The sequence below is a fragment of the Notamacropus eugenii genome, chromosome 1 (genome assembly GCF_028372415.1).
Source record: "Notamacropus eugenii isolate mMacEug1 chromosome 1, mMacEug1.pri_v2, whole genome shotgun sequence".
NCBI lineage: Eukaryota > Metazoa > Chordata > Mammalia > Diprotodontia > Macropodidae > Notamacropus > Notamacropus eugenii.
Genome location: NC_092872.1, coordinates 389,564,307 through 389,694,045, shown reverse-complemented (window position 1 = coordinate 389,694,045; position 129,739 = coordinate 389,564,307). Strand labels below are relative to the sequence as shown.

The following is a 129,739-nucleotide window of genomic DNA, read 5'->3' as shown; positions in this document are numbered from 1 at the left end:
AGTGTGAATTTGAATAATGTTACAGGAGATTCATTATTCTGCATCTACCTGTGTTGATTTACTTACCATGTCTAGAGCAGGATGTGGAAAAGGGATAGGGGGATGATATAATCCCCCCTAAAGCGTGCTAGCACACTCATGGAAAAGGGTAATAAACCTAGGAAAGGTCTTTGAAAAGTAAAAAATGTCAAACAAATCCACTATTAGCTTCCTAAGATATTTTTGGTCCAGAAGATGTCCTAGACTTCCACATAAAGCCCAATGTGGAGAAAGGAACGATTTCTCAGTATCCTGTTTCATGAGCTTAAACTAACCCCAGTGAGGACAAATGATAAATTCACTGTTTTCTCTGTGATATAACTAAAAGGGGCCTTGCAACTCCTTCTCCCTGATGGTACTGGACCATCAGTTTCCTTGGTTGACTCTCAGCTTTGAAGCTTGTCAGGCATGGACAGAGACCTGAGCAGCTGCATAGGTCCTTTGACACTCCTCAGTGCTGCCACATCCATGAGATCACATCTGGAATGATCTCATTCTGGAGAACACTGCAGCATCAAAGGCCCGTGTTGAGAAACATGGATCTTGATCACATCTGCTTGGAAGAAAAGAACTGAAGTTTTTGAGAAAAATATTGGCATGAAAACTGGAGGTGGAGGGAAGGCAAGGGGGAGAACTAGTTTGTGACCAAGAAACTCTACCTGTCATTTGAAATCCCATCTAAGGCAAAATGGTATAGTGGAAAAGGCATTGGGGCTGGAAGTTTGGAGGTTTACATTCAAATCACTACCCTTTTAACTTGGACAAATTATTTAATTTGCTCAACTTATAAAAATCAGGAAGAGCACTGTCTCTAGGTTCAAATCGCATCTCTGATAATTAACCAATTTATGAACATGGGCAAGTCAGTCATTTACCTTCCCTGGACCTCAGTTTCCTGATCTGTAAAATGAGAGGGTGAAACTAAATAACCTCTGGTCATTGTTGATCTATGGTCCTATGGCACTAAAATAAGAGTGTTGGAATAGTGAATTTCTAAGGTCCCTTCCATAAGTCCTGGCTCAGTGTGACCATGGGTCTCTAGTTTCCTTATCAGTAAAATGGAACTAATACTACCCACTCTCACCTATCTCAAAATGTTGTAAGAGTCAAATAATTATTAAGCACAAAACAAATGTGAAGTTTCATCATCATCATCTTCATCATTCATGCCACTGCGGTCAGTTAGATAACACTAGGGAGAGCAGAGACCAAGGCTCTTACCTGCTCTGAGCCAGAAAAATAAAATCTTTGTGTGCTCAATATTAAGTGCAAAATGAACTTAATTAAATCATTTTATCAGCAGGCACATTGTTTCGCAAATCTAAGTACTCTTTTAGAGGGGCATTGCACAGAGGTCAGTCAGTCAAGCAACCTTTATTAAGAACTTTCTGTGAGGCAGCTGACACAATCTTAGGCCACTTCAATGAGGTATAGCATCTAGAAGCTTCTATATAGTACCCTCATTCTTTACTCTGACTCATTCACATCTAGGATACTATTGTAACACAGTGGAGCTTTTACAAAAAGGAATACTTAATTCAAAAGATAATCACTAATAGACAAATGTATCCCCCCAAAAGGTGGGAGGCATATTCCTCCCCACCCCCACTCCCAAAGCTCCACCTCAGTCTCTAAGGGAGGGGATGGGGATTAGGTTCTTAGCTTAGCTCAAACCCCATCGGACACAGTCCCAGTCCCAAGTCTGAAACTGCCCCTGGGGCTTGAGCCCCAGGCACCCTGACTTTTCAGGGCTTCCCTGTTGAGAGGTCAGGCTGCTGCACCATGTGGCTTATAATCCTGACTCCATGGCTCAAACTCCTGATACAGAAGAGATCACCTCCAGCATCTGAAACTGAGGACAAATAGCATAAAGCAGAAAGAAACTCCTCCCATTTCTGGGAGCCAAGGTCACTGGTTCAGTTCATGGTGTCCACATCCACTCTGGGCACAATAGCCAGGAACATAGCTTAAAAAGATGACAGAAAGGACTCATGATGTAAAATGCCATCCACATGCAGGAGTCAGAACACAAAATGAAGCAGACTACTTTCTCTTGTATTTTGGTTTGGTTTGGTTTTCTCATGGTTTCTCCCATTCATTACAATTCTCCTATGCAACATGACTAATGTGAAAATGTGTTTAATAGGAATGCATGTGTAGAGTCCATATAAGATTACATGGCATTGGGGGGGGGGAGAAAATTTAAAACTTATGGAAGTGAATGTTGGAAATTCAAAACAAATAAATTAATAAATGGAGGGGGGAGATGGTGAAAAGAGAGAGCAAACAGTCTGGTGGTGCTACTTTTAAAGACATAGAGAGTCAATCAAGGAAGCTACTCCTACCCACCTGGTAGGGATTGCAGAGAACTCCACATTAAACAAATTAGTATACTCAAAACCCAGTTATGCTATTTACTTGTCACATTTTGAAAGAGATGTTGACAATCTGAAACACATCCTGAGAGCAACCAGGGAGATAGAACTAGAGCTCATATCATATGAACATCAGCAGAAATTGCTGGGGATGTTTTAGACAAGAGAAGACATAATTTCCCTAACAGGAAACCTGAGAGCAGTCCTCAAACATTTCAACTACAATTACAGGAAAATTAGACTTAATCTACTTGGCTTGAGAGGACTGGACTAGAAATAATGGGTAGAAGTTCCATGGAGATAGGTTTTAGCCAACTATAAAGAACTTCAAAATAATTTGTTGTTGTTTAGTTGTGTCTCATTCTACATGATCCCATGGAGGTTTTCTTGGCAAAGATACTGGAGTAGTTTGCCATTTCCTTCTCATGTATGTCTGCATTTTACAGATAAGGAACTGAGGCAAATAGGGGTTAAGTGACTTGCCTAAGGTCACACAGCTTGTAAGTGTCAGAGGCCACATCTGAACTCAGATCCACATCCAGTTCACTATCCACTGCACCACCTACCTGCCCTACACACAATAATTAGGGCTGTCCAAAAGTGAAAGTGACTATTTTGATAGGTAAAGGGTTTCCCATCTCTCAAGGCTTTTTGGGAGAGACTAGTCGAGAGATTCAAGCTCATTTGGAAATTGAATTGGATAACTTCTGAAAGCTAGAGTAATGCCTCTGGAGGCAGAGGTGAGTTCAAATCCTGCCTCTGATGTTTGCTACCAATATGACTATGAAAAAGTCACTTGAACTTGGATCTCATTTTCCCCATTTCTAAAACAGAGATTGAAATGAATTGTTTCTGAGATCTCTTCCAAGTCTATATCTGTGATTCTATGAGCTCTACAATTCTATGCTGTAGAGACTCCTGATCAAAGGAGGCTTGTACTAGGTGATTTCTGATGTAATACAATGTTGAGTTTCTGTGATTCTATGATATTCTCTAGGAGAACTTTCTCTTACCTTTCTTTGTATCCCCAGATTTTAGTACAAGGCCTGGCACACACTATATACCTTAATACATGTTTATTAACAGAATTACATTGAGTCTGCTGCCCTAAATTTACAAATGAGGAAACTGAACCCCAAAATAAATGACTTGCCCAAGGTGACACACCTCGTAAATAACAGTCAGCATTTGAACCAAGTCCTCTGATTCCAAATGTAATGATATCTGCTATTATTGCATCTCTTCTTATGAAACTACCAGACGTGATCTGAGAACTCTCTTAGTCTTAAAAGTAATGGTTAGATTAGAGTAATGGTTAATTTGGTGACAGAGAGGAGGAAAGAAAAAAAGATCTTGTAACAGGACTTGGCCTTTGCCCCTACCCTCTGTTCCATACCACCAGCATTCCATTCTCCCTGGCTGCCAAACAAAACCATCTGGCTAACATCTGTTGTGCAGCCACCCTGTGAAATTCAGTATCATCCCATTCCACACCGTGGGAGCCGTCTTGAAAAGAAAAAGAACTGTCCAGCACAGTCACCAATCAGGCCCTTGTCTCCCAACCAGGGTTTCCCAATACTGTAGCATCGTGATGCAAAAATGTTTTCAGTGGGTCCAGATAAATCCTCGGTCCCTTTATTGCTCTGTGCCAACCTCATGCCCAGAACAGAGAGGAGGGGAGTGACAGAGACTCTGATTGTCTTACAGTAAAATGTCAGAGATGGCAATGACCTTCAAGATTCAATCCCTTTTGTTTTCAAAAAAATCTTTTTTATTATGAACTTAATAGTCATCAACAAACACAAACATTCCAAAGAAGAACAAAAAAGTGAATCATATATGTAATTGTGAACTTGTATTATGTACAGTTTGCTTTTTAAAAGCATGTTTTAAAATAACAAAATGATAACAAAATTGCTATTTGTGCCCCCCTGTGAACTTTTTGTTTTTGTTTGTTTGTTTTAAGGTATATATTTTTTCTTTCTTAATGATCTTTTCTTTCACATCTCTAACACTTCCTACTAATTTATCCTTCCTCAACAGAAACCTTCTTTTATTAAAACTGAGTATAGCTAAGCAAAATGAATTAATATATTTAGCCATGTCTGAAAACTGATGTCTCATTCTCTACCTCAGGCCCATCACTTCTGTATCAAGAAGTGAGAATCATGCCCAGGCAAGCTGGAAATAGCCTGAACTGATTCTTGAGGGCCAGTTGTTAAATTTTTAGTGTAAGCATTCACACCTTCAAAATCATGAAATGCTACAAATTTCGGTTTGATTTATCATTTTTTGAATTTCTAGATTTAAGAAGGTAATAGGTAGAATGTCAATGATGCGTATTACACTTAAAAATGTTTGTGGGTACATTCCTCACCCCCAGACAACTGGTTGTTAAACATTTACTAGCATATTACTGTAAGCATGCTTCATCATCCGTCTACAGCACAAATTAACCATTGCTCTAACCATACTAAGAGACCCCTCACATCACATCTGATAGTTTCACAAGAAGAGATATAGGTTCAAATCCTGATAGGTATTTACTAGATGTGTGACCTTGGGCAAATCTACAGTCTCTCCCTTTTGTTTCCCTTTGTATTACCGTTGATAAATTCATTTCATAGAGAAGGAAACTGGGATGAGATTAAGGGGTTTACCCAAGGTCATATAAGAACCACCAGTTCAATTCAGTAGCCAGGTATTGAGTGCCTTCTGCATATACCTGATACTATGTTAAGTGCTGGGAATGCTCAGTCATTGAAAAGAATCTGAGATTTATCAATGCAGATATGCCATCCACCAATGTGAATCACAGCCCATCTGACCCTGCATATCCTTGGTATTTTGTGTCCATGTCCTTCACAAGTTCTCCAAAAGGGTCTACTCAATATGCTGAGAGCCTTCCTTGATTTCTCTTGACATCACAAGTATACCAGGGAAGTATATGAATTGACTCTCACTCTCTCCATATGACCAGTCCATCTTCTTTTTCAATCAAATACTTCCTTGATGACATATTTTACTCTGATTCTGCTTAAGAAGTTGCTTGTTTACAATGTGTTGTAGCCTATGCACCCTCAATGTGAACCCACCTTTCCATTGCCCTTTGGGTTTTACTCATTTTTAATTCTTCAAATCCTGTAAGGTTCCATGATCTCTATCCACATAAGGCTGGCGGGACACTTATTTAAAGATAGGCCTTTGTTCCAGAGAGAAGTTTGGGGTCACTAAAAGGATTCTGCAATTTCTCAAAAGCAGTCCAGTCCTCTTTCTTCCCCATCACTTAACTCTGGGTATTACTTGTCTATTTGCAGTACCTGTCCAGGATATTCTCAAAGAGTTTACATTCTACTTGGAAAAAACAGGTACGTAGATAAGTAAATACAGAACTCACAAAAAGTAAATACAAAAACACCACTAGGATAGGGAGTATTAAGATCAAGGGAAACCAGGAAAAGTCTCTTATAGGAGGAATGGCACTTAACATGTGCTTTGAAGGAAGCTAGGGATTCTACAAGGTAAAGGTAAGGAAGAAGGAGCTCTCCATGGTGGTCAGACCACATGCAAAGACACGAAGATAGAGTGTTGTGTATATGGACAGCAAATAGACCACTTTGGCTGAAATACATGACAAGGAATAATATGTGATCAATCTGAAAGACAGGTTGTGAAAGGCTTTAAATACCAGGACAAGGAGGTTATAATTTATCCTAGAGATAATAGGGAGCCACTGAAGTTTCTGGAGTAGTGGAATAACATGGTCACATCTGTACAGATCTAGAATCCAGGTTTCTTGTCTCTCAAGTCATTGCTGCTCCTGCCACATCAATCGATCAATCTACCAACAAGCTTTTTTTTTCTTTTTTCCTTTCTCCCTCTCTTGCCCAGGCTGGCAGTGCAGCAGTCACTCATGTGCTGATGTTAATGCTGATTGCTACAGAAGCTTTAACCTGCTCTGCTTTTCTGACCTGGGCCAGTTTGTCCTTCTTTAGGCAGCTTGATAATCTTCCACTCGCAGGAACTCGTCTTATTATTTCCAGACCTAGTGTGAGCACCCAACTAGGCTTAGTCCACCTGCAACTCAGAACTCCCAAACTCCAACAGTCCACCAGTCTAAACTTCTCCCAGGAACAAGCTGTGCTCCACCGTGCTCAGCTAACAAGCATTTTAAAGCTGCTACTATGTTTCAGGTGTTGTGCTAAATGCTGGATAATACAAAGACGAAACTGAAGAAGTCCCTGCTCTTACCAAGCTTACATTCTATTGGGGGAAACAATATGTACTTATATAAGTAAATAGATACAAAATATGCACAAAGTAAATACTGTATCAGACCATTTGGGATGCACTAGTACCTATGGGTAGTCAGGAAAGGCTTCATGCAGGAGGGATTAACTTGAGCTGTGCTTTGAAGAAGCCTGGGGATTTTTAGAGGTAGAACTTAGGAAGGAGAATTCCAGGTATAACAGGATTAAAAAGAAGATAGACATATACTTCCAGCCAACCACATGCATGACTCAGTATTTGGGTATATTAAAGAGGATGAACTCTTGTGACTGCTTTCAGCTATGTGGGGACACAGTGCTAAAATGACTTTTTATTTTGACATAATGTAACAAATCCTGAGGGGTCCTTGATCTTCCCCTTGCCCTATGACAGGGACATGAATAGAGTGCTGCATCAGCTTAAAAAAGAAGCAGTTTACATCTCAACCACTTTGTTTTTATTCTCCAGTATGCCAAGTGTTATATCCTATCTCTAGACTTCTTGTGAAAGCAGTGGAAGAGCGGACTCTTCCTCTTATTATGCCTTTGACTCCTTATGGAGCATGGACTCAACTAGGCAAACCTGCACTAGAGCTCCTGGCCACCTTTTACAGGATTGCTAAGGAGGAATTTACATTTCACCATGACTCTGCACTGTCCAAACAACTCTTAGACCCTATCTTCCTGAAAGTACTTTTATTAGAAGGCCCCATCATGGCACCTTCATAAAGTTTCCCCTAGGTCTAATATACCTTTCTGATGTGCTCTTGCCCAGCCCTGAAGCTCTTTCCTCAGTGAGTCAAGGATGTTCTCGCTCAGCCACTGTTATACCAAAGATATGCTGGGACAGTAATAAGAAGCCCAAATCCAAACCCACTGAAATTTTCCTGACCTCCTTTTCTACTTTCTATTTCTTCTCCTAATTAGGTGGTCAATTGGAGAGCAATCTGGAATCTTGCCCCAAAAGTTATAAAATTGTGTATACCCTTTGACCCAAAACTACCACACTATTAAATCTATTTCCCAAGATGAACTGGGGAAAAAGGAAAATAATCTATACATTCTAAAATATTTGTGGTGGCAAAGAACTAGAAATTGAGGGGATGCCCATTAATTGGGGAATGACAGAATAAGCTGTGGTATATGATTACGATGGAATATTACTGTACTATAAGAAATGATGAGCAGGTTGATTTTAGAAAAACATGGAAAGACTTGCATAAAATAATGAAGAGTGAAATGAGCAAAGCCAAGAGAATGTTGTATGTAGTAACACCTATATAATTTGAAGTGTAACTGTGAATAACTAAGCTATTCTGCTATTCTGGGTAATTCTGTGCTATTTGAGTAATATGAATATTCAAATCAACTACAAAGGACTTATGAAGGAAGGTGCTATTCACCTCCAGAGAAAGTACTGATATATGGAAGCACATATTATATCATTTTACATATATATCTAGGTCAAGTATTAGCCTTTTCTTCCTTAAGAAGGAAGGGAAGAAGATAGTTCAGAACATAAAATGAAACAAAATAAATAAATTAAATTAATATTTCGTAAAGGTGGCCAAACATTGTTCTTGAAAGGTACATATCCAGGCTTGAAGTTAGCTTTGTGAGTTTGAGAGAGCCAAAGGTCCTGAGCCCAATGAATGGAACTGACTGGTAGCAAGAGGAGGAGTACATGTCAACCATTCCAGTGCTCTTGGAAAAGACAAACACCAACAGGAGGATAGGTCCAGATCTGCCTCATTTTAATAGAAGAAATGGACCTAGAATTATTTTTGACAGTGAAGAGCCAAAGTGAAATGTAAAACTCCTAATAAGTAGTCAGTGTTAGAAACTATTTTCTGTTCTGATGAGGTTTAAGTATCAACCTTCCTAGAAAACACAAGGGTAGTATAATAGTAGGGGCCAATTTGATTCAATCAATTGGTTGGTTAGTTGGTTGGTTGGTTGTTGTCCTTCGTTCTTGAATTGGACCAAAATGACATCATCATGATAAAGTGAAATTTCAGTGTGTCCAACTGTAGCTGATCAGACCAATATGAACTCAGAATTCTCTACCACAGGTTGGGCACAGATAGTTCATGTGAATATTTGGGGTGGATACTCCAAATTTGCGAATCCTACATTTTCTTTGTTCTGTCTTAGTTCTGCTTTGCTCATGGAGCACTGCACCCTTTCTGATGTAGGCATGCAGTCCTGTGCCACTGTCTCCCATGTCACACAGTCAAATCCAAAGTTCTTGAGAGAGACCTTAAGAGTGTCCTTGTATCACTTCTTCTGGTCACCATGTGATCGCCTGCCCCATATGAGTTCTCTTTCTTCTTACTGAGCCAGGAATCCTGCATCTCTCTAAGCTTTGCTTGTACTTTGCTTTTGTTGGAATTAAATGCTGTCTTCTTAGAAGTGGATGAACTATCCTGCTGGTATATCCTGTGGAGTTCTCATTGTTCATTTAGCAGCTTCTGAATTTCCCCATCATTTTCATCAAACCAGTCTTGGTGTTTGCAAGTGCACTGACCCAGATGAGCAAACACAGGGCTATACACCAAATCTTTGAAAGTTGCCCACTCCTTTTCTGCTCCATTGTTGCCAACTATGTATTGCCTCAACTTTCCCTCCAAGTTAGCGACAAACTGTTCACACTCAATGAATAGCTCTAATTTGTTGACATTAATTCTTCTGGTAGTCATTTTGGTTTGAGGGAGGCACTTTTGATGAATGCGAATATTTAGCTCGGAAAGGATAAGTTTATGATTAGACCAGCACTCTGAACCACACATTGCCTTTGTCACTCTCACATCTTGTCTGTCTCTTCTCTTTACAGTCACATAGTCTATTAGATACCAATGTTTACTGCGAGGGTGCATCCATGAAGTTTTATTGTGTTTAGGTAAATAGAAAACAGTGTTGGTAATGAGAAAGTCATGTGATGCACAAGTCTTCAGCAGTAAATGACCACTGCTGTGGTTGTTTCCAACTCTATTCCTCCCTAGGACTCCCTGCCAACTCTGGTAGTTTGAGTCTCCTCTAGCATTAAAGTCACTCAGAATTATAAGTTTGTCCTCTTTTGGCACATTGATAGGGCTGCTATTTGGATGTGATACCTGTTGAGTTCTCTTGCAACAAGACCAGTTTGTGTCCCAGGTCTACTGAATTTTGTGTTGTCTATTAGTGTGCACGTGTTCCATGTGCCAATGGTGAGCGGAATCATCTTTACAGATGTTTTTGTACATTTTGTGCATTTTTTTGTGTTTCTACCACATAGTGGGATTCCCCACTTGCCATGGTAATCAGGTCAGGGTTGGGCAAGCAGACAATGTTTAGGGAACCTTTCCTAGCCCCGCTCTTCACATCAGGAGGTGAGCAGTGCGATCCTTAAAAGGTTGCTCAGACACCCAAGGGGTTGCCGAGTTCCACTGCCGCTTCCAGTGAGAAATGACCCTATGGCCTGGGCCATCTGTGTGCAGTGTAGTGACTACAGTTTCCAATGTATCCACACCTGCTGCTTCATCACTTGCCTGTCACCACAGGACTTTGAGGCATAATAGTATAATGGTATAGGTGATGTCTTTTGATTCATGCATAAATTGGATTTAAGTGAGGCAGATTTGCACGAAGTCATCAGCCTCACTCTCTCCTCCAGAGTCATCATAGTCCAGTGGTAGAACAGAGTCAAGATGGCTGGCAATAACTCAGGATGCTGTGGATGACCCTGGCATCTTCGGTGTCTAACCAAGCTCTAAGCGCTCCATATCACCTGCTTCATCTGCCTTCATGGCCATTTGAGCAAATTGTTTTCATCCACCCATTCCACCAGAGGAAATCTTCACATGCTTGGAGTAGACACCCTCCTAACTCACCAATGGGTTTGAAACCCCTTGGTTACCCTCAACCTGGTTTGGCCTGTCTGCCAAAATGGTTTACTGGGGTGTGGCTGCTGCACATGCTGCAGCTTCTTGGAGCCACAGGTGAGAGTTGGATGCAACAGGTGGACACAAAAGGTAGAAAGAGCCCCAAAAAGGGCTCAGCAACCATCACACCAAAGTTACTGGTCCTCCCTGAACATACCCTACACCCCAATTCAATCAGTTACTATATATACACACATGTATGTATATGCATATATATATATCCTTAGAATAATGAATAATATACTCTAGCTCTGATACCTTTATCAGATGAGAACAACTTAATTCAATAAATCAATAAATCAGAAGCATTGGTTAATGTTTACCTTAGACATTCCCTATGAAGTTTGTTCAGAACCCAGCATAATTCTGTTAAGTTAGAAGAAGGAGTAGTTGCAGCAATGCTCCTGAGAGTGAATCATTTAATATTAGGAGAGGGGGTAGAGAAGAGAAGCATCTTTCTCCTAACCTGCTCTTGACCAGAAAAGAACCTGGTGAACTTCCAAAGGAACTCATCATTGTCCTAACAGCATCCCCAGGACAGCAAAGGCTGAGTGATAGTATTTGCCTTTAGAGCTAAAGCCAAACTAGATTACACTAAGGGAAATCAGCTTCAGAACTTGATGAGGAAGCCAGCAGAAAGATATACCAGAGCTAAGAGGAACTTCATAATAGTTCCATGAAGGGGAGAGTCTTCCAGAAAAAAAGACTTCTAGGAGCTCTTAGTTACTCCCCTTTGCCATATGTGCTCTAAACTTGAGCCACTTTCCTTTGGACTTTGTGGAATTTTTTTTTTTACCCACTATTCTTACTACGTTCAGTCATTTTAGTTATGTCTGACTCATTGTGACCCCATTTGGGGTGTTCTTAACAAAGATACCAGTGATTTGCCATTTCCTTCTCTAGCTCATTTTATAGATGAGGGAACTGAGGCAAACAGGGTTAAATGATGTACCCAGGGTCACACAGCTAGCAAAAAGTGTCTGAGGTCAGATTGGAACTTCCTGACTCCAGGACCAGAGCTCTATCCACTGTACCACCTAGCTGTCCCCATAATATTTTAGTAAATATTAATTTCTAAAAACTAATAAATTCTTACTAATTGATACCAACTTATAATAAATGAGGAAGCATACTAGCGGGGACTCATACGTTAGAAATGCTATGGTATTAGAAAACCACCCCAATCCCCTCACAGCTACTCCTAGAATTCTGAGAAATGTAGTCACCACCTTCTGAGGGATCTAATGTACCAGAGCAAAGGGGAGGGGGTATGATAGAAACCCCAGAACATGTGCTACCAAACTTACAAGTTCAATTACTAAATCCTATTTTAAGTTGTTTCGTCCATGCATGCTGTGGGTCTCTTTTTTAAAATTTTATTGATTTATTTGTTTTCAATTTTCAATAATCACTTCCATAAGTTTTAAATTTTCTCCCCCTCCCTCCCAACTCCATTCCCAAGACGGCATGCAATCTTATATGGGTTCTATACATACATTCTTATTAAACACATTTTCACATTAGTCGTGTTGCATAGAAGAATTGTAACAAATGGAAGAAACCATGAGAAAAACCAAAACAGAACATAGCACAAGACAAAATAGTCTGCTTCATTCTGCATTCCAACTTCATAGTTCTTTTTCTGGATGTGGATGGCATTTTGCACCATGAGTCCTTTGGAAATGTTTTAGGTCCTTGCCTTGCTATGGAGGACTAAGTTTATCAAAAACAGTCCTCATATACTGTGGCTGTTACTGTATATAATGTTTTTCTGGTTCTGCTCACTTCACTCAGCATCATTTCATATAAGTCTATCCAGGTATTTCTGCCTATTCGTCATTTCTTATAGCACAATAATATTCCATTACATTCATAGACCACAACTCGTTCAGCCATTTACCAGTTGATGGGCATTCCCTTGATTTCCAGTTTTTGACCATCACAAAAAGAGCTGCTATAAATATTTTTGTACATGTGGGTCCTCTTCCCATTTTTGTGATCTCTTTGGGATACAGCGCTAGAGGTGGTATTGCTGGGACCTATCTCATATCTGATCCACATTGAACACTGAATACCCTTTTTACATCTCCACTTTTGAAGAGATTTTTGACAATGAACGAAGACCTAAGCTTTAAATAATTTGTCCCTAAGATGCAGAGGTTAGAGTTTAATGAAGTGGAAAAATGATGGCCCCCTTAACAGAAACAGGGAAGTAGAGAAGAGGGGTGGGTTTGAGGAGGGATGTATTGGAGCCAGCTTGAACAGAATTTGGAAGAGCCTACTGTTAAATTTGCAGCGTGAGCATTTACACACAGAAATCAGCAGACGCTACAAAACAGGGTTTGATTTACTGTTTTATTGGTTGTCTCGACCTATGAAAATAATGAGTCTAGATTAAACTTAAAAGTGTGTCTTGCTGCATTTTTTTCACAGATTTAATTATTAAACATTTATCAGTTCACCCCTGGCTCAGGGGAATGATGATGAGTTCTGTCTTGGAAAATCTAAGTTGGAGATACCTTTTAGGTTTTTAACATTGGTTTCGAAATGTTCAATGAGCAACTGATGAAGCAGAACTGGGGCTTAGGAAAGAAGCCAAGATCAGATACACAGTAGCAGGGAATCCTAAAGGCAAATGGGCTTCAACAGGTAACCAAGGACCCTGGGTAAGAGACAAGGTTTTAGTGGTTGGATAAGCTTATAGGTCAGATAGGTGGCACAGTGGATAGAACCCAGGACTTGGAGTCCTGGAAGACCTGAGTTCAAATCTGGCCTAAGATACTTACTAGCTATGTGACCCTGGACTAGTCACTTAACCCTGTTTGCTTCAGTTTCCTCATCTGTAAAATGAGCTAGATTAGGAAATGGCAAATGACTCCAGTATCTCTGCCAAGAAAAACCTAAATGGGGTCACAAAGAATCAAATGAAAAACTGAAAACAACTGAACACATCGAAAACTTGAGTTTGAGCACTGATTTCACAACATATTATGAGCCCTAAGAAATGGTAATTATATTACAAGACTTTTCAAAGAACTATGGCCACCTAAGTCATTTATATATGTCACATATAACCAGGTATTTTGTAAACAGGTACTTATCTCCTACGCCCATGTTAGTTGCCTCTGCTTCTTGATTTTACACTAAATCTTTGAGTGATAGCAAAAGGAAATGAGAGATGGGGATGATAAGATGCCAACTTGTCCACATAAACTCACTCTGGCATACTCCCTTCCAGATGCACACATCCACGTAAGCATACCCTCATTCACTCACAGACACATGTAAACATAGGCAAATGCAAACAGGCATGCCCAGACACACATACATGCACACTTATACACACAAAGATGCATACATACGAAGTGATACATACACACCCATGCAGAAGCACACGGACTTTTTCCCTAGGGCGATAAGCCTGGCTGCCACATGCACTGAAACTTTTTCCAACTTACTGCAAAAACAAAGGGAGAACGTTCCCCAAGCCCCAGCACATGTGTGTGATTGGCTGGGGCACGTGACCAGAAGGAAGCTGCTCAATCCCATTACAGGATGGGAAAACTATGCTTTGGGCAAAAGGAGCCAGAGACTGGAGCTGTGAGCGCTGTTGGGAGAAGCCGGGAACATCAAGACTTGGAGAAACAGTGGCAACCGTGGCAAAAGCTTGTGGGCACTCATTTGCAGCACCTTCTGGATGGGAGAAGAGCTGTCTTCAGCAGCCTAGTTTCCCCATGGCCCGGGCACTAAGACCTCTTGCCACGATGTATGCCTGAGACCCCAGGGATCCTCTGGAAGAGCCTGGTGAGTGTCAGTTCCATTTACCTTTGACCCTTCACTTATACCAAACATGGCCCCACCCTGCCCTGACCATTCATCTTCCACACTTAGCTCCTCATCAGAGGGGGAAGGTTTTCTAGTCACAATAAAAGCTATAAGCAAAGTCTGTGTTGAGGGGCTGGAGAGAGGAACTGGAGGATCTAGATTCTGATGGCAGTTTTAAACTGCTAGCCTCAACTCTGTCCTGACCTTAATTGCTTAGAGAACGTTGAGCTTGCAGAGAGGTGGACCATGGCTTATTAGACGTGCAAATAACTAGGAAGGGCAGAGAAACTGCTCAAGATTCTTTTTCCTGAGGATCAAAACTAGGAGTATCCTGTCAAAATGTAAAGAATTAAAGCTCTCATCCAAATCCCTCATTTTGTAGCTGAGGGAACTGAGGCCCAGAGAAGTCAAGCAATTTGTCAAAGACTCATAGCTAATTACCAGTAAATCCGGGGTTAGAGCCCACATCCATCCTCATTCCTGAGTTAACATTCCTTCTACTGAATGACACTGTCAGCTTTGGTCAGTTTTAAACATGCTGTCTTTGCTGCTGAAATAGAACTGACAACTGGGTACAAATACCTTCACAAACTCCCTTTCCTTTCAGGGGTCCTTAAGCACTACATAAGACTCCTCATTCTTGGACTCTGATCCTTGGTTCCTATTGTGAGTGGGGAGTTACTCACAGGGCCCCCATAGAATGCTCCCAGAGTCCTAAAACATCAGTCCAAAATCCATCTCCAGTACTCAAACCAAGCCTTAAAGCTGTGGCTGCATCTTTTTAGACTTTACCTTGCTATTCACAAGACACAGTCCCTAAGGGACTTCTACTTTTTGTGTCACATGGAGAGAGGCCATTCAGCTTTGCAACTCACCCTTCTAGCCACCCACTCTAGTTTATATTTTTAAACACCATCTTGTTCTCTTTAACACCCACCCACACATGAGAGTGATTTGGGGACTGAGAAGATATGCCAGCCTGTCTCTACTTTCCCTCCAACTCATTCAGACCATTTACCAGCTCACAGCCTCCCATGGACAGCATTGGTACAGATGTGCATCATTTAAAAATGCACCAAAACAAATAATGTAAAACTTGACAGCCTAAGTAAAAGAGAGACAGTTAGGTGATAGGTAGAGCGCTGGACCTGTAGTCAGAAAGAGCTGAGTTCAAGTCCAGTTTCAGACGTTTACTAACTGTGTGACCCCAGACAAGTCACTTAAATTCTCCATGCCTCAGTTTCCTCATCTGTAAAATGAAGGTGATAATAATATCACTTGCCTCACAGAGTTGTTATGAGGATCAAATGAATCGATATTTTAAAGGACTTTATAAACCTCAAGCCAATATCAATACCTGTTTTCTTATCATTCCTGGAGTCAGTTATTTGGAGAGGACAGTGCTATAACTAGCATGAGGCAAATGGAGTTTTATGTCACAGGGCATTGACATTCAGGCTGTTGTGCTTCCTTCCCAGAAGGCCACACTTCCTCTTTGACCTTATTTTTTAGCCCTTGCAACCAACAAAGCACAAGCTGCCACCCCCAAAGTCCTGTCACCTTGCCACCTCTGTGCTGTGCCTGCTTTCTGCACCCAATACACAGACACAGACACACACACGCACACACACACACATACATGCACACATACAGTTTTTACCCCAAGTGTAAAATGTCTTAGTTATGACTCTAGGATGTACATACTGTACCTCTGCTGCTTCAATTCCACTTCCATTACTGAACATACAAAAGCACCCAATATTGATGTTGGGAGATTATAAAAGACTTGGAAATACTATTTAAGGGGAACTCTTTTCTTCCAACTTTTAAGACTCATTTCTACATGACCTTGAACAACTAATTTAAACTCTCTAAGCTCCTGTTTCTTCTGTAAGAAAAGGGGTTGGACTACATTGTCCCTAAAGTCTCTTCCAGATCTAAATTCCATGAAATTATGAAATCCAAAGACTTTTTAAAATTCCCATTGGAATCCTAGAAAACTGGAGATCCTTTTATCCATCTCTTTCATTTTACAAAGGAGGAAACTGGGTCACAGAAAAAGGGAGTGACTTGCACAAGGTGAGATTTATTAGCTTCTAAAAATTCATTCTCCTCAAAGAAAAGAACTGGATTTAAGTACTGGGAGATTTGAACTGACCTCTCTCGTGTTCTCTCTCTCCCACTTATGTTTCCAGGCTTCAGGCTAAAATCCTTCCCCCACCCCCTCTTTCCATTTCCTCTTCATTTACACACATTTTAGTTATATTTGATTTTGACATGGCTTTTTTGCTTGTGAATAAAATAAAAAATTGTATTTATTTATAAATGTCTCAAGCCAAAGGCATCACGTAGTTGATAGCCTAAATAAATTGTTACTTGGAAACCTGCTACTTCCCAGCTAGAATTCCCTTCCTCCCCACTCCCAGCCTCTAATGCCTTCCCTAAGCAAATTATTTTTGTACATATTTTGGACATATTTATCCATGTACGCGTTGTCTTACCCAAAAGAAAGTAAATTCCTCGAAGGCAAACGTTTCACTGTGGTGTTGCTATCCCCAGCATCTATCTAGCACAGTTCCTGGCTCAGTGCAAATACCATAAATGCTTGTTAAGTGATGATTGATTAAAGGAACCAAATTCTGAATAATTTTGTAATGACACAAATTCTGAAGGAGAGAATTATTAAATTCCTTATAATGTTGTGATTCAAAAATCCTTTTTAAAATTACGTAAACATAGTTTTTATTTTTAACCATGTCTAACTTTCACCATTATCCATTTAATGACTTTTAAAAAATGATTATTAATGACAATGTGTTGAAAATAAAGATCATATTGAAAATATCAATATTATAGCATTGGGCAAATGGGTTTAATGGGCAAAATTAGCAGTAGAAATTGAAAATAGTACCTGTGTATAATGTTCTAAATCTATTCTGCCCATTCTCCATGTCTGCATTCACTGTTCTGGTGTTAAGTAAGCATGTTTACTTAGCTATAACACCTAGCAATAGCATCACTGTCTCTTTCACCTCCCTCTTTTCTTGCACTCCTTGATCTTGTACATTCTTCCTAGAATATCTACCCAGATGCCCTGTCACCACATCAAATATACCAGAGAAAGTAGAATTTTCCACCTCATCCCATCCCCACCTTACCCTCCAAAATCCAGTTTCTCTTGTCCACAAGCAGTGACATAACTAAGGCTTCTCGCCCCTCACAGTGAGGTTGGATTAGATGATTCCTAAATTCCCTCCCACTCCTAAATCCAGGTAAAATACAGATCACCACTGTGATTCTGCAGTGTAGGGAGCTCTCACCGGTCAGCAACTATCCTGCAATGTACAGTCTTAGAAAGTGAAGGTTTGCATGAAATAATGCAAAATAAGTAGGGAGAACCAGGAGGAAACTACACAGTAGCAGTAACATTACTAAGATAATCAACTCTAAAAGACTTAGGAATTCTGATCAATACAATGATCAGCCACAATTCCAAATAATTCATGATGAAACAGAAAGAGAAGTGAAGTATTGAAACATATTTTCTTCTTTCTTTTCTTTTTCTTGCTTTTTTCCCTTGGAACATGGCTAATACAGAAATTTGTTTTGCATGTTTATACATATTTATAATGGATTTTATTTTTCTTCCCTTCTCAGTGGGTGAGGGAGAGAGGAGAAGGGAGAAAATTTGGAACTGAAAATAAAATAAAATTGTATTTAAAAAAAGAAAGTTCTTAAGGACCCTGGAAAATTAAATGACTTGCCCAGGGTCTCACAGCCAGTAGTGTGAAAGAGGCTGGACTTGACAGTCAACGCTAGGTATCTTTCTCCTGCACTGAAATGCCCCTCCTGTACAAAGAGAGGTTTCAAAACTTGGTTGCCCCACCCCCACCAGGGTGAACATGGTTAGTATCGGGGTTCAGACTCTGTGTCTGCTATTTACTGTGTGACTTCGGGCAAATCATTTAACCTTTCTGGACAAGCTGTTGGATAACTACTCATCTGGAATTTTACAGAAGGGGGTTCCTATTGAGGGTTGGCTTATTTGATCTATGAAGTCCCCCCCAACTCTGAATTTCTCTGACCTTATTTGTGACCTCTAACATTTTAGGAAGAACATTGACAAGCTGGACCGTGTCCAAAGGAAGGCGAACAAGATGGTAAGGCAATTCAACCCCAGCTACAAGAAATTCTATTGGAGGACTGGGGATGGTTCATCTGGAGATTTAGAGAAATCATAAGAGCTATTTTCAAAGTAATTGAAAAGCTATTCTGCATAATAGTCAGCCAGTCAATAAACATTTATTAAGCGCCTGCTATGTTTCAGACACTGTGCTAAGCTCTGCAGATATAAAAAGAGGCAAAAAACAGCCCCTGCCCTCAAGGAACCTGCAGACTAAGGAGACAACAAGCAAACACTATGTACAAACAAACTATATGCAGGCTAAATAGGAAATAATTAAGAGAAGGAAGGCACTAGAATTAAGAGGGGGTGGGAAAGATTTCCTGTAGAAGATGTAATTTTAGTTGAGACTTAAAGAAAGCCAGAGAAGAAAGGAGGCAGAGATGAGGAGGGAGAGTGTTCAGGGACAGTCGAGCAGAGAGATGGAGTGTCTTGTTGGTGTCACAGAAAGGAGGCCAGTGTCACTGAATCAAAAAATATGTGTCAGGGAGAAAGGTGTAAGAAGACTGGAAAGGGAGGAGGGGGCTAGTGTAGCAAAGGATTTGAACGCCAAACAAAAGATTTTCACATTCAATCCTAGAGGCAAGGAGTTTATTGGCCCCAGCAAGGGACATGATTGGATTTGCACTTTAGAAAAAACTCTCTACTGACTGAATGGACTATGGATTGGAGTGGAGAGAGACTTGGGACAGGCAGACCCACTAGCGGGCTATTGAAATAATCCAGGTTTGAGATGATGAGAGCCTGCACCTGAGAGGTAACAGAGTTAGAGAGATTAGATATGTGCTGTTTGTGCTCAGAATTAGTAGTAACGAGGGAAAATTATAGTGAAGTCAATTTTTGACTGGATGAATTAAAGCAACAATAACACAACAACCTGATAATTAGAACTGACAAAATCTGGAATGGTCTAAATTGTGAGGTAGTGAGTTTCCAAAAACTAGAGATCTTCAAGTGGAGACTGAATGGCCATTTGTCAGGGATGTTGCAGATGGAATTCCTATTCAAATAAGTTTGTAGACTAAAATCAGGAGATTCCAAATTTGATTGGCAACAAGCATTTATTATGCACCCCATGTGTGCCAAGCACTATTCTAAGAGCTGATGATATAAAGAAAGGCATAAAATTAGAAGTTAAGGCACTTTGGCAAGTGTGTCATAGAAGGTAGCGTGTCCGATGGAAAGACCGCTATTTGGTGTCAGAGGACTTGGGCTCGAATTCCTTTTCCAACGCTGACTACCTGTGTTGTATGACTTTGGATCAAGTCACAACTTCCTAGGGCCTCACTTTCCTCATGTATTTAAACAACAACAGTGAAATTTGATTAGATGGCCTCTTACAGCTCTAGAGCTATGAATCTGAACCATGGTCACACTGAAGTAGTTAGGGACAGCTGAGCCCAGCTCAAAGTAAATTCCCCTATAACTAACATTTTGATGAGTCCTGTAATTACTTCTGGAACCCATTAGTGCAAAATTTCTGCCTACAGCTCTGGTTATTAGGTTTCTCATAGTGACCTATTTTTTTCCTCATATTTAGCCAGTAAAATGTCAGCTTAGGTCAACATGTTTTCCCTGGTTTCTTGGCAAATAGATCCTGTGGATTTTAGTGCTGGCAAAACCTGCAGCCTCTGGTGCCAGAGACTATCTAAAATCTGTTCCTAAAGGAAAAGATAGTAGGGTTTATGAAGTGGAAAATAGGGAATACTCAATGACCAAGCTGTCAGGGCCCAGGATCATCCCATCTCTTCTCTGTTTTCTCCTGGTATTTCAGAGAGAGAGGGAAAAAAAAAAGAGATCCAAACAGAAAACTCTGTTTTTAATTTGCCTCTTGGAATACCAGGAGGGTATGGGAGTGTTCTGCATTAGGGAATTACTATTTCTATCAAAGTGGTTTTCCCAATCAGTTCCAATGTATAAGCATGTCCCATCCTATCCTTCTGACCATTCATTCATCTAAACTCAGTAGTAAGAACACAATAACTATCATACTAGTCAGACCTTAGGTCCCTTTAGCCCAGAACTTTGTGACAAAGCCATCCAGGAGCTATGTTGTGGGAAAACAAAGTTGCCATCCTTGGTTTGAATCTCCAAAATCAGAGATACTGTGGGCAAGTCACTTGCCTCAAGGCCCTCTTAGCCTCCATTTCCTCATCTTTAAACAGAGCACTTGTTTATTTATACTTGTGCAGTTGTTTTTCAGTCATGTCTGACTCATACTGCTTCCATTTGGGGTTTTCTTGGCAGAGACCCTGGGGTGGTTTACCATTGCCTTCTCCAGCTCATTTTATAGATGAGGAAACTGAGGCAAACAGGGTTAAGGGACTAGTGTAGAGTCACACAGCTACTGAGTGTCTGAGGCCAGATTTGAACTCAGGAAAACGAGTCTTCTTGACTATAGGACATGCACTCTATCCATTGCACCGATCTCAGAAGATGAGAAAGGTACTCTAAAAACCATGAAGCCCCATAGAAATGTGTCATTATAATTATCTTAGTTTGCTGTAGTAATCCATTATCAATCTGTTGTCCAAGAATTTGTCTAAAACTCTTCTGAAACCATATACCAGCTCAGATTGGATTTTCTCTTGAGATTCCTCAGGCTTAATACCTTAAGTATATGTTTATGACTCTCAAACTTGCAGAAAGGGAGGTGGCACTCTATAATTCTAGTACTCCAGGATTTGAGGGATAAATCCAAATACTCCAGGCTGGGCTACTCTCCAGAGAAAGACAAATCATATAGGCAGAGCCTTATAGAGCTGAAAAGGACCCTAGAGATTTAGAGCATTGCTTTCTTTGGATTAATAATTTTTTGGCTTGAACCTGAGATTTCATTGGAAGTGTAAGAGAGGAAATTCCATTTACCAGTGCACATTAGCACCTACCCTTCTTAACTTTGCCCTGAGAAGGAGCTTTGGAGAGAATATAGAGGGGAAGTCTAGAAAAAAATCACTTTAACCTTTCAGTAGCTCTTTAAGAGAATGTCACAGATGAGTTATTGATCTGCATCAGAGGATGGAGTTTCCGCATCAGGGAGTTCCCCATGTGGATGAAATCCCTTGCCTAGACTTCCTGACTTCCCAGCCCCACTCCCCAAAAATGTAATTCATAGTTTGATTACTTTAAGTTCTGAACTTCCAAGTTTATTTATGGATTATAACCCTTGAAGCTTAAAAGGAGCAAAACTTAAAGCCAGAGTCTTGGGAGTTTAGCCAAACTGAGATTCCACAATTCTGTTTCTGGGGTTTGACCAAACAAGGACTTCTCTCACCATGGTGGGAGGAATGTAAAGAACCCCTCCATGCTCTCCCCCATTGGCCCAACACACACACACACACACACACACACACACACACACACACACACAAGAAAGAGGAGACAGAACTAAAGGCAAAAGGAGAAACAAAGAAAAGAACTAAAGAAAAAACCCACTAGTTATTTGGGGAAGGGGTCAAACTGTCCGCAGCCCTCTGCCTTGTCATCTTTAGAAGGAAAGTTTCTGGGTTAACTCCTGGGAAAGCAACGTTTCATAGATCACAGAATTCAGGATGAAAAGGGATCTCGGAGATCATCTAATGCGGTACCTTTTGTTTAACAGAAACAGAGAAACAGGGAATAAGTAACGGGCCCAGCAAGGTGACAGATAATATCAAATAAGAAGTCCAGGATTTGAAACCAGGTCCTCTCACCTCAAATTCTATACCTTTTCTACTACATCATTAGGTATCAAGTGCCTTGTAATAGCAGAAGACTAGGTATCTGAAGACCTGGGTTCTCAAAAAATAATTCAACAGTTTATTAAGCAACTATGTGGTTTCAGATTTGGTGAAATGGATAGATCTGGCCTGGGAGGCAGAAAAACATGGATTCTACTCCTATCATTGATGTGTGTGCATGTGCGTGTGTGTGTGTGTGTGCATGTGTTCATCCTTCATTGCCAAAGAAGACCATGGCATCAGAGAAATGATGACATGACTTGCACTTGACTTTGTTTTGAGTGAGGGTGGGCTGTACAGGTCACCAACCTCACTTCTCCTCCATAGCCATCTGAATCCAGTGACCAGATATTCATCGAGATGACTGGAGATGACCCAGGATGAGGCAATTGGGGTTAAGTGACTTACCCAACTTGCCCAAGGACACACAGCTAGTGAGTGTCAAGTGTCTGAGGTGACATTTGAACTCAGGTTCTCCTGACTCCTGCACTGGTGCTCTATCCACTGCACCACCTAGCTGCCCCTCCCATCATTGATACATGTTAACTGAATAACCCTGGACATGTCACTTAATCTCTAAGTGCCCCCAGGTAACTCAATGCCCATAGGCAAGTAAGCTACAGAGAAGGGGCTGACCAATGGGAATTTCCTCATAGGAAGCTCCCTTCATCAATGAAATCACAGGTCCAGTTTAAAAAAAAGTCCTAGGCATTAGGAATATGAAAACAAAATTAAAAGAAACAGCCCCCATCTCCAAAGAGCTTAAACAGTTTAAATTCTAGTAGAATGATTATAGACAACAGTCTCTGTCACCTTGACCTAGTTGTTTCTTATCTCTGGACCTTTGTTTGCTCTTCTATAAAATGAGGACAAAATCGATGACCTCCTGGGTCCCTTAAGATTCTGTGGTTCTAAACCTATAGAAAATCATCCCAAAAGAGTTCAAACGAAATGGTGTTCATAAATTGGCTTGCCACCATGAAGCACCAGGAACTTGGAACTAACTAAAACCCTAAGAAGCCATGATGCGGGACATCAGAGAAGGGTATGGCAACAGTAAGATGTGAGGAAGAGTTTTGGGGAGGCTTGAGCACAAGGTGTGCTGAGAAGGATTGAGGAGAGGCACTCTGGCATTGAGAATGACTATTTCTTCTTGTCCCCCACTTCCAGATTAAGAAGAAAGCTCTAGCTTTCTCTTCATTTCCAAAACAATCCCTGGACTTGGCACCACGGGTCTTCTAGTGGTACTGGGACCCTTAGTTTCCAAATCATTAGCCTTTTTTTTTAAACCTGCTGACCTCTCCCTAAAAGAAAATAGTCCTCATGCATTTTCCTTCCCAGAAAATAAAGGACCACAACTCAGCAAGTTTAGGGGGTTGGGTAGGGGAAGAAAGGACACCCACTCTTTCTTTTGCATCTTAGGTATGAGAAAGAGAAAGGTTAATCAGGTGCTGTTCTCAGCAGAATTATAATGAATTAAACAAGGTAGTATGCCCTTTATTTGAGCCGGAGCATGGGGGAGACTATCAGAGGAGAGGAAGAGAAATAAGCTGAAGCTGATGCTTTCTCTTTCTCTGCGTTCCCTTCTTCATCTCTCTGTCTCTTTCTCCTCTCTGTCTGTCTCCCTCTCTTTTTAAACTCTAGTAAGTTAGTAAGTTGCAGTGTTCCTATCTTCCAGACCTGCTCCAAGAGTTAGTTCTTTTACCTGCTATAATCTGAGAGAACATGGGTTCACAGATGATCCAGGCAGGGCATATGAATCAAGAAGTGGAAGGCTGCTTTCTGGATGGGGAAGGTAAGATTTAGACCAGGAAAGAAGTCATTGAAACCAACCCTCTCACTTTTATAGATGTGAAAACTGAGGCCCAGAAAGGTGAATTTCTTTGGCCAAAGTCTTTTTTTTTGAAGTGGACTTGATTTCCTTAGTATAGAGAATTCTCAGAAAGGAAACTGTATCTACCAAGGCAGGTCAGCATCCGCTTTGCAACATCAAGTCTTAGAACCTAGGACACTGAGGAGTGCTATGTTAGTAAACAATTAGCATTTATTTGGGGGGATTGGGAAGTACCTCTGACATACTTTTAAATTTAGTCTGTAGTATTAACAATTTCTCCATCCCTTTCTTAAATATAGACAGTCAAGAAGCCAACAAATCAAACCCTGATTTGTTGTTTGCTGGTTTTAAAATATAAATGGTCACACTGAAAATTAAACAATAAATTCTCACAAAGCAGTTAGAACTGACTCCCGGAGACTCCTGTTGAGAAATCACTTGCGCAGGGTCATACAGTAAATATGTGTCAAAAGACTGGAAGCCAGGTTACCCTGGTCTCATGCCAGCTCACTGTATATTGTGCTACTTTGCCTGTGCCTGCCAAAGTCACACCCTTAATAAATAGCAGTTAGGATTTAAACCCTTGACTCCAAATTCATCCCCCTATCCATTTTCCACGCTAAATGATAACCACAGTTTGGATAGGGGCAATATCTGTTTCTTGGATCTCCTCGGTCTCATCCTATACCTATTGGCTACATGAAAAGAACTGATTTTTCACCTTCCCCCTCTCAACAGTTAAAAATGCAGTTGCTGAGTCAGCCAAAAACAGCCAAAGTTAGGAAGGCTAGATGACCCTAGGGAAGGGAATGAGAAAAGAAAGGGACCCGAGCCAGATAGAACTAGGGAAAGGAAAGCACAGAGGACTGAGGAATGGATGGGATTGGCTGCGGCCAGCTTTAGGCCATTTGAAGTCTCATGCAGTGGTACCTACTATGGAAAAGAGTATCTGAAAAATGTACTTAGGCTAATGGGGCCCAGTGAGAACATGGAAGACTAATAGAACAGAAAAGTAGCAGAGGGAAGTGGGAAAGGCACATATGATGTAGAGCATCAGTTCTGGAAGGGAAATCACTTGCCTGACTTCTTACTATGGTTTAGTAGCCTCTCTGCTGTCTGGAAAAGAAGCCTAGGAACCAAAGAGCAGTCGATAGAGCTAGCCAAGGACAGGGATACTCAGGGACTGGAGAGAAATGAAAGAGCCTGAGCTGAAGAGAGCCAGATACCATAAAGCGGAAAGCCTGGGAAAATGTCAGACCTGGTTATTGCTAAGTGCTTAGACCATCTACCCTCATTTCAGACAATGAAAGAGACAGTGTGTCAGAGTATATAGAACACTGGACTGGCAGTCGGGAAAACCTGGATTCAAATCTGCCTTAACTGTATGACCCCTGGGCAAGCCACTTACCCCTTCTGAGTTTCAGTTTCCTCATCTGTAAAACAAGGGTAATAATAGGACCTACCTCACAGAGCTATTGTGAGGATCAAATGAAACAATGCATGTAAATTGCTTTGCCATTCTTAAATCAATATATAAGTGTCAGAAATGATAATAATGGTGATAACATTGATGTTAATGGGCATTATAACAGGTCCTGACTCTCCTTCTGCCCTGGGCAAGCTTTTCATAGTCAACTCTGTAGAAAGTACTTTTGGTATTTGGCACCACTCCCAGGGAGAAATGCCTGACTGGTCATGCCCAAAGGACAGTTCTTTCTTCTAATGATCTGACTGATGACCCCAAACTCCCTTGCCTCCCTGCAGGTAGCCATCATGATTTCCTGGATCTTCTTAGCCTGGGCCGTCCCCTGTGCTGCCAACCAGCTCCTCAGTGTCTTCACCCAAGGGGAACTCCAGAATGACCCCCCCACACTCATCTGCAGCATTCCAGGGCCCCAAGGTCCCCCTGGCCTCCCAGGAGCTCCGGGGCCTTCAGGAATGGTGGGCAGGATGGGCTTCCCAGGCAAAGATGGTCAGGATGGGAAGGATGGAGAAAAGGGAGAGACTGGAGAAGAAGGTAAGGGAAAAGGCAAAATACTAATGCTAATAACTAGCAGTTATATGCCGCTTTGGGGTTTGCAAAATACTTTAAAAATACTGTTCCCAACTGGTGATCCCCAGTCCTGGCTTCAAAACACTTCGGAGTGTCTCCATTTATCTCAAAGAATGTCATGAAGCTCTCAAAATAAAATTCATATCAGCTCCTTTTAGCTAAAAATAGAATGTCAAATATTTACCTCTATACACAGACGTAATATGGTATAGGGAAAAGAATATTTAGTACTTCTCACAATGCCTGGCTCTTAACAGTCACTTTATAAGTACTTGTTGACTGATGGACACTGGCTGTAAGTACAGTGGGATCCTAAGCTGACTTGGTGCCGATCTTAAGCAAATTATTTAACCTTAAGTGTCTCAATTTCCCCATGTTGTCATTTGGGGATAATAATACTGCCTTTACCTCTAATGAACATTGTCAGGATCAAATGAAATATGGAGATGGAGCAATAGAGATTGGCTCTTTGGGAAGGCCAAACTACTGGTCACATGTAACAAAACATAGTAACAAGAGCAGGGAATCCATCTGTAAAATGGGAATGACAATAATGCTAGATTTTTGTGAGAAAAGTGCTCTGTAAAACAAAACTTTATATAAATGGGAGCCATTACTATCAGAAGCTATGTACACCCAAGTGTCCCAGGCAGAGATTCTGTTTTCTGATATTTCCTCCTTGTCCTGTGCCTTAAATGAAGGCAAGCCAAGACTCTATTGACTCTTGATAAAGTATTTCCCATCATTCTCAATATGTTGGGTAGGTTATTTCCCCTCCTTGGGCCTCAGTTTCCTCATCTGTGATCATCTTCTGCCACCACAAAGTGCTGGACTTGAATTCAAATGTGACCTAAGATATTTACTGACTGTGTGATTCACTGTGTAAAGTCACATACATTTTGTGCCTCAGTCTCCTCATCTGTAAAGTGGGGATAGAAGTAGCCCCTACCTCCCAGAGTTATTGTGAGGAAGAAATGAGATATATGTAAAGCACTACGGAAATGCTAGTTATTAGTAGGATTCCAGCCAGTATCACACTAGCATGATTGCTGGGTCTGCAAATAGTGGGTGTTGAGTGAATGAATTATCTCCAAGCTGATGCCATGCTGCTTTATATTCCAGGTGCACGGGGCCGAATAGGGAACCCAGGGAAACAAGGACCAAAGGGCAAAGCAGGGGCAATTGGACGAGCTGGTCCCAGGGGTCCCAAGGGAATCAGTGGAACCCCAGGGAAACATGGTGCCACTGGGAAAAAGGGGCCCAAGGGGAAGAAGGGGGAGACAGGGATGCCAGGGCCCTGCACCTGTGGTGCTAACAGGGCCAGGTCTGCATTCTCGGTGGCTGTCACCAAGAGTTACCCCAGGGAGAGACTGCCTATCAAATTTGACAAGATTCTGATGAATGAGGGTGGCCATTACAATGTGTCCAGTGGCAAGTTTGTCTGTAGCTTTCCTGGCATCTACTACTTCACCTATGACATCACTCTGGCCAACAAGCATCTGGCCATTGGGCTGGTCCATAATGGACAGTACCGAATCCGGACGTTTGATGCCAACACTGGGAACCATGACGTGGCATCTGGCTCCACCATCTTAGCCCTGAAGCAGGGAGATGAAGTGTGGCTACAGATCTTCTATTCAGAGCAGAATGGACTCTTCTATGATCCTTACTGGACAGACAGCTTATTCACGGGCTTCCTCATCTATGCTGACCAGGATGGTCCCAATGACTTGTAGAAGATGCTGATGGGCAAGGGAAGGCATCACCCAGAGGAAGGGAGCCAGAGAGAACCAATCTCAGGCTGGGCTTTGCAAAGGCCCCTTGGAATGTGATGCACATTCCAAGTTCTTGCTGAGTTAACTAAACCCCTCTGCATCTTTTTTCCTACAACATTAAACTTGAGCATTTGAGTAGTTCCCTGGGTCCTTAATCACGTTCTTCTCTAGACTGTAGGCATATCCTTCAAAAATGGACAGAGAAGTTTCTTTGTGCTACATGACTTTTAGCAGGCAGCTGTGTCCTCTCTAATATTCCCCAGAGCATCAAGAAAGACTTCCTGGGGAGGTCATAGAACAAATGTCTTATTCAACAAATAAAAAAGAAAAGAAGTTTATTTAAATGTTGAGCTCAACTGACTTCTTATGGACCTTGAGAATAAAATGAGACTGAGAATAAAATGAGAAGTTCCTTGGGTCAAGATAGGTTAGTCCCAAGGCAGGGATATTCGGTGAGGCCAATGCTAAGGTGTTTGTAACCTAGGAAGAAATCTGGACTCCATTCCGCTCATGGCCTCTGGAGGAAGAGGTTCATAAATCTAGATCTGGAAATTGTCTCAGAAGCCATCTAGTCCAGTCCCCTCAACTTACAGATGAGGAAACTGAGACCCAGGGAAGTTAATTGACTTGCCGAAGGTCACACAGGTAGTAAGTAAATGTCAGAGATGAAATTTGAACCTAGGTTCTCTGACTCCAGCCCCAGCACTTTCCACTTTGCTACCTTGACCCTCCCTGACCTCCAAGTGGAGTTAAGGAATTTCAGAACATGGAAAAATACACAGGACACACACTTTTCAGTCTATATAGGTGAAGGATGATCCCATTGTTGGAACATTGACTCCAGGGTTCTGCTTGTGACCATATTGGTTGGTTTTTGACCCTTACCACTTCAGGAAAAGGCCCAAGGTTGTTTGCAACTCAGTGGTGAAGTGGGAAAAGTACTGGCCAGAAAATCTGGCTTTTAGACAGGCTGTCACCAATTAGCTATGTGATCTTAAGCAAGCTTGCTTAATCTCTTTTTAAAAAGGAAATTTTTTTTTGCTTAATCTCTTTAAGTCAAAGTTTCCTTCTCTGCAAAACAATTGTAGAATGTAGAGCTAGGAGAGACAACAAAGGGACAACTTCCCACATCCTTTGACAGATAAGAAGACCCAGGGAGGTTAAATCACTCGCCCAAGATTACCCAGAAATAAAGGAAGCAATGAATTAGATCAATGTTTCTCATCACCAGCCTCCAGGATGATGCTGCAAGTTTTTCCAATCCACAAAACTTGTCCTTACTTCTTAAAATACCTGCACTTAAAAAACTGGCTCTCCTCCCCCAAGTGTCCAGTTCCTAACATTCGCAATTTCCTCCTCTTAAGTTTCCATTCACCATTGTTTCTTCAGCCATGCTAAGGCTTCATAAGGCAGAGGGCCCCTCGACAGAAAAATCAGTTATTTTACCAGTCAGAAAAAATCACTTGGGTTGGGAAACAGACAAGCATCCATGACCCAGCTGTGTTTTCTAGTTGGATATTCTAGGTCTACGTTCTGCCTGCTGTCCTCCATTTTCCCTCCAGGGGGCGACCTTCTACCACACAAAATTCTAGAGATGCCGCAAGGCGCATTGGACTCACGCCTAGAGTCTCATTTCTCATTGTCCTGCAGTCTTCTTGTCATTCCTTTCTGGGTGCAGAGCTGAAAGCAAATGAGATTTCTGACCCAAAGGTATGGTGTGACTGTTCCCTACCGTGAAAAAATAAAATGAAAAATAAGTCTCCAGCATTTTTTAACCTCTAACATAATCTTTTTATTATTTTACATTGAGCTCTAAATCAACGAGGAAGTTATTCCAGTACAAGGCAATCAGGATATTCCAGTTCTCTGTCACTCTCTTTGCTGTTAACTACCTTTGCTTTTAAACTAGGACTAATCAATTTTATGAGCAGCAGGGTTTTTTAATTGAAAGAAAAACTGGATTTAAAGTAAGCTGATTTCAGTTTGAATCTTGGTTTGCCATTTATTTAACCTAGTTGACATTGAAGAAGTCATTTCCCTTCTCTGGGTCTTAGATTGGTCATCTGTAAAATGAGGGGGTTGGATGTTCCCTGTGGTACCTACTAGCTCTGAGATAGTAAAATGAGAACTATGAGTACCTTTGGCAAAAAAACCTTCTGGAATGAGGCCACCAAACAGAAGGTGAGTCCTGAAATATTACATTTTTAAGGCAGGAGCCTAGGCAAGGTTACTTTCTAGTCTATGGATATCAATTGTCTTCAATGATATGCTGAAAGATATAATTCCAGTTCTTGAAATCTCATAAATACAGATGGACAGATGGATTTAGTGGGTGGCTTCTGACATATCCAGCCCTCTCATTAAACTCCGAAACATAGCTCTTTGTTTCTGCTGAGGACAATTTAGACAAATGTTATTGGGTTACTTGGGCTTGGGCTAAAAGGCTATAAGTTAGTCAATAAGATATGCCAAATGCTCACTGTGAACAGAGGAAGGAAGATACATAATCCCTGTTTTTGAAGAATTCATTTTCATGGGTGAGACATCCCCCTTACCAGAAGGCACATATCAGTGGGCAAAAGTCTATATTCCTCTGCCATCCCTATGGAGATACAGCATCAAGGAATGGGAAAATAAACTGGACTTGGAGTCAAGAGACCTGGATTTGATTCCCAGCTTTGATACTTCTTGGCTGTGTGACCCTAAGCAAAATGCTTACACTCTCTGAGCATAACTTTCTTAGTCTGCAAAACAGAAATGCTAAACTGTTCTACCTGCCTTAGAAGGCTGTGGTGAAGATCATTACAAAAACAAACCAAAATAACAGAGGCAACTTAACTGATTGGACAGTGGAGCTGGCCTCAGTCAGGAAGGCTGCTGATAAATACTAGCTATCAGACCCTGGACATGTCATTTAAACTCTTGGTACCTGGGTAATTTTCTAAGACTGTAAATTAGAGATCAGTTGATGCTCTGCATCCTTGGAGAAGATTTCTACATCCAGTGTTCCTTATGCTAATGAAATCACAGGTCCAAGAAAAAACAGACCAATATCTACCCACAATATACTAAACACACATACATATCCCTTACACAAGATAAAATGCCTTACAGAGGTATTTTGTGCTCCATTTCTGTTCTTACTTTCACAAGTAAATGTTAACATCTCAAATGGAGAAACATACTTGTGAAAGTGGAATAGGTTCATGGACAGATTTGCATTCTGTTCTCCTTGTCTGACGCTCTGAGAAACTGTGGCTGTTTTTGAACACACACACACACACACACACACACACACACACACATTTTTATACCTTGATTTTCCCAGAGACAGAGAACTCAAAAGAATTCTCCAAGGAAGTATCTCAGGCTGGCTTTAAAAAATACAACTCTTTATCAAAACTATTACTTATTAGTATCACTTTGTCTAATACCTTTCCCTGGTTGAGCTGCCGGAAATTATTCATCCTAAGAACTTCCGATTTTTGTGAAATGGCAGATGGATTTCAGAAAGGCCTGGGCAACAGAATCTGTTTTAAAGCAAAAGGAAAGAAAACCAAGCCCCCTCTATAAATCTAAGTCACTGAGCTCCTCATTTCCTTTCAACTCTGGCTTAAAACCAGAGCACTGATGTGTTGAGAGATTAATAAATAAGATAGAATTAGTAGAAGCAGCCTGCTGAGCAGGCACTGGATGCAAGGCACAGTAGTAAGCACCAGCTTTGTTGGTCATGGATGCCAAAGGTCATCTTACTCTTTCCTTTTCATGGCAAATACTATGAGAGCATTGGATCTAGTCTCTAAGAATTTCAGGACTTTCAGCTAGGCAACGAGGAGGGCTAAACTAAAGGACCTCCAAGGTCCCTTCTGACTCTAACTCTTTCTCTGGTCTATGGGTGATGGTTCTCCTTTCTGTCAGCCAAGTTAACATGATACAGTAGAAAAAATGTTGCAGTTTGAGTGCTTTCTCTAGAACTTACTATCAGCATGACCTTGGGCAAGTCACTGCCTCAGAAAAATGAACAGATGGCCTCTAAGGTCCCTTCTGGACTACTAGGTGATATAGTGGATAGAATTTCTTCCCTAAAGTCAGGAAGGCTCATCTTCCTGAGTTCAAACCTGGCCTCAGAAACTTACTAGGTATATGACCTTGGACAAGTCACTTAACTCTGTTTTCCTCAGTTTCCTCATCTATAGAATGAACTGGAGAAGGAAATGGTAAACTACTCCAGTATCTTTGCCCAGAGAACCCCAAATAGGGTCACAAAGAATCGGACATGACTTAAAACCATGAATAACAAGGTCCCTTCCAGTTCTCGATCTGTGATCTTATGATCCTGGCATTTTCCAGATCTAACTCCATGACAATTCTATGAAGGTGCCAGAATATGTAGCAGGTACAGCCTTGTTCACACACTTGCTCCTCTAGGAAGCTCTCATCTCTGCTATTAAATAATACTAAGGGCTACAGACTATCATAAAAATATAAAGTCTGTTCTTCATGGCCATCTTCAGCTCTGATATTCATAGCGTTCCAAATAAGATAATGTATATCAAAGTGGTTTTGCAAAGTATAAGTGCTATAAAAAAACCTAAGGGATTACTCTATTAGGGGCCAGGGACATGTCCTCAGCCCACCAAAGACCTCTGGTGTAAAGCCACCTTCATCTTCCAGGTCTTTGATTTCTGATTCCCATTCACTTGGTGAATTTGCCAAGCCTGAATCAGTCGAAATGACCTTGTGAAGAGCCCAGATGACTCAGGAAGCGCCAGGCCAACAGCAGGACACACAGTGAGCAGTTTAAAGGAACTTCTGGCGCAGGGCTATTCAGGCAGGCCCCAACTGTCTGGCCACTTTTTACTATCCAGTTTAGAGTCCCCTTCCTGTTCATTGTCTGCAGTGGTGGGAGGGGGACATCAGGGGTTGGGAGGCTCAGAGACTTTGAAGTTAACGACTTCTTTTCATTTCTCTCAGCTCCGGGCCTGGCCAGTTCTCAGCAGCCCTCCCATTGTTCCTAGCAGCTGTTTCCATAGCATTCCAAAGCTCTGGGAGAAGGAAGAACAGTCTCCTTCCTACTAAAGACAGCCTCCCCTCCTCAACCTTGAATGAATGAATGAATGAATGAATGAATGAATGAATGAAGCATTTATTAAGTACATTTATTAAGTACTTTTATTAAGTACATTTATTAAGCACTGTGCCACGTACTGGGTGTACAGGGAAGTAAGAGATCACATTCTAATTGGGGAAGACAGCCCTTTTAAGAGTTCAGCTACAGACAGGGTTTAAAGCAGATGGAAGTGCTGGAGAGTGCTAAGGGTGAAGCAGGGCCAACAGAATGGCCTAGAAAGATCCTTATCTTCTGTGACAGGGTAGAGGATAAGGCCAACTGATCCTCCATCTTATCTAAAGGATTTGAGGTACTCTGATCAATAAAATGATGCACAATAATACTCACAATGAAAAATGCTATCCACCTCCAGAGAGAAAACTGATGAACTCTGACAGCAGATTGAAGCATATTTTTCACTTTATTTTTCTTCCTTTTTTGTTGCAACATGGTTAATATGGAAATGTTTTACATGACTTCACATATATAATGGATATCATATTTTGTACTCACTCAATGAGTCAGGGAGGGACTGGAGGGAGAGAAAATTTGGAACTCAGAATAAAAAAAGAATGTAAAAAAACATGATTGTACTGGATGATTCCTAGTGCATCCAAGGGAAGCCAGGACACTCTTTCTGTCCAGTCACCCTGAATGGGGTCTGGAAGTCCTCAGAGGATAAGGAGAAAGGGAGGAGGGGAAGGCAGGATCCTTGCAGATGACTCTTCCCACTTGACCTCCCCATAGGGTCCAGGCAGTCCAGGGGGAAGGGGAAGAAGGAGAGAAGGGAAAGGAGAAAGGATGCTCCCTGTTCCACCCCACCCCACCCCCTCAGGTGCCCCATGGGATCTCTTTATTGGAAGCCTCTTTCCCTTAGGACTATAGCAAGGATCCAGTTAGAGGTTTAAGACCTACCCTATATTGAGGTCTTTTTGGTAAACCAAAAACCCAGCTTCCTGGGTGGGTCCAGACAGAATCAACAATGATTCAGCTTAGCATTGAATGGCATCATATACTAGTACTAGAAGACATATAAGACCCCCAGAAAAATGACCCCAGTCCCTGAAGGATTTGGTTTGGAACTCTAGGACATGAGCCTAGCTGTATGATTGGTGACTGAACAGTTAGATCCCTTCAGTGTAAATAAGAAATCTCCTGAAGTAGCTTGTTGTTCAGTCATTTTTCAGGAGTATCTGACTCTTCATGGGGTTTTCTTGGCAAAGGTACTAGAGCAGTTTGCCATTTCCTTCTCCTAGCTCACTTTACAGATGAGGAAACCAGGGCAAACAGGGTTAAGTGACTTGCTTGGGGTCATACTGCTAGTAAAATATCTGAGCTAATTTGAACTCAGGAAGATGAGTCTTGACTCCAGGCCTGGTGCTCCATTCAATGTAGTTGCCCTATGGCTCCACTAACAGGGACCTAATTATATACTCAAATAGCTATTTATATCTGGCTGGCCCCAGACTATATTTCCCATCTCATTCTGCCACCTGAGCAGACATCAATACTCCTACTTTTTTTTTTAACCTTTAGTTCTAGGCTCAGCTATCAATCAGTACTACTAGGTATTGGTAGTTGACTAAATGTCTCACCCAAGGTGACTCAGCTAGTAGGGCTGGAAGGTGAAACTTGTACCCAGCTCTTAGAGTTGACAAGCCCTTCCCTTTCCCACCCCCTCCTTGCCCCTCTATCAACTACCCTACCCTGTGATAAGCCTTCTCTCTGCAGGGTAACAACTCAATTGTTAGGTTGGAGTAATCAATCACTAAGCATACCACATAGTCACATGTATCGATGAACCTTAGCAGATTTAAATACTTGGGGGAGAAGGAGGAGAAACCTTGAAACCTGATAAACCATCCTAAGTACCCTATCTGGGCCATCACTCCCCACTCCAACATAATCATTCATTTCTCACTACTAGGACAGGTAGGTAGTATAGTGGAAACAGTGCTGGACTTGGAGGCAGGAGTTTAAATGTGACCCTAGACACTTAGTTGTATGACCTTGGGCAGGTCACTTAACCTCTGTTTGCTTCAGGTTCCGTATCTATACAATGGGTATAATAATAGTACCTTCCTCTCAGGGTCGTTGTGAGGGTAAAATAAGATAATAATTGTGACATCCTTAAGACAGTGCCTGGCACAATATAAAAGGGCACGTATTTGCAAGAAGGAACACCTTTTCAAAAACTGAAGAAAGGAGAATCTGAAAGGGAATCAGGTTGAGGTGATTTTGAATATGGAGTTGAGAAGAAAAGAAGGTTGTAACGAAAGACCTCAAATTTTTTTTTAAGTAAAGTATGAAGCAAGTTCCAAAGGATAAAAATGTGGGAAAGGTCAGAGGGGTGGCTTAAGAAAAGCAGAAGAGATTTGAGAATGGGATAGAAATTCAATCAGAGAAGAATAAAAAAGATTGTCATGCAGCAGTGAGGGCCCAATTGAAATGACATAACATTAATTTGTCATGGACCCAAACATATCTAACATATAAATTGAAATTCCCAAATATAAATGAAGGCAATCCTTGAAAAAGGAGAAAGAGAGAGAGAGAGAGAGAGAGAGAGAGAGAGAGAGAGAGAGAGAGAGAGAGTGTGTGTGCTTAGGTTCAGGAGGAAAAAATCCACCATCATCTGGGAAGGGTGATATATCTGGATGTAGTGAATTTCAAGGGAGAAGTAGCTGAGTGATGGTTGAGAAGAAACATCAAAATTCTTCCCCCTGGTCCAGCGTGTAGTAGCCACCCAGTGCTGGTGGGGGTGATCAGAGCTGCAGGATTTTAGGAAAGGGAGTTACCCTAATTTCGAAGGGCAGCTAGGTGGAGCTGTGAATAGAGTGCTTGGTCGAGATTTAGCAAGACATCTTTCTGAGTTCAAATACAGCCTCAAATACTTACTCCATGACTCTGGGCAAGTCGCTTAACCCTGTTGGCCTCGGTTTCCTCATCTGTAAAATGAGCTAGGAGAAGGAAATGGCATAGCATTCCAGTACCTCTGCCAAGAAAACCTCAAATGGGGCCATGAAGAGGCCAACTTGACTGAAAAAACGACTGAGCAGTTTTCTCTGATAACAAAGAGATGTAAGTGTGAGAGGAAATGTTATAATATGAAGGACTGTATGTGTTAAGTATCATGAAATTTCTTAACAATTAATGGGGCCTTCCATAAGGTATAATGGAATGCAAGGAAGGGCAGGGTGAAATGATGTTTTTGATACCTCATTTCTGATTTGGTACCTTTTGGAATAAAAGACTCAGAATATCTGACAATTAACAAAAGATTCACTTAGGATTCTTAACTCAGATCTTTATCCTGCATACCTGCCTCTTATATTCAGCTGAGCTGTTTCTCACGGTGGTCTATCAGTCAAGAATCAAGGAGCTCTTTGTGGGTTTTTTGGTGGTGTTTTTTTATTTTATTTTATTATTCTAGCCGATTCCGTGTTTTCTGTGGCTCTCCCCCATGCCTGGAATGCTCTGCCTCCTATGATCTGATTACAGTCCTCCCCGACTTCCTTTCAGTCCCAACTAAAATCTCACCTCCTACAAGATTTCCCTATCCCTTCTTAATTTTAGTGCCTTCTATTATTTCCTACTTATTCCTATATATAGCTTGCTTTGTCTATATTGGTTTCTACATCTTCCCCCGTTAGATCGTAGCTCCTTGAGGACAGGGACCGTCCTTCTGCTTCTTTTTGTATCTCCGGGGTTTAGTATAGTGCCTGGCATATACTAAGCGCCTAATAAATGCTTATTGAATTGAACTGAACTGAAAGAGATCTGGAAGCCTTGTCAAGGACCCTGAGACCTGACCTATTTCACCTTTCAAGGAAAAATTAGCCTAACGGGCATCCGACAGAGCCTTGGATATCGTTCCCACCACCTTTAATTAGGGTGAGGAGGTGAGAAGAATGAGCCACGTAGGAATGAAGACGAGGGAGTGGAGAGAGGTGGTCTGGTTGGGTCCTTTTAATCGGGTTCTCCTTTATCTCAAAGGATTTAAATCCGCTGAAGTCAATATCGTGATTCCTTAATTAACCAGTCTAGTAGAAGGATTGCCTTAGGACATCCTGCCAGGAGGACGCTCGTCGTGGGGTGGGGTCTTGTGTAGAGGGGCAGGGAAGGGCCTGGAGGTGGGGTGGAGTCCGTAATATCTGGATGAAGTTCTGCCTCCCCTCCCAATCAGCTGAGCGACCCTGGGTAAGCTTGCTTCCCCAAGCGTACTGTAACTGCTCACTGAGGAAATCCGACGTCCCGACCCAAAAGAAAAGGAGAGGGGCAACTCCATAGGGCGTCACTGATCCAGAATTTATTTTATTTCAGTGTGTACAAGCCAACATCCCCCACGCTCCTGCTCTAAGGGGAGTAGGAAAGGATTTCAGGCAGTCCTGGATGGACGGTTCCCCTGAACCGACGGCGCCAGCCAAAGAAGGTTAGCAAGTTTATGCCATCCTCCCATGCCCAGGGTGGGATGCAGAATTGGTAGGGGACCACGGCCTGAGGGTCAGGGCTTAGGGTGGAAGCTTGGTGCTTGAAGGAATGGGAGAAGGCCGGACAGCGCCTAAGACTTAGGACTCCCCAACCCAAAGCGGAGAGAGAAAGAGAGAGAAAATTTGAGGGCGGGGCTGGGAGAAGGGAGGGAGCCGGAGGCTCGGTGGAAGAAAGACTACAATCCCCATCAGCCCCCAGGGATCCGGAGCGGCGGCGCGTGCGCGAGGGGCGGCCCCCAACACCCCCAGTGAGGGAGGGAGGAGGTCCCCCGGCGACCGCTGCCGGGGCCGGGAGTCAGCTGCGGCGGGACCCGTGCGTGCTGGGGCTCCGCGGCCGAAAGTGGGCTCGGGCTAGCAGCAGCCACTGGCTGCGTGGGAGCCAGCCCTGCGCGGCTGCGGAGCGGAGCCGGCCGTGGGGCGCGCGGCGCCAGCTCTAGCGCTGGGCTGCCGGAGCGGGAGGCTGCCCGCCCGCGGCCGCAGCCCCCGGCGCCTGCAGCCCAGACAGGGATGCGTGAGTTTCTCCTCGGCTCCCGGGGCAGGATGTGGGAGTAGGACAAAGGCTGCCCGAGGGGGCGGGGAGAGCAGCTGGCCGGAGCGCCAGTCCGGGGCTCGGCTAACGGAGCCGGGCAAGTTTGCCGTGCCCTCTCCCCACTTTATAACTTGTAAAAAAAGAAAGAAAACCAGAGCCCTGGAGTGGAGAGTAAGAGGGGAGGGGGCGTTGCCCCGTAGCAAAATGGGGGCAGGGGCGGGGGAAGGTTCCCCGGCATTCCAGGGGCTCGCAGCCCAGCTGGTGCGCGGCCCCCTTTGCCCCGGGGCCTGAGGGCGGGTGCGGGAGCTCGGGAGTGACCCCCCAGCCCCAGTGAAAGTTGCCTCTCTGTGCCCAGGTGCACCCTGAGGTCCCCGGCAGCCCCGCACCCCAGCACAGAGAAGCGAGGATGGATGAGCGGTGGTGGGAAGGACACCTGGCACTGGATATCCACTGTACGCTCAGAGAAAAGGTCAGTTTCTCGCCGCCCCTCTCCCTTCTTTGCTGACCGAGCTGCTCTTTTGGGGGTGACTGGATGGTTGGCTCTCCCTTTCGCCCTCCCACGGTAGTCCTGGAGCTCAGCTCTGCCGGGTGAGAACTCTGAACTCCGACTTTTCTTTTATTGGTGGTCTGTCCTGCTCATTTATTGCAAGTGCCTGTTGTGAAATTTTAACCAGAACGTTGTGCATATGGATAACTCTTGAAGTTTATAAATTAGCGACCTTCGAAAGCAAAAAAAAAAAAGGGGGGGGGGGAAACAAAACAAAAAAAGTCCTAAAAAACAACTAATCTCCGTGGGATGTGAGTCTGCATCCAGGGGCTGACTACCCAACCCACAAGCCAATTAAATTGACGGCTGCAGACGCCTTGGGGGAAAGAAAGCTAGGCTGTTAGTAAAGGAGACACAAAGCCCGGTGGCCAAGGCTAGTGGCAGAAGGGAGAAGCAGGTGGGGAAAGGTAACCAAACATTCAGCAAGATGAAATATGATCTCTATCCCACCCTCTCTTATCCACCTCCAACCCCCTCTCCATATGGGCATTGGAAAACTAAAATGGAACAGATAGGCTAGAAGCACCTGTCAGTGCTAGTACCCACATTTCCTAGAGTTTAAGTAATTGGTGAAGGAAAATGGATTTTTTTTTCTAACGGCATAGACCAGTGTCCTCCTCAGGAAATAGAACTTATAGTCTCCTGATCTAATCTTACTTTTGACTTCCAATGGGCCTGATAGATTTCACTTATTTGACTTGAGAATGGAGACAGAAGCTCTTGAGTATTTTCTTCTACCTGAAGAGCAGTTTTATTTAAACCAGTTAAAAATATTTGTCCAAATCCTATGTGGTAGAAAGTCTTGGATTTTTTTTTTTGCAACCTTAGTTGTGTTTTCTCTTGAACACTCATTTGGTATCAATAGCTTAACTCTTGTTTAGAGAGAAAAAACTATTTTCTTTTGTGAGTTAAAAAGTGAATGGATAGCTCATCCTGGCATATCAGGTGAATGTAGCTATAAAACTGACTTCACTGTTATTAGTACATCCCTAAGTTTCTTTATTGCCAGCAAGTTCTTTTCCCTTAGACCTTTTTAACAGATGTTAAAATACTAAAAAAAGCCTAAAGGTATTGTGAAATAGTGGGTCCAAGTTCCACTTCTACATTACACATCACTCTCAGTGCCTCAGTCAGTAATATACTATGGGTTGGCAGAGAAGGTACCAATGTGCATTGGTAGAGGGAATTTCCTTATTCAGGAGTTACCCTGTATTAATGAAATCACAGATATAGGCCCTATGGTTCCCTCTATCCTTAGGTGGAGCATAGATTTAGAGGTAGAAGGGAATTTAGAATTCTTCTAATCCAACTCCCCACATGGGAAGCTAAAAGGCAAAGGAAGAATTGGTTCATTGATCCTTGGCTAGAAAAGTGAGGATAATCCAGGGGCCAGAGGATGTCCCACTCTTCTGAAGGGTTTATGTTTTTGAATCTTTCCCAGTCTTGAGTTTTTGTTGATCTTCCAGCTCTCATTGTTCTTGGAAAAGCCACATTCTATGGAATGTTATAGAAGCTGTTTAGTACCTCACTGAGTCTTATAGTTGAGGAAAACTGAGATCTGAAGATATTAAGTGACAATCAACTTTTACTAAGTGCATACTCTGCCAAGGGCTATGTATACCAAATTTTAGGGATATAAAAATCTTCCAAGGCTTTGTCCTCCTGTCTCTAAATTCCTATTGATAGATTTGGCTTTTATATCACCCACGCATTGTATCCTTCTCTCTCAGGTAGCCATCCCTTACAAGAAAGAGTAAAAGATACAGTTCCTGCCTTCACAGTTTGTAATCTAATGGGGAAGAATTATCTAAGCTACTGTTTTAAGTAATAATGCTTAACATAATACTCAAGTATAATAATACTTAATGCTGTAATTCAGGTGAACAGTAGCACATTTTGCAATATTAGGGGAACAGATGCATTAACCCTTGCCCTTTTGAAGAGAGACGTTTAAGTTGAATTAGCTCAGTACTGCTCTATGAAGGGGAGAATTAGAATAAAGATTTTCTGCAAACAAGGTTGATTTGCCTTCATAAATAGTCACACCAGAGCTCTTCCACATGGAAGAGTAAAGCAAAGTAGCCCACACAAGAATTAGTCCTGTGACCTTGGCCTCAGTAGAACTAGGTCTAACCATCTAAGCTAGTCAGCCTCTCATCAGCTTGGATAATGGGGAGTTGACTTACCACTGTAATCGGAAACATTCTTTCTTTCCTTTCATTCTGGGAGACCCTTTTCAGATTCCCTGACCCTCCTTCCTGTTCAGACTAATAGGGCGGTACTTCACCTTGGCCTGGTAGTCACATGCTTTAAACACTCAAATTCCTTCTTCTGTTGGATCCGTCTCTGGCCTCATTAACTTGACTGTGATTAGGAACAGGCTTCAAAGTCTGACATCTGAGCTCTGCGCTTGGGAGAGCTGGGACCTCAGAGCTTCTTCCAGCTCAGTGCTCTGGGATGGGTGGAATGTCCCGTTCCACTGAGTATGGATAAGAAATTGTGATGAGGAAGGAGGTGCCTGGAAAACTTGGGAGTTCAAATCTATAAGTACTTTCTCACAGTTTCAGTTGATTCTGCCAAGTGTTGCTGTGTAAGGGGGAGAATTAAAATGAGGATTTTCTGCAAGGTCAGGATGCCTTTCTAGTCACACCAGGGCTGTTCAATTTAACCTTGAATTAGCTTTGACTCTTCTCAACCCCTCATCCCACATGTCCTATCCATTGCCAAATTAATGATGTTTCTGCCTCCACATATTTTTATCCAGTCCCTCCTCTCCATTCCCACTGTAACCACTGTCCTTTAGTCCCTCCTATCACCTTACCTAGATGATCTTAATTGCCTGTTAACTGATCATCCTGCTTGTAGTGGATCCCCTTTTCAGTCTCTTCCTTCATACCACTGCCTGAGTCATTTTCCTAATGTTCCACTCTGATATCAGTGGGTAAACATCTCCTGTAGACCCTCCGAATTCATAAGTACAAAATAACTCATTGTTTTCCCTCCTTCTCCCAAGCCCACCTCTTTCATCATCCATTCTCTTTCTCCTTATTCACTGGCTCCCCCATCCTTAACTCCCCTTAATGCTGTCACCCCTCAGTCTGTCAGCCTATATCTTTTATTCCTTCCTGGGCAAACTTCCAGGAAAAGTTATCTGTACTTGGTGCCTCCACTTTTTCATCTTCAGAAATTGAGTTCGCTTCTGAAACTTCTCCACTTCACTAATATTAGCAATAAACTATTTAGTAAATCTAATGACCTTTTCTTAGTTCTCATCCTTCTGGACCCCACTAAAACTTTTATTACTTAGCTATTCCCCTACTTCTGGATACTCTTTTCTCCCACCGTGCCTTCTGCACTGCTACTCTCTCTTGGTTTTCTTCCTGGCCTCTCTGATTTTCAGTGTTCTTGACTGAATCATCATGTATGTCCTACCACCCAACTATGGAGATCTTCCAAGGCTTTGTCCTCCTGTCTCTAGATTTCTGTTGATAGGTGTGGCTTTTATATCACCCACACATTATATCCTTCTCTCCCAGGTAGCCATATTTTACAAGAAAGAATAAAAGAGAAGAAAGAAAAAAAGATCTATAGAACTAACCCAATATATTAAAAAAGCCTAATCTTATAATTAGTGCTTAACTTCCTTGGTCCCTCACTCTGCAAAGAAGGGGAAAAAAAGATTCTTTTTTTAAAATCTTTTCAGATTTCATGGGCCAGAGATAATCTTTCTTCAGATAACTACCAATTCTATATACCCAGCCTTCCTGTCAGGCATCACCCTGCCTGCTGGATATCACCTGGATTTCTCCAAGTTCCTCATGCTTAGAATGTTCCAAAAGGGTTCATTTTGTAAAGCACTTAGCACAGTACCTAGCACCACATAAATGCTTATTCCTTTCTCCTAAATCCACCCCTCCACCAAACTTCTCTATCTCTGTTAGAGGCGTCCCAACCTTTCCAATCCTCCCCCCCATTTGAGACCTTGGAGTCATCTTAGACTCTTCACTCTCCCTTACCCCCTCCATATCTAGTTATAAAATCTGTCTAAACAGCATCGCTCATGTCTGTGTCCTTCCCTCCACACACTATTAGCTGTGGAGCATTCGCCAACATCTTCGTTCCAGTCCTTCTCACTTGGACTAGTGCATTAGAACTCTCTTTGGCTTCTACTTCTGCTGTTCTCCCCTCCCTCCAGTCTCCCCAGCTGTCAAAATACTCTTCCTAACATAGAAGTCTAACTGTGTCATTTCCTTCCTTACAGTGAAATAGACATTTAAAATACACTAAAAGCTATTCTCTAATGCTCAGTCAGTCTTTAATGGTCTGTGAACCAACAATTCTCAAAAGGAGAAATTAATACAATCGATAATTATACGAAAGGCTGTGAACTCCCTCAAACTCCTTAGAACTTATAAAGCTAACAGACAACAAAGGTCAGTTTTGGAGGGACTATGGAGAAAACAAGGGTACTTCCACACTTGATTGAATTATAAACTGGTAACACCATTCTGGAAAACAGTTTGGAATTCTGTAAGAAAAGGCACTAAAGTCTTTACTCTTTTTAGCTCTACTCCCTTTTTAGCTCACTGTTAATGTGTACCCATATATTTAAAGAATATTCATAGCATCCTTTGTGGGAGCCAGAATTCTGGAAGCAAAGTAAGTACAGTGGAATGGCTGAATAAATTGTGGCCTATGAATAATTATTGTTAGGCCTTAAGAAGTGAAATGATGACTAGGAGTAATTCAGAGAAATATGAGAAGACCTGTATGAACTCATGAAGACTGAAATGATAGAGAATTCCCTCAGTCCAGGCTGGCAAAATCTCTCACAAGTTGGGCGTGGCAGGGTGAGACACACCACCCCTCCTCTGTCCATATCTCTTGCTGCATCAGAAGATATAACATAAACATGGCACTTTATCTTGGACATAGAAAAGATCTCAGTTTTCTGTGTTTCCCCTGTTTCTTGCAGAAGAAATTTCTTTTAAGTAAGCTCAGAAATTTAGCATGGTGCTCAAAATGTTTCCTCATTCAAGTTTTCAAAACAATTGTTATAGCCAGAGGGGACTGTACCAACTCCTCAGGCACTGAAGCCTTTCTAGTGTGACTTCAGCTGACCTTTCTAGACTTACTGCACATGCTTCCCTTCAGTCACTCTGTACCATCCGAACTGGCTTGCTTTATGATTCACCTAAAGGTATTACATCTTTGACCTCCAGACAGTCCCCCACCATCCCTACAGAACGCTCCCTCCCTGATTTTTTGCTTTTCAGAATTCTTAGCTTTCTTCTGAGCTCAGCTCAGTTTGTCCTAAGGACATGAAATTTTTTCTGATTTCCTCCTGAGAATGAGGGTTCTTCTCCTTTTCAAATTAATTTGCACATGATAATAATAGTAATAGCTAGAATTTATATAGCACCTATATTATGATTCCTCCTGGGAGTGAAGGTTCTTCCTCTTCTCAAGTGAACTTGTTAATAATAACAATGATAGTAATTGATAGCAATTATATAATGCCTACTATGTTCTGATTCCCCCTGGGAGTGAGGGTTCTTTTCCTTCTCCAATTAACTTGCATATAATAACTAGCATTTATATAACACCTACTATATTCCAGGCACTTTGTTAAAGGCATTAGAAATAACCGTCTGTGTAAATATTGCGTGCCTCCAAGTAGAATGTAAGTATGATCCCCAAGGACAGCAACTATTTTCCTGTTTTAGCTTTTTATCCCCATCACCTAGCATGTAGTAATTGCTGGTTAGAGTGAATTGATAGAATGGATAGAGTGCAGGACTTCAGTTAGAAAACCCATGTTCAAAATCCTGCCTCTGGCTACTACATGAAATCATGAGTTTTTAATCTCAGTGTTCTTACTTGTAAAATGGAAATAGTACTTGAATTGTCTGTCTCGTTGGGTTCTTGTGAAGAAAGCACATTTGATAGCTTAAAGGTGATTTTTATGAATGTTATTGTTCAGAAGCCTTTGGTGGTTGTCCTTTGTGTTTTGAATAAAATTTAAATTCTAGACCTCTTATGGGGTTCTTGACCTGAGGTCTATTAACTATTTTTTCAAATAATTATTTTTTCAAGCAATTTCCTACCCAATTATCAAGCACTTTTTAAACTACTCTCCAATCACTGAAAAAGAAAGAATTCTTCTATCATATAAACATAGCCAAGCAAAATAAATTCGCACCTTGGCCACATCTAAAAATAATGTTTCTCAGTTTGCATAATATTAATCCATCATTTCTCTGCCTGATACATAGTAGGTGCTTAATAAATCTTGACTGATGAGGTGCACAGTGTTTTTCCTCAGTCCTCTGGAATCACGGTTGTTGATCATAGTGTTCACAAGAGTTTTAAGCCTTTCAAAATTGTTAAGTTTTTATATTATTGATGTTACAGTATAAATTATTCTGGTTCTGCTCATGTCACTTAGCATTATTTTATACAGATTTTCCCAGTTCTCTCAGGAATGGCCACTTTCCTTATAGCAGAATAGCATTCCATTATATTCATATTGTTCAGCCATTCTTCAATTCATGGGCACCCTCAGTTCTTTGCCACTATTGAAAGAGATGTTATAAATATTTTTGTATGTCATGCTGCCTTTTGTTGTTTCCTTGATCTCTCTGGGAGTACTACCTACTAGAGGTATTAATAGGTCAGAGGACATACACAGTTTATTAACTTTTAGGGCAGATTCCAAATTGCTTTCCAGAGTATCTGGACTAGTTCACAGATCCATTAGCAGTGCATCAATGCGCTCAAAGTAAATTTGTCATTCACATTTTTGGTCAGCTTTGCCATTCTGACTGGTGCAAGGTAGAACCCCAGAGTTGCTTTGGTTTTCATTTCTCTAATTCTTAATGATTTGGAGCATTTTTTCATATGCCTATAAATATCTTGGTTTCTTTCCTTGAGAACAGCCTGTTCATATCCTTTGATTACTTATCAGTTAGGCTAAAGGGTCTTATTGTTATAAATTTGAATCAGTTCCTGTTTATCTTAGAATTGAGATCTTTATGAGAGAATCTCGATGTAGTTTCTTCTTCCCAGTTACGTTTTCCTTCTCAGTTGTGTTTGTACAAAACCCTTTTTTAATTTTATGTAATCAAACTTGTCTGTTTTGTCTTCTGTGTTTCTCTATTCCTTGTTTGTTCATAAACTCTTCCCCTCTTCATAAATCTAAAAGCTAATTTCTTCCTTATTCCTCTAATTTGCTTATGATGTGACCTTATCTAGGTCATAGATCCATTTGGCGTTTTTCTTGGTATATAAAGTATGAGATATTGGTCAAAATCTAATTTCTTTCATATTACTGTCTAGTTTTCCCAGACATTTTTGTTAGATAGTGAGTCTTTATGTAATCCGTTGAGTTTTTTTTTTTTCATTTTGATAATTGTATTTCAATGCAATCTGTTTCCTTTGTCATCTTACGCATTTAAAAACCTTCTGAGAATGGGTTCATAGACATCACCAGATTGCCAAGAGGGTCCATGACGTAAAAAAGGTTAAGGACCTTGTTTTGCATTCTGCCTCCAGCTTACCTATCTAGCTTTTACCCCTTTCTGTTCCTAAATTCCTGACTAATTGGACTGCTTTCCATCCTAATCATGCCACCACCTCCTGTCCCTGTGGCTTTACTTATGTCCCCTGACCACCATGTTTGGATTAACTCCCCCCTCCTCAACCCTCTCTTTCTGAAGTCAATCCCTCACTTTCTTCAGGCTCCATCTTATCCCCAAATGAAAAATCCCTCCTTCCTCAGATTTCTCAGTACTTCACCCAACTTTCAGCTTCCTTCATTCTCTTCTAATTCTAATACCCAACTCCCAGTTAGGCTATGAACTCCTTAAGGGCAAACACTTATGTCTATAAAGACTTATTATGTGTAGCATTTCATGTGTAGTATTTCATAGGATCTAGAGGTTGAAGAGACAATCAGAGGTCATCCAACCTGTCCCCCTCAGTCTGTAGATAAGAAATCTAGATGTTTCATGAATGTGTGGAGCAGGGTGGTAGAAAGAAGGTTTGATTTGCCATCAGGGAATCTGAACTTGAACTCTGGCTGTGCTTCTCAGTACCTCTGTAGCCTTGGACAAGTTACTCTCTCTGAGGCTCAGTTTATATATCCATAAGATTTAGTGGCTTGGAACTGGATGACCTTTGAAGTTATCCATGTTAGGTCATTTTGTGAGTTAGTTAAGAACAGAACTCCCAGGAACAGTTAGCATTTAGCAGTTCCAAGAAACTGTTTAAGCACTTAAAGCTTCAATTTTAAAGGCATTCAAAGAATGACAAGGTCATTATGGCCCAAAGTAGGTTAGGACTAGTTTAAATGCTATATCTGTCCTCTCTAGATTGATTGGCTAGTCTCTGAGGGAAAGACTGGAAAGAAACTTCCTAGGAATGCTCAATGCTGGTTTTGTCTTGCTTAGGCCTTTAGCAGCAGGTGGTCTCTAAAGAAAGGACTTGAGCCACAAGGCCTGACAGTGGATGACAGGTTAGCCTTGAGTAACCTGGGAATAAAAGCTTGCAATTTGTCACACAGGGCTCAGTGAATATCTGTTAGGCTGCCAGAAGGATGTGGTTTTCCCCTTATCAGATATTGCTCTCAGCAGGTGGGTGTAATTAGAAAATTACTTATTAGAGGAGGAGCAGATGCAATGGTCAGGACCAAAGTACAATTTAAGGATCTTAAGTAAGTGGCTCTAAGGGAAAGACACACACACTTTGGAAAATAAAACTAAATACTGGCTTCCATAGGTGACTTTGGTTTCTTTGCCTAAGCCTTTTAGTAGTTAATGAATAGGCTGGTGGATAGACTTGAGTTTTATCTGACCCTCTGATTAGGAAATGACCACTTTTCTGGAAAGAATGTTTAAGAATCCTTTGCCTAGTGATTTAAGAAAACTAAGACTTTTAAGACACTTTTAGCTTTAGAAAGGTTTTCAGATAATCTTCTGGTCTTGTCAGAATTCTGTCTTCATGCTGCTGGGCAGTGCTTTCCCCTGGGCTTCTATAAACCAGTGAGGTGATAACATTCCAAAAACAGGACCCTGCCTCCTGGGAGCTTCTAACCCAATGAGTTCTGCTCCATAAGGGGACTCTGGTCTCATCTTACCCGAAGTGCAAAGGTAGTCTTATGGAGTGGAACTCATGAGTCCCTTTCTCACCAGTGGGAGGATTCTGATACTTCAGGTATTGGTCAGTTTTGCTTTGCACAGCTAGAAAAAATTGAGGTTACACAACAAGTTATCTGGCAGAGCCAGGATTAGAACCTGGGTTCCTGGATGCCTAGTCAGAAGTTTTGTTTTAATTTTTTCTTTTAATCTTTTCCCTTTCACTAACTTGAATTTGCCTAGAGTCCTCCTGGCGTAGGCCTGTCTTAGATGACTGATGCAGAAGGTCCCTGAACTGCCTTTCCATATGTTTGTTGTTCTTTACTTTCCATCCCTTCTGAAGACCCCAACTTCAACCAAGTTAGGATTTTACTCAGTGAAAGTCTGGATGGCCATACTGCTGGCCTTAACCTGGGAGTAGTAAGTGAAGAGTATTTTTTCTTTAGTGCTTTGAACACAGGCTTGTCAGTTTATGTGATGATGTCAAATAATTGATTGTGGAATAGCTGTTCCAAGGGCATTATATCTCAGGCATTGAGAATTTTGCAAATGAGTCCATTTTAAAAGCAAATACTCACCTGTAATAGTCTCAGTTAGTCACCGAGAGAACAGTAGGCATCATCGTCCTGACCTCTGTGAATGGGAAGATCAAGACAATCAATCTATTTGGTACTTTGGCCACCACTCGTGAAGGTTTAGTAACAAAGCTACTGAGAAAGCTGAGTCTGGAGAATCACTTGAATTCAGGAGTTTTAAGTCTGAATTAGCCGAGCTGAGCGTCCCTAAGTCTGGCATTGAAAGGGGGGAGGAAGTGACTATGAGAACAAGACTTTTTAAGGGAAGGTCAGAGGTCCCATGCAGATCAATAGTGGGACTGGCCTGTGAGCAGCCACTATACTCCACTTTGAAGAGCAGAGATCCAGTCTCTTAAAAAATATATTCTTTGTGATATAATAGAAGCTAGCATTTATTTAGTGCTTTAAGGTTTGTAAAATACTTGATTTATCACCTTTGATAACTTTGTAAATTTGTTCATTTGTTTTCAGTTGTGTCTAACTCTTTGTGACCCCCATTTGGGGTTTTCTTGGGAAAGAGACTGGAGTAGATTTCCATTTCCTTCTCTAGCTTATTTTGCCAATGAGGAAACTGGGACAAATAGGGTTAAGTGACTTGCCCAGAGTCACACAGCTATTAAGTGTCTGAGGCTAGATTTGAACTCAGGAAAATGAGTCTTCCTGACTCCAGACCCAGTACTCTATCCACTGTGTCACCTAGCTGCCCTAACTTTGTAAATTACCCTAAGTAAGGGTAGGCCCTTACTATCCTGAATGAGCATGCTGTTCCCACATAGAAAAAGAGTAGGAAGAAAAATTCTACGTATTTGAAAGATACTTCTAAACCATTTAACTGTTTGATTTTTTTTCCTCACAGTGAGATAGATTCACTGGGTCTTTGTAGGGGAAGGCTGGGTGGGTGGTTTGAAGTTCTGTCAGTCATGAATTAGAAAACAAACTCTGCCCTTTATTCATCTCTTAGCTATAATTTATGTCTTTTCATACCAGCAAAGGTCAGTATCTTTTTTTTCCCAGCCCCCCTTGAGTAATTATATGGTTTATTTTGTAACTGAATCCTTCAAAGTCAAATGTAAGCTGTCCTCCAGATCTGCCATCCGTGCAGGTGGGTAGGTCACAGGAAGTGTTCTCTACAACACTATATTACTCCAGATTTTTCACATTCTTGTCAGCGGACAGGGCCACCCAGTCCTCTGGATGGTCTGAATTTAGGTCATTTCAACAAATACTTATTGAATATCTACTATCTGCCCACTGGGTTTTTTGGGGGGGGACGAGAGGGAGGGAAACAAAGAGGGAGCTGGTACAAAGATGGAGAAGAAATTGTGTGCATATATTTACAGTCTGTGGAAGATAGGGCTAAAACTTGGGAGAAAAGCACATGACTTGATATAATAATTATTTTTCCTTCAATATGCACTATTTATGGAAGTTCTAAAAAACATTTGACTTGGGACAATAACGCAAAGACTCAAGCAAAATGTGACACTTGATAAAATTGTAGCCCTAGCTCCAGAATGGAAGGCTGTAGGCTTATGTGAACTGGGGTCAGTCTTGGAGGCCTCTCAATAATAATTCTTTGATTAGGGCACCCCAACCAGAATTTCTCTTGAGAAAATTGGAATTTGGCCAAGCTATATGTCTCCAATATAAAGTTCCTATGCAAGCAGTCAGGTTAAAAATACAAAGAATGAAGATGGCTTTATGTAAGAACAGAACATAAAGTATGACAGACTCACAGCACTCACCCCTGCACGCTCAGTATAAGTCCCCTTTCTCCACTCAGCCTCTACATACCTTGGGGTGGAGCCCACCCCCTTCCCACCCCCTTCCCCCCCTCTAAAAAGCATTTGGGCCTGTTGAGGAAAGTAAAACCATCTCTGCATCTTCAGAGCCCCAACTCTCCAGGAGCCTCAGACTCTTGGGAAGAGTCCTTGATACAGAATGGGCTCCTTTTTTCCTGCACTTACACGTCCATAAAACTCAGTGTAGTACAGGGCAAGGTCCAGGTTTGTTTCTCCACATTGTCTTTATTTCTCTGCCTTGCCCTCTCCTTGGTCCAGCAACCCTTCCTGCCCCTTCTTCCCAAAAGACCTGGTCTGAAAATGTCTGTTTCTGCTGCAGCTGCATTGCTGCCTATGCTCTTTCCTACAACTGGGCACACTGGATAGCACCTAGGCCTGGAGTTAGGAAGACCAGAGTTCAAACCCAGCCTAAGATATTTCCAAGCTGTGTGAGCCTGGACAAGTCACTTAACTTCTGTTTGCCTCAGTTTCTTCCTCTGTAAAATGGGGATCATAATAGCACCTACTTTCCAGGGTTGTCATGAAGATCAAATGAGATAATAGTTGTAAAGCACTTAGCTCAGTGCTTGGCATGTAGTAGGTGCCATATACATCTCTTATTATAAAGATAAAGATGATGCTGACATTCTCCTGCTAGGGCTCTGGGCACTCCTTTGTTTCTTATGCTATGAGTCAAGATCCCTGGGATCTAATGTGACACGTTAGATTCTATCACCTTGACCTCTGACAATTCTCCCAGCTTTTCCATGCCTTATTTTCCATGTCTGTTAAGTGAGGATGTTGAGGAAGGTTCATATTAGCAAACTTTTAAACTCCCTGTGGATATAACACTGTACTAAGGGGCTCCAGAGGCCACAAAGAAGCAGCAGAAGACTTGGGCCTCTGGTGGCCTCCACCCTTTTAGTTCAGGGGGTTTCGGTGTTGGGAACCCTTTGACTGTTGGGTAAAGCCTATGGACCCAGACCCTTCTTAGAATAAAGATTTTTAATTCGTAAAACAACAAGCATAGCATTACACAGGAAGCTAATTATATTGAGAAACAGTTATAAAAATATATTTTTTTTAAATTCATGGACCCCAGATTAAGAACTCCTCTGCCCTAAATGAAGAGACAATACCTACAACGTAATCATTGGGATCGATGTAAATATGCCTCATAGTAGAATATAAGTTGTTCTATGAAAATGCAGAAGGTAAAACCATAAAATTCACAGGTGGTCAGTTTTTTTCATTTTCTGTTCTTTGTTATACTGAAGTGTTCATGTTTCTTATTATTGAAAAATTGTCAGTGTTTAATAATAAAACAAAAATTTTAATTTTAGAATAATATAGAAGGAATTCTGACAAGAGTAAAGATCTACATGAATTCTGACATTAGTCATAAGATGTCTGAGAAGAGAAAAGGTCTTCTTTCAGTAAAGGTTTAGATACAAACTTAAGACATCAAAATGGTTACAATTATACCTAACATTTACATAATGTTTTAAAGGTTTACAAACCACTTGTTAGATTCTCACAATAATCCTGTACTGTTAAATACTATCAGTTTTATTCACATTTTGCAGATGGGAAACAGACTCCCATTAAGCCAATGGCAGAATTCAAATCCATGTCTCCCTTGATTTCAAGTCCAGCATTTGTTTTCAGTGTCCTTTTATTATTTACCATAAAGAGATTTCTGGACCTTGGTGACTTTTTTTTTATATAGCTTACAAAATACTACCCTTACAGCAACCCTGTGAAGTGGGTAGTATAAATAACCTCATTTTATGGGTGAAGAAACAGCCTGAGGAACTACATGACTTACCCAAAGTCACATAGCTAGGCAGAATTGAGGGTTAGGACAAGTTCCCAGACCCCAAATTCAAGGCTTTTTCTACTAAGTCTGCCTTTAGGGACAGTTTCCCTGGGGTCTGGAAATGTACTTAATTTTTGCCTCTGAGAGAACATCCAGAAGAAGAAGATTTAATAGCATAACTTGTCCTAGTTCCAAACATTAGGTTTCTAATGCAAGGAAGTACAAAGACACTTCCTGAAAAAGAGTAAACAGAGGACTTGTTGCTTATATTTCCTATGGTTTGGGTCATTTACAGTTAGTTAGAACACAGTGCTGGGGAAGCTCTAGGTCATGGGCTTAGAGGCCCTTGAGTTTTCACACAACTTGTTAGCAGTTTCTCAGAGGTCATTGGTTATATGAGAGTAGAGTTACATTGAGCTTCTACCCTCTCTATCAGCACCAGAGGGGAGGAGAACGGGTGGGATTGAGAGGGAAGAAGTACTTTAATGTGTCTGTAGGATTGAATTAGGGGCATTTGGGGTGTGTTCAAGGGGGCAGGCACCTCTGGTGTGAGGGATTGCTGAGCCCTTTTCAGGGCTGCTCATCCACATTTGGTGTATTCCGTGGTATTCAGTTCTCACCTGTGGCTCCAAAGAAGCTGTAGCCTATGCAGCAGCCACACGCTGGTAAACCGTCCCAGCAGATGGGGTAACCGACAGGCCTCAAACCTGTTGGTGAGTTAGGGGGTGTCAACCCCAAGAATGAGAAGATTTTCCTTGGCATAATGGGTAGATGAGAACAATTTGTTGCAATGATCATGAAACTGGTACTGTGGAGGGCTCAGAGCTTGGTTAGACATCAAAGACTCCAAGGTCATCCAGTGCATCCTGAATGACTGCATGAAAGAATGAGGCTGACAACTTTGTGCAGCTCTGCCTCACTTAAATACAATTCTTGAGTAAGTCCAGATATCACTCCCTTGATGTCACTGATTCTCTTTGAAAACCAAGGATAAACAACAGTAATAACAGAATTGAATTACCTTAAGTATCTAATAAATGAAGGGTAATATGAGACCAATAATCTCATGGATTCTGTGATACTAGTCTACAAAGTCCTTTTGAATTTTTACATTATAAAAAAATCAGCCCCTTGAGGGCAAGTATTATTTCACTTTTAGGGGTTGGGGGGTTATATTTCCTGTATATGGTACTCAAAAGGTGGTTTTAAAATACTTGATTTTTTTTTTTAATCTTCTTAACACTATAAAAAAAGCCCAACAACTTCTTATCTCTTTCACCAATGGAGAAATAAACAGAAGAGAGGAAGTGACTTGTCCCCCCAACATAGGTAGCAGGTGGTGGTGAAAAATCAAACCCAAGTCTGACTCTCAGGTCACTGCTCTTGAGACTCCTGGAAACACCTTCTCAAAGTTGTCCTGACCATTTCTTCTTTTTTCTTTTTTTTTTTTAAAGGCACTGAGAGACATAGGGATAGTGTAGAAAAAGAAAAGAGGAGTCATCAAGACATCTTTTTTTTTTTTTTTTAAATATTAGGACAAGACCTAAGCCCAAAGGACAGTGTTGAAAGCCACAGGTTGAAATTATTATGGACTTTAAAAATAAGCAAATGAGCTGTGGTTTCATTTGCAGTCCTCCTTTTCTGATCTTTGTATGTGCTTGCTTTATTTGGTGTTGAATTTTTTTTTTTCTAAACATGCTCTGTAGTGTGGAAATAGTGCCCTGGCAGAGATAACTCTTTACTGAGAACCCAGTCTTCCCCCACTGTTGCTTTATGGAAATGTCATGCTGGGTGATGCAAGCGGAGATGGGAGAGTGGGTACACAGTGCACCACAAGCTGTTCTAATGATGACAAGTCAGTTTTTCTTACCTTTAATCTGAAAGTTTCCACATTTTGTTGGTCACTGTTGCACATGCTCTTTCTTCTTGCTACTTTTATTTCTAGCTCTTGTGCAAATGTCAAATGTGACACAAAGTTGGGAGCTGCATGGGAATTTTAGAACTTTTTTATGATGATAGGAGCTTGCATTCTATACAGACCTTTACCTTTTGCAAAGCACCTTAACCTCCTTTATCTTAAGTCTCACAGTGTGATTTGTAGGGACTGTAGGCATTTATCATCCTCATTTAACAAATGAGGAAACAAATTGAGAGAGCAGATTGTGAACTTCTTGAGGGGCAGAGTCTATCTTTTGCTTCTTTTATGTATCCCCAGAGTTTAGCATAGTGCCTGGTACATGGTGGGCACTTGATAAACGTGTATTGACTGCCTGAGAGGTGAAGGGACTTGCCTGTGTTTACAGTTAGTCATTGTGAACATAGGTTTTCCCGACTCCAATGCTCTATATGCTGTGTCTCTTTTTGGAAGAAGTATTCATAATGAAGGCCAAAGGATGAACATGAGAGAGGTAATCTTTAGTGTGAGGGTAGGCTCAAGGTTAACAATTTTGATACATAACTTTAGCACTTCATGTAGCTCTAGTAGAATCATTGGAATAACCAGGAATGCTGCAATTCCAGTATACCATCCACTGTGTCCCATGTTCATTCCAAAGTGCAAAGAATCCTGGGTCTTCTTGGATGTTTGTTTAGCTAGGCCCTCTTGAAGAGTCTGCAGGGTTGGGAGCAGACATACTAGAGTAGGAGTCAGACGTTTAGGGGTCCTAGGCCCTGGTCTGTCCAGTAAATTCCTTAAAGAGCAGAACTGTTTTCATTTTTTTGTTTGTTTGTCTTGAATTCCTAGTACCAAGCACAGAGCTTGGTGTGGAGTGGTTGAACTGAATTTGACCATAAACAACTCACAGCACCTTTGTGCTTCATTTTCTTATCTGTGAATACACTTGCTGCTCTTGCTCAGTTGTTAGGATTGTGAGGATCAAATGAACTCATGTTGGGGAAAGCATTTTGTAAACTAATTTTAAAATGTTATATGAAATGTAAGGGGATTTGGAACAATACTTTTCATTCTTTGAAACATCTGTCCAAAGGTTAAGAAAGAAAAATACATTATTAGTGTTGCTGTCTAACCTGATTAACCCTTCAATAATAGAGCCAATCCTCCACTCCTAGGAAAAGGGAATTGATGAGGCAGAACTGTGAAAATCAACATTCCAGGCACTGTTGTGATCTCATGGGCATCGGCCTTTCAAATATAGCTTTTTGGCCCTCCTAGTCAATCAGTATAAACACATTTATTAAGTACCTGCTGTGTGTCAGGCAGAGGCAACAGGATGGCTCAGTGGATGGAGTGCTGGTCCTGGAGTCAAGAAGACCTGAGTTCAAATCCAGCTTAGAGATATACAAGCTGTGTGACTCTGGGTAAATCACTTAACTTGTTTGCCTTAATCCACTGGGGAAGGAAATGACAAACTACTCCAGTATCTTTGTCAGGAAAACCCTTTGGACAATATTGGTGTACTTACAGGATCAAGAAGAGTCAGACATGACTGAACAACAGCAAATGTATCAGGCACTTAACTAAATGCTGGTGATACAAAAACAGACATGCTCCAGGAGTTTACAATGTAAAGGGGCCTGGAACCCTCAGATAGTGTACAGTGTCTGTGTAGAGGTTCTTATGTGGATTAGTCTGGATACAAAACGATTCTTAATTATCGGGTGCTTCTTGGTAAATCTTTAAGCAAAGACATTAATCGTTATATTATTAGACTATGAGCCAAGGATTCTAGTGAGGATGCCACAGAGCTACCCAGCAGATAAGTATTGTTTTATTGAATTTCTTTATTGTGCTGAGGCCCTCTGTCAAATGATGACAGCGAGAACATATCCCATAGTACTTTTCTAAAGTGTTGACCTAATTTCAACCTTGTAACTTCTCATTTGAAAGCAAGGAAAAGACATTTTTAAAGTTGTGAAAGGGGGGGGTGGGGAAGCTTAGTACTTAAATTCAGAGCTGGCAAGAACCCACTTCTCCCCCAGCAGGAGGGTTTGATAAACCCTGACTCCTGAGTCAAGGCCTGGGGATGAAGAAATATTTATCAAGTGCTTCTTACCATGTGCCAAAAATAGTGCTCAGCTTTGGAGATACAAATACAAAAACTTACATTTTTATTGGGAAGACAACACGCACAGAGGAGCAGAGGCCAGGAAGAGGGGAATTTGGGTTCACAAAGTTACAGAAATGGTTAATGAAACCATAGGGGTTCATAGTTACAGAAGAGGGGAAAGTGAAGACTATACTTCCATGTCTGGGACCTTCCTGAAATTGTGGTCTAGTGGGAGAGAAGCAGTCACCATTGGGGGTGGGAGGGAATGGGGATGGGGATGGGAATGGGGATAGGGATAGTTGGACAGCCAATTGGTTGGGTTGTCTGGGGAGGATATGACCAGAGTAAGGAATGAAGAAATCTGATCACTGACAGTACCATCTTGAGTAAATCATTTCACTTCCCTAGACCTCAGTTTACTTATCTGTAAACTAATTGTTTAACAAGCATTTATTAAGCACCTATGTGCTTGGTGCTGGGGATATATATAATCAATGAGGATTTACTCAAAGTAAATCTATTCTCAGGGAGCTTACTTTCTAAAAGGGAGGGTGTGTGTGTGTGTGTGTGTGTGTGTGTGTGTGTGTGTGTGTGTGTGTTAGATATAAGAATGAGAAGTGAATACAAATTAAATACAAGATAGGTCACTACTTTGGATCCAAAAAGGCTACTTGTAGAAGTTAAGGGATTGGTTCAGATGACCTCTAAAGATGACTTCTAGCTTTGGACCTGTGATCCTACGATCTGGGTTCAAATCTTCACTCTCACCAATGAGCAGTGGCCCTTCAGCCAGGTCCCCTCTCTTGTGTGAGTCTTGCTTCATTTGTAACCTTAGAGGGATTTAGCTCAATGATGTCAAACTCAAATACAAATCCCTGTGGAGACATACTGACTTAGGCAGTGTATTTTTATTTATTTTCTTTAAATGTTTCCCAGTTACATGAACAGAGAGTTTGTCACTTCTGGGATGGTGTAATAAAGAGAACCTTGGACTTGGGAACTAGGACCTAAGTTTAAGTCACTTCTGATGCCAGCTGTGTGACCTTGGGCAAGTCACTCTACCTATTAATTGGACTTATTAGTAAACTCTCCTATTAAATGGATTTAATAGTACCTGTATTACCCCCCTTGTTTGGTTGTTTCAAGAAGAATTCTCTTCACAGCCCTGCACTATTTGTCTAGTGAACGTCTTGAACTGGATGACCCATAGGCATGTCAAAATCAATATATCCAAAAGGAAACTTGTTATTTTTCTTTGTTCTCTTCCGGCTCTCTCTTTTTCACAACGTTTCTCCTGTGTACCTTTCTCTCCCTTCACAGCCACCATCCTAGTTCACATCCTTATCTACTTGGACTAAGACCATAGCCATCTGCTTGGTCCCCTTGCCACAAGTCTCTCTGCCTACTCCACAAAGCTGCCAATATGATCTCCTAAAACTCAGGTGGGACCACACCCCCCTCCTGCTCAGTAACTAGTTACTACTCACTCTGGGATTAGATCAAAAACTCCTCTGTTCCAGCATCTTAAGCCCTTCACAACTCACTCCCTTCCTGCTTTTCCATCCTTCTAACACTTGTACTTCTCCATGCATGCCATGCTCCAGCTTTATTGTCCTTCTTGATGCTCCTCACACCTGGCACAGTCTTGGCACCTGTGGCTACTCCCCATGATTGGAATGACCTGCTCTCTCACCTTCACTTAGTGGCCCTGGTTTTCTTCAGGATTCAGCTCAAATCTTGCCTTCTGCAGGAGGCCTTTGTGAGCTTCTCCAACTGCTAGTGACCTCCTCTGAGATTACTCACTTACCATCTACTCTGCATATATCTTGAATGTTCTAATTTACCTGATGTCTCCTTGTTACTCACTTTTCTTTCTTTTTCTTTTCTTTTCCCCATCTGTTCATAAATAGCTTCCTGACCTAAAGGTCACAGATTGAGAGCTAACAGGAATCTGAGAGGCCATCCGGTTCAACCCCTTCATTTTATAGTTGAAGGGAACTGAGGCCTATGGAGTTTGTGACTTACTCAAGGTCACACAGATAGAAAGTGGCAGAGGCCACTCCTCTGATACCAAATCTTATGATCTTTCCATTTTACACTGTGTTCTGGCATTTGGCATCTACATAACATATTTGTCTCACCTCCAATTTCACAGTTTATCTAAAAGAAAAAACAAGGTGAGAAGGGAGGGTTCTTTTGTCTGAGGACTGGAGGAATGAGTCAGTGAACGAAAAAATATTCATTAAGCATTTACTAAGCACAAAGCACTGTGTTTTGGGGATATATTTGAAGATCCAAATGTTATTCCCTGCCCTTGATTACATTCCAGTGGGGAATCTAATGGAAAGAGGGGGGGGGGGGGGGGGGAAGGGTGATAACAACTGGGAAGTCCCAAAGATGTTGATGAAAGCACTAGGACAGTATATTGATTGGCCCTTTCTTAGGCCCCTGTACTTAGTGTTGATTGCATCAGAGTGTTTAGAGCTAAAAATGGAGGGAAACTTGACTGTAAGAGAAGAGGGGAATGTGAGGCATCCCAGCCTTGCCATAATACTAAAACATGTAGAGACAGCACAGCTCACACACCTACATGCCCTCGTTCATTTTAGAGCCTGGAACAGAACTTTTATGTCAATTAGAATTCACTTGTTTTCAGCTGCCATGCAGGCACTTAAGGTAATTCTCTGGATAAGAAAGAAGTTTTAGGATGGAAGTGGATGAGTTTTGTTTTTTTCAAAGAAAGGCCTGCCACAGTGGGCCCCACTTTCCACCAATGAATGAGTACTCTTGAGCCTCAAAAATACTGATTCCTTGTATAGGGTTATTATGGTAGGATCGTAGTTTAGAGGTGTAAGGGAACTCTCTTCTTTTACAGTGAGTAAGCTGAGGGCAAGCAAAGATAGTTCAGTTCTTCTTGTTTTTACACTCAGATCTCTGCACTACAAATGCTTCCATCCAAAATGAATGTCGTTCATGTAAAAAGCTTATCTTCTTTCAAAATCTGAAAGCTTCTGTAGTTCATGAGGAAAATGAACAATTTATCCAATTATGGCTGCTAACCTGTGAGGTATCTAGAGGTACTTTGGTTATGGGAAGCAGGAAAAGAAAAGCTGAAGGAGACCAGTGTAATTGAAATATGAGAAATGGAAGTGACAAACGATATGGAGTTTGGCCCAGCATAGGGAACTTTTAGGCTTCCAGTGGTCACTATAAGGTTATTCAACAAAGAATATTTTAATTTTTAAAGGATAGATTTCCATTGGGTCTTGTACAATAACTGCTTATTACAGAATTTTAAAGCTCAAAAAGGATTATCTGGTGCAGGGGTTCTCAAGTTTTATAGTCTCAGGATCCCTTTATGCTCTTAAAAAATTGTTGAGGATACCACAAGGCATTTTATTTGTGTGGGTTATATCTGTTAATATTTGCCAAATTCAAAATTAAAACTAATAATATTTTTAAATATTTATTGATTTAATAATAATAAACCAATTATATGCTAACAATATATTTTTAATAAAAAATAACAATATTGGCATTAATGGTATTGTTTTAACATATTTTTGCAAATCTTTTTAATGTCTTCTGGTGTTGTGATATGTTATTTTAGTTGAAGTATTTTAAGGAATTTTAGCTTCACAAAAAAGTATGGTTGGAAAAGGAAGAAGTATTTTAATTGGCAAATACATTATGAAAATAGTTTTGTCCTTGAGGATTCCCTGAAAGGGACTCCACCCCCAACCCCTCCTATCTTAGGAATCTGAGGATGATACTTGGAGAACCACTGATCTAATTCATGCCCTCATTGTACACATGAAAAACCCATTGTACACATGAATTACAGAAAAGACCTCAGGAGTCATCAAGGCCAGGCCACACAGGAATCTCCTCCAAGACATTTAGTTTTCACTAAGGACCTCTAGTAATGGGGAGTTCAATCAATAAAAATTTATTAAACATCTGCTATATGCCAAGACATTTTGGTAGATGCTGGGGATTCAAAGACAATGGAAAATGTTTCTGCCTTTAAGCCTACCTTCTGTTGAAGAAGACAAGGACATTTATACAAGGTAATTGGGAGGGGGGAGGGAACTAGTCACTAGAAGGCTTCATGTTCATGTAGGTGGTGCTTGGGCTGAGTTTTAAAAGAGACTGAGGATTCCAAATTCACTTGGAAATGACATTATTTCAGTTTTGGTCCTTGTATCCCCATCATCTAGCACAGCACCTAGGTACACAGACACATAGGTTCTTAAGAAATGCTTGTTGATTGACTGCAGACTTAGGAAACAGGAGGCCATTTTTGTTTATTCATTTCTTGTTGTGTCTGACTTTTCATGACCTCATTTGGGGTTTTCTTGGCAAAGATACTGGAGTGGTTTTCTATTTCTTTTTCCAGTGTTGGTTCAAAGAGTGCATGAATATAAGACTGGAAAGTTATAAAGGGTTTCCAGTACAAAATATAGGAATTTATAATTGATCCTAGAAGTAATAGGGTGCCACTGCAGTAGAGGGTGTGTTTGTCCTTCGTGTGTGCATGTGTCCTTGTATGCGTGTGTCCATGTGTGCATGTGTCCGTGTGTGCGTGTGTGTGTGTGTTAGCCTTGGCAAGTAAAAGAGCCCCTACCTCTTCATTAAAAAATGTAGCAAAAAAAAAAGAAAAAGGAAACAAGAATTAGAGATGTAGAGAAGAGGCAAATGGCCTCAATTTTATCAGAAAAGTATGAAGCAATGTCCTTAGCTGTAGGTGGTACAGGATATTGTGAGAGACTTGAGGTTTGGAACAGCCTTTTTGGGGAGAGATAGAAAACTGACTAGGAGAGCAAAAAAGGATTGCCTTCATTCCTTGAAGGCCAAGTTGAAGATTAGATAACATAAACTTGTAATGGATACAGTCAACATGGTTTCCTAACTTCCTCCACTTCCCACTTCTCCCAAGGTAATAACCTTTGGATAGATCTGATCCTTAGGAAATTTTCTCTTAGGCTGAAATCTACTTCACCTTTCCACCCACCTTGACTCTTACACCTCTGTGTGTCGTAGATTAAAAATAGATCAAAGTTAAATAGATTAAAATAGAGATTTAAAAAAACAAATCATGCTTTCATTTTACTGTAAGGATCAATAAAAATACAGATAAGTATAATACACGAGATGGGAGTGATGACTGGAAGTGATGGCAGTTTGGAAATAGGGGACAAAAGAGATGTTTGGATCTCATGCTCTAGAAAAATTTGAGGATGCAGAGAATACTTTGAGCTTGAATATGGAAGGCTTTATAAGAGGAAGTACCCAAGGAAGTACCTTGAAGGAAGGTAAGAAATTTGAAAGGCATAAATGAAGAAAGAATTCCATTCCAGGTGTGTAAAGTACAGCTCTAATTTGCTAATAGTCTAGGCTTGAATCCAGAGAGTTCAAACAGGCTAATGTGCAGTGAGGCCACGCAAGTAGGTTTTGGCTAGATTGCTTAGAGCTTTGGAATACCAAGCTAAGGTCTTTGTATTGCTTTTATCCAGAGGAGTCATTGATAAATTTTTCATGCGGATGTGGCCAGGCCAATGCCTTTAGGAAGTTTTTTGTTTTGTTTTTTGCCAGTTATGTGAAGGATACACTATAGAAGGGGGAGATTGAATACCAGTTAGGAGGCTGTTGTAATAGACCTAATGAGAGGTTTTGAGGTCTTGACCTTTGGGAGTGACTGAGTAGAAAGTTGGGGACGGATTGGAAAAGATATTATGGAGGTAAAAAAGACAGGATGTGATTATTGATCATTTCATGGAGAATGAGTAAGAAGGGAAGAATCAAAAATGACTCCTACGGTTTTGAATCTGGTTCACTGGGGAGAGGAGCTGTTTTGCAAATGTTACATTCCAGATGAAGAGATGTTCAATAGGCTGTTGAAGTTACAAGTCAGGAAAGTGTTCAGAAGAGAAATTAGAGCTGGCTAAATAAATTTGGGCATCGTCCACGTAGGGGAAATGATTGAACCTATATAAGCTGCCAGATATCCTAAGGAGGGGAAAAGTAAGAGAAAACCCACCTACCTACCCTGAAAAATAAATAGAGAAAGTGATCCCTTCTCAGTGAAAGAGAGAAGATAACTGGGGCCCAGAGGTTAAGTGACTTGACTGAAGTCCAGTAGCTGGTATGGGGCAAAATTCAAAAGCAGGCATCCTGATGCTGTGTGTGATCGTTCATGTACTGTATCAGCCTCTTTATCTACTAATCCCTTTTCAAGTTTCCTATCCATATATGGGTTCCAAAATGTCTTCTATGGAGATTAAACCTATCTGTGAGATAGTTAAATCATTACCTTGAGAACCTTGGGACCTTGCCATTTGCCCACCTTTGCCCGCTTAGGACTTCTTGCCTTTCCTTCCTCAGCCTTGTAGCCTTCTAAATTTGTTTTGTTTTTTGTTAGAATGTGAGCATTTTGAACAGAGACTGTCTCAATTTTATTATTTGTGTCCCCAGAGCCTAGCACAATGCTTTGTCCTTAGTAAGCTCTTGATAAATGCTTTTTCATTCATTCATTCATATGTAAAACAGTTCGTATGGAGAGCCAGGTGCAGAAGTTTTCCTGCAGGAGGTGGGATTTTATCTCTTTCCAAAGGTATCTGTGACTAAGTTGCTGAAGAAATCTTAGCAGTAGAAGGGACCATTGAGACCCAGCTCGTGGCAGAAGTCATCTCAGAAGTGTATGTATCCAAAAGATAATCAGATGCAGTGAACACATTTTGACCAGCACAGGGAATAGGAAATCTTTAAGCTTCTGTGAGCACCCCACTCCCTGTCCTAGCCTCCCTTTCGCCTTTGATCCTGAGAACTTTTGTGTAAGCCTTTTGGGAGGAAGCTCTGCTTGGTCACTTTGCTCCCCTCTGGTTACTACATTTGCTGGTAGCTAAATGCCCTTCTAATCCTAGTAATTGCTTTGAGGACTGATTTGGATGAGGAACTGCCCTATTGTCTCTCAGATCCAGGCAGCCTTGTGAAAAAGGATATTTGTTTGAATTGAGAGAGTCTTCAAAGAAACTTAGTTTAGAAATCCAGAAGTACCTGAGAGCAAAGGCCTCTGTGACATCTTCATGTCCTGACTAGGGCCTGGAAACCCAGCCTTACCATATGGCCTTAGAACAGTTCTTAAACCTGAAAGAAGCCCAGAAACTTGGTTTTAAAATATTTTGATAAAACAGTATTTGCATAGAATTGGTTTCCTTTGTAATCCTATGTGTTTTATTTTATACCTTTGAAATCCTCATTCTAAGGTGTCCCTAGGCTTGCTTCACCATACTACCAAGGGGGGGGGGGGGGTTACACACAGAAAGTTAAGAGCCTCCTTCAACCTTAAGAGGATGTGAGGTTGAAATCAAGAGGCCAAAGAGTTGACCTACTGTAACCAAAATAGTATCTTCTTTTTTTTTTCTTTTACTGAAGACCCTACTTGTTTTCCCTTTTGGGTGAATAAATATATAGCCCTTTACAAAAAAAAAAAGACAACACGGTATTTGTGAAAAGAATACTAAATGAGTATTGGATCAGAAGACCTGCACTCCAGCCCCAGCTTATTAGCTGTATGATGTTGGGGAGGTCATGGAGCCTCCCAGAATTGTTTCTTCATCTGTAAAATGGGAAGGAGGGGTGTAAGGATCTCCAGTATTCCTCCCAAGTGTTAACATTCTGACTCTGGGTAAGCTCTGGTAAGGAAAAGTAAATGTCCCTTGGATTGGAGCATCTCTTTCCCATTGGAGACAGAGTTTCAGAGTTACACCATTTTGTAATGGTATCTGTAGATTGGGAGTTGAGAGGACAGGTTTTATTCAAGATTTAAGTAGATTCTTCAATTTCTACAAACACTGAGTACCTAACATGTGCAACATACTGTGCTAGGTAGGTACAATAGAGGAGGCAAGGACTGTTTTGATTTTTGTCTCTGTAAATCAAACATGTAGCCGAATGCCTAATGTTTAATAAATTTAAAAGTCTGTTGAATTCACTTGCTACATACATTTAGTCTTCTGATTTCATGAAGTTTTTAATCTAGCAGAGTACAAATGTCAATTATGTTTCTTGATACATAAAAATATTTCAGTCTGTTGCTAAAGGGAGACTTTGTATAGTTTCAGTTATCTTTAAACCTTCATAATAATGCTTAATTATCATGAGTTACAGGTTAGAGAGAGTTAGCCACCATGCTGCTATATCTATGTACAAAGATCCCTTCTTACCAACAACAAAAATAAGCTTACTTGTTAAGTTAGGTATGGAAGAGATAAAGAATGAGTAGGTAGGACATACTCTCAGCCCTTACAGAGTCAGTAAATCAGTCAGTAAGCATTTATTAAGTGATAACTACATGTTAGGCAAGTACTGGAGCTACAAAGAAAATGAAAAAAACATCCCTGCCTTCCATTGGGAAGGACAATAGGGGGTGGGGATGACATGTACATACATTTTATACTTTACGCACACACGAGTATGTGTGGGGCAGCTGGGTGGCACAGTGGAGAGAGTGCCCAGCCTGAAGTCAGTTAAGACTCAGTCCTTCCTGACCCAATCCCCTGTGCCACCTAGCTACCCCAGAGACCCAGGAAAGTTCAGTGACTGGCCCAACATCATACAACCTGTAGGTAGTGGAATGAGAGTTCCATCCTAGCTCCTCCCAATTTCAGATCCAGCACTCTCCTACACCAAGCTGTTACTCTTAACTATCCACAAAAGGAAATTGATTTGCCTAAGATCACATAGTAGCAGCTAGAACTGGAACCTGGCTTTCCTGACATCTAGGCCAGTGATACCCACCATTCAAAATCACTATGTACTTGGTTTGAAAAATAATTGATTTATAGCCTGGCATGGTGGCCTGTATGATACAAACTACTTCCCCTAATCCTTTCCCATCCTCATCCTCTTTTCCCTCTCCTAGGACAGATTTTTGCCTTCCTCTCAAAAATTGGATTATTTTACTCTAAATGCATGCTGGTGGTGTATGTAAGTATTGGATTACATTGTGAGCTCCTTGAGGGCAAAGGCTATCTTTTGCATAGTGCTATGATCCTATGAGATGGAGGGGAAAGGTGTGGTTGAGTAGAATGGTTTACTGATGAAGAAGGCAAGGCAGTATGCCCAGGGTTACATAGCAAGTCAGTAGCAAAGAGATCCTTTCACTACAAAATTCAGGCCTAAACTCAAATACTCTTGCCATTTGTAATGCATTGAAAAGAGGCTTTGGAGGCCAAAGACATGGGTTTGAATTCCAGTTCTGCTTATCCACTAGTGTGATCTTGGACCTAAGTTTACTTAACCTCTCTGGATCTCAGTTCCCTCATCTGTTAACATCACTTCTAGTTCCAAAACTGTAACCTTAATCATTTAACTACTTCCATGCCTCCTCCTACTACCACAGATAAGAAATTTACTCTAATAAGCATTAAGTCTTTGTTGGTCCTAGGTGTTCATCATTCATTCACAAAATATTAGTTTGCTAGATGCTCCCAGTGATTTGAACTCAGGTAACAAACTAAACTTTGGGTGCTTTCCTTGAACACCCTAAGATTCTCATCTTCTTCCCTCTCATCGTTTCTCCAGGAGCTGAAGCTGCCGGTCTACAAAGCCCAGTCCCCCCTCCTTGAGAGCCGAAGGTATTTTGTCGACTTAGTTTCTGTCCTCAGCAACCACTGCAAGATCTGCCCCACAGCCAGACACCTGGCTGTCTACCTGCTGGACCTCTTCATGGATCGATACAGTGTGACTGCAAAGCAGCTGCATATCGTGGCCATAGCCTGTCTTTTGCTAGCAAGTAAGTGGAAACCTCTCTTCTCTTTCTCATTGTCTTGTTCCCTGGGGCTTGGAGGAAGGGGGAAGGGAGGATGGATCTCTACACTTCCTCTCCTCACTTCACTCCACCCTTCTTTCCCTCCCTCCATTCATTCCTCCCTCCCTCTCTCCCATGCTTAATCACTGAGATTCAGGCCTTGAATGACTTTATTAAGTAATTGATTGGAGAGGATTGTATACCATAGTCACTTGGGCCCAAGAGAAGGGGGATAATGAGAACTCACTAGCTAGAGTGCTTGAAGTGGGAAGGAACCTTTGATCTCTTCTTAAACATCTTTTCCTGACCTGTGACAAGCATTACAGTGTAGTCCCTGGTGGACTTTATACTTTTCCAAAAATGTTACTAGAAATACGGGGCACCTTTGAACATCTGGGCAGCTAGGTGGCACTAGACCTGGAGTTAGGAAGACCAGAGCTCAAATCTATCCTCAGATACTTACTGGCTGTATGACCTTGGGCAACTCACTGCATCCTGTTTGCCTCAGTTCCTCACCTTTCAAATGAATTAGAGAAGGAAATGGCAAACCACTCCAGTATCTTTGCCAAGAAAACCCCAAATAGGGTCACAAAGAGTGAGACACAACTGAAATGACTGAACAAAAAAATATAGGTCAGGGCATGAAGCCCTACCACTAGGATGATCATTGGGCTCTTTCTCAAAAGAGATGGGTCTTGTACATCTGTTTCATGATACCATTTCTTATGTCTTCAGTCCTCTCTCTTTGAAGTAGAGGGAAAACCTAGACTTTTTGCCTAAGAGAAAATGGGGAATTTCTAGACCACAGTCTCAGGTTTGCTGTAGAGAGCACACCTATTACAGAGGAGCTTTACTTAGGGAAATAGAGCTGTGTTATGTGTTTCTGAACCAAAAAACAGCTAACTCTCCTCACTCTTCCCATCCCCTTCTCTCCCTCTCACCCTCCCCCCATCCCCATTCATAGGAAGAAATAAACCTGGCTTCCTTGGCTGCATCTTAACCAGTAAAAGCCAGAGTGCACCACCTGGACCATGCTGCAGCTGTCAGTCTGAGCGGCTCTTCATCTTTGTTGGGACTGAATCAGGGGGTGGGACAGAGTTAAGTTTCAGCAGGGCTACATGAGCCTTCCCTCTGAGCATCTGTTTGTGAAGCTAAGTAAGGGAGAGTGTGTTGCTACAGTGGCTGAGTAAAGGGGGAGGGGAAAGGGAGAAAAGGAGTAGGGGGAGACCCCTCAGACTGAAAGGAAAACAGAGTACACATACGTAGCTGAAGACTGGAGCCAGCCTGAGGCAGGAGAAATCGACTTTGGGGGGCACTGCCATATGCTGCCATTACCCAGGGAAAGAAAAGTTTCCATGACAGCCCTGAAATCCTATTCATCCCTTTTCCCTTCTGCCTCCCCAGACTGTCTTGCTTCCACATGGGTCGGCAGGCTATCAACTAGGAAGTTTTGAGCTCAGCTTCCCCTATATTTTCTTCAAGGAGACACCTTGGTTTTTGGCTTCAGATATTTCCTATCCCATCAAGGGCTATCATGATCCCTTATAAAGGCATCCTTTAACCAGTCTGACCACAGAAGGCATCTTTTTTAATCTATTTTCCCCCAGAAGTGCCCCTTAAAGGGTAGGGAGGAAGCCTCTTGGCACAGCAAGTCTTCAGGAGCTAATCCTGAGGAAATTCAGGAAAACACTGATGAACATTACTAAAGGTATATCTATTTGCAAAACTAGGTGGTTTGCCTCCCTCTAGATTCTAGCCTTGGGTCTCAAGGTAGAGGCATCTAGCAGGCTTTTAGACCTACAGGAGACTGTGGAGATCTAGTTCATGTTCATTTTATACATAAAGATGAATAACATCAGAAATTTATATAGCCTTTATAATGCTTGCAAATAGACTTTACAGATTTTATGTCATTTAATTCTCCCTACAAGGTACAAGTTAAATATCACAAGTAGTACTGACTTACCCAATATTGTGGCACTGCTAGATAATGACAAAATTAGGATTAGTTCTGAAAGACATTGTGGAATAGTTAATAGATTGTTGGACTTTAGGTCAGATAGACTGAGGTCAGTCTGTTCTCAGACACCTAGCAGGTATGTGATCCTGGTCACAGTCTCCTGGGCTTCTTTTTTTTTTCTCATCTATAAAATGAGAGGATTGGACTCCATGACCTCTAAGGTCCTTTCTAATTCTAAATCTGTGATCCTGTGATTAGAACCCAGGTCTCCTAAATTCCAGGCCATTTTTTCCTCCTCTCTGCCACATGACTCTTGCTTCCTTGTTCTTCCTGAGCCTTTCCTACCTGTGTTATTCATTTATCTTAATTGTGCTTATCTCTTCAGGGACCCTATTTAGGGTTTTCTTGGCAAAGATAACTGGAGTGGTTTGTTATTTCCTTCTCCAGCTCATTTTACAGATGAGGAAACTGAGGCAAATAGAATTAAGTGACTTACCCAGGTTCACACAACTGTAAGTGTCTGAGGCCAGATTTGAGCTCAGGAAGATTAGTCTTTCTGATTCCAAGCCCAGCATTCTATCCATTTTAACACCTAGCAGCCCTTCCTAGGTATACCCCTTCCCTAGACAAACTTTCTGCGTTGCGTTTGCAGAAAGTAGGGAAATACTGTTCCTAGAAAATAGCCACCGGTTACAAGACCAAGTCAGATACTAACAAAAGGCAGTAATCTAGAGCTGAGCCACTCTTGGAAGATTCTAGATGGAGAACTAGAAGAGACCGTAAGGATGATCATCCAACATCCAATCTCCTACCCCTTTACCCCCACTTTACAAATGAAGAGCCTGAGATCTAGAGACAAAGAAGTTTGCCCAATGTCATGCAACTAATTCAGAACTTGAACCCCCAGGTCTTGCTGATGCTACCTATCTACTGCATTGCTACAATACTTGAAAATACTTCTAGACCATGATAAATGGAATCCAGTTTGGTTCTTTAGTATGTGGGGTTATTTTGCCATGTGGAAAAAGTACAAAGGCACTCTTGACTTCTAAGCATCTTGCATCTGCACAAAATGATAAGTGGCAGGCTTCAGTGGACTTGGGCAGATGTTCTGCAGTGGTGAGGTGGAGCTCTCTTTGGGCCTAAAGTGACTCCTCCATCTCCCTTTCACAAAATTATTCTGTCCTTGGAAATTTTGAAGGGTCTTACTCCTCACTTACTTGTGGCTTCACATAAGCCTAATAGCTAAGTAGATCCTCCCCTTTCTCCTTCAAATTTGATTGATAGAAAACCTGTCTCTTAAATGCAACTGGTTTCATTTGAGAAACTTTTTGGAACAATGATAGTCTCCTTTTGCAAGAAGCTATTAAGATAAATGTATGACCCCTACTCCCACCCCTAAATCACTTTCTTTGATCTCAGAAGTTTCTGCTTTTCCATTATGTCTTTGGATAAGTTGGATTCATGTGTCACTTTGTTTTGACTTGAAGGAGCACAAGGGGGAAGAACTGGGGGTGAGGGTGAGCTCTCAAACAGAATAACAGTGTTAATGGCACCTTAAATAGGAGATCTTCAGGGACAGAAATTCCTATAAAAGTTACTGCCTGTTTGACTGCCACATCAGGATCTCTTGAGCCTCCAGGGGCAGCCTATCTTCCTCCCCCAATAAACTTCCCCCTCTCTCCCTTCCCTCCCCCTTCCTCACCTTGATTGCTGTAAGAGGCCTGGTTTCAGACCTAAAGGACTTGAAAGCAAGCTTAATCCCTTTCTAGTGGAGAGGAATGAACTAATGGGTTGTTCTCAATCAGATTATGGTAGCTTTTCTTGAAGGGATGATGGTGAACTATGGGAGGGATGTCACTTGTTTCTGGGGCTGTAATTGGAGGCTGATGAAAGCTGCCCTAGGTCCTTCCTCCAGGGGTATATCTTTTTATGTTGTATTGAAAATGCCTTTGATTTATGTAGAAAATGACAGTGACAAATACCAAGTCTGTGAAGGGGATGTGGCTTCAGATCCAGAAATATTTAGCACCTGGAGAGGTTTTTGTTTTTAAATTTTAAACCTAGTCACAAATCAACTGAAATACTCATTTCAAATAAAAAATTACGTTTGTTTTTCAGTTGTTTTCAGTAGTGTCGACTTTTTGTGACCTAATTTGGGGTTTTCTTGGCAAATATACTGGAGTGATTTGCCATTTCCTTCTCCAGCTCTTTTGACAGATAAGGAAACTGAGGCAAACAGGGTTAAGTGACTGGCCCAGGGTCAGCTATGTAATAAGTATCTGAGAGTGGATTTGAACTCAGATCTTCCTGACCCCAGGCCCAGCTCTCTATGCACTAGGTTTGCTTGCTGCCCTAAAAATCATGTTATAAAACTCCTCTAATTATTTATAATTTTTTTTAATGTTAACTTTCACACAAAAGGAAAAATGCCGATTTCTTGTATCTGTTTCAGATCTTTCTCCTGTGTATTTGTCAGATTACATTGTATCACCAGCAGAGCTGTAATAAGCATGTATGTTTTAATCCTCTCTTCTTTACTGTGCATTATTGCTGGATAAGTTTTTCCACATTTCTAAGTAACCTTCACATTTGTTCTTCTTATGGGGTACCCTGTTACATTCATAAACTGCTTCATTAGGTACATGGGCTATTTTTAATTGCTTTCTATTATAAATAAAGTTGATAGAATATGGAAGGAAGGAAACTAGGTAGCATTGATTAAATACCTGTTGTATGCTAGGCACTGTGCTTGGGGCAGGGTTTGAGAATCATTGGAACATTTTTTATAGATCTTAATAGTGGAGCAGTAGGGTTTCCAACACCAGGCCCTAGTTTTCATCGTATTTATTAAAGACCAGAAGGAATATTAAAATTTCATTCTTACTGCATTGGGCAACAAGAGGGTGTTGGCCTCCAAGGCAATTGGAGGATAACCTACTCCAGCACATTTTATGCTAAGAGGCTGATCCCAAGAAAGGAAGCTCTGTCCTTGCAAATCTCCAAGTTGTAGATTTGTTACCTCCTCTATTTCCTGTGATGTTATCTGCACGCGGTGACCACTTCAAAGCTGCCTCTGTCTTTGCTTATGGGATGTGCAATGATTAAAATGTTTTTTAGTTTATGGGGTTTTACTTTTGAATAAAAGTCACTTCTGTGGCTTTAGGCCCTTACTTTTCCCACTCCTTGTATGTGGGAGAGAAATCCCTCTTCTGACCTGCCTATGACTTAGTAAGGTAAGCTCATAGAGGGGTAGGTGACTAGTCCAAGATCACCCAGTTTATGTGTCAGACATAGTATTTGAAAACCTGAATTTGCTGATTCCAAGCCTAACACTAATTCACAGTATCACTGCCTCAGAAGCCATTATATACATACAGTATCCCAATGAAAGCCCTCACCCCCTAGGTGATATGTAGGATGAACTACTTGTGCTATGTGGTGAGTTTCTAATCCAGTATTACAAAACATAACTAATCCTAGACCAGTCCTGTGGGGGTTTAGTTGAGCCTACACCCTTTGGCCTCTATCAGAGAAACCTCCTTCATACTGATTGGGAAGGCATTGCCTGTTTTATCTAAACTGGGCTGCTGAGATCTGAGTAAGCTCTTCATTTCTAAAACAGGCACGGAGGAATCAGGGATCTGAGAGGTCAGATACTTAGGGTCAGAGTAAGGCAAGGACCCCCCAGACTCCCTGTCTTCTGAGCTTCTTAGGGAAACTAGATTTGGAGTCAGAAGGAACCTTAGGCCACCTAGTCCAATCCCCTCATACTGGCCTGGAGCGAAGCATTGGCATTTAGGGGACAGTGTGGTCTCTGCCAGTATAATGAGCATTAAATCTAACCCAGTTTTGAAAGGGGCCACCATGCTAGTGGCAGCCTGTCCTCTGGACTGTTTCATTGATGGGTGGTTTAGCTGGAAGGGCCCCAATTTTTTTCCTCAGTAGAGGAGGGAGAGGAGAGAACACAGTAGAATTTCTCTGGCTTTCCATTCAGCTCTTTATAAAGCAGGGTGTCATGTCCTCTTTGTAAATAGTCCTATGGATCTTGCTTGCTGGTGGCATTTGTCTTTTTTTGCCCTTTCACACTGGAATGACAGTACAACCCTAACCTTGAAAAAGATTCGTCTCCTTCCACCAGACAAAGGACTCAGGGCTGACCTCGCGCAGTTCCAGATCCCAGCCAAATAATAAGTGACCTTCAGTCTCTCTATGCTCCTGTCATTTGAGGAGAGTGTCGCAGGCAGTTCAAAACAGTGAGACCATTTAGGTCAGTTTGGGGGGGATGCAGTATGAGATGCCAGAGCAAACAGGGACTCTGTCTGAGAAGCCAGGGCAGGTTGGTATATGTAGCAAGCATTTCCACTACCTCTGAGATTAGGGAAATCCTCCCAGGTATTAGAGAAACCTCTAGGAAAATGAGCCTCCAATGTGGAATAAATTTTCTGCATTTCCTACTTGAGAAGCTACAAATCACAAATCACATACAGTATCCCAATGAAAGCCCTCACCCCCTAGGTGATATGTAGGATGAACTACTTGTGCTATGTGGTGAGTTTCTAATCCAGTATTACAAAACATAACTAATCCTAGACCAGTCCTGTGGGGGTTTAGTTGAGCCTACACCCTTTGGCCTCTATCAGAGAAACCTCCTTCATACCGATTGGGAAGGCATCGCCTGTTTTATCTAAACTTTTATCGAAATCAGCTGTCCATTCTATTGTCCACCAGCAGCAACCAGCTTATTTGGGAGGAATCTTCTTTGGTTTGAAAAATAAAAGTGATTGTGACCAGGTTGAGTTCTAATAGGGTGGGAGGTAAGAGAGGCAGTGGGAAATGATGATGATGATGATGAAAAAAATCAATAAAACTTTGGGAGGGAGGAATGAAAGCAATCTGCTTCCTGGGGGTTATTTTTGTTTTGTTTTTACTTTAAGAAAGAAAAGGAACCAGTGTTCTGCTGGCAAATAGTCCCTGGCACACATCGTGCCAAGTCCAAGGAACAGTTCTTTGTAAAAATACATTGGCAGGCCTGATCCCTCAAGAGTGACTTATGTTTGTGGCTCAGTTAGAGTGGATTCCTCCTAACCTCCCAGTGACTGGAGCCCCTGGAAAAGAGGAAGCCACAAAGACCTGAGGAAGCAAGCCTTGGCTGTTTTGAAAAAGAAGCCACTGGAGGGCATTAGCGCCTTTTCCTCTTTCCCTCCCACTGAGTTGTTCTGTGGCCAAAAGAGAGGAAACCTTATTTGAGCTTTTTATTCTAACTCCCTCCCACACCTAACCCCTTTCTTGTAGCCAGTGGACTTCCCTGCCCATGAGATCCTGGTAATCCCATCAAGGAGAAAGTAGTGTGTTTTACAGATGAGGAAACCGAGGCTTTGAGAGTAATAACTTACTCATTCACACCACGTATATTGGTTACTGAACCAGGGACTCCTATGTCATCTCCTAGTACCACGTTCTCCTCCATTTAGGATGATTTTTTTTTTTTTTGATGAATAGGCATTTAATCCTCCCAAGCCAAGATCTGTAGAGCGCACTGCTATGGAGATTATGTTTGTTATCCGCCCTGCATGCTGGAATAGTGAGTGTGTTGTCCAAGGGCAGCCTCTGCGGGTCCAGGTCCTCATTCTGTTTTCTGGTCCCTGACTTCCTCAGGAAATAGGTTGTCTGAGTCCAAAGAGTCGATTTTGCCAGGCTGAAGAAGCACTATCCTTGCCTGCCCTTTCAAGCCTCTGGCCTCTGTTGCTGAGCCTAGAGAAACTGCAATTAGCATCAGAAAAGCAGGCCCCCTTCAGTGTGTAGGAGGAGGTCTTCCCTTGGGAAATATTCTCTCTCTTTCTCCCTCCCTCTCTTCTTCCCTTTCCTCCTCTCCCCTTCCCCTCCTCCTTCATTCACTTTCTCCCCCCTTTCTCTCTCCCTGTCTCCCTTTTTTTTCCCCCTTAAAGTATCATTACTACCTGGGTGTGATCTTAGGAAAATCATATCACCTCTTTAGACCTCAATTTCCTCATCTGTAAAATGAGAGGATTGAACAATATGGTGCTAAATCTATGGATCCTATTGGAGGGGACCTTCAGATCCTCATATATAACCCATTCATTTTACAAATGAGGAAACTGAGACTTGAGGGTTTGGGGGCAGTGGGAGATAACTTGCCCAAGTTCCCATAGCTAATTTTTGGAGAGATAGGACAAGTATAGAGGTATCTTGAATACTGATGCTATACCAAGCTAACTGACTTCTCTCTCCAAGCATTTATTAAGTTCTCAATATGTGCCAGGCACTGGGTTAAGCACTAAGGAGACAAAGAAAGCTAAAAGCATGATTCCCCACCCTCACAGAGCTCTCATTTGGGAGAAAAGGACTAATTGAGTACCTGCTATGTGCCAAGCACTGGCTAATACAAATACTACCTCATTTGTTTTTCACAACAGCCTTAAGGGGTAAGGTGCTATTATTATCCTCATTTTACAGTTGAAGAAACTAAGGCAGAAAGAGGTTAAGTGACTTGCTCAAGGCCACACCACTGGCAAGCATCTGAGGCCGAATTTGAACTCGGGTCTTCCTGAATCCAGGCTCATTGTTCAGTCCACTCACTGCAGCACCCATCTTCCTCTGATTGGGGAGACAATTATGCAAACGACTATATACAAATGAGAGAGATCTAACATCTAGCTAGCTCTATATAGATCTAAATAGATAGAAAACTATCTTCAATGGAAGGTACTATTAGCTGGAGGGACCTGGAAAGGCCTCTTGCAGATGGCATCTGAGCAGAGTCTTGAAAGAAGCCTGGGAAACCAGGTGTGGGAGGTGCGGAGGAGGGAGAGCCGTGTTGGGAGACAGGCTGTGAGGAAAAGCAGGAAGGCCAGTGTCTGGAATAGAGAGGGGGAGTAGTGTGAGAAAGGTGTCTTTTGAGCCACTATGATTCCAGAAGGACAATGGTATTCACCAAAAAGGGAGCATTGAGTTGCTGAAACTGCCCCCCAAAGGAACAGTGGGTCTAAGTCTCCAGTAAAGTTTAATTTTTTTGTTCTCAGGGCCCGAGGGCAAAGGTAATTACGTATCTGGTCTATGCTCATAGCTCATGTCTTCACTGCTTAGAGGGATCAGGGGTTAGGGTACAGTGTGGGGTCTTTTCTTCCCGAGAAGTCAGGAAAGTTTACTGACTCCTGCCTGCCTTTGCAAGTCTCCTAGGGCTCCCTTCTCTTTCACCTCCCTCTCCCCTCCGCCCCCCACAAAGGTAGCAAAACCAGGACTTCCTCTTTTGAAGCACAATTCCAAACACAAATTCCTGAACCAAGGAAAGAAATGTCTTTGTTACTGTCATTACCCCCAACATAGTTGGCTGGCCTCTGGAATTCTGCCTGATGGATCACTCACTATGTGTTTGTAAAATACTGAGGTCAGCATCTGCAATAACTCAGAGAGCTAGGTTGGGAAAGGATATATGGATCTGGAAAACCTCCTTTCCTCCCTCCTGCCTGTCCTCCCCCCCTTAAGGTACACATTTGAGGAAAAGAAAGGAGTGTGCCTATGGGGAAGTTACGGGGGTTTTTTTTGGTGTTTTAGAATGCACATGACCCTCCCAAGACCCCTTTGTAGCTGACTCCCCCAAAGAATTTTTCTTGCATCTGGTGTCTAGGCAGATTGGAGATAAGGCAGAGACAGCTGAGTCAGATTTGTACAGCCCGGACAATGGGCTGCTCACTCTGATGCGTGATTGTGACTAGGGGAGAGAGAAGAGGAGGGGGGAGTGGTGTGCCTGTGAACGTGCAGAAGCCAGGCAACTAATTGTAGCACTCCCCCAGACTGTGCATCTCTTAAAGGGAAGTGCATTGTTTGATGTTCAAAGTCAGCCTCCTGAGAACAGAATTGCGGGGAGTAAGACAAGGAAGAGCTTATTTATAACTCTTGGGGGAGACTTCTGGCCTAATTTCTCAGTTCCTCCAGACTGCCTCCCAGAGTTATACCCTGACCCTTGAATCTTAATTTCATTCCAAGACTGTATGAGCTCTGGGTTGGCAAGGGGTGAGCTTCTAGACAACAGCTGGGAACAGAGAGGGACAGCAGGACCCCAGCTGCTATCTCTCTAGCCAACAGGCATGGGTCTGGCTCCCACCTGGGATGGGGTAGCTTGGCAGCCTCCAGCACAGACGTATGTCTCTGTATTCCCTGAGGTACAGGGGCCCTTCTTCCCTCCAGGCCCTTGTAATATAGTTAGACATTCCCTGGCAACTAGACTAGATCTCCCCTCACTAAGAGCAAAGCTTAGGTACCGGTCTTCCTCTGTGATTTGAGGGAGAGATACATTTAGTATTTTTTGCGGCTGGAGGTTAAAGAAGGTAAGCTAAGAAAATTTTGAAATGGAAATTATTCTCTATTGTGATTAAGTTAGATGTAGTTAGACTACTTTCTTTTGTCTGGGAGTTGGTACTGGTAAATGGTATTGAATCCCAGCAGGACTAGAACGCACACTGCCCAGTTATCTTTCCATCCTACTTGTATGGTTTAGTACATACAGTGCTTGACATGAGTCAAGGGGCTTCAGGGTTGCAATCCTGCTTCTGAGACTGACCTGGCAGAACCTCAGTTTTCTCATCTGTAAAATACAGACAGTTCTATTTGCACTACTATCATCACAAGGTGTTTCTGAGGAAAGTATTGTGCCAACTTTAAAAGGACCTGAAAAGTTTGAGGCCTCATGATTACCCAGTTTAAGAAAAAAATACGAAGGCTAGATACATGGGAAATTGCTGAATAGTTTGAACCTTTTATTAGAGGCCAGCAGCTGCTTTCTCTTCCAGGGACTTATTGGTGAAGTGTAATGTGTGTTTCTGCTTGGGAATATAACTAGTTTGTATTGCAGTTCTCTCTCACATCTGGAAGAAGGAAATGAAGGATTGTCCAATGATTAACAAGGAGCATAAGGCACAGGGAAGTCTTCCTTAAAATTTTCACCTATAAGGTCAGCTTTAAATTTGTTAGTAGGAACCTGAAGATGAGGGTAAGAGAAGAAAGAAAACGTCTGTTCGTTGGCTGTTAGCAAGGGGAGCTTTGTTACCAGAGTGATTGCTTAGGGATAAGAAGGAAGGGGACAGCTGGATGGCTCAGTGGATGGAGGACTGGAAGACCTGAGTTCACATTTAGCTTCAGACAGTTGCCAGCTGTGTGACCCTGGACAAGTCATTTAACTTCTGTTTGCCTTAATCCACAGGAGAAGGAAATGACAAACACTCCAGTATCTTTGCCAAGAAAACCCCATGGACACTCTGGTCCATAAGGTCACAAAAAAGTCAGACCTGACTGAACAACAGCAAACAGAGGAAAGAGAAATAGCTGTTAGAACTTTCACCCCTATTCATTTTCTAATCATTGTTGATGCTATAAGGGCATTTGGGACTCCCGTAATGTGTTCTATCTGACATGTGGACGTTGGCATATTGTATGGGCTTCCCAGATCTGATTTTGCACCTGTGGGTACAGCCTCCTGCATCTTAGTAGGCATTCAGGATTTACTGTGGATGAAAAAAACAATCACTAATTCATTGATACTTGGTCTACAAATAGAGTCCATCACTGAGCCTTTCTGCCTGTTAGGACTTGCCAACTTGATGGAAGAATTCTGTGTCAAAGCCTTTGAGAACCCAGAGTTATTCCTATACAGCGACTCCTTGAATTCAAGGTGACAGATATTCAGGGTGCCTTCTGAGTGTTATGTGCAGGATTTGAGGGGATTTTTTTTTTTTTTTGGATTGGGGGAAGATCTACAGTTTAGGTTGGCCTGTGGATCTGTGATTTCATCAGGGCATTCCAAAGTCCAGATTTTTTATCCGTCCTTGCTGCAGATCCCCAGCTAGTCTTCTGATTTGTGGTCTTAGAGCAGAGAAATTCTTAACCTCACGATCTTGAACAGATTTTAGGGAGTGGGAAATGGGAGAGAAAAAATGCATTTTTTTTAAACTAACTTTCAATTATAATTTAGTGTTTCCTTCAATTATGAACATAGGCAACAATTATTCTAAGGAGGATTCCATAGGTTTTTACCAAGCTGCCAGAGGCACCATTTAGAGAGAGCTGTCCGGAGCCCTGGAAGGTAGATGGCTTGTTCTTGACCTCACCTATCAGGGGTTTCAGCAAAAGAGGCTGATTGTGCATCACCCCCTTTTGTGGACTTTTTAGCCTAATAGCCCCACTTGGGATTCCCTGATCACCCCCCCACCCCCCCATTCTTCTATCTCTTGCCTTAGGACCTTTGCAAAGGCTATTCCTCCTGCCAGGAATGTGCTCCTTCCTCACCATCACTTTTTGGTAGTGGGACCCCCCCATCTAGGCTCAACTGCCAAGGTGCCCTTTCCCAAGGGAGTCCTTTCTTTCATTCCTCTTAATGATTGGAGATCTCTCCCTGCATATACTTACCTGTTTCTATCCCACTCTATGAGAATATGTAAACTCCTTTTTAGGTCAGGGACAGTTTGCCCAGCACAGTGCATGGAATCAGGAAGACCTGAGTTCACATTTAGTCTCAGATACTTACTAGCTGTATGACCCTGGGTAAGTCACTTAACTTCTGTTTGCCTCGATTTCCTCATCTGTAAAATGGGAATAATAATGCTACCTATCTCCCTGGGCTTTTATGAGGATCAAATGAAATAATGATAGCAAGGCACTTAGCACATAATGTATGTTGTTGTTAAGTTACTTTCAGTCATGTCCAACTCTTTGTGACCCCTTTTGGGGTTTTCTTTTTTTGGAGTGGGGAGGCAAACAGGGTTAAGTGACTTGCCCAGCATCACACAGCTAGTAAATGCCTGAAGCTGAATTTGACTCCAGGGCAAGTGCTGTATCCACCGTACCACCTAACTGCCTCTGTTTGGTCCCTATCCCCATTCATCATGTGTCCTGTCACAGACACACACACACAGACACACACACACAGACACACACACACACCTGCAGAGAAACAAGTAGTTTGTCATTTCCCTCTCCAGCACATTTGACAGGTGAGGAAACTGAGGCAAACAGGGTGAAGTGACTTGCGCAGGGTCACACAGCCAGTGTCTGAAGCCCAGATTTGAACTCAGGAAGACTAAATGGACCCTGTACTTTATCCACTGCGTTACTTCATTAATATTTTTATTATTACCATTCATTATTTTCCTGAGTGCTTGTGGTACTGCATTTGGTTGGATTAGATCGGACCCCATCACCCAGCACTACTATTGACAACACCAGGCTGTGTTTCCAACAGCTGGTGATGCAAAGACAAAAACAAAGCAGTCCCTGTTCTCGGAGGAGCGTCTGCTTTATGGGGGGAAGCCGGCATGTTCAGAGATAAGTAAATGCAGGCTAATTGGAGGAGTGAGACAGCATTAACTAAGCCTTGGCAGGCTCAGGGCAGCTGGCTTAATATTGATGGCACCTGAGCCGAGCTCCGAGGAAAGATAAGCCTCCTGAGAGGCCACTGGCACGGTCCGTTTTTATAGGCACCTAGAGTGGAGAAGAGGAAGCAAGCCAGCAAGGCAGTGACTCACCATGATTTCAAGAACTCAGGATGAACTCCTCCAAATGAGTCAAGTTGCAAAATGGGACGCATTTTTGGATATGGAAGTGTGGGAATTTTTGACTATGCATATTTGTTACAAAGGTTTTTCCTTGTTTTTAAATTAGGTGAGAGGAAGAGAAAAATAAGTACAGGTTAATTGAAAAACAAAGTAAATAAGTTTTGTGGGTTTTTTTTTTAAGTCAATAAGCAAGATTTTACCTTGTCCTAAGTTCTAAGGACACATAAAGGGGGTGGGGGTGGGGGTGGGGGACCCAAACCTACCCTTAAAAAGCATTCAATGGAGGAGACAGTGTATAAATAACCAGGTACATAGAAGATAGTTTCTGTCAAGTATGGGCAAATGGCCACAGATGGAAAACAGTATCATGTAAGAAGCAACAAGTAGATCCATCTGTAAGGAAACTGGAAAGGTAGAAAGGGCCTTGGTTCTGAAGAGCTTCCCATACCCAGGAGGATCTGTTGGATCCTGGAGGTAATTGGGAGCCCCTGGAGCCCATCGAACCACCAGGGTGTCATGATTAGACCCACCCTTTGGACAATTCACTTTGTCAACAGAATGGAGGATAAATTGGAATAGGGGGACTACCTGAGATGGGGAAACCGACTGGGGGCTCCTTCAGTAAACCAGGTAGGAGGTGATAAAGGCCTGGACTAGAGTGGTGTTTATGTAAAGGAAGTTAGGACAAGATTTGGCAACATGTTGCACATTTGGAATAAGAGTAAAGAATGGACACCTACGTTGTAAGTCCAGGTCAGTGAGAGATGAGAGAGTGATGAACGATTCAGAATGAATATATAGATTTAAGTCAAATTTGCAGAGGTAATAATTGAGAGAAGAGCCACACAATCTCAAGGGTAGCTAGATGAAACAGTGGATGGAGTGCCAGGCATGAAGTCAGGATGACCTGAGTTCAAATCCAGCCTCAGATACTTACTAGCTGTGTAGCTCTGGCAAGTCACTTGATCTGTGTACTTACATTTCCTTATCTGTAAAATGGAGATAATAGTAGTACTCCCTCCACAGTGGGTAAAACATTCTGCAGACCTTTTAAAGTGATATACAAGTGTTGGCTATGATAAACTGAATGAATGAAAACTCATGCACATTTATATTACTGGGAATAGGAAGGGAAGATAACAAGCATTTAATTTACATAGTGCCTTCTGTGTACCAGGTACTAAGCAGTGGGCCTGATAGAGACCTCATTTGATCCTCACAACAACCCTCAGAGGTCGGTGCTGTTATTCCATTTCACAGAGTTAAGTGACTTGTCCAGGGTCACACAGCTAGTAAATGCCTGAGGCCACATTTGAGCTCAGGTCTTTCTAACTCCAATACTCTATCCACTGTATCACCTAGCTGCCTTGTTCATTTGTGCCTGACCTTTTTGATCCCATTTGGGATTTTCTCAGCAGAAGTAGTGGAGTGATTTGCCATTTCCTTCTCCTGCTCATTTGATAGAGGAAACTGAGGCAAACAGGGCTCGATGACTTGTCCAGGATTACACCGCTATTAGGTGTTGGAGGTTGGATTTGAACTCAGGTCTTCCTAACTCCAGGCAAAGTACTCTTGTCTACTGCACCACCTTGCTGCCCTTCTAGGTACCTTACTATCATTCAGGTGTTGGGGAAATATTCTTAAGAATAATTTTCAAAAAGTCTGCTTAAGCTGTTGCTAAAGTCATGCTTGCTTTATGTTACATATTTTTTCAATAGATACCAAATACTACAACTGTGGAGAAAAAGGAGATACAGAATTTTTTGTGTTTAATATTCTTTTTTTTTTAATTTTAAGTTCCAAATTCTCTCCCTCCTTCTAGCCCTTCCCCCACCCACTAAGACAAGCAATTTTATACCCATTATATATGTAAAGTCACACCCTGCAGAATTTTTTGACAGGATTAAATTGTTATATTCAGAGACTGAGAACAAATGCTATAATAGAAAGAAAACTAGACTTGGAGTCAGAGTCCTGGGTTCGTATTGTGCACTTGCACCCTTCCTAGTTGATGCCCCAGGACAAGCCACCTCATTCTTCTTTCTTATCAGTAAAGCCAAGATGACAATACTTACACTAGAAGCAGCATGGCCTAGTATAGAGCTGAACTTAAAATTAGAAAGACCAGAATTCAAACCTCTCTCTGCCAGGTGTGCTGGCTATGTCACCTGGGGCAAGTCATTGCCTGGGTGACCCTCAGAGATAAGTTGCCCAAGAAGGTACAGATCTGCATTGGTTGAGAAGGTTCCTCATCCACAGTCTTCTATACTTATGAAGTTATAAGCAGCAGGGGTCTGATTTGGAAAATACCTATGTACATTTGTGCTTGTAGGTATACACTCATAGATATATGTATATGTGTGTGTACACACACACACACACACACACACACACACACACACACACACACACAGAGTAACATGCCTTGACCACATTTTTGGCCACCTGAGTCAGACACGTGCTCAGGATTTCCATTTCCTATGGTTTCTGGAAATGTGTTGGGACCAGGGGTGAGAGTAAAGACTTTTGGAAGCTTGTAGCAGTAATTTTCCTAGCTAGCATTCCCATGTTAAACATCCCAGGTAGGTCTTCCTCATGTTCAGAAGCCCCCTGGCCTTCATGCTACAGCATGAACCCACTTTAAACCCATGCCTAAATCCTTGTGTACTTCATGGCCTCTTTGGGCATAATGAGTCTTCAGTTTGCCTTATTGGGAGAGTTTCAGACACTTTCTTGTGTATCCATGTCCCTCCACCTCCTCCCTCCCCTCCCCCAGGCAAATTTGAAGAGAAGGAGGACCGAGTGCCAAAGCTGGAACAGATGAACAGCCTGGGCCTCTTGTGCAGCCACCAACTGGTACTGAGTAAGAAGGAGCTTCTGCAGACGGAGCTGCTCCTCCTGGAGGCCTTTGGATGGAACCTCTGCATGCCAACTCCAGCCCACTACATGGATTACTACCTCTTGTTCTCTCTCAGCGAGAAGGACCTCTGCAACAATTGGCCTATCTTCTCTTTCTCAAAAACCAAAGGTTTCTTAGAGAAATATGCCCACTATTTTCTGGAAGTCTCATTACAAGGTAAGGAGATGACAGTCCACCTCAGAATGTCAGGGAGTTGGCATAAGGCTTCCATCCCAGGGTAGAGGTGGATTAAGGCCCCATGAGATGGTACAGTGGCAAAATGAAGAGTCACAAAATAGAGTCAACATGTCCCAGACTTCTGCACTACCATGGCTCTTTGGACCTCAAATGAAAGTGGTTGACTGGATGTCCTTTAAAGCCTCCACCAGCTCTGACTGTGATCCCAGCTGACTGGGCAAAAACCACTTCACTTCTGGGTCATAGTTTCCTCATCTGTAAAATGAGAAAGTTGGAATAGATCTAAATCCTAAACTTCTGACTGCTCTGAAGGAGAGGCCAAAAGCAAGACAATGGTAGAATTAGTAAAATTACTCCAGGAGACAGCAGCATCTTTACAGAAGTTTGATAGCTTTCATTCATCAGTTCTCTCTCTGGAGGTAGATAAGCATTTTTCATCATGAGTCCTTTTGGAATTATTGTGATCCTTGTAGCTAAATCTTTCACAGTTGATCATCTTTACAGTGTGCTTCTGGCTCTGCTTGCTTCACTTTGCATCAGTTCATATAAGTTTTCTCATGTCACCTTCATTTTCAAGTACAGCACTCCTTCAAGTACAGCTTCTTTATAACAAAAAAGGAAAAAGTAAGAGAGAAAAATCAGTTCAGTACAACTAACCAGCACATCAAGTGGGACAAGATGTGCAATGTTCTCCACCTCTATGTCTTCTGCCTTTGCAGAGGAGAGGAGAGAGGTACATTTTCTCACCTCCAAGGCCAAGCTTGGTCATTACAGTCATTCAGCATTCAGTTTTTTATTTTTTCCATTTGTTTTGTTGGGGTCATTGGGTATATTGTTTTCCTGCTTTTACCAACTTGATTCTTCATCGATTCATGTGAGATTTCCCGTGTTTCCCTGATTTCATCATGTTCATCATTTCTTAGAGCACAGGAGTACATTCTTTCTCTACCACAATTTGTTCCTCTACTTTGTTCCTGGTTCTTTGCTCACACAAAAGGCTCTGCTGTGAACATTTTGCTTTATGTAGGACGTTTCATTATGTCTTGAACTTCCTCAAGGTTCATGCTTAGCAGTGGGATCTCTGAGTCAATTAGTCTGGATATTTTCATAATTTTTTCTAGCATCAGTCCAGATAGGTAGCAGCACCTCAAACATCCAATAAGCAGAGCAGTTCTGGAATTTTAAAAAAAGATTCACTCAAGGGTGCTGCCCACTAAATCACAGAAGGCCATTTCTCAGATATCAGTGTTTAGAAAACAAACATTAGATATTAGAAACACACAGAGCTCTATCACTCCACAAGTCCAAAACGAGGAGAAACGGTTCAGTTACTAGCCAGAAGGCCAAAACCAACCTTACCTCACCTGAAAGCACTGAAAGCAGTCCTTCCTTGAGCCAAAGGAAGACTAGAACTCTTTCCTTCACCTGCCGATGGAGCTTGAAATTGTTCAAATGGTACAAAATTCTTTTGTTTCTCAGGAATGGTGTTTGTTTCTAGTCAAATACCTGGGCCAAGGGGATTCAGAGAATATTAAATGGGTGGGGAACCTGTGGCCTTGAGGTCACATGTGGCCCTCTAGGTTCTCATGTGCAGCCCTTTGTCTGAATCCAAGCTTGGATTCAGGGCTGCCCCACCCCTGCTGTAGGACCTTGTCCAGGATTCAAAAGAAGAAAAAAGTGTGGAAATAAAGCAGTTCTGAGGCTTTCAGTACTCCATGGTTGATCTAGGCGACAAGAATGAGACAGTTTGCTGGCTTGCTCCAGCCTCATGTGATCCAAGACTGATGAGGAACTGGGACATAAAGGGTGGGGCTCCCACATGAAACCATGAACTGGAGCTTCAGGCAGGTAAGGCACCATTGCTCACTTGCTCCTTCAGAGAGATTTGAATTGACTGGTCCTAAGGTAGCCTCTTGACACAGAGGGAGATTAGAACTGTGAATAGAACTCTCATGGAGGCATTTTTTATCATTCTCTAAATCTTAACCTTCTCTTTCAGATCATATTTTTCACAGCTTCCCACCATCTATGGTAGCTGCAGCTTGCATTGGGGCCTCTAGGATTTGTCTGCAGCTCTCTCCCACCTGGACCAGAGACCTGGAGAGAATATCACACTATTCTATGGAGCAGATCAGTGCATGTGTTAAAGTCATGCTGTTGTAAGTCTCACCCTATATCCATGAGATGCCATGATGCATGTGTTAAGATTCCATGACAAGGCCTAGGAGGTCTGCAGCTTGGTGTGTCTAGTTCAGCATACATGATAGCTCCTTACCATTAGAATGACACCATCCTGCTACATAGGAATTGTTTGATATATGCTTTGAGGCAAGGACAGTGTGTGTGTGTGTGTGTGTGTGTGTGTGTGCGTGTGTGTGTAAAATATGCACAATAACAAATCTCTGCCAAATAGTATGGGAATGTCAATTAATGCAGCATCTTAGGCAGGCTAAATGCACAGATTGGTCATATTTGATGCCATTTCAAGGGGTCTTGGAATGTTCGCTGGCTAAGTGGGTGAGTCATTGATCTCCAAATGTTCAGAAACATCACTGGGGCTGCTTAAAAAGCTTGAGAAGGCAAAACAAAGAAGTCCTTCAGTCAATTAGATTTGAAGGTAGACGACTTGAGAGAGAGCACTAGAATGAGTCTGTTCATGACGCCCACCACATCTACAGCCTTGTACCATCACTGAGACCAGTTAAACAAGGCTGGTAACCCTGTGGGGAAGAGAGCTGCTCTTTTCAGCCTTAAACAGAGGGCCAGCTCTTTTCTTGAGAGGCATTATGTCAGAGTAACACACTAAACTTGGCAGTCAGAAGACCTGGCTCTATCAACTTTACTAGTTGAGGAAACATTTTTTTAACCTCTGCCCCCCCTTTTTTTAAACCTGAGCCTCCTTTTCCTCATCTATAAAATGGGAATGATTATTACACGTATTGCCTCATAGAGTTGTCATGAGGAAGACACCTTATAATGTAAAAATATATAACTGTAACTTGCTATTATTATATAGGGCAAATAATTGTTTTTAAAATACTTAGTAATTACTTTTATCACCAAACTTTCACCTAACTTTCATTTGGTTCTTCCCTTCCAGGGCTTTTGAAAGTGACTTCAAGGATGCTAACAAAGTGAAGAACCAGCCACTGACCCTGCAAACCCAGGTGTTGGTGCCAAGCACACATCAGGCCCCCACCCAGGTGCTGTTCCAACAGCCAGCCTTCCACCACCCCCTCCCCCAGCCACCAGCTGCTCTGTCCCACATCCAGGCCCCCGTGCAAGACTTGTGCTCGGCCTATCGTGACACGCTGCAGCCCCATCAGTCTGGGAGTTTGCTCTCTGGAAGCACTGGCCCCTCTCTGTACCACCCTTATTCTGCCCTCCAGCCTTCAGCCGTCCAGGCTGTCACCCTCCCAGGACCACTCCCCAGGCAGATTGGAACAGAACCTAGACACTGCATCTCCATAGCCTATGGGAGTAGCTACTTCAGTGGACATCATTCATTCCCAACTGGATGTTTTGACAGATAAAGTAGAGCCTCCCTAAGACTGTGTGTTTGAGCAGTGGAAGAGGGAACAAAGGAGAGGGATCTCATGGTTTCATGGGCAGTCAGCTGCTGTGGGAGACATGCTGGGATGTCAGCTGAAGAGCTTGGTTATTTTTAGGGCCTCTTCTCCCCAGGGCCTTGTTGAAGCACTGACTTATGGGGACTTTTGCCCTTTTTAAAACTGTGAGAAGTGGAAAAATGCAATAACATACCTCACCAAGAACATTTCCCTCTGAAAATCTGGTTGTGTAGAGATGGCTTTGCATCTGTCTTCCAATGCAGGGACTCCAGGGAATTAGAAAGACCTGGCCAGAGGCCAGACTGCCTGACCCTGGATAGACGACTAGTCAAAGAATGTTTCCTGTTTTTACTGTTAAAAAGACTTTGTTTCTTATCAATGGCAGCTATACCACTGTAAAATGACACTGAGAAAGTTTTTGATTCTTCTGGGAAATGCCAAGTGTTGATGCAGCTTTTCCTTGGCTTTGAAGTCAAATGGATGTTTGTGTTTGTTTTTGTTGTTCAAATTTGTCACTGTCTTGTTATTGTTTTAATAGAGAAACGCGTCTGAGAACCTGCCTTATGGGATTGGGTGGATGGGTCCCTTTTTTAACCTTTTTTTAAACCTCAAATGCTCTGCCTTGTAGGTGTTTTAAGATGCTGCTGCCTCCTGAAGTGACTTAGCTTTTTCGCTCAGTAAGATGTCTTGTTTACAAATTATATCAGGGATTTAATGTTACTTGAAGGTTCCTTAGGAAAAAAATGTTTTGTCTGTGAGTGATGCACTGCCCATGATGCTAAAGTGTTCTAAGTTGGATCTAAGTTGGACCATCTTATGGCCTGCTTACTAAAAGCTGATAGCTAGACTTTGTTTTTGTCTGAAGGAAGAAGAATAATTAGCAGAGGTCGTTTTCCAAGCCTTTTGTAGTTCCAGATGGCCCCTAGACTTGTTTGAAACTGTGTTTCCTAGAGTAGTTTCTCCCTATAACCAGTCCCTAGATAAGATCTTTGAAGAGTAGGCAATAGTTTAGGGTCATTTTGCTTTTTCCTCCTGCCTCTGTGTGGGATGAGAACCTGGTCTAGGTTTTTGTTCGTACCAAGGCAAGAGGTGGAACATTTGCAAAAATGCAGAGGTGTATTTATGTGAGGGGAGGAATGCTGTCAGGACATTTGATGTCAGATTGGTCAGATTGAAAGGCAGTATTGGAGAGGGCTGGTGTACATCGAGAGGGCTCTCAGGATGACAATATAAACAATGTGCAATAATATGTTTTTTACTCTGACTTGTGTGGCTCATGCTCAGTGTGTTGTTGCGGGGGATGGAGGGGTGAGAGAAAGATGGGGAAAGGAGAGAATGGGATGTTGGATGTTGTCCCCTCAGCAACATATTATGGACCTTTCCTAAAGTAACTTAAGAGAAATCTGTGACTTGTTTCCAACTTAAGACCACAACAGCAAGAACCCACCCACCTGACCTCCACCTTGGTGGCTCACCAGGTTGGTCTCAATCTAATCGGAAAGTTTTTATTAAAAGATAGGTTACAGTTGGGCAGAGCAGATGAAAACCTAAATAGCAAGCAGAATAAAGCCTTAGAGTGATGCAACATCAAGCATTTAGCACTGGGAAATTTGGTGTTGGGGTTTTTTTTATGTTTTGTGAGCTTTGCCTGATCTCTACACTATTTTATTGGGCATCCTCTCAGGGCAACAGGTGTGGGGTTGAGGGCTGACAGCAGAACCCAGCAGCTAGCTCCACCTTTTCTTCCATTTGATGAAACGCGCCCTCCCTCCCCCACTGACCCCTGGAGGAAAGCTTCCCCAATAAATAGCTAACCTGATTTGTCTGGTCTGGTCTCCATGCAGTCTTTTTCTTGGATTTCTTTCCTTACTCATCTAAGAGGCAGGGTCCTCCCACAGATCTGACCCCACATCATCAGTCTAAAACTGAATTTTGGTAGTATTTGAAGCAAAGGCGTTTGGGTTGTTTTCATCCCTTATTTAAGCTGCTGTTTACCTGGGGCAATACAAAGTGAGGGGTGCTGTATTTACTTCATTCAACTAGCTTTCACAGGATCATGAACTTAGAGCTGGAAAGGACCTTAGAAGGTCAATCTAACTCCCTCATTTTACAGATCAGGAACTGAAGTCCAGAGAAGTTAAGTGACTTTCCCAGGGTCACATAGCTAGTAAATGTCTGAGATGAAATCTGAAGCCAGGTCTTCCTGATTTCTAAGTACAATTTTCTGGGCCTCCCTTCCCCTGCTACCCAGTCCATTGAGTGTTTGCTTAGTGCAAGGCACTGTAAAGGTGAGAGTATAAATGTGAATACAGTATGGTCCTTGCCCCCAAAGAGCTTATTGGGAAGTATAAGAAATAACAGAAAATGTGTAAAAACCACAACATGCTCTGAGAACTTGGAAAGAGGAGTTGTTAGCTGAGAGGATCTGAGAAGGCTCCCTGGAGAAATTGTCATTTGAGCTGAGACTGTGAAGATGTGAATAGGTACACAGCATTTGTAATTAGCACATCTTTGAAATGAGAACTGGGTGCTAAAAAAATTTTAAGTGATGTAGTGAATTTATTTTTCTCACAGTACTGCACCCACCCCCAGTCTTTGTTTATGATACTAACTGGCTTCACAGACCCTGTTTTCCTAGATCACTTAAATGGTCTAGTGATCACAAAGCCTGCATTAATTGACTGGTTCCAAATGAATGGGGTCCTGCAGTGCTACCTTTAGGTCATGCCAGGTGTGCTGAGGGCAATTAGACACAACCATGGAGGAGAAGAGTTTTCCTGCCTTTTTCTCTTCATGAATAGCTCCTACAAGCCATGACAGTGAGTGATCATGCCAACAAGTCCTCCCCAGTCTGTTCAGTTTGTGGGCAGCTGTGCTCAACTCTCAGATTGAGAGGGTGCCAGGTCTTTTCCATTCCCAAGAATTCCCTGAAGCTGCACTCCACTGCCCATCCTTGGGGGAAGGGAACGATAGCCCATGGAACTGGCTATTGAGAGACTGATTCTTTATCAACTAGGACAGAGAGACCTAGGGGAAAACGGACACTGAGACCAGAGATGAGAAAGCCAGTTTGCTGCAAAGGGCATTGAGGGGGAGTTTGCCAGAGGGGCTGCTTCACAGATGGAGCTCTAAATCACATTAGCAATGTAGCAGTACCCAGAAAGCTATTTATCTGACTGCTGGTAAGTGTGCTCCTAGGAAATCCATTTCTATTCAGTAAATCTGGAAGGGGAGAGAGGAAGGAAGGAGGCAGACCAATTCTTTAGTTTTATGAGCCTATTTCCATAATGCTGTGTCACATTCAGGGTCCAGCTGAGACTTGTCAACCAGGTAAGCTCTTCAGCCTGCTGGTGCTTACAATCACTATAGCATAGAACACTGGTACTGGTTGGGACCTAAGGTGTTCCATCTGGTCCAATAGGGCATCTAGTACAAAGATCTGATTTTACAGATGAAGAAATTAGCTCCAAGAAGAAAATCGAGGTCCAAAGTCATAGAAGTAGACCTATGCTCTTTTCCACCCTATCCCCCCATCCCTACATCATGCTGAGCTCAGGTGAGCCTTGAGGGCTGGGTCTACCCTCCTATGGAGGCAACACCTCAGCTTGTGCAAAGTGCAAGACAGCCAGATACCACATCACTGAGGAAAGTACAATGGGCTAGGCAGAGTTGGGGTAATGTCTTCAAAAAAAAGATTGGGTAAGGACATTCACCTTTCTGGTCCTTGGTTTTCACTCTCTTAAGTAAGACTGGATGGAGTTCTTTCCTGGGCCAGATCTGATGATCCCTCTCTTACCTTCTCCATCAAGAAAGCAGCCTCCCCCTTGTGTTGACTTCCTGCTGGGTCACCTGGGAATTCATGTTCTCCCAGACTCCAGCAAGATAAAGAATCAACCATTAGAGCAGGTCAGTCCTCAGCCACAATAAATGTTGACCAACTGATCCTTCTGAGAACCCAAGAAAGGTGTCTGAAGAAGTTACTAAGGAAAATACAATGTACTCTGCTGATCCAATCACTAGTGTTAATGGGATTTCCAGGGAGAATAATTTAGCAAAAGAAGCTTTCCCATGCACACTTAAAACCATTTCAGCATGAAGTTTGCATATCACCACCCGCTTAATTGTAAGCATTGGTTAAGGTATTCATTAAAATGATCTTAGCTGTTGAACTACTGTTTGTGCATAGCAGAGTAGAATTGTGGATAGAATATTGTACTCAGTGAAGAAGACCTGGGCTGTCAGCTGTGTGACCCCTTAACCTCAGCCTTGGTTTCTTCATCTACATACACAGTTGCCCACAATGCCTATCCATTGTAGGTTCAAGTGAAATAATATACGTGAAGTGCTACGTAAACTACATAAAGGCCGGTTTTGTTTCAATGCTTTAATTTATTTTTCTATTGATAGGCAGACTTTTTTACCAATTAATTTTTGGACTTATAAAACTTAATAAAATTTTTTTTTCAAAGTTCCCCCATGGCCCTTTTTTCCTGTATTTTATTTTGGTTCTGTATCACAATATTTCCCAGATATATTGAAGGAGAATCCTTGCTCTCCCTCACCTCAAAGCCATTATCACCTTGATGCATCTCTAACATTGCCTCCTGGTAGAATCACACATCATGGTACTGGAAGTGAACTAAAGTGATCGGTTAGGATTTGGCCAACCCCCTTATTTTAAGGTAAGGTAAGAAAACCCAGGAGAAATTGTAACAGGTCTAAAGATGCCTCTTCCCTTCATGGGAGCATGAAGATTTAACTTGGATAGCTATGCACACTATCTCACATACATCTACAAGCTAAAGCAAAATCTCCCCCTTGTTAATACAAAAAACATGCCTTTCCTACAAAGGGTTTGTTTCCAGAATAGGGAATGGAGCCCCACCTGGTGGTCAGGGCGAGAGTATCAGTACCTAAAATCAGTTGGCTGAAGAAATGATATGTTCTGGTAGAACCTGTAAAAGGCTGCAGTTGAAAAATATGATAGTTAATAGACTTTAAATTTGTTGTGATAGGCAATAGGGAGCCACAGGAGGGTCTTGAGCTTGGGAGTGATGTGATTAAATAAGGTAGATCCCTTTTTTATTACATCTTGCATTTCATCGTAACAATAAGCTTTCAGAATAGGCAGCTATCTGTTTTGTTGTTGACAAAACAAATATCAGATGAAATAACCTGCCTGTGATCACCTAAGTCCCCCACAGAAGGATTTTCTGAGATTTGTACATTTTGGGAGACTGATGAAGCCTTCCAGCCCTTCTAAAGACATGTAGGATTGGGAATGAGGGGTGGGGACAAGTTGCATGGAGAGAGAAGGTTGATAAATTTCCACCCTGCAGTTTGTATTTGCCCTTGTTCCAAAGAAGTGAATTTGAGTTTTTCAGCTTAATTACAGCTAACTCTCTGTTATTTAGAGAGTTATTATCAAAGCTCATTATAAGTAATTATTCAATCTGGAGGGGGAAGAACAATGGTGCTGGTTTAATTTAATGCCTACCTAGTTCACTTAATTAGCGATAAGTCTTGGTAGAAGGATGAACTTGAGAGGTGGTGGGAAGGACCATTTTTGGGTAAATGAGCCAGAATTGTGGCAGTCATCAAGATGAGGGGTAGGAGGGTTATGGCCAGGTAGCAAAGGACATTAGAAATCTGTCTGGAGCCAGAACTGAACACACAAGAACATCATCATCCCTTGTGTTTACAAAATACAAAAAGCATGGTCACATTATCATATCTGTGCACCAGAATAGGAAATTCCCTGATGTGGAAATTCCCTCCTTAGAGGCAGAACATAACTCATCTATGACATACCACCTGAAGCAGAGAGGTGTTAGAAATAGACCAGATTCTGCCTCAGACACAAGCCGTATGACCCTGGGTAAGTCATTTAACCTCTGCCTCAGTTGCCTTATCTAAAATAGAGATGATAGCACCCATCTCACAGAATTGTGGTGAGGACCAAATGATTTAACAAAAATACTAGAAATTAGGGAGCTGTCCAGGGGACTCATAGGCAACTAGGTAGCCTAGAGTCTGAAAGACTCTACTTTCTGAGTTCAGATCTGGCCTCAGACACTTAGTTGTGTGTCTCTGAGCAAGTCACTTAACCCTGTTTACCTCAGTTTCCTCATCTGTAGAATGAACTGAAGAAGGAAAGGGCAAACCACTCTTTGCCAAGAAAACCCCAAATGGGATCACAAAGAGTCAGACACAACTGAAAAAATGACCAAGCAACAAAACTGGGGCACTCTTTTCCTTGGTCACCCAGCTAGGGAGGCAGCACTTGAACTCAGGTCTCCCTTTAACATCAGCCTTCCTCCTCCACATACTATGCTGCCTCCCAGGCAGACAGGTAAGGAAATGTTATTATTCCCACATTTTACAGATGAGAAAATTGAAGTATAGAGAGGTAAGGTAATTTGGCCCCAGTACCAAAGTAATGGACAGATCCAGGACTTCAAACTAGGTTTCCTGAGTCAGTTTCTTACAGCCCATTCAGCCTAGCATGTAGTCTCAGGGAGAGACAAGAAAGCATTCCTGGAGCCTGCCAGCAATTCTCCCATGGGTGAAATCTTCCAGAAATCTCTATTTGGGGGAAGGGTCCACACCAACCTTCCCTTAGGATCAGAACTTAGCCACCATGTCTTGTCTTTTCCTCACCCCACTCCTTATCCTTTCAGTGAACCTTTATATGTTGTTGTTTAGTCAATCAGTGACCCCATTTGGGGTTCTCTTGACAAAGATACTGGGGTGGTTTACCCTATCCTTCTCCAGCTCACTTTTACAGATGAGGAAACTGAGGCAAAGAGGGTTAAGTGACTTGCCCAGTGTCACCGAGCTAGTAAATGTCTGAGGTTAGATTTGAACTTAGATCCTCTTGACTCCAAGCCCAGCACTCTATCCACTTTGCCCTCTTTTATATGTAGTCTTCCTTCATTAGAATGTAAGTTCTTGGAAGTCAGAGACTCTCTTTTTCCTTATATTTGTAGCCCCAGCAGCTAGCACAATGTTGGGTACACAGTAGTGCACATTAATAAATGCTTCATGACTCACTGCCTTGGGAAGGTGGAGTGAGTCCACAGGGATTTCACTTGGCAAAGTCAATGGGCCAGGGTTCAAATCCTGCTTTTGCCACATGTGGGACCTTGTGCAAAATACTTAGCCACCCTGGGCCCCACTTTCCTCCTAAAGGGGCTGAGGTCCCTTCCAGTTAATCTTTGATCTTTTGGGCACGTGTCTCCCCATTTCCTGTGTCCTCTTCTGGCTTCTGGCTCAGTGGTTGCAGTACCCCATTCTTGGCTTCATTGGGTGTATTTGCCATGGCTCCCATTTCCCATTAGTCTAATAAATTCATTCTTGTTTGCAAGGGCCCCCAAAGAAATGCACTTTTAAAAATGTAAACCACCTGGGTGCCTTAACCAAATACCAGTGCTAAACCATGTGGAATCAGACATGGCGGTACCCCTGCCCTTCTGGATGAGAGTAGACAGTGCAAGGACTGTCCTCCTACTGCCTGATTCTGCCTCCTCCCCCTTCCCTCTACCTGGGAGTCTATAGAGTTTTGAGATCCCAGGACAGATGTCCCAACCCTGTAATACAATGCACAGAAGCCTAAGATCCTCTTCTTGTCCAACCCCAATCCCCAGAAACAACAAGTTTCTAGATATCAAAAATTCCTGATTTCTTGAGACCAAGACACTCCCAGACACTGGATGTTTGCATTTAAAACTGGTTTTATTTAAATTTTCTTCCCTATCCTTGCAAGGAGGGTTCCAGGATTTGGGTTGCCTAAGACAGTTTCTTGCTGACTCGTTCGTAGGTCACACCCCCACTAGTGGAAATCTAAAAAAGCACAAAGGACAAAGTTAGGTTAGAAAGGTGAAGTCAACAAGCATTGGAACATTTACTAGGTGCCAAGCACAGTGCTAAGTGTTGAGAATACAAAAAAAAAAAAAAAAAAGCAAAAACTGGGTTTCTGCCCTCAAGGAGCTCCCATTCCAATGGGTGATACCTCAGTGCCAACAGGGGCTGATAGGAGCAGTGTAACGACGCTAATCTCTATGGAAAACACAGAGTGGGCATGGGGGTCTGGAGGAGACTAGGAAAGACAGAAGAACAGGGTTCTAAATCCTGTCCCTCAATTCTGTCAATCAATTCAATTCAATCTACATTTCTTAAACACCTACTACATACAACACCAGGTGTGCTAAGCTCTGGGAATATAAAAGTAGCAAAAGACATTAGATTAATTAGATTAACTGGGAGACAACATTCAAATTGATACGCACAAATCAAGCTATGTACAGGATAAATATCAAACTCTGTGACCTTTAGTAAGTCATTCCTTTGGGCCTCAGTTTCAAATGGGAATAACCATAACTAGATGTCCTTTCCAGTCTCAGATCTAAGATCCTCTATCTGCCTCAAAAGGTCTTTGTGATATCGAAGAGAAAGAGTATGGAACAGGAAAATAGAAGCACTAGGCCTGGAGCCAGGGACCTGAGTTCGAGTTCTGGCTCTTGCCACCCTATTAGCTGTGGGAATTTGGGCAAGTCCCTTTTCCTCAGCCCCAATTTCCTCCTCTATAAAATGGGGCTGTGGTGCCTTGGCAAGAGTTCAGCCCCTTAATCTTAAATACTGACTGTTTCATCCTGGGCCAGTTACTTGACCTGTCAATGTCCCCAGGCATCTCTCAAGTTACAGAAAAGATTCCCCACACCGATGAAAATCTAAGGCCCAGGTTGAAAAAACAATGGGAGCGAGAATTATTGCACAGCTGATATTACCTGACAGGGATCTGAGGGGGAAAAACACTTTTTAAAATGCAAAGCTCTAAAGAAAAAGAGCTATGACTAAATGAGAGAGCAATGGTATGTAAGAATCTTTATCATCCCCTGCATCCTCTTTATCATCCTTTTATCAACTCCCTGCAGAGTGATTGCCTTCCAAGGGTCTGCCTGCCAAGAGCCCTCACTCTCCAGGGTCCACAAAAACAGCTGTTTCCCATGGCAAACAAGGCTTGAAGATGGGGGAGGGCCCTGCATACCTGAACTCTGAGGCCCAAGGCCATAAAGGACTCTACCTCCAGGACCCAGGAAAAAGGGGCTTCCTGGGAGGGTCAGATCTGCAGATTTTCTGTGTATTCTCTCAGGCAAATCTGGTTCCTGTTCCCCTGGAATCCCAAGACCTGTCCCATAAATTCCAGAGCCAGGAAGCCCTGGTGAGAACAGCTGAATGCCAAAGTGTCCCTTCCCCTCCTTGGGCCTCAGCCTTCTTTTTTAAAAATCTAAGGGAATAAATAGGCTAGATGAGTTCTAAGGGCTCTTCCAGCTCTGATACTTTATTGTTCTGATTCTAGGAAAAAGATTAAGGAGGAGCCATGGTGGTAATAATAATAGCTAACATTTGAATAGCCCTTTAAGGGTTTACATACATTATCTCATTTAATCCTCGCAATAACCCTATGAGGTGGGTATTATCTCTGTTTTATTGCTGAGGAAAGTGTAGCTGAAAGACTCACACAAGGCTCATTCAGCTAGCATCTGAGGAGAGATTTGGACCCAGGATCCCTCCCTCCCTGTATACCACTGTACCCATCATGTCATGCTGCTTCCACAGAATGGGAGGGCTGGCTCTTGAAGTAGAGAACCTGGGTTCCAATGGAGCCTCTCCTGCGTGCTACCTGGCTGACCTCAGACAAGTTATCTATACTCCTTGGAACCCAGTTTTATCATATGTAAAATGAAGAGGGATGAGGGCAGCTAGGTAGCACAGAGGCTAGTATACTGAGCCTGGAGTCAGGAAGACTCATCTTCATGAGTTCAAATCTGGCCTCAGATACCTACTAGTTGTGTGACCCTAAGCAAGTCACTTTACCCTGCTTGCCTCATTTTCCTCATCTGTAAAATAAAGGAGAGGACTAGATATCTCTGAAGTCCCTTCTAGCTTTGGGGTTCATAGCCTAGAGTTAGTTAACTTTTAAAAAATATATATTTTGATGTCTTTCAATAAAATTGTTTTTCTTTTTAATCTTGGGTGTTTTATGCATTTAAAAAGGGGTTGGACAAGAACAGTCTATCATAGACTTCATTAGACTGCCAAAGTGGCCCAAAGGTTAAAAATTGTTGATTTCCTACCTATGATAACAAATAGGAAGGGTACCAGATTTTTCCCAGAGAAGGGCCCGTTCATTCACTGAAAAAGAAATTCACTGATAGAGCACCAGCTCTGGAGTCAGGAGGACTCAAGATCAAATCCAGCCTTGGATATTTGACATTAACTAGCTGTGTGACCCTGGGCAAGTCACAACCCTAATTACCTCAAAAAAAAAAGAAAAGAAACTGAACAAATCCTATAGAAAAAATGAACACTTAAGGAAAAAAATAAAGGAAACATAACTCAACAAAACCTCTAATGGCACAATAAATAAATAAAAATAAAAAATAAAATAGAAATGTCAGTTGCCGCTCTCTATGAGCTGCCAACAGCTCAAGGACCGCCATGAATTTCTTGAGGTGAACCCCAGACTTACCTCCACCAGTTTTCCCCCTACAATCTCTGAGGTTTGTTGATAGTTGGGGAAGGTAGCCACAATCTTGTTCCCCTCCATCTGCACTGTGGCCTGAGATAAAAGCAAACACAGTCCCCAAATCACTGAGTTTCTCCAAGGACAAACCAAACTACAAAAGCTCTATGGGGAGACAACTGATAGGCAAATGGCAGGGCCCTGAAAAGTGAAGCAAGCATGGGATAGGAGAAGGTCTAGGATGGTGAATTCTAGGGTGAAGTCTGGCAGAGGGGAGCTCAGGGAGACAAAGAGGCATTAAGTATCTCTAAGGGGAGGTAATCAAAATTCTTGAGTGCACCAGGACAAAATTAAAATGTAATTGGAAAATGTTTAACAAAAGAAATAAAAATACAATACAACATAGATAATATTCATTTGTGTTTTTCTAAGTATTAGAGCAGGGCTGGGGAAATTTGGGGTTTGCTCTGTGAAGTCTGGATTCAGTCAAGGGCCGAATTTGAGGACCATGAGGGTCACATGTGGCCTCTAGACCTCAGGTTCCCCACACTCATACTAGAGTAATACTGAGGGAACATGGGTTGGGGGGAAGAAGGGATAGTGATAATTTCCTCACCATCACCCCTACTTCTTGCCACCATGCTGTCCAAATATTGCTTTCCTGGGGAATAAGAGCCACTAATTGCTGGGACAGGGGCAGCAATAATGGTATGGCTTAATTAATGCCCCAGGCCCCAGTCCTACCCTCACAGTTATCCTGGAGCCTGAGACAAGAGGGAACAGAGCAAGTTGACCTTTCATTGAATTAGGAAAATAAAAATGTGTGTGTGTGCCTAGCAATGGAAAGGACCCAAGCCCCAGATGAGCTCCCTCCACTGTGGGAGGGAAGATACACCTGGGGTGGCCATGTCATCCCTCACCTTGAACTTCTTGCCTCCCATGGTCTCCATTTCACTCTCCTTGCCAATAGTGAATTTGTTTGTCACAGTATGACCACCTGGGTAGGTGCTGATCCAGGTAAAGTTGTTCCCATCCTGAACCACTTCAGTGGTTGTCTTGAAGTTCCTATATTTTTCAATAGTATCACTGGAGAGTCCTAAAAAAAAAAAATCACATTTGCTGTTTATAATCAATTCTCTGAAAGAAAAGATGTTTTCTCTTTTCCCTAGGAACCTAGCAAGTTTTCTCATTTGATTTCTTTTCTGAGGCAGTTGGGGACTTAACTCCATAAGTCCCCTAAGACATGCCCAGCATCAAGTGTCTGAGGTCATATCTGAATTCAGGATCTCAGATGAGTGCTAGCTGTATGACCCTGGGCAAGTCACTTAACCTCTGCCTCAGTTTCCTCATTTGTAAAAGGAAGATGCTAATAATAATAATACCTACCTCACAGGATTGTTGTGAGAATCAAGTAAGATAATAATTGTAGAATACCTCGCACAGTGCCTGGGATAATGTAAGCCCTATATAAACGTTAGCTGCTATTATAAGAATAATTATGCTCCAGTCAGTCAAACTGGCTTTTCAGTTGTTCTCCACAGACTTGCAGAGGTTGTCCCCTGTGTCTGGAATGCACTCGCTCTTCACCTCCAAATTCTTAGAATTCCTGGTTTCCTTCGAAGCTTAGTCAAGCCCCCTGTATGAGGCCTTTCCTGATTCATCTCAATTGTTACAGCCTTCCTCTCCCCACCTTCCCCAACACAAAAAAACCAAAAACAAAACATACACTTTGTGTGTGTGCGCACGTGTGTGTGTGTGTGTGTGTGTGTTGTGTATGTGTTTTTGTGTACCTGCTATCTGGCCAAAGACAAGGCAAGTTCTTTAGGGGCAGGAACATTTTCCATTTTGTCTTTGTATCCCCAACATTGGACACAGGTGGCATAGAGCCCTGGGCCTGGAGTCAAGAAGACTCAATCTTCCTGAATTCAAATCTGGCCTCAGACATTTACTAGCAGTATTACCCTGGGCAAATCACTTAACTTTGTTTACCTCAGTTTCCCCATCTGTAAAAGGAGCTGGGGAAGGAAATAGCAAACCATGCCAGTATCTTTGCCAAGAAAACCCCAAAGACGATCGTGAAGAGTCAGACATGACTAAAAAATGAAAAATTCCCAACATTTAGCAAGATACCCAGGACATAACAAACACCTGATAAATACTTGTTAATTGACTGATTGCCTTCCTAAGGTGAAAGAAAAACTATTTGCAAAATAAACTTCCTTTCCCACCACAAAGGAAAGACAATCAAGGAATCATAGACTTGTAAATCCTGCAGAGACCATAGAGATCATCTTGTCTTCCAACTTGGGGCCTGCAGAACTCCTGAGTGCACCAGAATGAGATTAGCATGTAATTGGGAAATACTTAAGAAAATAAATAAAAATGCAAGACAGCACAGATAACGTTCATTTGTGTTTTTCTAAGTCAGTACGTGGCCCCCATTTCTGCCTGACTTTGACACCTCCCATCCAGTCCAGCTCCTCCATGTGACTGATGGGGAAGCTGATAGAGAAGGGAAAAGGTTTGTTTGCCCCCGGGGAGAGGGGGAGGAGGGAGTCAGGAGCAGCCAGAACTAGGTGGCCTGTGACCCACACCATGCTGCCTCCTGGGATTCCTATGGACAATTCGATTTAATTCAACAAATATTAGTCCTTGCTATGATTATCTCCAATTTACTCTGTAATACATCTTCTTCTGATGTCTCCCCCATGCAAGTGTGAGCTCCTGTTTTCTACCTTCCTCTCTGTATGCCCGACGCTTAGCCCAGGGCTCACTTCATAAATGCTGGTTGATATGTTGACTTGGAAGGGATATTATTGCCTGTCCTTCATTCCTGAAGAGGACTATGATATCAGGGAGGTGATGCCATGACATGCAGGTGAATTGGATTTAAGTGAGGCAGGGCTGTGCAAAGTCACCAGCCTCACCTTCTCCTCCAGAGCCATCTGGGTCCAGTGGCCAGATACAGATTAGAATGACTGGAGATGGCCCCAGATGCAGTGGGAGAGTTGGCCTTTTTAAGCTAAGGTCTCAGTTTGACTGAGGCAGCGCCAGACCAAGGCCCCTGCCATTAGCTTACTCACTAAGGTAAAAATCCCCACAGCATTCTTTACTCCCCAGAGTAGCCGGCAAACATTCCAGAGTCCTCTAGCATTCTCTCCATTTACCTAGCACTGACTCCCTACCAAGAGTCGTATTAATACCACCTCAGATTTGGGGAGGGCTTTTAGCTTTGTGTAGAATTTTCTTATCTGCTTTCTTCCCCTGTGACACAGAACAGAAACTTTGGCCCAAGGAGGTGACCCACAGCTAGTTAACTCAAGGGTGGAACCTTGACTCCTAGCCCAGGTTCTTCTCACATTGGCTGCTGCCCATCTGACAAAAACCCTAATCTTGTGGCCTGAAAGGCAGCATGGACAAAGGACAGAAGGAAGAGATTCTATTAGCATCCCTGTCTCTCCCCGACCTGGCTCCTGGAGGCTATCCTGATATCCCCGGTTTTCTTCCTGTAGCAAGATCCACATTCCAGCAGGGCCTCAAAAACCTCCCCAGGTTACCTCCAGGAAACTTCTGTGCTTCTCCACAGCATTTTACCATTTCTTTAAATACATGGAAGAGGGGATTGGGGTTCACCAGTTACTGGACTGGGGGTGGTGGTGCAAAAAAGACCTTAGTTCCAAGGTTCCCAGACAGAGAGGAGACACAAGCTATTTTAAATTCTCAAGGGAAACACAGCAGATAAATGCATCCTGTTAAATGCTAAAGCTCAGCAAACCCTACTTCCATTCATGATCATCTACCTTTTCAAAGAGGGATTTTGGCTTTCTTGCTCAGTAATTTTTCAGTTGTGTCCAACCTTTAGGGACCCTACTGGAGATTTTCTTGGCAAAAATATTGAAGTGGTTTGCCATTTCCTTCTCCAAGTCATTTGACCTCCAGATGAAGAAACTGAGGCAAACAGGGTTAAGTGACTTGTCCAGGGTCACACAGCTAGGAAGTACCTGAGGCTAGATTTGAGCTCAGATTTTCCTGACTCCAGGCTCAGTGCTCTGTCCACTGAGTAACCAGCTACCTCTACGGAGTTTAGTGGTTAGTATGATTAAAAAGTAAGTCCTACATTAAAGTCAATATAGAAGAAAAAGTGAAGGTGTCAGTGCCCCACCTGATTCCAAGTCTTGAGCAGCTGTGCAGTGCCCAAAGGGCACGCACATCCCATGAGTGATTAACTGTGGTAATTTAAGAATGGATTTAAAATATTCTTTTTTCTTTCATTTTATAGGTATTTTTCTAAGCCTCTATTAAGTAGTTAGGACATAAATACTTATTAAGTTGTTTGGACCTAACTACTTAATAAGGGAAATGGCAGGTATTTCTTTTGACCTAGGGGCAGCGTGAAAAAAAAAATTACTGATACCAAGAGCCTATAAACAGGGAAAGTTGGGAACATCTGTCTTAGTTCCTCTTCAGCAGCTGGAACAGAACAGGATCCAAGACGCAACATACAGGAAAGAGTACCAGAGTTAATTTAGGAGACCAGAGTTTTCATCCCAATTACACTACTAATTCATCCCATTTTTCCCCCTGGACCATATCTATAGTTTCATCTGTCCTTTCCAATCTTAAAAATTGACCTAAGGTTACTGACAGATTAAGTTCCCAGGGTCACAAAGAAAATATGCATCAGAAATACACCCAAAATCCAAGTCTTTCTGAATCTGGAGTTAGCTCTCTATTCAATTCCCCAAGTTCTCTTTCTGCTTCAGTCTATCTGTCAATTAAATGGGTAGCTGCTGCCTTGCCTAGATCCCAGGTTAGCTATGAAAAGCAAGTGTGCAAAAGTGGTTTGAATAATACCTAGCACCCCTCCAGTCTAGGGGTAGGAAGGTTGTTATTCCCCCTCCCCAGGATGACTTTATCAGAAAAAGCACCAGACAAAGCTCACTCACCCAAAATTTTCAGGAACGCTTCATAATTCTTTTCACTCTCAACTTCGTATTTGCCAGTGAAGCTCATGATGAATGGAAGTCAGGTGAACAAGGGGAAGAAAGCAACCTCACACCTTAGGAGGAGACTCAATGAAGAGACTCCTCACTAGCGGCTTATAAACTCTCCGTGAAGCCTCTGCCCAGCCCCCAAATCACCCCACTGTTCCCCACCCTACCCTGAGGATTTTATGAGGGGCCAATCAAAAGGAGGAAGGAAACTGTCCCCAACCCTGAGGTTGTTGAACCTCCAGTTTGGCTGAATTCCCACTGTTCTTCCTTGGCCTTGGAAGATCCAAGACCTTCATTTGCTTTAATGAATTATTAGATGGGGATCCATGTCAATTATCAACCATTTGTGAAATGTCTACTATGTTCCAGGTACTTTCCTAGATACAAAGACAAAAAGTGAAAGAGTCCATGTCTTAAAGTGTCTACATTCTATTTAATGTGTTGGACACAATCGAAAAACAACTGAACAAAAATAAAACCAAGAAACAATACCAACCAACCAAGCAAGGGTTCTAGTCTTGGCTCTGGTACACCAACCTTGACCTGGGGCAAGTTATAGGCTTATGGGACCATAGGCTCTCTGGGCTTTGGTTTCATCATCTTTAAAATGTGAAAAAGTAAAAGAAACAAAAAAATTAAAATATGGCTAATTTCCAAGGGACTTAATGATGAAAAATGTTATCTCCAGAGAAAGAACTGATGGAACCTAAATGCAGATCAGAGCATGTTTTCTGCTTTATTTATCTTTCTTAATTTGGGGGGGGAGTCTTTTTTCTTTTGTAATATGGCTAATATGGAAATACGTTTTGTATGACTGTGTATAATATCAAATTGCTTGTCTTTTCAAGGAGTAGAAGAAGAAAGGAGAGTGGGAAAGAATTTGGAACTCAAAATTTTAAAAAGTGTATGTTAAAGATTATTTTTACATATAATTTAAAAAATATTAACATTCACATCATTGAACAAATTTGTCTTTGTAATTGCTTCTACTACTGAATCTTGTATAATTTTAAAGTATATATATGTATATATATATATATATATATATATATATATATATATATATATATATATATATATATATATATATATACACACATATGGGAGAAATTTTGGTTAAAGAGATATGTCAAGATTGGAATTTTGCTCTATGGGATCAAACATTTAAGAAAAATCAATAAACAGTAGAATATATCTTCTAAAATATATATAAACATAAAATTTTTAAAAAATTCAAATAAAATTTAGTTAATCTTAAAATGGTAGCATCCTGTAGTATTGAATAGAAAGCCAATGTTGAAGTAAAAAAGGCTTGAGGTCAAGTCCCTTCTCTGACATATACTGACTTTGTGACTCTAAACAAAAACTTACCCTCTCTGAGATGACAGGTAACTCTTGACAATATCGAATTATGGCACAATTGTCGATTAGCCGATCAACATTGGTGGAAGGAGCTTTCTCATGGGGAGTTCCCTATTCAATGAAATCATACCTCTCAGCCAAAAAAACAAATAAACCCAATTCCAAAAGTGGGTCACTGTAAAGACCAAATGAGAATCAAGCATTCCACAAATGCAAGATGTTATTGTTCTAATTATTAATACTGATAAAAATCCTTATTAGTTTTTCTCCCCTATAGAAGTCTGTTAGCATTTAGAGATCCATTGTCAAATTCATTGCAAAACATCTAGTCTAAATTCCCATCCCCTAAGAGATACTTAACCAGTCTCTGTTGAACATTCTCAGTGAAGTGGATCTCATTATCTCATGAGGGAGCCTCATTGTTGGACAATTCTAATAGTTTGGGTTTTTTTCATCTCTTTCTTCACATTGAGCCAAAATTAGCCTTCCTGTAGCTTCCACACATTTGTCTTATTCTTTCTAATCTCTGGCATAACATAGAGTAAATTTAAACCTTTTTCCATACAACAGTCCTCTGGGTATTTGAAGACAACTATCATTTCTCTAAAACTTTTTCTTTGTTGAGGCTTAATCTCACCAGTTCCATCAAGCATACCTAAGCCTCCTTATATTGTCCTGGTCACACTCCAGCCTATTAGCATCCCCTCTTAAAAATGTGATGTCTGGAAGTGAATTCCAAACTCCAGACATGGTCCTCCCCAGGGCTGCAGAGAGTAAGAATGATCTCCCATGTGTGTTGACAAACCACACCGCCCCAGTCAATTGTTGGATCCCAGGGATTTTCTGAACTAATATCTTTGCCACTTTCTTCAGGTTCCCAAATATGAAAACTTAACACATCTTCAAGGGTCTTATTTTGTATTGAGAAAACTAACATAGGGAACTCTTTATAATGGACAAAACACCAAGAGGGACTGTAGTGTTATACACCTAAGTGTACCACATCATTGGTTTAGTAGGTATCTTCCCTGAGCACCTACCCTAAGGGAATGAGTTTAACTACAATGCTAGAGATCTCAGACAGTAAGTAGGATTTCCTGACATTTAGAATCAAATGGAAAGAAATATAACTCAGGGAAATTGTGTTATCTCCTCTGGAGTTGAATGTAAAATCAAGTGCCAATTGAGACAAAGAACACTGAAAAGAACAGTGGGCCTGAAATCAGGAAAGAGAGGAGTTCAAATCCCATCTCCAATGCTACCTCTGTAATAACAGATACATCAAAACCACTCTGATGCTCCATTTTCTCTTCTCCCAAATTGTAATAATACTCATGGTGCTTATCTCAGAGAGCTGTAAGGATCCAATGAATCACTATATGTAAAGTGCTTCGCAAACTCTTTTTTTGCCCATATCAATAACAGAACTCCTCTTTCCCCCTAAATTCATCCCTATTCCTAATTTCCTCATTTCTCTTGAAAACACTACCAGATGGTACTTACCATTCAGTTACCTGAGTAAACAACTTCAGTCATCCTCCCATCTTCCCTCTTCATCTCCACTCTATATCCAATCAGTATGGAAATTTTGTTGATTTTACCTCCACAACCTTTAATTTTTCCCTTGCTTTTACTCACCTGGTGACCTTGCTTGTTTGGGGCAGTCTCTCTTGAGACTACAGTAATAGCCTCCTAACTGGTCTCCTCACTTCAAGGCTTAGGTCAAGTAGCCCCAACTACAGAAAACCTTTCTTGTTTTTCCCAGTTGCTAGTGCAGCTCCAAAAATTACTTTGTAATATATAGTTTTATCTGGATTCATGCTGTTCTTATCTCACCCATCTCTAGTGGAATGTAAGCCTCTTGAGGTTCAGAATGACTCTTGGTCTTATTTTGGTATCCCCATTACCCTGCACAGAGCCTGGCATGTATCAGGGATAGTAGCTGTACTTGTGATTTCTCTAGTATAGAGGGAACTCCCCTCTGCCAGTGCAAGTAGCACCGATTCACCTTGTCGGTAATTTAAAGTCTTACAGAGTTGCCTAGAACATGCAGCTAGGTGTCAAGGGTAGACAGAGTGCTGAAGGTGGAGTCAGGAGATCTGAGTTCAAATTCAGCTTCAGATGCTTCCTAGTTGTGTGACCTTGGGCATATCACTTAACCCCTTGTTGCCTGAGTTTCCTCATGTGCCAAATGAGGATTATAATGGCACCTCTCTCCCATGGTTGTTGAGAAGATCAAATGAAATAATATTTTAAAGTGCTTTGCGTACCTGAAAGTGACATACAAATGCTATTATTACTACTATTATTTGACTTTTCCCAGGCTCACACAGTCAGTATGTGTCAGAGTGGCAACTTGAAATTAAGTTTTCCTGGCTCAGAGATCTGTTCTTTATCCTTTACACCATGCTGCCTCTCACATAATAGGCTGCATACTTTTTTCTTTCACTCTTTCTTTCTTTCTTTCTTTCTTTTTTTTTTAAGGCAATCAGGGTTAAGTGACTTGCCCAGGATCAGACAGCTAGTGCCTGAGGCAAGATTTGAATTCAGGTCCTCCTGACTTCAGGGCTGGTGCTCTATCCACTATGCAATCTAGCTGTCCCAGTGGGTTCTTAATAAACAAGTAATAGTTGTTGTTGTGCTAGTCCTTCATTTTTAAAGAAGACCATGATATCAGAGAAATGATGACATGACTTGCACATGACTTTGTTTTGAGTGAGGGAGGGCTGTACAAGGTCACCAACCTCACTTTTTCCTCTTGAGCCATCTGGATCCAGTGACCAGCTATTCATCAGGATGACTGGAGATAGGCCAGGATGCAATGGGACACCTTGGCCTTTTTTAGGCTAGGTCTTTTCACCTACTCACTTAGAGGGAGGGGTTCCTCTACCACAATAGATCAGATATTGTTCTGCAATCTATAGTCTTAGAAAGTTGACAGGAGACACTGGAGAGTTAATAATTGCCCCCTTTGCAAGCCCTAATGTGGGTTAATGGACAGCTAGGTGGCACAGTGGATAGAGTACCGCACTTGGAATCAAGGAGACTCATCTTCCTGAATTCAAATCTGGCTTCAGACATTTACTTGCTGTGTGATCCAAGGCAAGTCACTTAACCCTGTTTGTCTCAGTTTCCTCATCTGTCAAATGAACTGGAGAAGGAAATGGCAAATCACTCCAATATCTTTGCCAAGAAAACCCCAAATGGGGTCATGAAGAATTGGACACAACTAAAAAAAAAGACAATAACAAAGTGAGTTAAAATATCAGGTACTATAATTAGTCTCAAAGCTTGTCCTTTCATAGGATTATCTCCTTCATTTTACAGATAAAGAAACTGAGGATCAGAGGGATCAAATGATCATAATTAGGAACCAGCATTGCTGGGATTTTGGTCCTCTGACCCCAAATCCAGCACCATTTTCCTGCCTCTGTGCTTTTATTTTAGCCTTTATTCTTGACTAACCCCCTTGAGAAAGCTGTGTACACTTGGAGTCCCTCCACTGTCTGCTATCACTCTCTACTAAACCTTGTGCAATCTTACTTTGTACCTCATCATTCCACTGAAACTACTCCCTCCAACATTACCAGCAATCTCTATATTGCCAGATCCAATGGCTTTCTCTCAACACTCATCCTACTTGATTACTGTGCAACCTTGAAAGTTGCTGATCATCTTCTCCTGGATTATCTTGCCTTTCTAGGTTTTCATATTCCTGCTCTCTCCTGGTTCCTTTCCTATATTTCTGAACACTCCTTCCTTGTCTCTACTGCTACATGCTATTAACCATGGGTATCCTCCAAGACTCTATCCTGGGACCTCTTCTCTTCTCCCTCTATAGCATTTTGCTTGGTGATCTCATCAACTCTCCTGGGTTCAGTTCTCATTTCTACAGGCTATTTTCAAGTCTATATATCCAGACCTAACCTCTCTACTGAGCTCTAATTCTACAGCATGCCCTTTGGACAACTTGAGTTGGATGTCCCACAGGCATCTCAAACTCAAAATGTTCAAAACAGAATTTATTATCTTCCCCCCCTCACCAAGTGCCCCTCTCTTCCACATTTCCCTGTTGTTGACAAAGACACTACCATCTTTTCAATCACCCAAGCTATTATCATTGTCATCTTTGACTCACACTCACTTCACATACATAGTCTATTGTTGAGCTATTGTCTTTTCTTATGTTTTCTGCCTTCAAAACATCTCTCCTATATGTCCCCTTCACTCCACTCACATAGCCTGGTGCAGGCCCTCATGACCTCACACTTGAACCATTACAAAAGCCTTCTAATTAGTTTTTCTCCTTCAATCCAATCCATTCTCCATTCAACTGCCAAAGTGATCTTCCTAAGGCATGGTCCAGCCATGTCATCAATTTCAGTGACTCCCTATTATCTCTAGTATCAAATGTAAAATGCTCTATTTGGCATTTAAAAGCCCTTCACAACCTGCCTTCTGTCCAACCTTTCTGGTCTTTTTGGACTTTAGGCTTTTCTACATACTTTATAATTCAACAACCGGCCTTGTTCTTCCTGTCACGTGTAAACTTAGTGCTTACCAGAGTACTTGGCACATAGTAGATACTTAAATAGCTAGTTGATCACTAGATGACTGACTGAAGGGGTCCATAAGAATCACCAGACTGCAAACTAGATCCATGCCATACAAAAAAAGTCAAGAATGCCTGCCTTAGTGGGTGCTAAATAAATATCTTATATTAACTTGATTCTCATTGAACAGGCTCTAGGAGTCTATATGAAAAGCAGAATGATGGACTATAGCAGAAGCCATGGCTAGATTCCATACACACTCCTCTCTCTCACCTCCCTACTTCCTCCTTTTTCTTTTCCTTCATTATTAAGTGGAATTGAGTCTAAGGCCAAAAAGCTGTTTTCTTTTCAGTTAGTACTCTCAAGTTCAAGGTCAAATTTTGGAGAATTAGAAAGGTCTGTTATCAAGATCTCATTCCCACCCCCTTCCCACTCCCTCCTCCCATCCCACAGACTTTCAGTAGCCAGGTAGATGACCTCAACCTTTCCTATTTACCTACTGTTTTATGGGGCAATTGTAACTGATAGAGTACAATAGTACTCAAAGTAAGTATGGTGTAGCAGAAGGAGCAGTGACCTGGGAGTCAGGAGGCCGGTTCAGGTCCTGATGCTGACATCTACTCTCTGTGTCACTTTGGGCAAACCACTAGCTTTCTATGTGCTCTGGTTAGTTCCAGGTTAAGAGTAGAATTCAGTCCCAATACTGGTTCTGCCACTAATAAGCTATGTGTCCCTGGGCAAGTCATTTAATCTTTTTTACCAGTAGTCAGTAAGAAGAAAGGTTGGAGTAGATGACCTCTAAGGTCTAAGATTAAGCCTAAATTGGGTTTTTGTGTGCGTGTGTGATGAAGACCAGAACAGCTGTGCCTCTAGAAAAGATTAGTTCTAGCTTCTGAGGTTAGACTCTAAACTTGGGCTGGGCGAATGAATGAAGGAATGAAAAAACTAAAGTGAATATTATGTGCAAAGTCTTGTTCTAAACTCTAGGAATATTAAAAAAAAAAAAAAGCAAAGTCTAGCCCTGTCTTCAAAGAGTTCACATTCTATTGGGAAAAATTCATACATTTCCACTATGTGGTGGCTTGGGGAGAGGCAGTTTAGGGTTAGATTTCTTGAATGATGAGTGGGGTCTTAGAGAAATGGACTCACAGGTACCCCTTCAGAGTCACTTTTGCAGAGTAGAAAGAATTAAAACTTTTGGGGCATGCTTTGACACTTAGCAAAACAGAATCAAAACCCAGGCATCAGTGTTTTGTGGATCTCAGGAATATGTGACATGGGTGAACTTGGAATTGTGAGGTCTGTTTTCCTGGGGTCTCCCCTGGCTTGGTATCTCTTACCAAGAAGGCACTCAATAATTATCTTTTCATAGATTGACCCAACCAACTTCCCTACCCCCCAAAAAGAAATTCCAGTCATTCCATTCTGCCATCCATCACCATAAACTATGGTTTATCTATCCCACCCTCAACATAAATACACACACACACACACACACACTCACTCACTTACCAGAGATCCCACAAAAATCTCTGGGATAAAATCTCCCTTTACAGGGAAAGTTTATCCACTCCATTTTGGAATTTCCACCTTGCAGATGAGCAGTCCTCAATGAGTGCAAACTCTATATCTAGCTGGACCCAGACCATGTTTCACATCCCATCCATTCTTCCATCCCCCAAAGACACCTTGCCATCTTTCCTGACCTGTACATGGCCCCACATCCTTTCCAGCATAACTGAAAAAGAGTAATCAGATCAATCCTCCCACTGTTTTGGGGGAAAGCTTCATATACACTTAAGTCTTCAGTCACCATTCTTGTAAATCACCTGACCAAAACTCCCTTTTTCCTCTATATGTGTTGTCTCCCCCTATTAGAAGGTGAGCTCCCTGAGAGCAGGCACTGCTCACTTTTTTTTTTAGTGCCTGGAATATATTAGGCACTTCTTAAATATTTTTCTTTCATTCATTCCAGACATTCCTTCAAGAGGTTGATGTTTGAAAAGTATAATGAATCCTTGGTTGATATATTGTAAGGGAGGGAGATCCCTAGCAAGTGTAATGGGACTGGCCTCAGTCTTCCCTTGAGGATCTCTAGTGATCTCTAGTGATGGGGAACCCACTAACTTCCAAGGATAATTAAGGTAATTAAGAATGAATGGAAACTTCCTTACTGGACTTCTTTGGCAGTCTCATGAGACCTGTAGACCCCTTCTCAGAATAAGATTTTTAAATGCATAAAACAAATTGCATAGTATTACAAAGGAAACCAAGTTTAATGAAATACAGTTATCAAAATAGTTTTTTTAAATCCAAGTTCATGAACCCCAGGTTAAGAACCCTTAGCAGTTGAGCTATAAATTAATAGCCTCCTATTCATTCCCAACCTTTGTCTCTAAGCCATAAAAAGGGAAGCCTTTGTTCTGCTCTTAATGTCTCCACCTCTCAAACCGATTTTCTTTCCATTTTTGGTTTGCTGTAACTTCCCAAGTCATGCTTGAAGATCATACTCACCCTTTAAGGCCAATTTTACCAACTCACAGAATCTTACCTAAAATCTCAGCCTTAGAAGAACCCTCAGAAAACCTCTAGATCAAACCTGTTCCAGATCAAGAATCCCAACAAGTGGCTGTCTAACCCCTGCCTAAAGGTCTTCAGGGAGGCAGCCCATTCCACTGTGGGATCACTTTAATCTTTAGGAAGTTTTGCCTTGCATAGTAATAATGTCTTCTCTGTTACTTCCACTCATTTAGTGCTAGTTCTACCTTCTGGGACCAAGCATAAAAAGTCCAAACCATCTTCCATATGCAACCCTTCAAATACTTGAAGACAATCACTATGTTCCACTATCCTTATTCACCCCTAACCTCTCCCCACCCCACGAAAGTCTTCCCTTCATCAGGCTAAATGCCTGTTTTGGTCAACTAATCCTCCGAGGACATGGACTCACAAGGCCTTTCACTATCTCGAGTGCCTCTGCCATCTTCATAGGTTCTGTAGATTTTCAATGCCCATCCTGAAATGTGGTTTCTCAAACTGAATATAGTATTCCAGGCATTGTCTGATCAGGTCAGAGTATAGAGAGATTTCTCTAGTTTTAGACACAATGCTCTTTCCTTTTTCCTTTCTTTTTTTTGGGGGGGGGGGAGCAAGATCTGGGATATCATCAGTGAACAAAACTCCCAGTATAGAACCTCCCTTCACTTGTGAAGATATATAACCTGTCTGTAATTTATAATCTTAGAGCATTTCCTGGGGGATTGAGGCGTTGAGTGATGTGTCCATAGTCACACAACTGGTATTTGTCCGAAGCAGGGCTTGAGTCCAGGTACTCTTGAACCCAAAGATGATTCTCATTATCTACAATACTGCTTCTCATGCATCTCTTAATGTAGTTTAATTTTGCCATAGTATTTTGAGGGGAGTTACTGTTGAGAATGTTGAAGTTCATTTAAAGGGAAATGGAGAGGTGCATGGAAAGTATAAGCAGGCTACAACACATTTAGAATAAGAAATTATCCAGGAGAAGTGGTATAAAGGATGTCATCAGAGAATGGTATGACCAGGAAAAATAATGGCCTGGTCCCATCACAAGAGCAAGGAATAATTGATGGACAGTCCACATGCTCCACAAGTATACATGCAATATGAAGAGAATTTGGAGGGTCTATAGTGGTGATTCATGGAATGACATGGACAAGATTCACAAAAGGATAGGCAGGTATGAACGGATTTGAGTAGCTGGAGAGAAAGCTCACTTCCATAAGATTACAAATCTGTTAGCATGCTAGAGGCTGTCATGCGGTCTACTCACTGAGTTTACAGAACACTAAAACCCTCCAATCTTTTTCCAACGAAATCCAGCCATGTCTTTCCCATCCTGTATTTATATGAATAATACAATATATTACAAATATATTATACAATATATTACAAATATAAATCTAATGGATTCTTATAGCACACAGTCTGTACCATACAATATATTACTAAATTATATTCTGCCTCTTATGCTTTATGTATTTGTGCCCTATCTCCCCAGCTAGAGGCCAGATTCTTTGAGGACAGGGACTATGTCTCACCTTTCTCTGAGTTCTTCATGATTAAAAGCACAGAGCTAGAAACATAGAAGAAACCTGATAAATACTTGTGGACTACTGACCTAGAAATCTAGGATTGGTAAAGAATGATAAGGCCTCTTTTTTTCCCTTTTGGGAAGGAGAACCACTTAGGGCTAGATGAAGGAGAAGAAAGAGGGAGAGAAGAAAGTAGATCTAGCAATGTCCAAGAAGCATTAACTCTGAAAACTCTTCACCAATCCTGTAACCCTGGAAATAGAGACTGTTGGCCCAACCTGGAAATGAAGAGCTCTCCATACCCCTCCTTCCACAATGACTCAGCCCCTCTCCATTGTGTCTGGCTAACCATTATGAATTCTTGTGACCACCACAGCAGTCATTCCTAATGAATTCCTAATGAACTCATTTGGTGTTAATGTAATGTATAATTCCACAGAACCCTCATTACAATTTAGACTTATTAAGTATCTAGTTATTGGGAGGTGGAATTCCTCTAAGCTTAAAAGCAGAAGAAAAGTAATTATCCAGAGCACACTGTCTGAATTATCGAAAAACCAGGAGGTTTCCATTGAGTCAGAGCATTCAGCTCTTCCCGTCATGTCTCTCCTCCAGGTGCACCACTGTACTAGGAGCTATACTTTCTGAGTCAGCCTTCACAGGTTTCTGTGACACAGTCAGAATGGATTGATTTTCATGGGCACCAATTCCCCACCTGAAGTGATGTGATATTTTGAAACACTAAAAATATATGCTGCTTCTAAATGTTAGAAAATGGAAATGAAGTCAGTGGTCCCAAAAAACAACTTCTTTCCAAAACTAACTCCCTTGGTGACCTCTTGTTTTGTGGCCAAATAGTCAATGGAAGGACAACTAGGTGGTGCAGTGTATAGAGCACACCATCTAGAATCAGGAAGACCTAAGGTCAAATTTGACCTCAGACACTAGTTTTGTAATTCTGGGTAAGTCACTTAATCCTGTTCGCCTCAATTTTCTCACCTGTAAAATGAGCTGGAGAAGGACATGGCAAACCACTCCAGTATCTTTGCCAAGAAAATTCCCAAAATGTGTCACAAAGAGTCAGACATGACTGAAAGGACTGAACAACAACAACTAAGAGAAAGGAAAGTATATAGAACCTTGCCAGACATGTAGACTTAGAGACACAGAATATTAGAGCTGGGAGGAGTCTTAGAGATAATCTAGTTCAATAGGTGGTAGAAATCAGAGGCAGAGCCAGGTATCTTAGGTAAGGGCCCCAAGAGAGCTGCACAGGGCATCACCCAAACAGACCAGAGCATGCAGTAGACTGATTACTCCCCAATGTCAAATGTAGCCCAGAGACATAGCTCTCAGAAAGGGGAGGTCATAGTCTCCCTACACTTGACCCTTGTCAGAGGTCACCTGGAATAGTGTGTTTAGTTCTGGGTACCACAGGTTTAGGATACTGATAAGCTGGAGGACATCCAGGGGAAAGCAAACAGGGATATGAAGGGCTTTGAGTCCTATCATACAAGGATCAGTTGAAGAACAGGGGGATGTTTAGCCTGGAGAGAAGACAAGTCAGGAGGACCTGAGAGCTATCTCAAGTATTTGAAGGGCAGTGATGTGGAAGAAGTATTGGTCCCAGAAGGCAGAACCAGGAGTAATGGATGGAAATGACAAAAAAGCAAATTTAAACTTGATGTTAAGGAAAAAAACCTTCCTAGTAATTAGAGCTGTCTAGATGTGAAGTGGGCTATCTCAAGAAGTGATGGATCCCCTTCCCTGGAGGTCTTTGGAGACTAGCTGACCTCTTCTCAGGTGTAGTGTAGTGGGGATTCCTTTCAAGTGTGATTTGGATTCAATGGCTGCTGAGGTCCTTTTGCACTCTCAAATCTGTGAGTCTGATTCTCTGATTTGTTCTATTTGGCCACTGAGGAAAGAATAATGACTCATTGGGAGTAAAAGAGGAAGTGAGCTGGTGGGGAGGGAGAAAGGAGGGAAGGAAGGAAGAAAGGAAAGAAGGAAGGAAGGAATCAAACCTTTACTATGCTCCAGACAGTGTGCTAAGCTCTAGGTATACAAATACAAACAAAAAGATTTTACATTCCAACGGGAAAACACAATATAAAGAAGGTAGCTAAAAAGGAGGGAGTTGTGGGACAAAGGTATCTATCAGAGGACATGATTTTGAAGTCTACCAAGGCCAAGAGGGGAATGAAGAGGTCTTCCTTGGCCCTTTCACAAAGTAGAGGTTCCAAGAAGAGGTCACCAAAGACAAGAAGGTAGGGTGGGCCTTGTGGAAGGATGTTCTCTGTTGATCAGGCCAAAGGGATGGTAAGATATTCCAGATCAAGGAGGCTCCAAGTGCTTAGGGAAGTTCAGGCTAAGACAGATGTAAAGACATGATTTTGAGGTTCAGAAGGTCAGGAAAAGGGCTGGGAGGGATATGAAGGCAGACCAATCTGGATCCCTTCACACAACGGGAGATGGGAGGGGACCTTGTGAAAGGGTAGAATGAGTACCTGATGAAATTCCCCATGTGGAAGAGGCTGAGGAACCTACTTCTGGGAGAATTGAGCTGAAATACAATGGAATAGTCTTAGAGAGCTTTGGAGCATGCGTAGACATTCTGTAACTTGTTCTGGTCTGCTAATTATGTGTTGAATCCAACCTCACGATTAGTTGAAGTTGTGGAGATGGAACTGGGACATTCAAAAAGTCTTAGCCAGCTTTAGCCTCTTTCCTTTCTTTAGATGTTTTCTCTTTGGCTAACTTCTTCTTCCTGATAGATGGCTTCTGGCAAAAAACAATGAAGAGCGTGGTCTCAGGTCTTCTCCCCACCAAAAGCCAACATTTGGCTCTGTAAAAATGGGTTCTGCTTCTTTGTCTCAGCATTTGTTTTTTCTTTTTAAGTGAAGGAAGTGAATTGGGAAGCTATGACCTTGGGAGTTTTGCAAGGTCAGAAGAATGAGTCATTTAAGAGTTTGAGAGTCTAGGCCTCCAGGAGTCAAGTATTTGTTGTTTCTGTTGGTTTTTCCATAGGCCCAGCATCAATGCCCGAAGGAACAGGAAATACTCTTAGGGAACCTGTCCAGAGGTAGCTGAGATGAGGACTCATCTGGCTGTAGTGCCACACTCAGACATGAATTTGGTAGCACCAAGGCTATGTAGAAACCGCTTTAAATCTGAACCTATTTTCCCCAGGGACCAAGGTGGGATAAGGAAGAATGTGCCTCTGAGTTATTAGGGAAACCGTTTGTACTTTTACTCTTGCTATATCTTTGAAGTAAATATGCCTTTGTAAAAGCTAATTAATGTTAATTGGATAAGTAAAACTAGAGCTCTGATCACTTGTGGCTAGCACTGGAGGAGGAACACCTCAAATAGGGCCTGAGCTGACACCCTAGTATTTCAGGGTTACCCCTAAAAATCCTAAGAAGGAAAAATCCCTTGCTCCTGGAATAGTGAACTCGGAGCATATTTGCTACAGTTCCACGATAGCAATGAGACATATTATTCTTCTCTGAATTCCCCACAGACTGTACGTGCCTGCATCTACGTGTGCATTTGTGTGGTGTGTGGTGTATAGTGTTACGGGGGAGAAGGGGCCAATGTGCACACAAATCTATATCGATATAGCTTACCCATGCATATATCAACTCAGGCTGGGGATGGGGAGATGGTGTTAAGTTCTCACTTCTTGGCTGCATCTGCTTAAGCTGATATGCTGAGATAGCAAAACCTGCTGAGAGTTAATGATCTAATCAGTACTAGGATCTTGTCCTTGGCTGAAAGGCCTTGGGCCCAAAGCCTAGCTGAGTTAACTGCTCGGCCCTTATCCTATGACACAAAGCTACAGAGATAGCAGTTACAACTGGGATGGGGGGTGGAAGAGGAGGGAAAGACCTTGGCATGTTTAAACCCAACCCATCTAGGGAATGGAGGAAAGGGTGGGGAGGAGAAAAGATGAAAGGGAAAGGAAAGAGAAAGGAGAGATGAGTCTGGGCCTTGACTTCTCACCTCACAAAAGCCTCAGGTTCAGATTCAACTGAGGCTGGCATTTTCTACCTAAAGTACTAAGCAAATATGCGGAGGATTTGGGGGGAAGGGAATGGTGAGTACACCACGCAGCTCTGGTAGGTAGAAGGGTTTAGTTCCAGCTTTCCTACAAAGGATACTGGGGCAACTCATGACCATCTCTTAGACTTTCTGGTAAAATGAAGATAATTATTTGTTTTTAGCTTTTTTTATTGAAATCTTTTGTTTTTACATCACCAGATTTCCCTCTCTGTCTCTCCTCAGAGACACAGAGCTGTCCCTTACAACAAAGAATTTTTTTAAAAAAAGAAAAAGAAAATAAAGTTCAGTATAACAATCAACACATTGAAAAAGCCTGACATTACATGTGTGATTCACACCCTTGAAACTGACCTCTGCATAGGATAATAAACATTTCTTAAAGGCTGAATGGAATGATAAATACATCTGAAAAGCTAGCATTACAGAAGTATTCGGCTTTTCGTATCATAGACTGCTCTTCTAGACATTGAGTCTCATCATTCACTCTTCTCCAACTCAGACAAAGAGTCACTCAGCCAAATAATTAGAGGAAAATACTGCCAGGAAACCACTAGGTAGGAAAGTCTTGGGGGGTGTGGGGTGTGTGTGAAATGTTATGATTGCTATCTTCAATTATCTAAAGAGCTCTCATGTGGAAGAGACTTTAACTTATTCTGTATGTCGACAAATGGATAGATTTAAAGTCTGGGGATAGAAGTTACAGGGACACAGATTTCAGTAATTTCAGGCAACAGATTTCAAATAAATAGAGCTTAGGTGGCTATGTGAGATGTGTAGTGAACATCTCATCACTGGAAGTGTTCGACAAGGAGAGACCGTACAAGCCCTCTTTGTGGATGTTATAGAAGGGGATTAATTGCCCAACAATTGGGGAATGGCTGAACAAGTTGTGGTGTACGAATGGAATGGAATACTGTAAGAAATGATGAGCAGAAAGATTTCAGGAAATCCTAGAAAGACTTACATGAACTAATACTGAGTGAAGTGAGCAGAACCAAGAGAACACTGTATACAGTAACAGCAACATTGTACAGTGATGAATTATGGTTGACCTCGCTTTTCTCAGCAAGACAATGATCCAAGACAATTCTAAAAGACTCGTGATGGAAAATGCTATCCACCTCCAGGGAATGAACTATGCAGTCTGAATGCAGATCAGAGCATACAATTTTTACTTTTTTGTTGTTGTTTTTGTGATTTTCCCTTTTTTGTTCTATTTCTTTTTTCACAACATGAGGGTCTTCCCGAGTTACTATGCTAGAAAGATTCCTTGCCCTACACTCAGCCTGGAGATGAGGCTCTGAACTTTGTTGGGCTGGTCCTCAGATGGCAGATAGACAGTGCTTCATTAGAGCCTTCCTGGCTTGATGAGATTAGCTGGCAGTAGCCCTCTGCTGGCATAGCCCTTGCAAGCCCACTACTGTACAAAACATAAATGTTTGTTAGACATTTGTTGTATTGAACAGAATTAATTGATCAACAGACATTCATTGCCTATTTTATATCAGTCAACAAACATACTGAATTCATAATTTTTTAAATTATGAAATAAGGGCAGACACACCCAGTTTTCTGGCAGTAGAAAATGGGTCAGCAATCACATTTTAATTAAACACAGAGAGGGTAGGGGTAAAAAGTCCATAAAAGCAGAGACAAGTGGTGAAAACTGGCACAGCGGCAGATGGTGGGATGGGGATGGTAAAGGGAGATAGGCAACATGGGAAAGAGAATGGGAAGGGGAGAGGAAGAGATTATCACTCATGTAAACATGGATTAGAGTTGGAAGCCCTAGGCAGCATGGATGCCAAGGAAAAGGAGGACTGTTGGGGGTGAAGAGGAAAGGAGTTTGAGGCCTCATTTTTATAGGGTTTTTTGGGGGTTTGTTTTTGAGAAATAGACAAACTCCTGTCTATGCTACCTTAGGGTTAGTTCATTAACATATCCAAATCAACTGAAAGTTATCTGTAAAACTTCAGAGTTCTCAGTACCTTTTTGATGTGCTGCTGATCTGGGACTGCAGAGGAGTGGAATTTGTCTGAAATTGTTCAGAACCCTGACAAGAGCACTTAGATGGCTTCTGCTGATATGTCACATATTACCAGAATGTGAATTTTGGTTAATATATGATATAATTTGTAAATTATGCTCCTGTGACCTTTGGGATGGTTTGTGCGTGACTTTTAGGTTCCCTTTTGCAATTTTATTTCCTGCTATTTCCTTTATACTGGGTACTTACAAATTTACTTACTATACTGACTAGAAAGGGGGAAAGTAGTCAGGGGAACCAGAACAAGATAAAATCTTAACACATATCAAAAGTAGTACATATTTTATATGAGATACACAAGATAGAAAATATTTAGTTGAAAGTCCTGAGAGATTAATTTTTATTCACTAGTACTGTTCCTGCTCTCAGTGAATTTAAAGTCCAGGTAAAAACACTAGACTTTAAAAAAAACCAAAAAACTAAACCTGTAATTTCATTGGTGCAGGGAGTTCTCAGTGACAGACTTCTACCAGCCCAGACCCTTAGGAAGGTGCCTGGGCCATGAAGAGATAAAGCGACTTACCCAGACCCATAGCCAGTAAGTGTCGGAAACCCATGGGACCTTGAATCCAGGTCTTCTAGACACTAAAATCAGATACTTTATTTCCCTCTACTGGAATTTCCTCTTTAGAATTCAATTCTTAGTACAGGTGTAGAGGCTAATCTAGCAATCAACAAGCATTTTTAAAATAACAGTATAACAGCAGCTAGGTGGCACAGTGAATAGACCACTGGCCCTGGAGTTCAAATGTGACCACAAACATTCGACATTAGCTGTATGACCCTGGACAAGTCACTTAACCCTTATAAAAAAAATAAAATACCAGTATAAGGGACAGGACCCCGAATTGTGGTTTTATCTGTAGTGGGAACTCCCAGAAGAGAAAGCTCTACTGATGTAATTCATCTCCTCCTCTGCAGCTTATTGTCTTAGACAATTCCCCTTTGGGAAGAAAGGGGGAAGGGAAGGGGAGAAAATCTAAGATATATGCAAGTGACTGTAGACAACTGAAAACAAATAAATTAATTAAAAAAAAAAAAAAAAGAAAATTTCCTGGAATTGCTTGCTGCCTTGGGGAGGAGAAGGGGGGAGGGAGTAAAATTTAGAACTTAAAATGAATGTTGATGAGTAATGTGAAAATGTTGACTATGAATGTATATGTGGATGGGGAGAAAATTTGGAACTCAAAATCTTCTGGAAGTGAATGGTGAAAATTAAAAATAAATAATTTTTTAAAAAATGAATGTTGTAGAAATCTATCTTGCCCTCCAAGAAAATAGAGGAAATGGGGATAAGAGAAGGGAAGGGCGATTGGAGGTAATCAGAATGCATGCTGTCTTGGGGTGGGCGTGGGCAGAGGGGAGAGATGGGGAGAAAATTTGGAACTCAAAATTTTGTGGAAATGAATATTGAAAACTAAAAATAAATAAATTAGAAAAAAAGGAATGTTGAAAACTGTCTTTATGTGTAATTGGAAAAAAAAATAAATATTATTAAGTTGGGGGAGAGGGAAGTTATCTGGATCCCTGGGTGGTTAAATGACTTCTCATGGTCACACAGTCAGTATGTGTCAAAAGTGGGACTGGAACCCAAATCTTTTTCACTTCAAAGCAGCCATCTATTCTATGCTGCTTAATATACAAGTAACGAATAGTTCCATACAACTCTACAATAGTTGAAACAAGGTGGCAGGGTTTTAATAGTCAAATCACTGGTGCAGACAATAAGTTTAAAGACTACTGAGGAGAGGGGTGGTTTCCGGTGGGTGAGTCCTGAAGGATCGTTGTTGCTTTTCCTTCATTCTCAAAGAGGACCTGGAAGGAGAGAGGTAGAATTTGGAGAGGGAAGCAGAGAACCAGAGGCATCCCAGATAGAGAAATCATTCAAGCTAAGACTTGACGGACAGAGAAGGTAAGATGTGTTTGAGGGACAGTACCAGGTTCCTCTTCACACTCCATAAGGCAGTACACCACCTTGTTTCACCCCTCCCTTTCCTACCCCCTCCCCAGAGCCCCAAGATTGAAGTGAAATCTCCACTTTCTGCATCTTCTGCATGGCTCTGCTGAATCTGGCTGGCAAACTCCAACCTCTTTCTTTTTCAGTAGACCCATGAACAGCAGCACCATAGCCCATTCTCCAGCATCCTCTGGGATGGAACTGCTGATCTGTATTCTGTCAGGCTCTGTTGCGCCCTCAAAAGTCAGACAGCTGCCCTGAGCTTCTCTCCATCCTTGCTGCTCTTTCTGAAAGGACTTCCTCCCTCTTTCTTTCTCTGAAACTGTAGCAGATGGAAAGGAGAGGGGACAGAGAGACCAAGAGAAAATGAGACAGAGAATGACAGAGACAGAAAGACAGAGAAAATAAAATGAGACAAAGACAGAAAGAAATGAGACACAGAGAGAGAAAGAGAGATGAGAGAGAAATATTAAAGGGAAAGGGGGAGCGAAAAGGAAGATGAGAAAAGAAAAGAAAGAAGGGAAATGGGAAAAGAAAGAGGGAAGAAGGAAGAGGGGATAGGAGAAAGAGAAGGGGCAGCCCCTCTTCTCCTTTCCTCACTTCTAGATCTGATAGATTCCCAAGGGTCCATAGAAGGACTCTGATATTGCAACTCTGCCAAGTAGGCAGATAGAGCAAGAGCCCAGAAGGTCAAAGGCCACAAGCAGCACCAGAAGTCCCTCCTGTGTTGCAGAAAAATACCCAGCCCAAGAAGTCATTGGACAAAAAAGACAGATGCTGCCCTAATAGAGGTTCCTCGTTCAAGGAAACCCAGCCCCACCATTTCCCCCCTACCACCACTGGAATCAGGCAAGAAGAAGAACATTTTTTTTCTTGAAAGAATTTATACTCTATAGAGGAAGAACTGACATTCCTAAATACCTTCCTAAACGAAGATTCACCACCAGTGAGTATCAGAACATGAGGGTCAGACCTATAGATTTCAAACCTCTTTCCATCTAGAGCCCCTAACATCTTACCCTGATACTAACAGCTAGCATTTATTTATACAGGGCTTTAGAGTTTGCAAAACACTTTGTAAAAAAAAAAAAAATCATCTTCTGTGATCCTCACAATAAACCTTGTCAGGAGGTGCTATTTTTATCTCCATTTTACAGATGAGGAAACTGAGGCAGGTAGGGGTTAAGAAACTTGCCAGGGTCACACAATTTATAACTGTCTAAGACTGGATTTGAACTCAGGGCTTCCTGACTCCAGGTTCAGCCAGCAGCTGTATCTCTCCTTTCATGAAGTTGGATTGAATTTCAATTGAGCAACAAGCCCCCAGAAACAACCACTGCCCATATTTGGGGGCCAGTATGTGCTCACCACCGATTTGCTGTAAGAGAGACAGATATTATAAAGCAAAATTCTACTGGGGGTCTGGGGGATAGGGTGTGAAAAGTCTGAGGGCACAAATGAGAGTTGCTATAGGAGTTTCTGGGAAGAAGGATCAGGATGAACTGGTAGTCTTCAGAGAAGGTTTGTTGGAGGAGGTGACACTGATGGAACAAGATTGGCTCTGGGTAGTTGGAAAGGAGGAGGGATTCCAGAGCAAACAGACTGAGCAACTGTACAGGGTGGAAATGAATGTATGGTATATTCATGGAACTGTGAAAAGGCCTTGGGGATCACTAGCTGTCCATTCATCCAGTTCTCTCTCTTATACTCTATTTATAACAACAAATCATATCCATTCTTGTTGTGTGCATCCTTCATTGCTGAAGAAGATCATGCCATCAGAGAAATGATGATGTGACTTGCACTTGACCTTGTTTTGAGTGAGGGAGGGCTGTGCAGGTCACCAGTCTCACTTCTCCTCCAGAGCCATCTGAATCCAGTGACCTGATGTTCATTAGGATGACTGGAGAAGTCCCAAGGCGCACTGGGAGATCTTGCCCCCTTTAGGCCAAAGTCTATTGAGGTACTCACTGAATAGGAAGGGAAGGGAAGGAATCTAGCCAGTAAACCCCAAGTTAACTGGGTATCTTCAGCATCTTCTGACCATCCAAATTTACCCTCCTTTAGAGGGGAATTCAATTTTCTACATTAATGGGGAATGGTGATAGTAAGTTGACTTAAACTTTTAAAAAAGTATTTTTCTGTTTTTTATATGTAAGAAAGGCTGCCAAGCTCATTTAAAGAGAAGCAACACTACGGAATATTAGAGTTTCATTAGTCTCAATTTAATAATTTGTTGTTAAAGGATGGGGCCAGCGAAGAACACATACAAGTCATATCCATATTCCCAAGGGTGGGGAACCTGAGGCCTTGAAGCCACCTGAGGCCTTGGCTTCTAGGTTCTCAGGTATGGCCCTTTGACTAATCCAAGCCTCAAGGCCACGAGTTCCCCACTCCTCCTCTAGACAAACACCTATGGCTTTAACTACCACTTCTGTGGGGATGACTCTAAAATCTATTATCTCTAGCCCTGACTTGTTCAAAGTACCCTATCCACATTTCCAAGTCACTATAGGACATCGTCACACAGCTAGTAAGTGTCAGATGCCAGATTTGAACTCAGGAAAACAAGCCTTTCTAACCCCAGGCCTAGGTCTCTGTCCATTGTACTACCTAGCCAAACTTTCTATGAACTTTCTCAAATCCATTTAAGCATCTTGCTTCAGACCTTTGTTGCCACCTGCCTGTGCTACCACAATAGTCTTCTTACAGATCTTTCTCTATAGAGACCAAATGGTCGGGTGGGAACCAGAGATGGCCCTTTAGTCAGAGGACCTGAATTTAAATCTTCTCTTTATCACTCATTTCTGTGTGATATTGGGCAAGTCACTTCAGCCTTTCTGGAACTCACTATATTTATTCCTCTCCAAAATGAGGAGGTTAGATCTAGATGAATGTACGTTCATTCTGGATCCATGGACCTAAGACCTCTCCCTTCTTTTAATTTCTTCTTCATGCTACTTCCAGAAGAGTCTTTTTTAAAAAAAACATAAATTGGGTTATTTTATTGCCTCTGTTCAAAAATCTCTGACTGTCTATTGCCTCCTTAGTAATATTCACACTTGTATGCCTGGCATTCAAGCCTTACACAATTGGGCACTACCCTCTTCCATATTACTCCTCTCCATGGACTCCATACTCCAGGCAAACACAATGACATTTTGCCCTTTGGAAAAGCAAGCCCTATTCCCACCTCTATGCCTTTTCTCTGTCCTCTTTCCCTACCTTTGCCTGTTGAACTGTTACTAACGCTTTAAGGCCAAAATCAGATAACATTTCCCATAGGAGATCTTTCTTGATCCCTCAGTTGTTCATGATCTTTTCTAAATTTTAATCTGCTTATATTTAATCTGCTTATGTGATATAGTTTATTAGTTATCTGTATTGCCAACTACTAGACTACAAGCTTCCTAAGAGTAAAAACTGTCTTATACATGGCCTCCTCTATAGCCTAGCATGGCCCTCTACACGCAAACGTTTTCTTTATTTGACCTAATACCTTCTTCTGGGCTCAGAACAGCACAAGAGAAATGCAAGAAAAGAGTCTATAATCTGCTGAAGCAACTCCTAATAGCTCCCATGTATAAAATATTTTACAGAGCACCGTTTCTCATATCGTCTTGACCACAACCATTATTTTGTCACAGGCCACAGTACAAATTTGAAAACTGAGGTTCAGAGATTAAAAAGTGCTTATGTCTGCATTCAGACAACTGTCTAGTGGAAGAAAAGGACTATAACCCATGTCTTGTTATAGGCCAATGTTCCTTCTGTTATATCACCAAGAGTGATCAAGTTTCCCATGAAAAGAAGACAGATAGATGGACGACAAATCGTAAGACAGACAAATCAAGGCACTAATATATGCAGAGAGAATGAAAGAAAGAGCTAGATAAATGGAGTGAGCAATGAGAAGGAGAAAGACAGAGACAGACAGAGGCAAGAAGATACAAAAAGCAAACAGGCAGGTCTTTAGAATAAACCACAATTTGCTCAGAAAGCATCCACCGCCTTGGCTCTGTGCAAACAGAAATAGTGATGATGTTGCAACCCAGCTGCCCTCTAGTGGGAGTGCATAGAAATTGCCTCTTAGGCAGAGGTCTCTCTGTGACAATGGATGGCAAGTTCTAGTGGTTTCATAGGAATTCATTCACTCATTCATTCATTCAATGTAGGATTTAGACCTTAGAAATCCTCTCAAATTCTTGGCTCCACTTATTTCCCTTGAATGCACTGACTGGTTGGTCTTCTGCCTGTCCCCCACACTTCTTAACTCCCCTCATTGTACCTTTATCCCGACTGGGAATCTCCCATGCCTGGAATACCCTATGCCTGGAATACCCTCCCTTCTTACTTCTACCTTTTAGAATCATTTGTTTCCTTCAAAGCCCACCTTCTACACAAGATGCCTTTCCTGATTCCCCCTTCTCCAATGACCTTGTTTTTATTTTGAATGTATTGTGGGTAAGGGGAAGAAGGGGGAAAATCTGATTCATGATAGGGTCAGTCACTGGGAACTTCGAGAAACAGGCTTATCCAAATGATGTGCTCCTGAATCCTCATGGGCCAATTCCCACCCTATATTTGCATTTTTATGTATTTATATATGTGCATACAATTTCCCTAATAGAATCAATCAACAAACATTAATTAAGCATTTACTAAGTGAGAGGCACCTGAGCTAGGGCTAGACTGTTTCACTTTTGTTTTTGTAGCCTGGTGCATAGTAGGGCGCTAAAAATCACAGTTTATTAATTCTCTGATCTAGTCAGATACTTTCATCTTATAAATGAGGAAACTAAGTCACAGAGGTGGTAAGTTGCAAAATTGGAATTCAAACTCAAATCTATTCAGAGATTCCAAATCCACTGATCTTTTCACTAGAGGGTAAGGGGATTATATCATGTTTTGTTCCAGTGAGCAAGCTGAATTCAACTCTATCTTAAAGCTGCTCCAGTTCGCTCACTTGTTTCAGGAGCAAGTGGCTCCTGCTCTCTCTTTACAATGCCTGTTATAGGAGCACGCTGTCTAGGAGGACAGGCAGCTAGTGGCAAAGTAGATAGTTATCCCTTCCACATTGCAAGGGTTAGGGGTACAGCATCCCCTTGATCTGGAAAACCCATGTAAAATTTTTTTGGCCTTCCTTAACCAGAGAAGATCTGAAATTTTTCTTTTTCTTTTATGAGGTATTTACAATACCTTATTGTAAAATTTGGGTTAAATGCTTGGTCATAGGCTACATATCGGTCAATGTTAAGTAAAAATACTTTTTCTGTGTTGTCTGCAAAACTTCCCCAAAATTCTCATTCAGTTTCTTATGCCCACCTGCAAAATATCTCAAAACTGCAATGGGAAAAATCGGGATGTAGAAGGGATAACTGTACTATGCTGGGCCTGGAGTCAGGAAGACCTGACTTACTTAGACACTAGCTCTGTGACCCAGGGCAAGTCACTTAACTGTTTCTTCCTCAGTTTCTTCTTCTGTAAAATGGGGATAGTAATAACATTAAAACATCCCAGGTGTTACAAAGATCAAATGAGATAATATTCCTAAAACACTTAGCACTGTGTCTGGCACATAGTAGGTTCTGTATATATTCCCTCACTCCCTTCCAAAGAGGGATATGACCATGAATAAGCACTCCTCTACTTAAAAACTTTCTGTAGCTCCTCATTTCCTAGGAAATTAAGTATAAATTCCTGACTCTGACATTCATATCATTTCAGTTCAGTCATTTTTCAGTCACATCCTACTCCTTGTGACCCCATTTGGGGTTTCTTGGCAAAGATACTGAAGTGATTTGCATTTCCTTCTCCACCTTTTCTTTCTCTGCTCTCCTTCTCCAGCTCATTATACAGATGAGGAAACTGAGGCAAACAGTGTTAAGTGACTTGCCCAGGGTCACACTATGACTAACTATCTCAGGCCAGATTTGAACTCAGGAAGATGAGTCTATCCACAGAGCCAACTAGCTGCCCTTCATCAGTATAAGGAACTCCTAGCCAAGAAATTGCCTCTATCGATGAATGTAGGAATCTACTTTGCAAGTCTGAGTTTCCTTTCAGTCCCCTTACTCAGCATCTATCACTGGCATTTTATATTACAAATATAGATAATGATTAATTAATTCAGTGCATTTATCAAGCACTATCTACTAGGCACTGTAAACTTGGGCATACAAAGAAAAACAAAACCATTCTATTTACATTACACACGGAAGACCAGGATGCAAGCCTATCTCCTTTTACTCCTCCTTGTCCAACCAAGGCTTCAACTCACAAGTCTATGAACTTTTAAAAACATTTTGGTAACTGTATTTCAATAGAATTAATTTTCTTTATAATCCCGTGTATTTTATTTTATGTATTTAAAATATCATTCTGAGGGTTTATCAGACTGCCAAAGGGGCCCATGACTCAGAAAAAGTTAAGAACCTCTATCTTACTTAGCTATTCTCAGCAGTGCAGTGATCCAAGACAGTTCCAAGGGGCTCATGATGAGAAGTGCTGTCTACCTCCAGAGAAATAACTGGAGTCTGAATGCAGATCAAAGCATACTATTTTTGCTTTCTTTATTTTCTCATAGTGTTTTTCTTTCCTTTGGTCTGTTTCTTTTTTCACAACAAGACTAATAAGTTTTAAATAAATTTTACTAAATTTTACATGATTGTATACATATAACCTATATCAAATTGCTTACCTTAAGGAAGGAGGAAATGAAAAAGAGGGAGAAAATCTGGAACTCAAAATTCTTTAAAAATGAATTTAATTGTTAAATAAATTGTCTTTACATGTAATTTGGGAGGAAATAAAATTTTTTTAAAAAGCAACCCCTCTCTCTTAGTAGGTTGCCTAGGGGCTCTGAGACATTAGCATCTCAGGCCAACCAGGCCAACTCCAGACTATCCATCTACATTCTGGCATTCCTCTTCCTTTCACAAAAACTCTGATTCCTGCTCAGGAACCTGAGTTCTGATAGTGTTTTTTTCACCTAATCTTGCCTCAAACCAGGCCACTAGGCCTCTGTGCTCCTTCCCAAACACCCTGCCCTTTCTCAACATGTCTAAACCACACCCACTGTATGTGTGCAGCCTCCAATATATATTGTGTCCAATTATTAGAATGTTCCTCAAGGGCAGAGACTATTTTGGCCTGCTTGCATTTGCATTCCCAGTGTTTAAATAAAGTGTCTGCGTATAACAAGTGGTTAATAAATGTTTTTTCTTGTTTTTGTTACTTTTTCCCCCAATTAACAAGCATTTTCTCTTTCCTTTCTGCCTACCCCAGTCATTGGGGAAAATGAAAAGAAGAACAAAACTCTTTTAATAAATATGCATGGTCAAGTAAACCAAATTCCCATGTTGGCCATGTCCAAAAAGTATGTGTCTCCTTTTGTATATTTAGTTCATCCCCTCGTATTCAGGAGTTACATGCTTCATCATCTGTTCTCTGGAATGACAGTCAGTCAATGAATTCATTCAGGATTATTAAATCTTTCAAAAGCGTTTATTTTTACAATATTGTAATTATAGTATAAACTGTTCTCTTAATTATATTCACTTCACTCTGCATTAGTTCATATCTCTCTTCCTAGGTTTCTCTGAAACCATTCCCTTGAGGGAAGAAAGAAAAGAATAGGAATTATAAAGTGTCTACTATGTGCCAGGCACCATGTTAAGAGCTTTATAAATATTATTTTATCCCCCCAACCATCCTAAGAAATAGGTATTATTATTATTATTAACATTTTATAATTGAGGAAACTGAGACAAACGGAGGTTAAGTGACTTGCCCAAGGTCACAGCTAATAAAATGTCTGAGGCCAGATTTGAAATCATTTGCTCCTAACTCCAGGCTTTATCTACTATGGAACTTAGCAGCCTCAATATGGCACAACAGAGTACATTACATTAATAAATAATTGCTAATTTATTCATTCATTTCTGCATCAGAGTCTAACTTGAACCCACATCTTTTTTACTCTGAAGCCAGTTATCTATCCATATACCATCAAAGCTTCAGTTCTATCTGTGATACAGAAATGAGAGAGGAAGGAATGAATATATACAAAGAATGAAACAATTTCTATTCTAAATGAGCTTACATTTGATGGGAGAGACAACAAGTACATATAAAAATGTCTACCACAGTGGCATCAAATGAAAAAAGAAACGCTGGTTAAACCACACATAAGGATTTCTGCTTATGTATACTGACTTTAAAAATCACATATTAACATTATCTATGTTCTATTGCATTTATTTATTTTTGTATTGTTTTTATTTGTTGTTGTATTATTTATTTGTTTTGTAAAATATTTCCCAATTACATTTTAATAAGGTTCGGCTGTACTTGGAAGTGTTGTTGGCAATGTGTTCTATACCTCTGAGCTACAACACAAATATAAAAGAAAGAAAGAAAGAACAACCTACACAAAGTAGATAAATACTCGGTAACTTGGGAGGGAGAGCGTTAAGGCTTCATACAGAAGACGATGCCTCAGCTACTTTAGATACATGAAGTTTTAGATGTCTCCAGACATCCCATTTGAAATATCCAATAGGTAAGATGATAATTAAGCCCATGGAAGCTAATGAGGTTATGAGGAAAAAATTAAAGGGACAAGAGAGCCTAAGACAAAATCTTGGGGAAAACCCACAGTTAGTGGGTATGACCTGGACAAAGATCCAACAAACAAGACTGGGAAGGAGCATCTCAGACAGGTAAGAGGAGAACCAAAGGACAAAAGGGTCACAACTATCCAGAGAGAAATTCTTAGGAAGAGGAGATGGTCAACAATGGCAAATGTAATAGATAGACTGAGAAAGATAAGGACTGAGAAAAGACCATCAGATTTGAAAATGAATAGATAATTAGCAACTTTGGAGGATAGGCAGCTAGGTGATACAGTGGATAGAGCTCTGGACCTGGAGTCAGGAAGATTTTAGTTCCAATCTGACTCCAGATACTCACTCATTGTGTGACCCTAGGCAAGTTGCTTCACCCTGTTTGCCTCAGTTTCCTCATATGTAAAATGAGCTGGAAAAGGAAATGGCAAATTACTTGAGTATCTTTGCCAAGAAAACTCCAAATGGGGTAATGAAAAATCTGTCACAACTAAAATGACTGAACAAAAAAAACAATAAAAATTTGGAGAAAGCAGTTTCCGTTGAGTGATGAAGCAGGAAGTAGGACATAAACTGACAGGAGATACACAATGATAAACTAATCTATTCCCTGGAGTAATGGAAGAGTATTATTAATAGTAATAATGGGAAATCTTTAGAAGTTATGTAAATGTTCATCACTATTATGTACATTGTGACAGCACAAACTTAAGATAGAATTTTGGAAAGTCACCTCCGTGGATGCTCACCAATTGTGGAATGGCCAACCAAATTGTGGTATATATGAATGAGAAGGAATACGATGCATACTCTTTTAAGAGATTATGAAAGAGATGGTTTCAGAGAAACATTAAGATTTGTATGAACAGATACGGAGTGAAATGAGCAGAATCGGGAGAATAAGGATATAGTAATGACAATATTATAAAGACAACTAAATCTGAAAGACTTAAGACTTCTGATCAATAAAGTGACCAACCATCTGTCCAGAGACTCACAATGAAACAGGCTACCCATCTTCAGATAGAAAGGCAAAGGACCTAGAATGCAGATTTTTTTTGGATAGAGCTAGGGTCGGAATTTATTTTTGCGGAGCATATGTGTTTAGAACAGGGCTTTTTTTCTCCCTGGCTTTCTCTGGCAATGGGGCCAGAGGAAAAGGCAGAGAATGAGCATCTTCTTGAAAATTAAATAAATTTAATTTTTAAAAAAGGCACCTCCCCTCAACTTTTGACAGAGGAATATTATTAAAGACCTAGGGAAGTAGACAGAATTGGCAATCTGAGCTAAGAAAATATGATGGATGTGCTTAAGGGTCATTCATAATCTCAGCTCAGCTAATGAGTTGAAAGTTAGTGACTGGAACAGGAAATTAATAAGGAGGAATGTGTCAATTTTAAGCCATGGTGAAGCTTGGCAGTGGCAGGCATAGCCCTAAATAGGATAGACCCTTAACATAGTTGAATACTCAGGGCAGGGAAAGCTGAGGAACAACCAAGATCTCTAGTCCCCTCCTACCCTAGATACGATATATCTTCTCTCCTAT

At 41.6% G+C, this 129,739-nt stretch overlaps 3 protein-coding genes across 4 annotated transcripts; 2 read left to right on the top strand and 1 right to left on the bottom strand.

Annotated features, from left to right (window-relative positions):
- The first annotated feature begins 14,136 nt into the window (after positions 1-14,136).
- C1QTNF2 (C1q and TNF related 2) lies at positions 14,137-29,758 on the top strand. Its single transcript, XM_072630886.1, has 4 exons — positions 14,137-14,406; positions 18,539-18,587; positions 25,928-26,180; positions 27,339-29,758. The coding sequence occupies exons 2-4, from the start codon at positions 18,585-18,587 to the stop codon at positions 27,950-27,952; spliced, it is 870 nt and encodes a 289-aa protein (XP_072486987.1). The 5' UTR covers positions 14,137-14,406; positions 18,539-18,584; the 3' UTR covers positions 27,953-29,758.
- A 7,701-nt stretch (positions 29,759-37,459) lies between these two features.
- CCNJL (cyclin J like) lies at positions 37,460-87,806 on the top strand. Of its 2 annotated transcripts, none has more exons than XM_072630883.1 (6): positions 37,460-37,533; positions 38,476-38,589; positions 65,569-65,779; positions 82,098-82,397; positions 84,418-84,577; positions 85,519-87,806. In XM_072630883.1, the coding sequence occupies exons 2-6, from the start codon at positions 38,527-38,529 to the stop codon at positions 85,949-85,951; spliced, it is 1,167 nt and encodes a 388-aa protein (XP_072486984.1). In that variant the 5' UTR covers positions 37,460-37,533; positions 38,476-38,526; the 3' UTR covers positions 85,952-87,806. The 2 variants fall into 2 exon arrangements, with proteins under 2 accessions (XP_072486984.1, XP_072486985.1); XM_072630884.1 differs by lacking the exon at positions 37,460-37,533 and adding an exon at positions 37,958-38,102.
- A 5,896-nt stretch (positions 87,807-93,702) lies between these two features.
- FABP6 (fatty acid binding protein 6) lies at positions 93,703-101,589 on the bottom strand. Its single transcript, XM_072630885.1, has 4 exons — positions 101,459-101,589; positions 97,433-97,608; positions 96,519-96,608; positions 93,703-93,829 (listed from the first exon to the last, which is right to left on the bottom strand). The coding sequence occupies exons 1-4, from the start codon at positions 101,523-101,525 to the stop codon at positions 93,776-93,778; spliced, it is 387 nt and encodes a 128-aa protein (XP_072486986.1). The 5' UTR covers positions 101,526-101,589; the 3' UTR covers positions 93,703-93,775.
- Positions 101,590-129,739: the final 28,150 nt, after the last annotated feature.

Coding starts and splice junctions, on each gene's coding strand:
- C1QTNF2 (XM_072630886.1), top strand. Junction 26,181..27,338: donor GGGAGAGACTGGAGAAGAAG/GTAAGGGAAAAG, acceptor TTTATATTCCAG/GTGCACGGGGCCGAATAGGG.
- CCNJL (XM_072630883.1), top strand. CDS start 38,527: ATGGATGAGCGGTGGTGGGAAGGACACCTGGCACTGGATATCCACTGT. Junction 38,590..65,568: donor ACTGTACGCTCAGAGAAAAG/GTCAGTTTCTCG, acceptor TCGTTTCTCCAG/GAGCTGAAGCTGCCGGTCTA. Junction 84,578..85,518: donor TGTGTTAAAGTCATGCTGTT/GTAAGTCTCACC, acceptor CTTCCCTTCCAG/GGCTTTTGAAAGTGACTTCA.
- FABP6 (XM_072630885.1), bottom strand. CDS start 101,525: ATGAGCTTCACTGGCAAATACGAAGTTGAGAGTGAAAAGAATTATGAA. Junction 97,609..101,458: donor AGCGTTCCTGAAAATTTTGG/GTGAGTGAGCTT, acceptor TTTTTTTTTTAG/GACTCTCCAGTGATACTATT. Junction 96,609..97,432: donor TGGGAGGCAAGAAGTTCAAG/GTGAGGGATGAC, acceptor CTTTTATCTCAG/GCCACAGTGCAGATGGAGGG.